A 144,179-nucleotide genomic window follows, 5' to 3' on the forward strand; every position below is an offset into this window, starting at 1 on the left:
AAGAATTTTTGGGGATACAACATATTCTTAATTGTTTTCTTAAGTTAAAAAAAATAAGCAAAAAATGGTAGTTAAGAAGACTTTTTTCTTAAGAATGTTTAGTGAATCCGGCCACAGATTCTCTCTTCTATGAAAATACTGCAGTCGAGGGGATTATTGGTCACCACAGGTTGTTCAGTGAGACCACAAGACTACATATCACGTTACGGATTTCCAGTTCTCAAGGGCAAGGTGGAGAGGAAGGGAGGGGGAATGGAGTGCCTCTTTTCCTCAAACACGCAGAGACAGTATTTCACAGCTACACGCTCCGGCTCATTATCCCTGACCCATGGTGTCAAATCATTGCTTGACGTCTGAGATTCCCAGCTCATTTGTTTTTCGAGCTGACCTGAGAAAGCCCCCACACGGAAACTGCTGAGACTGACATACGCAGATACAAAAAAAAGCCTATTTTTTTCTCCTCCCAAACAGAAAATGAGAAGCGTGGCACGTTTTCCACACCACTGCATTTTATGGGGGATGAGAATGCTTTAAAATCACCCATCCCATCACGCAAGGCCCGCTGGAGATGATTACACCTGTAGAGGAGCCGCGAAACGACTGCGGCTTGAGATCGGGAAAGAGTAATCCGAGGTGACACGCAAACATCTATTGCATTTTAGTAAATACAAACGTAAAAACAGATTCTGAAAACAATGTCACACCTGACACGCACTGGTTACTCCCTATCATAAAAGTCCTGTAAACTTTATTTAGGATTCATTTGGTTGTTAAAGGTGAAGTGTGCCATTTCTGCACTGCTAGAGGCATGAAAGGAAACTTCATTCAGTTTGAAGAGACTGGACATTGCCTTAACCACTGGCTTGGGTTTGAAGCGGGTCTAAGTAAAGGAAGACAGAAAACTTTAATACAAACCTGCTTGGTGCTGCTAATGGTGGAAGAAATTACATGTTTCACCATTAAATATTATTTGTCCCTTGGAGATGATCACTCAGCACAATGCTGGGGCATAAACCAGAGCTCACAGTAAATTACACTGGCTAGAAATTTCTTTGACATAACTAGGAACCTTAATCAGATGTTAAGGGTAAAATCAATACGTGTTGACTGCCGTTAACGAGCAGTCATTAGATTTTATGAAGAACAATTTGAGTCTCTCAGGAAACAGTTCTCACTTCACATAGAGGAAAAGTGAACAAAAGAGAGTGCACTGGTTTTTTTTGTTAAATGTGAGCCAAAATCATCACAATTAAAAGAACCAAAGACTTAAACTACTTCAGTCTTTGTGCAATGCATTTATTTAATACACAAGTTTCACAATTTGAGTTGAATAACAGAAATAAATGAACTTTTCCATGACATTCTAATTTATTGAGATGCACCTGTATTATTAAATCACACCCTATCTTGCATTTTGTGAGAGTATAGCACAACTGTCCACTGCAAAAAAATGTTTAAAAAAATAAAAAATAAAAATGCAATAAATAAGAGGTATTTGATGGATCATGTACAGAATGTTGTCATAAAATAAAATAAAAATGATAAAAAAATAATGCACAGACAAGGTTGCTCATAGAATTATAGACAAGAGATGCAACACAACCCTGAATGGTTAAAAACAGCTTTTAAAGATCTGTTCAATCTGTCAGTGAGTATCAATGCACTATACACAACCAGAACTGACTCCAGATCAGTTTTACTCATCCTGTCTTCTCCAGTTCTATAAAACTAGCACCAACTGACCTGATCTCAGATCAGAAACTCACAGTGACAGCTTTTCACTTACACACAAGAAAATATAGTAACGCTGCCCGGGGCGTCTGAGAGACAGTGATGATTATCTCAATCAAGTGCCATTCTCTTCGCAATTTATCTTTCTAACTGTCTCCATCTATCTCCGTTCACAAGGCATTTGATGCACTGCCAGGCGCTCTTTCTGTTTGCTGGTGGGTGGTTTTGTAAGCTGCCATACAACCACAGACCAAAGGGCAGAGAAAGAAAGGGGGAAAAAAGCTTCATTTTCATAGCAGGAATCAATGACTCTTCCTGAATCTTAAATTAATCTTTCAGTCCATCTTTTCTCTTCTTCAACAAGGAATACAGCATACATTGGCTAAAGAATTCCCTCTTTTTCTCATCACTTGCTCTTTCTTCTTTCACATAAATGGCATAGGATAAAAACATTGTAAAAACAAAGAAAGTCTGCAATACCTAGCGAAACTGACCCACTGATATTTTTTTTCCTCACAAAATTGCATCATATTTTGGTGCATTTTTATGTTTATTGGATATGTGCATGCATTCATTAAATTTTTTGTAGTTCCGTTAATGTATACACAACCTCTAGGAGCTGCCATATTCATGTAGTAAGCAAAACTGAAGCAAACCTGTGAAGTGGCTGAATCTTTCTCATGCATTTGGTGCACTTTATTTGCAATACAATAATGAAGTTGGCTTAAATTACTATGCATTTAATTATGATGTAAATTGAGTAATACCCAGACTTACAAACCTCTTCAAAAAATAAAAATGCTTACTATATGTTAGAATACAAACATTGCTACTAAAAGTAAACTTAGGTGTGTGTGGTTTTTACTGAAACATAAAATGTTACTTTTCTTACAATCACAATTATAGAGCTGTTTTTAATTTAATGGAGTGTAATTACACTAAATACCTAATTAGCATCTCACACGCTCTTAAGAAAGGCATTTCTAAAGCAATTAAGTAAAAGATTGTGTGGGATTTGGGGGTTTGGTGACTGTTGGTGTGCGCTGGGTAAATGAAACTCCCTTTGCATCTGTTTCCAGCCAGTAAAGATTTGTTTGGCAGCCTGTGAAGCCTGCCAAACAGTGTGATCACCTATGTATGTGCGATTGCATATTTGTATGTTGCTTTTTCTTTCTCTTCTTCTTTTTCTCCTACCAATTACATAATTTAGTTACGGATTCTAAGATGAGAGCTACTCAACATGACACCATGAGCCATCTGTAGTATACTGGAGATAAGAGCTGCAAGTTTTTTCTCAAGATTTGGCAGCCATGTAAACATCTCCAAACCCCAGGACGCCTATGCTGATTTCTGCCAATAAAGCATTCAGAGATGTTAGCTAATTACTTGCAAATTGCATCTTTCTTAATAAACGAGCAAATACACTTATGAAACAGTCTCTTTCTTCCTGGCTTATTCAGTTTCTCTCTCTCTCGTTTTCATTGCTGTGAGTGAAACTGTCCAGAAACTGAATAGAGGGTTAAACTTTGTCCTTCTGTCATCATGCTTCTCACTACGAGATATCATGCTGCTAAAAGTCCTTTCAATTTCTTAAAGAGAAAAGGAGCGAGATGGAGTGATGAGGCCGAAAAGTGCTGAGTGTGTGAAATGTGAGAAATGTGTTATCCGCTGCGCTGGTCATACAGTAACCCCAGCTCTTCGCTCTGACAGAAACACTGATGTTCTCACACCAAACCCTACCAGTCTCTGCAGAAATCTCAGCGGTGACAGAACTTGTCTGAATATCATCCACCATGGCAACTTGATGTGCCTTTGATAAAGAGATAGAGCCTCACAGCTTTTGCTGAGAAGCGAGAAAGGCTTCATGTCTGACGACATAACCCCAATTCGTGAGCTGAAAGTCTAGTGTGGAATGACCCCTTAAAAAATATTTTTGGGATATTGCATAGGAAAAAGCATCATTCCATGTGTAAAATGGAAGTTTAAAACACATTTCTGATTTAATTTTACAGCGTTCTCAGCACATACAGTCTCAGTCTTTGCACTCTTAAATAATTGTTCACTCAAAACTCCCAGTTACAAACCCATTTGCCTTTTTTTCCCTGTGGAACACAAAGCTATTGAGTTGGACTAATTTTATGATGTTGGCTTGATTTGTGCTGTTTTTTGGACTTGTGGTCTCTCTTTACAAATCCAGCATAAAAATGAAAAACGTCTGTCTCAGTTACATCAAATTACTTGTGTAACACTACAACTGTGAGCATTCGGATGATAGAAAGAGATGGAGCACAAATCTATGACAGTTATGTGCCAACTTTTTTTTTACTGGTATGACAAAAAAAGGCATATGAAATTAGACCGAATAATGCCATTTTGCCTATTTTCATGTAACAGCATTCATGCAACATCAATATTTTTAATATGACCAGTAAGTTTTTGCTTTAGTTGCTAATGTTCCTGCCAACCTTCAAACCAAACCTTCAACCTTGCCTCAAGCTGTTCATATAGATAAGCAGACAGGAAGGTTGTTTATATCTTAAAACAAATTATTTGAATGCAAATGTCAAAGCACAATTAAAAAACAAATATCAGGATGAAACGCTCTAGTGTTTAAACAAACTTTCCATTTGACGCTGATTTGCCTGAGAGCCCCAAAAGATTTACATTCAATCCAGAGACTCGAAAACTGCACCTGCTACATTCGTTATCAAGAATATCAGTTCTGCGCAGCGCTTTTAAAACGGATTAATTCATGAGTCTACACTCTCTCCGGACTCAAATCTGCTCTGCTTCCTTAGAGAAGCACAAATGAGCTCATGCTCTTGAGAAAATGCTTAATTCCTCGCAGAGGACAGAAAAAGCAACAACAACACCAACAAAAAAGTAATCATCAGAAAATCATCTAACCTACATTTTGGTATAAGGAAAAATGCAATCCGTTACCAGCGACAATGGGATATCACTAGCTATAATATGTAATGAGACAATAACTAGAAACAAGAAATAGTGTCTAAAGAATTCATTAGTGAAACTGATTTTTAAAAAAAACTATTCACTACTACTCCAGTTATAGTCAAATGAATTCGTGTATAAACGGATTGCAACAATACACATGCATAAATTCATAGTATGCTGGTATATGTTACAACAAGCAAATTGTGCAAAAATAGGACAACAAAGTAAGCCGGTCATCATCACCCCGTGATCGCGCAACATCGCGGAGCATTTAAGCTGGTGTGCCCGAATAGTTTGACAGGTCACAGGAGACAGCGGGACTTACCTTGATCAAGAAGCCGCAATGAGTGCTGGAAGGACGGGTCCAGAGAATCCTTCTCCGCCATCAGTTCTGGCAAGTACTTTTCGTTATCCATCTCTTCCAGTGAGTTTGGTTCGACAAAAAGCTTGTCAGTTAAGGTGAAATGTAAGATCCTGCTGTTTGTCCTAAAGCAACCCAGACAAGATGCGCACCAGTCGTAAGGAAAATAACCCGGTGGTTCTATCAGCGGCCGGTGAGCATCTACAAGATAAGCTGGAATTTGTTTTTTTCTTTAGGTACGGTAGTAATAACTATTGTCCATGCACTTCCCAGATGGTTCGCCTTTAACCCATCTGCAAGAAAATCGCAGATGCCTCCGTCCAGTCAGACTGCCGCTCTCGACTGTAAACAACCGCTTTGAGGCTCCCCCTGTTGTATCCACGGGCAACGACTGCAAGTCCCAGATCCTCCGTTGATTGGATGTAGCTGGTGGAAAGCCAGATGTCAATCATTCCCTGAGGGCGGGGCGGGTGTGGAATTGTCCGAGGTGCTGCAGTTTTACAGGAATGTGGTGACTGGAGTTCCAAAACAGTTCCATTAACCATTCTTTTTGAGTTCTGGAATAAATATTTGGTAAACATTTTGTTATCGCATTTATTATCCACATTGCTAATGAGATAAATTCGGACTTTCAAGGGCCATTAGAGGTGACGAAACAAAAATAATTGGTCTCAACAGTAAATTACTCAAATTAAAATGTCATTCTCTTTTATAGAAAAGCAACAAATCATTGAGTAAAATCTTTACACATGATAAATCAGTCAGTAAAAAGACAATATAAGCCTTGCTAACCTTAAGCACAACATAAGATAACAGTTCTCAGATAATTCGGAGATGGCAATGACAAAATTAAATAACCTTCAATGGTTTGGTTAGTAGCTAATCGCCACAACTGAATCATGAGTGATTTTGACTGATTAATAGGAAACGAATTTGATTCACTAATGAGACGATGTTTCACTATATGGTTTTGACTCACTAAAAGAGCCGACTCAGAGTCATTTTAGTATGCCGTTTGGAACGCATCAATGGAGGAATGAATGTTTAAGAAACTTTAATGGAATCTAAATCCAGAAACACTTTTTTTTTTTAAATGTAATCATTCTAATATTTTGGGAGGAAGCCTTACTAAAAGACCTTGGGATGATTTGGAAGACTTTACATGTTACTCTTGAGTCTCACTCACTTTCTATTAATGTGCTATACTGTTGTGAAAAGCTCTTAAATTTTGGAACAATAAAAACAGAAGTGGTCAGAGCAGTTCCAAAAAAAAGAAACTAAAATGTCAAGTGTTATTCTGGAACTATGAGTGCAAAACAGGATTTGTGTATACCTAAAGACAGAGAGAACACAATGACTCGTAAGCCAAAAGAAATAAGCCTAGGTATATGCACACCATACAAAATACACGAAATAGCCTACATACATTGAGAAAAATACATATCTATAAAACCCACATTAATGCCCAAGTAAGGTCAAAGTGGTCTCATGACTGCAGGGTTACCAACCGCACTTTTACTCTACCTCCATGTCAAAATGCCAATCAAAACTGATGTGTGCTGCCATGAGGGACATATCCTATGCATGGCAGGTAGCTGCAACAGAGACATGCCAAGATTAGGATTTTTGAAATGAACATTTGATGTGGGGGGGGTAGCTGTTTTACTGTAATGCCTGACCTCCACAGATAGCCTGGGGAGGGTTAAACTGAACTCAAGAGTGAGTCATGTATCTGTACAATAGTAGATCAAAACTTACTGATGAGGTAATGCATGGGTAATACAAAAGATTGAACACAGGAAAGAGATGCTGCCAGTATTGCACTGGGGAGCAATCGACCCACTTATTGAGTTTTGTTTGGTAGCACCATGTATGTTGTAGTTCACATTCATAGTTTGGTCCTTTCATTATTGTCTCCCAGATCTGGTTCTTGAAAAATAGATTATTTTGGCAAAAGCACTCTCAGATTACTTTCCCTGAAGAGATCCAACCCAAGGAAGAGTAAAAATCCATTCACCACTGTGCTCTTTTTCCTGTTTAGAGGGGAAGGGTGGGAGAAGAGGTTAAAGATCTCTGTAGGAGCATCACATACACAATTAATCAAAAATCTGAACAAATTTATGTTGGAGAATCTTTTTAATACCTAATAAATGCATGGTTCGGTCACTTTAGTGAATCACATCATGGGAATCTCCTTTTCCATGAGCAGAAATTTACTCAAGAACATCTGGACATTTTTTTTAAGTAATGCAGCAGAGGTATCCTGTCTTGCCTGATTATATTAGGTATAGCTACCCTAACCTAATCTGAAAAAAAATAAAATACACTTCTGGACACAAATGATTCACACATTTGGTCAAAGTCTACACCGGACCTCCTGTTCATATGGAAGTGTTTGAATAATCAGATCTTTTCTCTCCCGTTAGAGGCTCACACTCTCAGCAAGTTCTTTCACCTCACTGCTAATGTCCGAACTCAAGAAAGCCCCATGGAGAGCATTCAGGTTTTGTTCAAGACCATTTTCTGTCACCATCAGTGATTATTCATTTGTCAACAGACACCCCCCAAAAGAGAGACCGAAGAGCCAAATGAAACAATGTCGTCTAGTATCTTCGAAGTTGGCTGTCTCATTATACCAGAAGTAGTTCTCAAGTTTTCAATTGTCAGAAATGGAAAAATAAAAAGGTGGAGGCTTAGGTGGGTGTATCGGACTGTAGGCTGCGGAAACAAGTTACATAACTCAGAATGTCAGAGTTCTGATGAGCCAAGCCCACTATCTTCACCAACCCTGATCCACGGTTCTGAGACCGGAAAAAAAAGTTCTATGTATATCAGCACTTTTATGTTCATCCGCATCAAACTTTGAGGTGATGCTCTGTGTGTTTACTGTGTGGATGGGAAGCTTCAAGCAATCGATGAAATGTTTATTTATAGATACTAGTGGGCTGAGTATATGAAGAGGTTAGCTCTGGGAACAGCTAAAGTTAGAGACATGAGAAAGTCAGCCGGTACGAAATGCAAATTAAGGGATGAAAGAAGGTTAGCACTAGCACATATCCGTACCTTAAAAAACAGCCCTAAGCTGCAATCACACTAAGTTTTACAAAATTACTTCTAACCACGCACTACTACAAACCATGCAGCTTTTAAAAATTACCTCTTAAAACAGCCAGAAGGTCAACAATGTGTAATATATATCACCTACTGATTTATTGAACTGCAATAAAAAGTCTTAACTGTGTCTTGTACTGGTGTTTCCGGTCTTTAGTGATCACATGCATGAAAATATAGTTCACTGGCACCTTTAAGAAAGAAAAAAACAGGAAAGGTAAGAATTAGAAAATTGCGATCCAACATACATTATCATGGCAATTTTAAATTATGGTACCTGTTTAAACACGTCTGCCTCTGTATCTGTGGGGGGGGGGGGTGTTAGCAGGTGGGGGGTTTGGGGGGGGGGGCTTACTGCAAAGCTTAAAGGGCAATGTTTTAATTTCCATGGGGGACCATTAAAAATCAGCTCAAAAGCACTAATCTCCTTCTCTGAAACATGACTTATTTATAGATATGGTTGCCATCTGGTGCTGTTCTTCTCCAATGTTTCGGCACAAGATAAATCTGCTCCATTAATGGGCTTTTGTCTTTGCATCCTGCTCCTAATTGCAATATATCACACCATAAAATGATAAATAAACTTTGCTGAGTGGTTTTGTTGGTTATGATACGCTGGTTGTTTCACGATGCACAGCCAAACGATTGCATCCCAGTGGTCGTTACTGTGACAGAGTGGTTTTAATCATAGCTGAGGGAGGTTACCTGCTTGACAGCGCTGCCGGGAGACTCTACATTTAATATTGGTCTCATAACTTCCACGTTAATTACACAGCCAAGGGGAAATGACTGACACCTCAAGGTGCTGGGATTCTTTTTATCCTAACAAGGAGCCAAACATCTGCAGGCATGTTTTTTTTTTCCACTAGTCAAGTCAACTTTATTTTTTTTATATAGCACTTTATACAATACTGATTGTGTAAAGGTTTGTTACCAATGCAAGAGGACAATAACAGAGTAATTTTTCCAGCTAAAATCAGCTCATTGATGATTCAGTGCAATCAGTCAAATGTCCCCAACTAAGCAAGCCAAATGCATAGTGGTGAGGAATCAAACTCAACTAGTGACAGAAATGGGGGGAAAAAAACATGGGGAGAAACCAGACTCAGTCAGGGGCCAGTTGTCCTATGGCCAAAAATGCCATTAGATTGGCAAATAGGCTAACCACTCAATTTCAAACACAAATGTGTTGTCATTTTTAACTTTATCACTTTGGTTCAATTTGTAATGCTATATTTTAGTGATATTGTTAAGTTTAAAGACCTACACGCTGTTTTTAACGAGTAAAAACAGCATGTGCACGCCGTCGCGACTAATGAATTCCTCTCGACAGGAACAGAGCTCACCTCGTTAATATAGAGTGTTGACATATACTTAGCAGCTAATTTGGAAGTTTTACCACTTATGCCGGGAGCATCTTACAGCTCGCGAGACTTTCATTACTATCCCACCGCTTTCGAGAAGAAACAAAGACCGCTAAAACATAACACGCGTATATCTTCAAGAGCGCGCGAAAAGGCGCGTGTTCTGACTGAGAAGAGGAACGCGCGTTGCGCGCCTGCATTGGAAGTGGCAATACTGGCTCCGTGTGGCCATAACAGGTACTTCCGCTCATTTAAAGACGACTAGGTGAGTCAAACTCAGCCAGAGGACAGTTCAAACCTGATTGACACATTATTGGGTAACTATTTGATCTCCAATCTGCCTTCAAGACATTAATACCACAAAATTGTAGATTTTTATATGCTTGTCAGTCAAGAAGACAGAATCGAATTAGTGACGATTATGAGGTGTAATTATGAATCTTGATTGTTAACACTTGTTTGTATGCATTCTGTACTGTTGATGAAGAATAACTTGAAAGGAAATACTCAACTGACTTTGTTTGCCTTTGTCCTGGTTATCATAGTTACCAATTAATTTCTATTAGAAAAACAAGAAGATATTTAGAATAGATTTGAACATTTTCTAAAAGTGAGTAAACCCATTAGTTGGGTTTAATCAACCCATTATGTTGGGTTAAATAAACAAGCCAATTTGCTGGGTAAATTTAACCCAAGATGGGTTCTGTCCTATATGTACCCAGAACTTGGGCTTATTTATTTTGTAACTCTTTTTCTCTCTCTGTCTCTCTCTCTCTCTCTCTCTCTCTCTCTCTCTCTCATTCTCTAAAGTAAATCATAATGAGGAGCTGTCAGCTCAATCCAGGTAAACAAATCAATGGCACCTAGACTGGAAGCACTCACAAGGTCAACTGTCTCTCTCACCCTTCCTCTGTGTTTATATGATCTATCTTTCTTACACATCTACCTTTTCATGTTCCCCTTTTCATAGCCCTGCTTGAGTTCCTGGTTGCACTGGGATCTAACCTGACCTCTCTTCTACTCTGAATCTCAGACAGGAAGTCCTGTCAGCTGTCTGTTGTAGTATGTCTCCATTTTACATTCCATGTGACAATTTTCGGTTTCAAATGCACTTGGAATTATAATGTTACCTTGATGGCTGGCAATATTAATCTTGAAACATAATTTCGGATGCTCAAATGGAGCACACACAAAGTCTTCAGATGCCATGCTGGGCATCACAAGAAAATCCCATAATTCTCTGCAAAAAAAAGCTAACAGCAATGTTCATATTTTTGCAGGGTCATAAGTCATCTCATATGTATGTGTCTGGGGTTTGTTTAAGTATGTATGTATTTAGCTAGCTAACTAGCTTCTACTTCCGAATTATCCATAATATGTTTCATCATAGTAGGAAAAAAAAGTAATTTTGGATTGGAAAATGTACAAAAATGGCATTTCAGAGACAGCCCAAGTACTACAATTTTATGAAATATTACAAACCACTTAATTTGTATTTTTTTTTTTAAGTAACCAACATAAAATCATACAGATATAAATCTAGCAGTGTGCAGTAAGGAACTAAAAGCGTAAAATCATCATCCAAATGTTTTTCCCAATGCATATTTGCTTTTATGTTGAATAATTATTCATTATCAGTTTCTAATCAACATCTGGTGAATGAAAAAACAACAAAAAAAACAATGCAGGATGGCAACACGATGTGAGGGAATACGTGCACTATGAAGAAGGAGATGAAGAGTAACAGTCTTTAATAATCCACAAGGTGATAATCCAGAAACAGATGCAGAACAGGCTTTGATTCTCTCATTATAAAAATAAAATAACATGATACTTACCCATTTTGAAAAGAGGACATGACTTTTTTTTCCACTTATGCAGTATAATTAAGTATAGATAAACCCCTCTCTTTGTGGATTCATACAGGGTGGAATTCTTAATTAAATTACACAAACAGTGCTCTCCTCCTGGAGCATAAACTTCAAAATCAGTCAGCCTTACCAGAGATGACTCAAAATGCAATTAACCTATTTTTCTCATTGTAAGCATTGAATGGAGGCTAGAGGGGACACCTGCATGTCTTGGCCTGTCAGGATTGTAGCACAACAGAATGAAGTCGGTGAAATCCACACGTCCATCAAACCCTGTAAGAGGGACACTGGGTAAAGAAAGAGTGTGAGAAGAGATGAAGAATGAGAAAAAAAAAATTGCAAGGAGAGTGAGATTTCGAGAGCAAATTCTGGCTGTCAAAAATCCCTGTCAGGCAGCAGAAGTTGATATGGCTCCTTCCCATAAATTCCTGTGATTATGAAGAAAAAATTGTGAGGAACATGCAGCTAACGATGAACTGCTGTGATGGACACGTGTAAAAATGGCTCCAAGAAAGTGTTATGTCAAATCAGTGTTCTTCTGTTGTTGTTGTGAGCTTCAAGATTATTTATATGTGATGTTTTGAACATTTTTATGGCTAAAATTCATCACTAGAAAAGTTGCTTTATTTTAAAGGCCTTTCAGATGTGATTTTACGTTGTCTGCAGTGTGACAACTGGTTGAAAACTCCAGCCAAATATGACTGAACTAATATGAGTCATAACAGGCCACTTGAATGCAAATAATTATCATCTGTCTCAGCATTTTGACTTGAATCTACACTAATAGGTTGCATCAGTTTCAGCATAACAAAATAGCAGAAAATGATTGAAATAATGAAACTTCAAAGCCTTTTCGAGGGGGCGCGCAGCCATTGATTGGACCAGAGTGGTTCAAAATTGGTTTAAAACTCAGATTTTTGCAATAGCTTCAAAGTTTGAAGGAATTATAAATACTTAAACATGGTCAAAGTTGCTTTTGCTTTCAGCACAAAAGCACATTAAATTCTCCTTGTAAACCATCAGCTTAAGAAATTATCAGCTTTCAGGTAGCATTTTTCTGAACATTGTGCTTTCTCAAGCACACTGAATTACTGCATGAGGCAGGCAGGAGTGGGATGTATAAACTTAAAATAGTCGTGATGGTCTGCTTAAGAGGGCTATTAGCAGAGTTTGGAAAGAAGGAGAATTCAGGTTGGAGTGCTTCCTCCTCCAGATCTACAGGAACTGCTCACTGTGTGGGAAGCAGGTAGGTGGGAGGGCCTGCTCCTCTGCCTCAGCCTCTTCCTCTTTCTCTCTCTCGGCTTGTTCTCTCCAGGGAGTCTTCCAGCATGAGTACGGGGGTGTATTGATAGATTCTGAGAGTAAGACGAAATACTGCATTTTTATTCAGAGAGGCTTCCTAATGTAAAAAATTATTTTTGTAATTTCATTAAATAACAAGGCTGATTTAGAATGACACAAACTATGGACACAGAACACCAGTAAATCCACCAATTAAATCACCGATTGTAAATATAATTTCAAGAAAGCATTGTGTATTTTATATATTGTTATTGGGTCACCCAGAGACATGACAAAAATGAGCATCCACTCAACCCAAAATAATGTAATGATGTTTAAACTTAAAGATACAGCACTAAAAATTATTTAGTTTAAAATATATACTAGGGACATGAAATCATATTGCATAGCAGAAATTACCTGAAAACACTGACAACATTCCTTCACCACACATTATCAGGCTATTCCCACTCAGTTTGTCCTCTTTCTCTTGCTTTTCATTCAAAGCCACATCTACTTTGTCAACTTTTTTTTTTTTTTGCCATATTTATCAGTTAAAAACCTGAAACATCCTGTACGTACCTTGTCCCAGGAGGTGTCACCTGATAACGTAAATCTTGTGTTTTTCTAAAGCGTCCTATCTGTAAAGACAGCACTTCAGAAAACATAAAATTGGTTTATATTAAACTCGCATCCTGAAAGACCTGATAAACGGAACAAGCTTATCTGTATTCTGTGGAATGTTACACATTTTTCTTAATCTCTCACATTCTCTCTCTCTTTTACAGCCAAACCCCAATCTACTCTAAAAAGCAAGCGACACAACGTGACAAAACTAGACTGTTCCCATTACAATCAACAGAACTTTCTACACTGAAAGTGTGCATTGGCTTCGTTGATTATAATGGGAGCAACCTCAAAAATCGGCCACTTACCCCATTTATAATACACATTTTTTGTAGGTGTATCTGGAAGCCATGGTAGAGAATAAACAGTGCAGTCATTTAATTCCATAATGCACAGAAATATGAAGTGCACAAATAGACCAACGTCTAAAAAGAGGCTGAGATGGATAGTGCATAATTGCATAATGGTCCTAGGTCACATGCAATTTTCTAAATATTACAACGTTTTTCGAATAAGACTTTTTGCTGATGTTTTTTGCCAGCTGGACAATTGGCTGCTGTTAAACAACATTACAATCCATTGAACAATCTGCATCTCTGTGACTCACAGCCTGATATTGAAAATTACACCAAGTTATTTATTTTTTTAATTTTTTAATTTTTTTGTAATGTGGTTCCTATGGGCAAAGATGCCAAAATCTAATTCACATACTTTCTGATAGCTTTCTCCAGCTATTATATGTCACGATCGCATAAAGGACAGGAAGCAAGTTGCAAGTAAACAATCCTTTATTTGAGAAGTATGGTCAAGCTGGGTTGATGGTGGGTGACGCAGGGACCTCGATGGCAACACAGACTGGTGAAAAGGTGATTGAGTGTGCAGGTGGGTAATGATGAGGGATCCGTGAGATGAATGGTAATCCACAACGACCGAACAGGAACAGGAACAAGACACAAGGAGTAGCTGAGCGGATGGGACACAGACAAGAATCACGGAGGACCTCAAACAACGAGCTGACAAACAAGAGACGAAAGACAGGGCATTAAGTAGGCTGGTGGAATGAGTTCCAGCTGCCGCTGATCAAGATGATCAGTGGTAACACCCACATGAAACAATCAACATGACATGAAACGAGCAGGAAACAGTGCATTCATGAACTGTGACATTAGAGACTTCCTTGGAAACTGCAGCTTTCCCGCCTCTATCTTCCTGTGACTATGAACATTGTTACCCCTGCAGTTTAGCTGTGGTCAGTGTGAATGTACCTTGACACTATGTTACTCAGCAACAAATCAAGTGTAGTTCTAGTTCTGGCAGGTCACGTCAGTCTGAGCTGATCCATGTCAACCTATACACAAACCTACACTACAAAGGGAACACACAATGTGACAAAACTAGACTGTTTCCATCACAATCAACAGAACTTACATATGATGCCTATCATAGCTTCCATATATAAGGTATATCAGTATTATAAGGAGCTTTCATATTACTCAATATCTAATTACCCTCCTCCATCCCCAGCTCCTCATCTCGTCCAGGCAGGATATGGCCTTCTGATTTTCCTTTGAATCAGCATAATTACACATTTTTACATTAAATTACTGAACATTAATGATATCTGCAATACAATTATGTTGGTTCTTTTCTGTTTCTGTTATTGCTGCTCTTACTCATATCGATAACAGATAATATAAATATTTACTTTTGGAATTACTGAACTCCTATAACTCCTAATCACTCCACACTGTATATTATATATATCTAGGGCTGAATGCGCTAACCAAGCATCTAGCATAGAGATGAATGGAGATACTAATAGCTGTCTCCAGATATAGAGATGATGGATGGATGGATGGATGGATGGATGGATGGATGGATGGACGGATGGACTTTTAATTTGATGGCTGAAGTTCAGTTCAACTTCAGACACCTTTACATTTTAGGAATCCTAAGTTAGTAACAGAAAGGGAGACAGTAATATGCTGTCCATCTCACTGCACTGTGTGTGTGTGTGTGTGTGTGTGTGTGTGCGCGCGCTCTCAGCTCAGACGAATGAAACAGCCACTACAGACCAAATATATGGATCTGACCTCTGACTTTTCTTTCTGTGCTGCTGAGTGAAACTCATCAGTAATGAGAAGCTGTGATTTCAACTACTGAAAAGACCACAGAGGGTAAGACAGACAAAGAAAGAGAAAGAGAAAGGGAGGTGTAACAACACTAAAATGAAGGCTAGAACTCTACATTGGGCTCAGCATCTAATGACAAAACAATACAATGCAAATAAAGCAGTACTATGATAAACATTAACTGTAGCTAGAAAAGGAATTAAACTGCATTGGCCACAGTCCACAGGAGCTATCTATCTATCTATCTATCTATCTATCTATCTATCTATCTATCTATCTATCTATCTATCTATCTATCTATCTATCTATCTATCTATCTATCTATCTATCTGTCTGTCTGTCTGTCTGTCTGTCTGTCTGTCTGTCTGTCTGTCTGTCTGTCTGTCTGTCTCTCATTGCTATGGTTGTTCTCCGTCCATCCCTTCATCCATCCATCTATAAACATTGAACTTTTTTAAACAAACTTTGTTCAAAATTAGTTATTTTAATTTCTTAAATTTTCATTGTAGTTTCTCACATTTTGTGTGTATTCGCACCTGTCTTGTTTGATTTGATATAAACGAACTCTGGTTTGTTTCATGCTTTGGTAAAGATCTTTTTGGCAGGTGTGAATACAGCAATCGCACTCTAGTGTGCACCAAACAACCGAACCGAGACCCAGCTGAAAAAGGTGCAACTGCAGAAAGCACTGCACCTTTTGAGTTAACAGTCTGGAAAAGACACATAAAAATCACATCAATTAAAAAAAATACAAAAATTAACTGCAATTTAAAACTCTTTCATTAAATTCTGAATGGCACAAACCCAAATAGATTTACATCTATAGAAGGAACAGAAGTCCAAAATTTTATGGAAAATTCTAATCAGTTACCGTATTTTTCGGACTATAAGTCACACCTAAGTATAAGTCGCATCAGTCCAAAAATACGACATGACGAGGAAAAAAAACATATATGTCGCACTGGTCTATAAGTCGCATTTATTTAGAACCAAGAGAACTTCCCACAGGTCAGGGCAGTGCTGTGCTAACAAAAGAGAAACAGAGTTAAACGCATGATATTAATGTCAGAAACTAAAATTAGAATCACATTTATTAATCTCACTGGGTCAGTTCATAATTACACAGTGGCTGTTTGATCACAGTGGGTAATTGACAGTGTCGTAATTCTTTCTGATGTCCCTTGTTGACCTTTTCCCCAAATTCTCTCTTCTGTGTCTTGGAAAATGATATAGAACTTATTCTGCAATGTCCTTGCAGTTAACCAAGTGATGGTTCACTGCAGTTGGTCACTTCAGATGTTACTCGGGGGGTAGCTTTTATAGCTCTGTTTCCAGTTTTGTTGGTAGAATAGAAATATACAAAAGGCCATTAGCAAGAGCCAATTTCAGTTTACAGTTTTTCTCACTGTCAATAAAAAATAAAATTGTACATTAAGAAAACACATACAGCATTTACATACCAGATGTGAGCAACTCTCAACAACAGTTACTGAAACATCTCTCACAATTAATTAAAAGCAAGAGAATTTGGTCAAATTTGCATTTGATTTCAACATTCAGCCTCACCAGTGTTCTTCCTGACCTTTGACTTTTTCTGGCAGGTAGCTGGGGACTTACTGGTGCATGTCGAACGCTTAGGAGCATTAGGAGAAAAAAAAGAGGAGGAGCCATTTACAATGTGCACCTCAATTTCTTCCAGATGCATGCTGGGTAAGTGCTGGATGGCTTGGTGAATGGAAGTGTCAGGGTGGACAGTATGGTAGATGGCATGTAAATTTAAGCTGGAAAGGCAGGTGGATTTAAAAATGCACACACAATTCTGTCTCAGGTGGAGGTAACAATCGCAATTTCTCAATCATGACATAAACTACACTTTAAATGTACAATAATAATACTCCTTCAAGAAGATGTATTCAGCCATAATGAAATATTCCTGACCGAACATTTAAGAATGAATGAAGCAACTGAAAGAAGCAACAGTCCACATGCAACAAACTACATACAGCATTTGAGAATGAAGCAAAATAAAGAAATCATGAAGCTAGAGAGCTGGGAAGATGGTTAATTTCCCTACATATGTAACAGGTTTCTCAAAAATATAGATGATGTTTATCAGAAAAAAAATTAAACTTATCAAAGACAAACCAAAAAGATGGCATTAAAGGTGTCTGAACATCACTAAAATAAGATACATTTAAATGTTGAGAATATGGCTCTGTTCTAAAAACCTACTGAGCTTCCATGCTGCCTACTGTCTACAGAAGCAGCTGCTTTCTAAGTGACATGAAGTAAAATGGAGTTTGACATTAACATGTTGCTAAGCTAACAATAAGTTTGTAAAGCTCAAAGCGAGGCACCTTTCTAGAATCATCATGATGCCCTCATAGTCTTATAAATGCACAGGAATGTCAATAGTAAAATAGTTTTTTAATTACATAAACACTCCCGAAAATATGGTTTGTTAGAGGGTTTTCATAGTGATTCAATTGGGAGCCATTTAGTATAGTGTAATCTAAAGATTTTTTTTTCAGTATACAGAACATTTAGTGTGATGAGAAAGTTCCATGGACGTTGAAGTTTCTTCATGAAACCATCAATACCAATCATTTTTAAGAATTGAGATACAATGAACTAAAGGAATCAAATAAAAGGCAGTGAAATGTATGCAAAACAAAACCTTTTTATGCAAATATCCTTTGGTATTTTGTCCTTTAGCAGACAAGCCAATTAAGTTAAAGTGTTGGTAAATCAAAGAACTGGTACTATGACATTTACCGCAAAAACAATTAACCGTCTTTTAGCGTGATGTGTGATTATTTCATCAAAGTGCCGTGCTATTCCATCAAGAAAAGGTGATCACACAGTTTGGCTTCAGGCTAAAAATATCTCATTAAACCTGTGGATCTGAAATGGAATCTGTCAAATCAATGTCATGTTATGACAGCAATAGAAAAGTCATTACTGGTGATGGTCTGAGCGTGAAAAAAGAAAAAAGAAAACGTACGTTTTGACCACACACACTTCGGCTGAAAGACAAGCAAATACCGTTATTATTGGGTTGAATTTATATGTAGGTTGCATTTATCTGAGAGACATGTCTTTTTTCTTTGTACAAGAAGTTTGTGTCCCAAAAAAATGAGTAGGAGAGAATTTCACGCAGATAACAGTATCTCATTCCTGTGAATAACCAGAGGATGTGATTAAAATCCGACCGCAGGGGCTCCAACAACCTGTCCACATAAAAGGTTAAAGGGATCTCTACAACTGTTCCTGTCACGCACACACTCATTGCGAGCGCAGACGGCTGAGAAGGAGTGCAGTAGATATTGATTGGTGATATGTATCATCTCTCTGCACTCCTGCGTTTCTCCTGTTCTCTTTCTAGCACTCAAATCTATCATAACTCAGCACGTCATCATCAGAACATTACTTTCTGTCTGCCAACAGATTCATCTGGATCTGCTGAGCAGAAGACCACATTTCACTTGGGACATCCCTGAGTCTGAGCACACTGCAAAATATTTCCTAGCTTAAGCAGCACCTTAAAGGAATATTAGCATCTTAAAGGGATAGTTCACCCTAAAATTTAACTTTGCTGAAAATATATTCACCCTCAGGCCATCCAAGAAGTAGGGGAGTTTATTTATTCATCAGAACAGATTTGGAGAAATGTATCAGTACATCACTTGCTTAGTAGTTAATTAATTAAGTAATTAAGTAATCCAAACCACTCTTTTTTGATAGTTTTCAATAATAAACTTCATAAACTTTGTGTAGTTTTTCTAAGCATCTCAAATTTAACTTCATTAATACGATGATATGCAGAAAGCTTAGTTTTTAATATTATACACCAAGCTTTTCTGTAAAAAAAATAAATAAAGAATGTAAATGTAAATGTAAAGAACAATTTAGTTGTCTTCACCCAGACATAATTTTTGAATATTTCCTATATGTAAAATATTCATAAAATTCTTTCAGAAGCCCGAAGTTCATAATTGCAATGATGTGCAGCAAACTGTGTGTGTGTGTGTGTGTGTGTGTGTGTTTTCTGCATGTTGCTGCTTGAAGTTGCAGGTTATAAATGCCAAGGCTTTCCTCATTGACAGATCCCACACAATGACCTTTAGTCAGACTTACACAACAACTCAAGAGCCTGTTATCCCTCAAGTATACAAAACCAGACAGAGACGGTTTGGACGTTAGAACAGCACATCCAGTCGCTGACGACTTAACTGGACGCAAGCGTTAACTCTAATAGAGGTCTTGGCTTCACTTTGGTGCTGGCAGAAACCTGCAGACTCCATTATTACCGGTGCTTTCATTGTGGCCAGGATGTGAAATACAGAGAGTGAAAAGGCAGAGTACACTACCTGCTTTTTTGCCCTTGTCATTTTTATCCTTCTAGATCTTTCCATCTTCTTATTCCCACACCATCCACTAGAAGCATCAAGACTAACATACATACACTACTGGGAAACTGTTGATTGACATCATATTAAAAGTTATGCAATTAAAACAATGATGCAGTGATGGATAAATACACAAGTTAATTGGCTTATGATGTAGTATACCTTTGTGAACTCAGCTTTTGCTTGGTTTGCATGAACCCTTTTAGATGCAAAAAGTAGGTAACTTCACCATCTGGCTGTGTCTTTTGTTATTGACAGCCATTCAAAAATATTAATCAGTACATGATGATTAAATTCAAATCTTAGACTACTGTTAGACTACCGGTAGATTTTTTGATGGTTTTGAAAGAAGTATCTAATGTTAACTACGGCAGCATTTATTTTATCTAAAATACAGCAAAAAAAGTAATGTTATGAAATATTATTACAATTTAAAATGACTGTTTTCTTTTAGTATATATTTTAAAATCTAATTTATTGATGTGATGCAAAGCTACATTTTCAGCAGCATCCAGTCTTCAGTATCACATGATCCTTCAGAAATCATTCTAATATGCTAATTTGTGCTCAAGAATATTAGTCCTTAAAAGCATGAAACCTCAGATGGCATTCTCTCATACCACTGGCAGAACACTCATGAAAATTGCACACTTGACACTGACAGTTTTCACACAGTGCATAAAGATATTTTAATACCATTTTTATTAAGTGTTCAGTCTGCAATTGAACACTTTTGAAGAACTTGTTTGGAATGTTTGTGACTACTTTGCATCATCTATGAAATTTTTTAAATACATGCCAATTTTGTTAACATTTTTTACTCACAATTACAATTGTAAATATTTACTATATTTATTTTGTCATCTCACACATGCATCTGCATTCAAAGGCTGTTTTCTTTTTTTTACAGGACGTTTTCTACAATGTACTGTATATCTATAATAAAAATACATTATCATATGCCAAACAATATTATAATTTTTTCAGTGATTAAATATTAAAGATGAAACAAAAAGTTTGAAAAATGATTGCACAACCAATTAGGTGGCGATATGTACTGGCTATGTGAATGGCCATAGAACAAATGAAATAGAAAGAAGCAGCATGGCAAACTTTTTTGGTGACTCGTCTATTCATCGCTTTGTTGAGAATGTCTTGTGTGTTAACTGTGAACACACTCTGAGTTGACAGAACTTACTCTCGGACATGTTTTTGGAACAAGCATACCTCAAGTAAGCCAGGTTTCAGGGTTCAGGGTATATGTTATGGTAATGTAGCGCCCCCTGCTGTCCTAGATGTATCTATCCTTCGGAATGCTGGACGCTTGAACCCAGATTCGTTTATTTGCCTCTCGACGTGATATTACAATCAATCTGTGACCCTTGGTTCCACACCACCTCTTGTAAAGTGCAACTTAGATCTCTGCAAACTAATATCAATCAACCACAGTTACCTATCTACTCCATTAAAGTGACCACACTATAACTGAAATATACAATGGATTTATTTAAAAGGGAAAAATAAACAGAATTAACAAAATCAAATCAAATTAAATATGAATTCAACCAACTTCTGAATAAATTAGAATTTTCAAATGCAGTGTTTGATTTACTCTTCTATGCACAACAATAGGCACTCAAAGGGTTAATCTTTTAAACTTTCATAGAAATAAGGCTAATGATTCTCCTTTAAATTAACTCAAATTATACACAAAGTACAAATTTGTTTTCACTAAATGTAAATCAACACACCAATGTAATTCTGGTATAGCTATGTAAACTCAGTACATAAATAAAGTAAGATTATGTAAATGAACTTCAGTTTCAGTCAAGTATTTAAACTGCAACACTCGATTAATATACCCAATGAATCACAGAGTATTAAACCGTTATATCCTCCACTAATTCAAAATAAACAACTTATTGTGGGCCCACCACACACACACACCCCCCCCCCTATCTGGATTCCTCCTCAGTGGCTCCGTCACTCTCAATCGATGCACTAACAGTTCTTAGTAATCACTTAGATCACCTTTGATGCTCTCACATACACACCGATGTAAGGGATAACGTTAAACTTGAGTAAAGTTTCTCACCAGTAACATAAATAGTCCAATTTACTGCGATAGCGATCAAGCAATAAACTAACAGTTCTTCCGAATCGTCGTGTTGACTTCGTTGTGTGATCGTGTTGACTTCACAACAGAATACTATTCAGCTTAACACTTAAATAATGCAGTAAAGACTATATTTTTACTCAAATAAAACCAGCGCGCTCTGTTATCATGCCGACAACATGCTTCTTTTTTTTCTTCTTTTTTCACCTTCTCACTCACCCTAGCCCTGGCCAATCACAGCTGCCATAACTGATATGAGGCGGGATCAAGCTGTTTTTAGCCAATAACCTTAAACCAAATACAACTTACAGATATTACCATTTCTGAACAGGTACACTTTGATTTAATAATAAACTCTCATCACCAAGCAGCGCATTTCAGCATAAAATAAACAAATAAATAAAATGCAAATGATAATAAAAAATAATCATGTAGAAATTAACCCAGGGTTACATCCTCCTCCTTCTGAAATTCTCATGTCCCCATGAGTATACAGACCTTAAATATAAATAATAAGTCTATTCTCAGAGCTAGCACATATTCTAGTACTCCTGGCACATTTAGATGGGGTTTGATACTTTTTTGAAGGGCAAAGTTCAATCCTTGAGGAATCTGTCAGATGAATAACTATTCCTCTGTGCACAACGGTTACGGGTCTCTCACTAGGTTGGCCTAGTTCATCGTAGCTTAACTTAGACACAGGTTTCAGCTTCCTTTTAGGACGATGCCCCATGGGTTCGGCCCCCAAGTCTGATGCATTTTCAGAGCTATTTACTCCTTCTTCTGAAAATTCTTCCTCCACTGAGTCTACAAGCGGATGCATATTTTCTCTGGAATCCTCGTTTTCACAGGTGTCCTCCACCATTTCCTCCTCCCCAGAACATTGAGATTCACTGTCTGTGTGGGCAGTTACTTCATCCTCTTTAACTTCAAGCTTGTGCTGGAGATCAGGAATTAACCGGGTCCATTGTCTAGACCGGTCTGGAGAATAGTACCCATAGTTTTCATCTTCACTTCCTGAGGAATTATCAGTAGTTACAGAAGTTTCCAATAGCCTTTCCTCTCTCAATGTTTCTTTGTGCTCTTTTGTAGCTCTAGACCTAGTGACTGGCCTTTGAGGAACTTCTTGTCTCCTATCCGGTTTGGGCATTCTCACCGATTCTCCAATAGGTAAGAGATGATCTCTATGCATTGTCCTGACTCCTCCAGTTCCTTCCTCTGATTTGAGTTTGTATACGGGCAAATTGTCAAGCTTTTCAAGAACAATGTACGGGGCAGAATTCCACTTATCCTCCAATTTGTGCTTTCCTGTGAAACTGAGATTCCGAATAAGCACACGGTCTCCAGGCCTTATGCTTTGATATTTCACTTTTTGATCATAGAGACGTTTGTTTCTCTGATGATTCTTTAGTGCAGTTTCAGAAGCTAGTTGGTAGGCTTTCTGAAGATCTGTCTTCAGTTCTTCGACATACTTCTGATATGTCTGTCCTTCTCCTCCTTCTGAAGAAGTACCAAAGCACACATCAATTGGCAAGCGGGCTTCTCGTCCAAACAAAAGAAAGTAAGGTGAGTACCCTGTAGCATCATTTTTAGTACAATTGTATGCATGTACCAATTTGCTGATATGCTGGCTCCATTTTTGCTTTTCTGCAGCATTCAAAGTTCCCAGCATGGAGAGTAGTGTCCTATTAAATCGTTCAGGTTGTGGATCTCCCTGAGGGTGATAAGGTGTCGTCCTTGATTTCTTGATCCCCAGCATTCCCAGAAGCTCTTTAATAAGCCGACCCTCAAAGTCTCTCCCTTGATCTGAATGTATGCGGGCTGGAAGTCCGTAATACATAAAGAACTTCTCCCAGAGAATCTTTGCGACTGTCACTGCTTTCTGGTCCTTAGCTGGGTAGGCCTGGGCATAGCGTGTAAAATGGTTAGTGACGACCAGGACATTAGCAATACCTTTGGAATCCGGCTCTATTGACAGGAAATCAATACATATAAGTTCCATTGGCCCATCACTAATGATATTACTCAGAGGAGCGCGTTTCTGAGGCAATGTCTTTCTGGCTATGCATCTCCCACATGTTTTGACATACTTCTCGATTTCAGAAGTCATTTGTGGCCAGTAGAATCTGTCCTTCAGAAGCTCTGTAGTCCGCTCAATTCCCAGATGTCCTGCATCATCATGTAACGAATGCATAACTTGTTTACGGAACTGTTCAGGTAAAACAAGCTGTTTTTTCTCTTTCCCACAGGGACTGATGAACACTCTGTACAGCAGCTTATTCTGGATGACCAGCTTAGGACCTTGTCTCCGCAATAGAGTCATCTGTGGGTTAGCACTTGCACCAGTTGTAAGTACCTTTCCTTCTTCCACATCTATCTTTACTGGTCCAATGACTGGATCTTTGTCTTGAGCCAACTCAAGGTCAGCGTGTGTCAACTGTTTCAGAGTTCCCAGCTCCAGCTGTGTAAAACATGCTTAAACAGGCGGAACAATGCTTGACTCGGCTCCCAACTGATCTACCAATCTGAAGAAAGATCCCTCATCTTTGTCACTTGTCACCTTCTGACAGATCGCTTTTACTCCTGACTGGGATATTTCAGTCCAACCATCAGGTGACCCACCTTCCAAAGGATAGCGAGACAACGTATCTGCATCGATGTTATAACGTCCTGGCTTATATTGAAGGCTAAAATCGTATGTAGCCAATGCCGCTAGCCAGCGATGACCTGTGGCGTTCAATTTAGCTGTAGTCAGGACATAAGTGAGCGGATTATTGTCAGTTCTAACTACAAATTTTACCCCATAAAGGTAATCGTGAAATTTATCTACTACGGCCCACTTCAGTGCCAAGAATTCCAGTTGGTGAGTAGGATACCTTTGCTCAGTTGTACTCAGTTTCCTACTAGCGTATGCAACTGGTCTAAGTCCTTCCGGATACTCTTGGTTCAGTACTGCACCTAAGCCATTCCCACTTGCATCTACATGTAAGACATAGGTTTTGGAAGGGTCAGCGAATGCCAAGACAGGGGCATGGGTAAGACAGTGGATAATGGTTTTAAAGGCCTCAGTGCAATCTTTGCCCCACCGCTCACCAAATGGTTCTGACTCTTTGAAGTACTTTCTTTCTGTGGTGACCTTTCCACCCCCTTTGGCTGGAGGATACCCTTTGGTGAGTTCTGTCAAGGGTCGCACAATCCCAGAGTAGTTTTTAACAAACCGTCGGTAAAACCCACAAAATCCTAGGAATGACCTTAAGGTTTTTACATCTGTGGGCACCTTCCACTTTGCGACTGCTTCGATTTTCTCCGGGTCAGGAGCAACACCATCAGCAGAGACAATATGGCCCACATATTTGACCTGAGACATACAGAGCTGGCACTTATCCAGTGAGATTTTTAGACCATACTCCTCCAAACGGTCTAAGACTTTCAAAAGCCTCTGTTCGTGTTCTTCTAAAGTGGACCCAAAGACAATAATATCATCAAGGTACACTATCACTTCTAGCAGATGCATGTCCCCAACTGCACGTTCCATGAGTCTTTGGAATGTTGCAGGCGCTCCATTTACTCCTTGTGGCATCCTTTCAAACTCATAGAACCCTAAAGGACATATAAAAGCAGTCTTCTCCCTGTCCTCGTCAGCCATGGCTATTTGATAGTAGCCGCTCCTCAGGTCTAAGACTGAAAACCACTTGCTTCCTGCAAGACAGTCCAATGCATCATCTATGCGTGGGGTCGTGTACTGATCAGGAAGAGTTCTGCTATTCAAAGTCCGATAATCGATACACATGCGTATTGCTCCACTCTTTTTACGGACAATTACAATTGGGGAAGCATAAGGACTTCGGGATTCTTTGATAATCCCCGCAGCTAACAGGTCTTTTAGGTGTCGACGGACATCATCAATGTCAGCTGGAGCAATTCGCCGAGATCTCTCTCTAAATGGCCTAGTGTCACTCAGACGGATGCAATGCTTAACGTCCTTTGCCAGTCCCACATCCCATTCCTCCTGAGAAAAGACATTACCCCTCTCAGACAGTTTCTGACGAAATCGATCTTCCCACTCTTTTGGAATGGTGGACTTGGTAAAATCAAACACTTTTGGATCAATTGCCTTGGCTTTTGTCGGGGTAACTGATGCCACAGTCACTGTATCTGTAGGATACACATGCGCTAAGACCGTTCCAGATGGTATTGTTACCTCTTTGCACGTCTCGTTCTTAATCAACACTTTGAATTTGTTCTCTTCTACAGCAGAAGAAGGCAGTACAACTGGACGAATGAACAGTCCTGCAGGCAGTATATCATCTGAAGGGGTTTCTACCATAAAAATGTCCTTCTCCAGCGGTTTTTGTGATTCAACTGCACAAACAGCACACATTTCTCCTTTTGATGGTATGACGCAAGTACCTGGACCTGCCCACTTTACTTCTCCAGCAGGTATGTCAATTCTTGTAGGTGATTCTTGTTCGGAGTTGTGAAACCGAATCCTTAATGTGTGTGCCTCCTCTGTCTCATGACCAGTTGTGCCAAGTCCAATCAGACGTTGGAAAAAACTTGCATTTGTCCCAATAATCACAGGCACTTGTTTAGGCCCTTCAGGCTCTGGACAAACCAATGCAAGGATGGAAACAGTCTCTTCTACGCCCATGACAGAAGCAGGGAAAGAAACATCCACCAAGACATATCCCTTGTAGGGATAGCTAGCTGTGCTAAGGCCCCAAATAGACAAACCAGATAGAGGCTGAATGGGTACTGATGACAGGTTTTCAGAGTACCATGGCTCAAAGATGATAGTGACCTGCGATCCACTATCTAGTAAGGTTTCACAGGGCTGACCATTGATCTTCATAGTAATCGTCAGAGCTGGACCCACCAACCCTACAGGAAGACTACTTTTCTCAGCCACAACTGTCTGGCTTTTGCGGGAAAAGCTGGCTTTATCACTGGTGTGTTTACTACTACTCTGATCCGTTCTTTCGTTTCTAGCCTTCCGTAATGATCGCACAAGCTTCTGTATCACCAGACAGTAATTCTCAGGAGCTTTGCATTTCGGAGCAATGTGGCCATCTTCCCCACATTTGTAACAGAAGTAATCTTCTTTAGCCCTTTCAAATCTAGGTTTCAAAGAAGTATCAGCTTGCTCCAGTGATCGTGGATCTCTTGTCGTCTGTGGCAAATGCCTAACACTCAGTGAAGCTAACTGCTCTTCTAGTCTTTGCACCTGTTTCTTTAGTGAGTGTACTTCTGGATCCACTGATGTGTCACCTCCTCTCCTACTTGGTATGGGCTGTGACTCCAACATCGCCTCTGGCACAATTACTTTAGGAGGTCCTTCTGCCACTCTTGTCCGCAGCTCTTCAATCTCAGCTTTCAATTCTCTCACTACAGCTGAACTACTCTGTCTCTCTCGTGGCCGGGGAACTGGCTTTACAGTGAAACCCAGACTATGTCTGGCAGCTTCGCTTTCTTCAGCCTCCCTTATCTCATTCAGAAGAGTTAGAAAGGTAGGTGGCTTTTCTCGTCTCTCCCTCAACCTCAGCTGGAGCAACAACAAGTCAGATTCAACAGCTCCCCGAATTAGCTGCTCAACTCTTGTTTGGTCCAAATTCTTCCAGGGTAACCCACCTTTTTGTGCTACTTTGGTCAGGGATTTCTCTATTCTCTTCAAAAAATCAGAAAGATCTTCACCAGGATTCTGCCTCAGTAATCTGAAAGCAAAATATAAGTCTTCTCCTGATTCAGGAGTTCCAAAAGCTCCCTCCAAAGCCTCGAGATACTGAAGAGAAGTTGCATCTGGGCTTGAAAATCTGATAGCCTTCACAACATCCAGGGCTGAACCCTTCAAGCTCTCAATGATACGTCGGCGCTTCTCTTTCTCTGAACATTCACACTCCACGATCATCATTCTAGCTTGATCCATCCAACTCTCCAAGGCCTCTTCCCCTGTTGGAGTAGGAACAGTACCTGAAAAGATCCTCAAACGTCGGTATGCACCTCCATCACTGACAGGTTTTGAGGTTTTTTCGAGCAATTCACCCACTGCACGGATTATTGCTTCTGGAGAACCTGCATTAGAGCTGGGCGTCGAAAACATAGCTTGAAGATCAGTGAAAGACTTTCCTTCTTGTGTTAACAGCTTTGATAATTTCTCAGCAAACCCAGCAGGCGGGCCCTCAGCACTTTTCGCTACAATCATCTTCCAAGGTGCCCCACCCCTTTCAGTTATCACTTCTTCAGGCACGCGAGAAGGATCAACCACTTCTTTGCACTCACATAGCACAAGTAAAAACCCTGGAGTAAGCCCTTCTTTACAATCCCTAACTCTCACTCTTCCTAACGCTTTGACTGTTTGCATAGTTTCCTCAATGAGTGGCCCCTCCACATCTGCAGGCACTCCCAACAGTAGCACAGCATGTTTCTGATCAATTATTGCTTTCTGACACCAATTGTCAAGTTCAGCTTGTAAGACAGAGTAATCAACATCCATAATTGCCTGATCCACATAAACTAAACTTTTCTGCAGATAATACTCTCTTAGCACTTTACTGATTTTCAAGCAGTATACTGAACAAGGATCATCCCGGACGAGCCCCCACTTTATGTAGCGCCCTCTGCTGTCCTAGATGTATCTATCCTTCGGAATGCTGGACGCTTGAACCCAGATTCGTTTATTTGCCTCTCGACGTGATATTACAATCAATCTGTGACCCTTGGTTCCACACCACCTCTTGTAAAGTGCAACTTAGATCTCTGCAAACTAATATCAATCAACCACAGTTACCTATCTACTCCATTAAAGTGACCACACTATAACTGAAATATACAATGGATTTATTTAAAAGGGAAAAATAAACAGAATTAACAAAATCAAATCAAATTAAATATGAATTCAACCAACTTCTGAATAAATTAGAATTTTCAAATGCAGTGTTTGATTTACTCTTCTATGCACAACAATAGGCACTCAAAGGGTTAATCTTTTAAACTTTCATAGAAATAAGGCTAATGATTCTCCTTTAAATTAACTCAAATTATACACAAAGTACAAATTTGTTTTCACTAAATGTAAATCAACACACCAATGTAATTCTGGTATAGCTATGTAAACTCAGTACATAAATAAAGTAAGATTATGTAAATGAACTTCAGTTTCAGTCAAGTATTTAAACTGCAACACTCGATTAATATACCCAATGAATCACAGAGTATTAAACCGTTATATCCTCCACTAATTCAAAATAAACAACTTATTGTGGGCCCACCACACACACACACACACACACCCCCCCCCCGTTGCAGGCCTGAAACGTTGCTTGTGTGCGTTGAGGCCGAATGAAACGTAAAATGGCCGCTTCACTCAATAAGAGCACAAATAAAATAAACAAAGGGTACCTGAATGTAAATGGCAAGGGTTAACGATTCCCGTCACCCGTCAGATCGATCCACGTGAAACCCTCATCATTTAGGAAGCTCTGTGATGTTCCCGCGATGCCAGAGGAACTCCTAACCACTCGGCGATTAGGAGCGCTATCTGGATTCCTCCTCAGTGGCTCCGTCACTCTCAATCGATGCACTAACAGTTCTTAGTAATCACTTAGATCACCTTTGATGCTCTCACATACACACCGATGTAAGGGATAACGTTAAACTTGAGTAAAGTTTCTCACCAGTAACATAAATAGTCCAATTTACTGCGATAGCGATCAAGCAATAAACTAACAGTTCTTCTGAATCGTCGTGTTGACTTCGTTGTGTGATCGTGTTGACTTCACAACAGAATACTATTCAGCTTAACACTTAAATAATGCAGTAAAGACTATATTTTTACTCAAATAAAACCAGCGCGCTCTGTTATCATGCCGACAACATGCTTCTTTTTTTTCTTCTTTTTTCACCTTCTCACTCACCCTAGCCCTGGCCAATCACAGCTGCCATAACTGATATGAGGCGGGATCAAGCTGTTTTTAGCCAATAACCTTAAACCAAATACAACTTACAGATATTACCATTTCTGAACAGGTACACTTTGATTTAATAATAAACTCTCATCACCAAGCAGCGCATTTCAGCATAAAATAAACAAATAAATAAAATGCAAATGATAATAAAAAATAATCATGTAGAAATTAACCCAGGGTTACAGTAAGTTAACGCTGCTTTATGGAATACACCCCTGATGTTCATTCTTGTTAATTTTGTGCTATTTCTTGTATGAATTTGCTTCAATGCAAAGCAACTTAACATTGCATTCAAGCTTTATATATTATCAGTTCATGCAATTGAACCCATGACCATGGTGCTGCAAGAGTAGCGCTATATTCAACTGTTTGACCTACAGTAATGGCATATGAGCTGCAATGTGCGCCAGACTTCACAAAAATCTGACTATGCAAGTCTACAGAAACAAAGTCTGTGTGCCTTCATCGTCCTGTCCCTGTACCCTCCCTCTCTTCCCTCCCTCCGCTCGATAGCATTGATTACCCAGAGCCTGACGCCTGGGTCCCATCGAGGAGTAAGTGGATATAGCTCTTTACCTCCTACAAGCTTGCATGTGCCCCTGCAGGGACAGGTCGAGGTAAATGAATAGTGTTCTTGCACATAAGTAGATATCGCTAATGTGTGTGCTATTGATAGAGTGAGACAACATGAGTAGCTTCGCCTTTACTTAATACAAAACATAATTCTGGCAGGGCAGTGCCAAGGAGCTCAGTCAGAGGGTGCTAGATTGTAGCAGTTGTTTATAAAGGTTTTTGAAAAAATACTATGATATCTACGCTAGAAATGATCACTGCCTTATAGTGAGCTGAACTTTGTCGGGTTGCACACTGGTTTATAACTTATTTTCTTGACAAAAAGCTCATAAAAATTTTATGTGACAGTGAATGTTCTTGAATGACAAGAAAATATGCCAAAGAATTGATTTTGTGTTCCTGTAGCTCCACTGCTTGAGCACGGCACTCATAAAGCCAAGGTCATGCACAGGGAACACATGCTATGATCATGCTATGCTATGATCAAGTCTCTTCTGATGAAAAGCGTCCAAATGCATTGATGTAAAATGTCAGTAAATCACTAAAATCAGTTTGAGATGGAAAAGATGACACTATAAATGTTGTATTCAACAGTAAAATAAAAATCAAATATAGTTGATGAAGTAAATGGCAAATGTTAAAGAAGTCAAAATATGCAATTTACAGAGTTATTGCTGAGAAAGCAGAAAATTATAAAATCCATACCTTATAGGCCACAATATGTCACTCTGACCAAAAGTATCTGCCAAACACGTACAGTGGCATGGGAAAGTTTTCCCTCACATAATATGTGAAAATGTGAATAACGACACAATGCATCAAACTTTCTGAATTTCAAGGTAAATTGTACTTAACTTGTTTTCCAGGAAACATGCAAGTATCTATAAAGTATCTATAAAAAAAAAGAAGAAGAAGAAAAATTTTGACATCTTCATCCTGTTCAAAGGTTTTCACCCCCAGCTATTGATGCATCGTGTTTCCTTCTGGAGCATCAGTGAATGTTTGAACCTTTTTTAATAGTTGTGTTTGAGTGCCTCAATTGCCCTCAGTGTGAATGTAGACATCTTTTATGTAAAATATCTTACTCATGACAATACTAAATAAAAAAAATAACAAGCATTTTGTATGATCTCTCTTATTTTCTTAAAACTTTTCACATTTTCACAGATTCTGTAAGGGGTTCCCAAACTTTTGCATGCAACTGTAAATCTATGTATTTATTATGAATTAAATTAATTAAAAGAATTAAAAATTAAACAATTGAATTAAAAGAAAACAAACAAGAAAAAAAAGTTATTATTTTATTTCTTTGTAGAACACTTTGGTCAGCCTCAGTTGTGTTTAAATGCGCTATGAATAGACATTGTTTGATAAATGTAAATGCAACTGCAATACTCATTGTCACATCGTTCTGCTGGTTGAACATAAAAAAAGTATTTTTGTTTTATCTTCATACAATGTCAAAATAAGACAAAATAAATACATACATTAATAAATGACAAAAACAGCATACAAGTAGTCCATATATGGCTCACCCCCTACATTTCATGTGTTTCAAGAGTTTCATGTGAGAAACTAACTGAAACGATGGATGATGCCATGCTGAGATGCATCAAAAAAGCTTTAAATTTTATTTAGTTTGTTGGAAAACAGTGGTGAACAAAGTACACAAATCAAGTACTTGAGTAAAAGTACAGATACGTATAATAAAATATTACTCCAGTAAAAGTAAAAGTACTTCTTTTTCAATTTTACTCAAGTGAAAGTACAAAAGTACTCAATTTTTTATGTACTTAAGTAAAAATAATTTTTTTAATAATCCTACTGCTCAAAATACCTGGGATTTTTTCCCAAAATAACCACTATATGGAGTCAAGATATATTTTTGTTGTTGATATGGACTACGCTGACGAGAGTAATGTTCACTGTGAAGCTTACACTGTGATATACCTGAGAGAAAACAGAGACGACCACTGATTTTTACCAGTAAGAACAAAGTATTTTAAAGTTTGTTGTTTTACAGAATATCACAGTTATATATGACATGATAATAAGGCCTGAAGATTTTAAGGAAAATATAATTATATTTTCATAATGATTTTTTCCTTCTTATACCTTGTCTGTGGTGTAAAAACACCCCTGGCCAAACGGGGTGCATCTCTTCCCCTCTTTGATAATTACTGTAGTAACCATGTTCTAAACATCACATCCTTTCTTTTCTCCTCAGATGTAATTATCTATCTATCTATCTATCTATCTATCTATCTATCTATCTATCTATCTATATATATATATATATATATATATATATATAGGAGGTTGAATAAAAATATTTGGACATTATTTATAAAGAAATTACCTAAAGTTAGCACCAGCAAGCTTGTTAGCTAGACATTTAGCATCAGCTACAATTCTTAATAACAATGGATGAAAGTTTAGAGCTCTTCTGATGATTAAGTCTAGAGTGTGTCCACCTTTGTGTGTGGGCCCATGTACATGCTGAATCGAAAAAAAGCCTCAAGTCCAAATATTCATTTATCACCAATTAACTGTTTGACAAACACTTACTACTTCGATGTCCAGATGTGAATTAAAAAAAAATCTCAAACATGCTCAAATGTCCCGATCTGAATCAACCGAGTCGCGAACAGGCTCCGAAGTGCCGATCTGAATCAACCGAGTCGCGAACAGGCTCCGAAGTGCCGATCTGAATCAACCGAGTCGCGAACAGGCTCCGAAGTGCCGATCTGAATCAACCGAGTCGCGAACAGGCTCCGAAGTGCTGATCTGAATCAACCGAGTCGCGAACAGGCTCTGAAGTCCCGATCTGAATCAACCGAGTCGCGAACAGGCTCTGAAGTCCCGATCTGAATCAACCGAGTCGCGAACAGGCTCCGAAGTAAATAAATCGCTAAGACAGTGGTCTCAAACTCAATTCCTGGAGGGCCACAGCTCTGCAGAGTTTAGCTCCAACCAGCTCCAAATCACACCTGCTTGGAAGTTTCTAGTAATCCTGAAGACCTTGATTAGCTGGATCAGGTGTATCTGATTAGGGTTGGAGCAAAACTGTGCAGAGCTGTGGCCCTCCAGGAATTGAGTTTGAGACCAATGTGCTAAGAGAAATAATAAGAGGAGTGAAGTTTCCTACCTTTCTGCTGTGTTTGGTCCTCACGCGCGTCTGACGCTCCGCGGCGCGTCTCCGCCCCTCACACGCGCGTTTACAGCGCTAAATTAATCATCTTGGCTAATTATTATACATTTAACGTTACTTCATTGTCAGCTTCAGGTAGGCTACTTCATTTAATATTGTTTAATGAACTGTTTGAAACAAAAAAAGGTTGTATTTCAGTAATAATTCTAAATTATCAAAATAAAATATATAAAATAATGGTTTCTATTTTAATATCCTTTAAAATATAATCTATTTGCTGTATTTTCAGCATCATTCCTCCAGTCTTCAGTGTCACATGATCTTTAGAAATCATGAAAATATGATGATTTATTATTAGAACTATTAATAGTTGTGCTAACAAATATTATTTTGGAATCTGTGATACTTTTTTCAGGATTCAGGATAAAAAGTTAAAATTAAATAAATAAACTTGAGTAAAAGTACAGATACGTATAATAAAATATTACTCCAGTAAAAGTAAAAGTACTCCTTTTTCAATTTTACTCAAGTGAAAGTACAAAAGTACTCAATTTGTTATGTACTTAAGTAAAAAAGTACTCAAAGATAGATGTTTGCAATTTTATATAGGCTAATTTAATTTTATATTAGCACTTTTTATATATATATATATATATATATATATATATATATATATATATATAATCCTACTGCTCCAAATACCTGGAATTTTTTCCAAAATAACCACTATATGGAGTCAAGATATATTTTTGTTGCTGATATGGACTTGTGTTTTAAAGTGTTTTAAAGTTAGTGGTTTTACAGAACATCACAGTTATATATGACATGATAATAAGGGCTGAAGTTAGGAAGAACATTTTAAGGAAAATATAATTATATTTTCATGATTTTTTCCTTCTCAAACCTTGTCTGTGGTGTAAAAACACCCCTGGCCAAACGGGGTGCATCTCTTCCCCTCTTTGATAATTACTGTAGTTACCATGTTCTGAACATCACATCCTTTCTTTTGTCCCTAGATGTAATCTATATATATATATATATATATATATATATATATATATATATATATATATATATATATATATATATATATATATATATAGGTGGTTGAATACAAATATTTGGACATTATTCATAAAAATTACTTCAAGTTAGCACCAGCAAGCTTGTTAGCTAGACATTTAGCATCAGCTACAATATTTACTTATTTTCAGTACGTTTATGAATAAACATTCATGTCTGTCTAACGTTACTCGTCTAGTTAATCCAAACAAAATACATATGTATAACGTTACTGTTGATACACAATATAAAAACAGACGTCATGGTAGCATTTTAATAAAACTGTTAATATTACTGTAGCGGGGAATTTAGACATGCATGAGTTATTTTATTTAATCTTTGTTAGTTTAAGGTTATTTTATTTTTTAACCTAAAACACAGAGACGCTGATTGATCTGCATCGTTTGCACTGGAACATTTCAGTGGGCTTAAACAGATCACTCTTTACAGCGGATTTAGTTCCCAAACAACTGACAATTTTGACCTAAATATGATTTTCAGTTACAATAATCAATCCTAAATTTCGACATTAATAACTTACTTTTAGCAACATCAGACGCACGCACGCTCACAAGATCTGCCGGTTCTTACTTCTGGAGACTCGCACTAAACGGTTCATTTGAATCAGTGAGTGGTCGACTCCAGAACAGCTGCAATCGGATCATTCTAATTCGTAAACGAATCGTTTGGTGCTATTCGCGATCCGATTAAAGTTTATTTTGAAAAGACTCAGTTCGTTCATGATGAATCAGACACCGCTTCTGCGTGTTGGAGCACGTGATATATTATAGGGAGTAACGATATGTTTTAAGAAATGTAGTGAAGTTAAAAGTACGATCTTATGCTTTGGAATGTAGTGAAGTAAAAGTAAAAGTTACTCAAAATAAAACTTCTCCAGTAAAGTACAGATACTTGAAAAATATACTTAAGTACAGTAACGAAGTAAAGCTACTCTGTTACTGTCCACCACTGTTAGAAAGAGAGAGAGATGTGTGTGTGTGTGTGTGTGTGTGTGTGTGTGTGTGTATATATTAACATACCTACTTACACACATATAAACATATGTGCACACCAACACACTACATTTTTTATATATAGATCATATAGATAAATCATGCATGTGGAAAACAAATGTGTGACGGGTTTTCCCTCTTCCACAAAAGATATTAACCACAAAAGAAATAAAATAATGGCAGAATGTCTATTTATGAGTTATCTGTTCCTTTAAAATCTTTTTCATGTTATTCCATCTGAAATTTTCTCATGCGCTTGCAGTAAAGTTGTAAGATTCAAGAACTCTGAGTACAGCCTATTAACCATAAAACTCATACAAACGCCTATGAGATAATAGGCTCTTCAGTTTAGTTTAATGCATCTGTTCCAGCGTTTAGTTCAAAACATGTCAAGCATATTTGTGTGTTTGCACTGATCGTTCACTGAAGCTATGGTGATTGCCTCATAGCTCACTGACAAGACCAGCTTTACAGAGAAGCAAGGAAGCATTACACACACACACACACAAACACACATACAAAATTGTCTCACTCGATGGCCAGGAAAATACTGACCACCACAAAATGGCAATAAAATCAATCTCAAGGTTTCACTCCATTACATTTCAGATTGATCTCTTTTCAAATATTTTCTTTCTCCTCAACTTCCCTTTCCTCCTTCTCTTTCACATCTCTTGATACAGGATATATAAATGGCCTCACACAAGATAGACAAATTAGATTTAGATTAGATTTTTTTAATATATATAATTTTCACACCATTCTATTAGTCACAAACTAATTATTTTCACACTGCTATTTTTAATGCCCACTATGTTTATTAATAGAATAGAATAGAATAGAATAGAATAATACCTAAGAGAATTGTACAAAGTTGCATTAGTGATATAATAAAACTGCCTGTTCCTGGGAAAGCTGCGAGCATATGGAAGCTATTGTTATTTTAAAACCACACCCTTCAATTTAAGGATAAGAACATATAAATGGACACTGCAGAACACAGAAGCATGTGATTACTGTCAATTTATGTGGCAGTTTCAGACTTCATAAAAATGTCTATAGTGTTTTGATTGAAGAAGACTTATTCGGTTACAAATGTGGAGGCAGATGGATTGTATTGTCAGAAATTCTCAATGAGATAGAAACTCTAATCCGTCCATGCTGAATGGTTTCCTTTTCAATAATGAACAGTTTACCTCTCAGAGATGTCATCAGGTTGTGTGCTGCTGGCAGATATCAGGGTCATCTTTTTGCTGTCACTGTATTCTTCCTCCAATAGCGTCTGTCTGCAGTAATCAAAGTAGAGAAACATTATGTGAGCAGTTTTTAGGAGCGCAGGAGTCATGTCTTGTTTTGGCCTTATATTGCCTCGTACTTTTCTAAAATTAGACCATCTACTTCAATAGTTTGTTACCTTGTTTTCAGTAGATGCTCACATGTGTAACTGCATTTGTAATTTACATTTTGGGCTCAAAATACCAACTAAAGTCAAAGTTAATTCACATTTTCAGATCTACATTTGGCTACTATAGAATCATACAATTTAGAGTGTGTGCCCACTTTTTCTGTGGCCTTGGTTCCAGACGTATTTTTCTCATTAATTTTCTCTTTAGAGATTAAAAAAAAATCCTCAATAACGATGTCTAAGCCATGAAGCATCAAATCAGGTTATAACATTACAAATACTGTTTCGAAGCAAAAAAATACTGTTTTCTCTTTTAAGAGAAAATGAACTGCAATCTCATCAAGCATGTGTCACAGTGTCTGGTTCATGTATCCCTGGCTGTCCACTAGAGGGCTCCCATATCGTCACCCCACTTCAGGAACTGCATTTCCCACAAGCCTTTGTCTGGACTCATCACTGTTATTTGCACACAGCTGTTCCCACTTACATTGTTTGCACCTACATAGTTTGCACCAGCCTATTTATACCCTGAAATTTAGCATTACATCACTTTCTCAACAATAGCTCCTCTGCAGTGAATGGGTGCCGTCAGAATGATTACTTGTGGATTATTGTGATGTTTTTATCAGCTGTTTGGACTCTCATTCTTTTTTTATGGTTTATTTAGAATCAAACAGCTTTCTTTGCCTTAAGGAAAGGAAAGAAGCAATTAAAAGTCTGTTGAAAAATAATAGTGTGTAATAGTCAACATAAATGTTGTTATGACATGGTACGCTGTGAGAGCCAGTGAGAAGCATTTGAATTCTGCACAGAATTCTGTTAACAGTCCTGGCATAGAAAACCAGAAGTAGTAATGCTAACTATACTGTATAACCATGTTGTTGTTGCATTCATTTCAGGGTTTGTACAACCTTCTGAAACTTTTCAGTGACTTTCTTTTCACACAACTATTTCTAGTACTTTAAAGGTCTAAAATGTATCCAATTTGAATGTTAATTACTCCAGTCTTCAGTGTCACGATCCTTCAGAAATCATTCTATTATACTGATTTACTCTATAAAAAAAGACAATTCACATTATTATCAATGTTGAAAACAGTTTAGTTGCATAATGTTTTGTTGTATTTTCTTTGATGAATAGAATGTTAATTGACAACAAGTGCATTTATTTGAAATTTTAAGGTGTGTGTGTGTGTGTGTGTGTGTGTGTGTGTGTGTGTGTGGAGACATGGGAGATATTTCACAAAGGGAGCCAGAACCTCTCAGGTCTCAAGGGTCACTGATATTATCATGATGATTGGAATGGTTGTGTGTTCTCAGACTTTAGCACATGGTTGTGGTCCAGATAGAGTAGAAATTGTGCTCTGGTCTGAATGTTTGGAAGTCCTACTGTATGTGACACGAAACACACTGTGCTTTGGTGTTGTGCTGTTTTTACAGAGGAGAGGACAGCTGCTGCCATCTAGTGGAGTAACAATGACATGATTCTCTATTAATACTAGGATCAGAGAGATGCAGAGAAACCATTTAGAAAGAAAATAAATATATGATTAACTCATGCCCAGGGGTGCGGGAACAGCCTATTTACACTAAGTGAAAATATAACATTTTCTTAGCAATAAATGCTATTTACACTAAGCGAAAATATAACATTTTCTTAGCAATAAATGCTATTTACACTAAGTGAAAATAGCAGTATTTGTGTAGTGTATACTGTATGTGTTTGCGTCTGATATACTGCAAAAAGCTTGATTATATTTATACTATGTTAAAATAGCAGGATATTCTGCTTATTACTTATTGCAGATAAGGTTGAGTTAATGCTGGATAACTAGCATTAAAGGGGACATTACACACACAGCTTCTTCCAATGTCAGGTAAATTTTGAGAACTTATACAGGTGCTGGTCATATAATTAGAATATCATCAAAAAGTTGATTTCACTAATTCCATTCAAAAAGTGAAACTTTATAGTATATTATATTCATTCATTACACACAGACTGATATATTTCAAATGTTTATTTCTTTTAATTTTGATGTTTATAACTGACTACTAAGGAAAATCCCAAATTCAGTATCTCAGAAAATTTGAATATTGTGAATATTGAAAGGCCTTTAAATGGTCTCTCAGTTTGGTTCAGTAGGCTACACAATCATGGGGAAGATCTGACAGTTGTCCAGTAGACAATCACTGACACCCTTCACACGGAGCCACAAACATTCATTGCCAAAGAAGCTGGCTGTTCACAGAGTGCTGTATCCAAGCATGTTAACAGAAGGTTGAGTGGAAGGAAAAAGTATAGAATAAAAATATGCACAACCAACCAAGAGAACCACAGCCTTATGAGGATTGTCAAGCAAAATCGATTCAAGAATTTGAGTGAACTTCACAAGGAATGGACTGAGGCTGGAGTCAAGGCATCAAGAGCCACCACACACAGACGTGTCAAAGAATTTGCTGAACCACAGACAATATCAGAGGCATCTTACCTGGGATAAGGAGAAGAAGAACTGGACTGTTGCCCAGTGGTCCAAAGTCCTCTTTTCAGAAGAGAGAAAGGTTTGTTATTTCATTTGAAAACCAAGGTCCTAGAGCCTGGAGGAAGGATGAAGAAGCTCATAGCCCAAGTTGCTTGAAGTCCAGTGTTAAGTTTGCAAAGTCTGTAATGATTTGCGGTGCAATGTCATCTGCTGGTGTTGAACCATTGGGATTTTTGAAAACCAAAGTCACTGCACCCATTTACCAAGAAATTTTGGAGCACGTCATGCTTCAATTTCAATTAAATCAATTTGATAAACAAGTTCAAGGTCAAAAGTGATATAAAAGTCATCAAAATGTTATATTACCTAAAATCTGTAATGTGTTTGATTATGTTACTAACTTCTACTACTAACTATTACTACTTTTGTCATGTAAAATCAAATCAGTTAAAGACTACAATTTGTAAGTAATATACCCAGCTCTGCTTGCAGATCCACTTTTAACAGCAATAACTTCAAGTAATAATTTTATATAGGACTTTATCAGTCTCTCACATCATCCTGCAGGAATTCTGGCCCACTCTTCTTTACAACCTTGCTCCATTTAATTGATGTTTGTGGATAGCATTTTAGTCAGAATGATGTCTGGACTTTGACTGGGATATTGCAACACCTTGACTCTTTTCTTTTTCAGACGTTCTGTTGTAGATTTGCTTGGGATCATTGTCCTGTTAAATGACCCAATTTTGGCCCTTCACCAGCATGCTTGACTTCTGGTATGAGGAGAGTGTCCTGAAATGCTCTTTTGGCTTTCACCAAATATGGCGCTGTGTTATGGCGAAACATCTCTAATTTTGGTCTTGTCTGTTCAAAGGACATTGTTCTAGAGGTCTTATGGTTGGTTCAGATGGAACCTTGCAAACCTAAGCTATCCTGCCATGTTCTTTTTAGAGAGAAGAGGCTTTCTTCTGGCAACCCTTCCAAACATGGCATACTTGTCTGGTCTTTTTCTAATTGTACTGTCAAAAACTTTCGTTTAACATGTTAACTGAGGCCTGTAGAGTCTGAGGTGTATTTCTTAAGTGTTTTACATTCCGATGGGGTGAATTTCCTGGGAAATCCACTCCTGGGAATACTGTTGTCTTGAATGTCTTCTATTTGTGAATAATGCTTCTCACTGTGCAAAGATGGACTACAAATAGTTTGGAAATGGCTGTATTACCCTTCTCAAATGAATAGCAGCAACAATTGCTTCTCTAAAATCATTGCTGATGTCTTTCCTCTTTGGCATAGTGTTAACACACGCCTGAAGTCTCCAGAACAAGAAACTGCTTTTACAGAGCTTCTAAAAAATAAATAAATAAAGCACGTTTATTCTTACCATAATGTATTTCTGTAAATTAGATTGAGAAAGTACCAGCAATCACATACTGTTGGCCTGCTGAAGAAGTGTTGAAGTCTGGGGTGTTCCTACAACCAGTGGGTGGGACTTTGTTCCTTGACAGTAACATCACTGTTAATGTTGAGTAACTAAAGGCTGAAGTGGACATTTAGAGAGAAGAAGAGAAGAAACAAATAAAAATAAATTCAATTGTGCCTTCAGGATCATAGATACCTGCCAAATAAAGTAGAGGTAAGCATGGGGACATTGTGTAATGCAGAGGTGTAAGTTTATTATTAGATCCATTATTAAGAAAATAACAATAATCCAGTGCAGGATTTTATCTGTGCTGTAATATCTGATAATGTTTGCTGATGCATGATGGGGTTTTGTGTTGAAACATGATTATTTGTCTTATTAGTATTTCATTTACTAGTACAAATGTTTGCTAAATAAAAAAAACATAATATTCCCTTTTTTAAATTAATTATTCGCTTTTGTTCTTTGACACAGCACAGCAGATTGGGGGGTTGTGAAACAACAACAAATCTGTATTGTGGTAACTGTAACCGTAGCAACATAATTAAATGGCTTCTGTGATTACAATTGGTATTGTTCTTTGTATATATAATTATTATAATGTAATATAACTTATATAATGACTTAGTATATTCACCTTATTTTTCTACACTAAAATAAGCTATTTCTTGTGAATATGCAAAACGTCTGATAAATGCAGTAAACAGTTAAACTATTTGTTATAAGCCAATGTTTATAATTATGATAATAAATTAAAATAAGATGATAAGTTTGCAATATAAGGTAGCATAAAACACTGCTTTTGTACAAGTAAAATAACTTAAAATAACTAAATGTTATATAAGTGGTAAGTGGTATTCAGTCTGATGTTTGCTACTGGTGGTGGCATCCTCTGACTAAACACAAATCCATCTATCAATCCATCCATCCATCCGTCTGTCTGTCTGTCATATGTTTGTCAGTGAGATAAAGCAGATAAAGAAATTATATTAAATATATTTATACAGTTTATAATTACTTTCTGACTGATGTCGATGTCTGATGTAGTAAAATGTCAGACACTAGAGGGAGTTGTTTGATATTGCTTGACTAGATTTTCTACACTGTAGCTAAGATTATTAAAGATCATTTAGATTATTATATCAATCCAACCCACTCCATTGATTTTGTATTGTGGGAAGCTGCCTCCTTGTCATTTCTGACTTATATATAAAAAAAAAAAAACAGAAAAATATCTAAAAGCTGCTATGTGACAATGCATACAGTAAACAAGTTACAAAAAACAACAGAACTACTTTTTTATAAGCTGTCAAACCAACAAACACAAGCATTTAAAGGGGCATGATACCCCAAACAACTTTTTCTGACAATTTAGCAGAGGTGTTTGGGTTGCACACCATATAACATAATCTGATTATTTTAACTGCTGGAGAAAAAAGGTTAATTTTTAGATTATTTACACCATTTTCATCTTCTTAGTTTAAAATCTACATTGTGTTGACGTCACAATTTGTGACGTGGCAAATGGCTGTAAAATATCTGTAATTAATGTTCATGGATTGGAGGACAGTGTTTGTGTATGGTTTGTAATAAGAGTTGGGCACAGATGCGATTCATTCACTTAGTGAGTATTTACACGATTATAACCATTTTTTACAGCGCCATGACATGGCACGTCAAAAGGCTTATATAAATGCTGCAGAATAAGCATTAAAAGTTAAAATCTTTGACACAAAATCTATGACAAAATCTAAGACACTTTGTGCCCCCCAGGGTTTGGCCTAAATGCACTCTATGAAGCCCCTTTCACACTGCACGTCGGACCCGCAATATTTCCGGAACATTGCCGGGTCGCCTTCTGTGTGAAAGCAACCACGTCCTGGGATTGATTACCAAATTGAATCCGGGTCGGGGACCTAGTAACATTGCGGGGTTCGACCCGGGACGAGCGCTGTGTGAACAAAAGCCAGATCTAATTCCGTGTCGAAGTGATGACGCGCGTTATCGCGTGACTCTTTTACCGGCTGTTTTGAAGGAAGATCAATGTTCGTGACGAAAACATATGTGCAAACTTTAATGAAGCAGAGATCAGTTAGTTCCTCACTTTCCGCGCTGACGCAGAGATCGTTTGCTTGCTTCAGTTAAAGTATAACGTGCCAAGTGTTGTCGACTCGTACATTACACGTCACGCGCTGATGTCACGTGTCGTTACGGGATCTTCAAGGGTTGTGTGTGAAAGCATGCACATATACCGGGTCATCACTGGCAGTGTGAAAGTGCAAAATCTAGCGACCAGGGAACAATTGCAGGAACACTTTACCCCTGTATTTGCCGGAATGGCAGTGTGAAAGGGGCTCTAGAAGACCAACAAGTTCTACAGTAAAATGGAATCAGTAACAGACTACAATTTGTATCTACACAGCTCTGCTTGTAGATCCACTTTTAGCAGCAAAAACTTGAAGGAATAATTTTATATAGGACTTTATCAGTCTCTCATATCATTCTGGATGAATTCTGGCCCACTCTTCTTTACAACCTTGCTCCATTTTATTGAGGTTTGTGGACAACATTTCAGTCAAGATGAGGTCTTGACTTTGACTAAGATATTGCAACACCTTGATTCTTTTCTTTTTCAGCCGTTCTGTTGTAGATTTGCTGGTGTGTTTGGGATCAGTGTCCTGTTCCATGACCCAATCATAATAGTTTTTACAGCTCCATGACACGGCCTGTCAAAAGGCTTATGAACGGAGTAAGCAGAGTAAGCCTTAAAAGTTAAAATCTTTGACAAAAAGTCTATGACACATTGAGGTCTACCCAGTGAAATGCCTTGCGCATTCCACACAGGCTGCTAGATTCTCTTTTGCCAGAAAGTCATAAATACGTAAGGTTGAAAATAAATTATGTTTATAGAGATGCCCCTATAATTTATTCTTTTAAGTTTAGTTTTAATCCAAATGCATGTGCTAGGTGAGTGAACATCAAAGATCACACAACAGAAGGAAGTGAGCATGCTCTCTCTCTCTCTCTCTCTCATGTAAAAAATATCAAATATCAAAATCAAATCTCATGTGGTATCGGGATTGGTGCATCCCTAGTGTTTGGGTAAGCTGCAGTATCTTTGCGAGTTAATTCCAAATTTGCCCCTCAGGCAGCTACTTGACAGCGATACTGAATGGATCAAAAGCTCAAAACACTGGCAACATACACACTGACACTATAATATGATTAACCTCTAATTAAATTCAAGTTTAAATTCAATTCAAGTTTATTTGTATAGCGCTTTTTACAATACAAATCATTACAAAGCAACTTTACAGAAAATTACGTTTCTACAATATTTAGTAGTAAACTTATAAGTGGTGACTGTCAGTTTATGTGCATATGACAGGATTTTTCAGAAAAATTAATATAGGAGCTAGTCAGCCAGACGGTGAACATTATTAACAGCAGTTACTGTTGTTTTAAATAGCTGTTTTATGTTAAAATGTTTTGAATTTAAATTTTTTTTAAAATTATGATTATTGCTTGTCGCATAATCCCCAAAAGACTTGAGGCTATAAAAGTGCTTCCACTAAGCACTTAGTCAAGAGTATTAATACTTATGCAATGTACTTATTTCAGAATCTGAATGTGAACACTCGACTACCGATCGAGCAGCAAGCATGGTGATTTTTGCAATGTCTTGTCCTTGCTCTCACGGAACCGAGGTTACAACAGTAAGAGGACGTGTAGCTGGCGTGACTAGACCAATGAGCAATCTTTGCTCAGGTATACTGAATTTGCATATCTAGCCAAAATAAGTGAGCACCTGCACTGAATACAGAGCAGACACAGTGATACTATACACAGCGATATCTTATGTTGAGAGGGCATTCCTGTTCCTGGCTCGCGCAAACCACCACAATAGCGTCCACTATCCAATGAGAAAGTCAAGTCAAGTCAAGTCTGCTTTATTGTCAATTCTTCGACATGTACAGGACATACATACAGATTATTGAAAGTGCGTTACTCTCAGACCATTGTTGCATACAGATAACACTAACAGTAGAACATTAAATACATATAAAATACGAAGTACAACTATACAAATATACAAACAGGTCATGTAAAATGAAAAAGTAAAGCAGCACAAGGCACATGGGCAGATAGAGTGCAAACAAGTGAAATAAACAAACAGTGCAGATATAATTATTGTAGTGCAAAGAGCTTATTCAGTCTGTTTAAAGTGTCAAAAATCTCAGAGAGCAGTTCTTTATTTAAACTGACAGAAGAGGTAGTTGAATGAGGTCAGTTAAATGCTGAATGAGATAGTTAGCAGACCAGTGCTGCACAAAGTGCCTGGTGCAGGTCTCAGTGTGTTAGTGGGAGCCGGGGGGGTGAGAGGTTCAGAGTACAGTGGTGCATGGGGAAAAAGAGGGGAGATGGGGCAAGGTCGGGAGGGAGCTCAGCTTCCTGACAGCCTGATGAATGATTATTGTCACTGCACCACCTGGCCAGGCGGCTCACCCCGCTCCTGCAGTTTGTCTCAACTCTGTTGCCAATGAGACCCACCACAGTCATGTCATCCGCAATTAATAAAGAAGTTAGAGTTGTGTGACGGTGAGCACAAGTCCCTGCTTAGACACAGCTCATCCCCTGGCACAGCCACCGTAGCAATCAAACAACTAGTCAGACTGATGAAAGGCGGCCGAGTAGTCGATAAAGATCCTCAAGGCCCTAACTGGACAAATGACGTTCTGAGCCTCGTAAGGTCAACAGCTCAGCAGATAAAGCGATAAAGGAAATAACCTGCACCCTAAAGAGATAGAAAGAAATTTAAGCACATAGCCTGGTTTGGGCCAGAGAGTAACACTGCAGTCCCCAGGTCCAAAACGAATTAAATCCTCATCCACTAAACACATGTGCAAATCTCCTATGCGATACGGCCACCAGAGGGTACTCCTGTGGTTTTTTGTGAGCACATAGCTTATGTTGCTTGGTACCATGTGCTCTCTTCAGTCTTATTGTCTGTCCCTTCCCATCACAATGTGGGAAGATTTGCAATGCACAGCACAAATGTTCATACAAGGAAAGAATGTGTAACATTTACTCTCACTGTTGGTGCAGCCATATTGTGGAGATGCTCTGTGTTTTGTTGTGAAAGCAAAACTACTTTGTTTGACCTTCCAAAAGAGGACAACAATCAGTGGTTAAGATGTATTTACAACACTTTTACAGAACAATTCAACCCAAATATTATATATACAGAGAATGAGGAACATTTCCTCGGAGGGTAGCCTACAATATGGTGTCTGTTTCTATAAGGTGGGGCAATTCCAACTTTGCAAGGACATTCTGGTGCTTCTGACTCACAGTCTGTAAATATGTTTTCATATTTAAATAATTTTAACGCTTGGGGGATGGTCCTCTCATTAGCTCCCTCCTCCTCTTGACAGGACCCTCAGGATAAAGGCTTGGCAGCTGAAGATGGCCTGCTATAATGGCGGGGGCTCTTCCTCACTCCGTGGAGTCTTTTCCAGGATCCAGGCCACTGTTGTGGTGAACATCCGATTCCAGCGGCAGGCTGTTGAGACCCTCTTTGTGCTGAACAGGGTGTAGAAGAGGAGTGTGATCTAGGAAGCTACTGGGACTTGCACCGTGGCATCAGATGTTTCCACACGCTTTTGTGCCTCAGCAAAATGCTTGACCACAGACTACACAATATCACCAAAGAGGTTGGAAGGAGATATTGCCATGTTTAGTGATCTTAGCCCTTCAGGTCCACCAGCTTCCCAGTTCAGGTCGAGCTCCTTCACTGCCTTGGCAAGGACCCTGGTGAGTTGCCCATGGAGGTCTGCAGGGCACCTCTATGTCAGTATAATACGTCGCCACTCCATCCAGTCCTTCTAAGAGGCTGAGATGGACATGGAGTTCTCTTCCACCTGGGCCCCAAAGGAGATGAAGTCTGGAACGGCCTGAGCTGGGCAGGAGTAGTCATCCGTAAAAGAGGACCAACGAATGGGTCGATGATGGGGGAGGAGGGTCCACCACTAGTTCGTAGAATACAGACCGGCAGTTCTTTGCAGTGAGAGCATTCCAGGTCAGAGAAGGCCGCTTCAGCATGAATCCGGCCCAACGTAAAGTCACAGTTCTGATGGGTATCTGGCAGGCTTATGGGGCCTGCACAAATCCCGCAGTAAGTATTTTTCATTTCCAGTTCTTCTTTGAATAGAAATGTGAAAGTTCAGTGAAGTACATTCTGATGTAATTGCCAGTCAGTATTTGCATGCAATTTGCGTAGATGAGCGTCAATTGGCCAGATAATAAACAGGCACTATCATATAAGACTTCAGGATTTTGGAAAAGGGGAGAAGTTCCCACTGCGATTCTCGCAATGTAGAGTGAAAGCTCGACAGGGAACATTGTGTCATTGTGACTTTTTTATGGGCAGTGATTAGTTGGAGGCAAAAAGATTCCCCTGACCGCTTTACTAACACTAGCTTTAAAATTCTATTGGCTTGTTTTTTAACAATGACTGAAGAAAATTCTATTTTACCTGAATATGTAGTGTCACTCACTGTCCGGGACTGCAATTGTTATTTGAACATGTTAACTTTAACTGAAGGAACCAAACTGGCCGACTCGTACACACTTACTCAATAGATAGAAGCTGAGATGGACATGGTGTTCTCTTCCTCCTGGGTGCCAAGATACAGATAAGAGGACTTAAAGGAGACACACAAAACAAGGTGGTATGACAGAAACTCCCGCACACTACTTGAAAAGTATTCAGTTATTCTGAATTATTCACTGGAATCGATGTCAATTTTGGGGGAGGATTTACTGGGCTGAATAAACAGATTTTGAGGAAATAGCTCATCATCTGATGAATCGAAAACCTGTTTGCTAATCTTTAACCTGTTTTATACCAAACAATACCTTCACTGGAAACTAGATTTTGCCTTGATAAAAAATTATTTGTTTAAGAAAAAGCAAAGTAGGGAATGTTGCAACAAGTAGGATTAATTTACAGCATTATTAACAACAAATGTGTGTCGTATTACTAGTAAAATGTGTAAAAATACTGATTTTTTTTTTCTGGTTGGTTTTCAGGTTTTAAATGAAACTGAGTTTCAATAAATAGACTGAAATGAGACTTGTATATATATATATATATATATATACAAGTCTCATTTCAGTCTAGTTTCATTTTCATATATATATATATATATATATATATATATATATATATATATATATATATATATATATATATATATATATATATATACATATATATAATATATTAGGGCTGTTGCGATATACCGGTATTGACGATAACCGTGATATATTATTTTACTAGTCATAGACTGGGAAATATTATATAACCTATTAACAGCAGTTTTCTGTGTTCATATACTTAAGTAAAGGGTGATTATTTTAATAAGTACCGCGTTTTCTTTACTCGTCTTATTTTTGTATTTGCAATCAATACGGCCTGTGCGTAGCAACACTTCATTTCTTTCTTTGTTCAAATCTATGAAGAGTTACACGATTAAAACAGATCTTGAAAAACTGAGCGACCACATGCTACATTAAACTCTGTAAAATGTTAAGTTGGTCACAGTGCCATGCACTTAATGCCTCATCTGTGGTCATTCTTCAACAAGGTTCATTAGTTAACATTAGTTAATTACATTAGTTAACATATATAAATAACATAAATAATAATGAACAATATTTCCACAGCATTTATTAATCTTAGTTCATGTTAATTTCAGCATTTACTAATGCATTGTTAAAATCACAAGTTGTGTTTGTAAACATTAATGTACTATGAACATGAACATTGAATAACTCGATTTTTATTAACATTAACAAAGATTAATAAATTGTGTAATAAATGTATTGTTCGTTGTTCATTCATGTTCGTTAATACATTAATGTTAACAAATGGCATCTTATTGTAAAGTATTACCATTAATATTTATTCATCACACCGTTGAACTTGACAGTATTTTCTCTCTTGTTATTTCATAAGAGCTTCAAAGATGCTCGTTGTGTGAAAAAGAAAAACTCAATAACAAAGTAAAAAATTATTTGACTGATATCTTCCCCACCCCAAGGTTTCTATAGATATCACGATATATCGACATCATGAATTCTTATGGCCACAATAACCGTGATATGAAAAATCTAATATCGTGACAGCCCTAATATATATATATATATATATATATATATATATATGAATTTTGCACCCCTGATTATGCACCCCCAAGTACTGGTAGGTTTAGGGTTGGGTTCAGGGAGAGGTGTGGAATTTAGAAGTCAGGTAGCGTGTAAGGGAGACTTTGAAGGACTGTATATAAATTCAATATGTGTGTGGTAATCACTCCCGGATGTTGGTCAGGACAGAAACCACAGCATTTTGCTGAGTTGAGGGTATTTACTGAACAATTAAAGTAGGCATGGGCAAACAATTTTTCATTTGATTTGATACTTTATCAGCATGAAAGTAGTTTAAACAGTGTGCTTCTGAAATTAAACAAATAACAAATATGAATAACAGCACCATTAAATTAGTACCCATATACATTAATTTCAATAACTAAACAAAAACTAGACTAAACAATAACTGGTCTCAATGTCAAATGCAAAAATGTTAATCCATACGCATGGATTAACATTTTTGCATTTGACATTGAGAGCATAGGCCATAATTTAGGTATATTTTTGAGATGGAAAAATGCAGTTTTACAAATGCTAGAAATGTGGCTTTCTGAGGAAAGATTGATATCAAATAGCACACTTAAGTTCCTAACTGATGATGAAGAATTGACAGAGCAGCCATCAAGTCTTAGACAGCGTTCTAGGTTATTACATGCAGTTTTTATGTCCTATAATTAACACTATAATCTTTTTATGACCTCAAGATTAGATTATTATAATGCTTTATTGGGTGGTTGTGCATGCACGCTTAATAAACAAACTCCAGTAAGTCCAAAGGGCAGCAGTTATTACTAGAGCCAGGGGGTAGGACCATATTAGCCCGGTCCTGTCAACACTGCACTGGTAAACATTGTATAGATTTTAAAATCTCGCTTATTACTTATAAAGCCCTGAATGGTTGGCACCTCAGTATTTGAATGAGCTCCTGTTTCATTATAATCCTCCACATCTGCTGCATTCACAAAACTAGAATGTCAAAATCAATTGCAGGCAGCAGATACTTTTCCTATTTAGCGCCTAAACTCTGGAATAATCTACCTAACATTGTTGGAGAGGCAGCCAACTCTTGCAGCTTAAATCTAGATTAAAGATAACCCGATGTACTTGCTAAATTGTTAGAAAAATGCCATCTACACTAAAATTAGTCTTTTTCTCTCTTATTCCAAGGTCACTGTAGCCACCAGACCCAGTATGTATTCAGACCAGATGGTGGATCAGTACCTAGAAAGGACCTCTACAGTACATCACTGAAAGACAGCGGAGACCAGGACAACTAGATGAGCCCCAGATACAGATCCCTGTAAAGACCTTGTCTCACACGACCACCGGGAAAAGACCACAGGAAACAGATGACTATTCTGCACAATCTGACTTTGCTGTACCCTGGAATTGAACTGCTGGTTTCGTCTGATCAAAGGAGAAATAGTCCCCCAACTGAGCCTGGCTTCTCCCTAGATTTTTTTCACCATTCTGTCACCGATGGAGATTTGGTTCCTTGCCACTGTCGCCTCTGGTTTGCTTAGTTGGGGACACTTCATTTACAGTGACATTGTTGACTTGATTGTAAATGATTGCACAGACACTATTTAAACTGAACAGAGATGATGATATCACTGAATTCAATGAAAAACTGCCTTTAACTGTTTTCCAGATTAATGTTTTTCAGTTGCTTTGACACAATTTTTTTTGTTTAAAGCACTATATAAATAAAGCTGACTTGACTTGACTTGATTTGACTTAACAAACTCGTCAGTCTTGGTCATTGAACAGAGATAAATTACTTATATTCTGGATGGCTTGTGCAATACTTAGCTCATTCTATAATACTTTTATTATTCCCTAAAGATCTGTAAACACATAATTAAGGTAAGATATAACAAAAGGTCATAACCATTTCTATAGAACCAAGCTGGCCAACTTAAATTCTCCTAAGTAACATTATATAATCATGCCGTGATTTCAACCTGGATTTAGGTTGGTCAACAACACGCTGTTGTTCTAACAAAAAAAAACAAAAAACAATAACCTCTACAGTCTAAATATACATTACTAGTGCTAATGTTTTAGCCACAGCGATAAAACATTTTAGTCAGTTACTAACCTGACTTGACATAATTAATTAGATTCAATAATCTCAGAGTAAGCCAGAATTAGTTCAAATGTAACAATTTATTATCAGTCAGGTAAATATGAAGAGTTCAGATGCAAAAGCCTCTAAATGCCATCTGAAATTTGCATCTTAAATTAGGATTTTTATCAAGCTCCTATGCTTAGGTTGAGTCATTTTACTTTTAATGGCAATGTGCAGGTCCTTTTCCAGGCTATTAAAGTGAAATAACTGAACATAAATATAGCAGCCTGATAAAAATCCTAATTTCAGATGAAAATTTCAGATGGCATTTAGAGGCTTTTGCATCTGAACTCTTCATATGTATTATGCCAATTACATAGTCAACTCAGAATATCAAATCAATCAAACATCAAATTCTCAAAGATGCATCTAAGAGTAAGAAATGCATACCTGACTTTAAAATGATACATAGTGTGGAGTTTAGAGACACACACCACACTACTGGATTCTGGCTACATAATCGCCTTGAACCCCTTTCCATCTTTCCTTAAGTGCCCAGATAATTCAATGGGCTTACTAAATGGTGCACTGTAAAAAATTAATCATGGGTCTTGTAATTTTCATAAAAAAATTAAGTTGATAATTAAAAATAATGTGTGGATTTCATTAAAGAAATTGTGATTCAGTGTTGTATAGAAAATAATGAGGACTTTTTACTAATAAAACCAAGAGATGCGTTTTCCTCATTTTGTTTTAGGAGACTTAAGCAGTTTTGGTGCTTGAATTGGGGAACTGATTAAACTAAAATAATTAAGGAAAGAAGGCTGCCTATTTAATTTGAGTGAATTAGCTCAATTTTGCAGTTTTATTTTAGAGGTGATTGTTAGTTCCCAGCATGCTTTGCATATGGCTGGATATGGAGAGTAAATTTTGAAATGAAATGCTACTTTATGTTTTTGAGTGAAGGGAGGCATCTATTAATGTTTAATATTCAGTTACATTTGACATTTGTTAGAGTTTCTGTAACATCGAAGTTTCCATTGCACAGTGCAATCATTACCACTGTGCAGAAGAGTAGAGCTTGTAGTACTGTGGATACTACTCTTGTAGTACTACTCAAGGTACTCTAACCTTGTTTAATGAGCAGTAGCCTTGCTAGTGCTAGTGCAGTACTCTCCAGTATTTTTCAAGTATTTTCCTATTTTGAGCTGATTGGCTGTATACAGTCTTGTAAATATATAAAATAACAAAATACAAACAGATCTCATTTAAAATCAGACTTTTGAGAATAAACTTAAAATAAATGAGCACATTTCCCTAATTATATTAAATTTATTGTGCCATAGACTAAATAATTTAGGAATTTTTACTTAATTTATTTGGGTAAATTTCACAAAAAAACAACAACCTTAAAATCTACTCAAAATATACTACGTGTAATATTGTTACCATAATATTTTTTTAAGCAGATAGCATGTAATATTTTTTACAGTGGTGTCTGTGATTATAATTAGGTTTAGGTCCCCTATCCATGAATCACAAATGGACGTTTGAAAAGCCAGAAGTAAACGTCAGTTCTGTATAGGTTTACTTTTATTTTACCTCAAAAATACATCGACTTAATTTGATTTAAAAATCACCTGCTGTAGCGCACTGAAAAAAAGGGTTTCATTCATCCAATTAAACATTTTTGTACCATCTGTGTTTGTAGTGAATGTAGGCTACTTACTGTGCAGTTACTGCCTTTAACTTCAGATGGTTAAGGTGGTAGCAATTTATGTTACAGTCCTGTTCCTCATGTACATACTATGTACTTATTATAGTTATTACAATAACTATGTAATAACAAGGTACTTACCCTGAACCTATCCCTAAACCTAACCCTACCCCATGTAGTTACCTTGTGTTACCAGAACTTTCTTAGATAAATACACTGTAAGTACACTATAGGTACATGTAAAAAATAAAGTACACTGTAAAATAAAGTGCAACCGTTATGGTTATTGTTTTCAATAGCCAAAAAATTGGTATCGGAATCGGCCATGAAAAATCATAATCGTGCATCCCTATATGTTTCTGCTTATTTTTGTAAGCTATACAAACAATAGGCTTATATTAACGCCCAGTATCACAGACAAGGTTTAAGCCTAGTCCTAGACTAAAATACATGTTCAAGCTCTCTTAACTGAACCCAACTTTCAACTCGCATCTTAATAATAAATAAATAATGAGATCAATCATCACTGAAAGGCCGGTGTTTTGTTCACTGCACATGCTCTCTGACAAATTTTCTCATCAAAAACAACAAAGTGCGAATTAATGTAAGTAAGATATTAATTGCGCATTGCAAAACAGTTTCAGGAGAATGGAGATATTTCATTATTTAACACGTTTGGGAATAATTTGAATAAAAAAGGGAAAAAAATGAAACATAAGCCTATATCAGTTATACAGTGCTATTGTGTCTGTTGTGTGTCATCCCTCCGTCCCCCCATTACGCCCCAGCAGATAAACATGCAGTGTTACTCAATATTGAAAATCTTCTGCAGCGATCAACATTACTGTATACTAACCTGATAACCATTTTCTCAGATAATATTTCAGCAATCATGTTTTGTATGTTTTTCCATCACCTGTTTTGAATAAAAACTAGTAATGTCACTTACGCAAACGAGTCATCCAGGGACAAACCTATGTGCCCTTGCCTTGGTTCTCTTTTTTGACTGTATTTTTTAAATGTGTTTCTCCACCCTTTCTGTGTTCTCTTCCTGTGATCTGTGTCCCTGTTTGCTTACCTGCTACTATTTACAAGTTACCATAGCAATTCACTAGCTCCTCCCCCTGTACCCTGTTTTTGCCTTTGATCTTTCTCTTATCTCTTTACTGGCTGTTACACATTTGGTTACTCCTTTTTCTTTTTGTCTGGTTCCTTTTTATTACTTCTGCATTTGTAAAATCTGCATTTGGTTCCTCTCGCCTTTGTCCTTGAATCGCCAAGCATAACATACATGATCAGTGTATGAAACGTAATATTTTTGTGGAAACTATGATACTTTTCATGATTTTTTGACAGAAAGAGAACAGAATTAACAACTGTATTTTTTATTTTTTGTAAAGAGCATTTATTTGAAATAGAATTTGTTTTGTTTAGACTTTACTGCCATTTTTGATCAATATAGAGAGTCAATGCTGACTGAACATTCATTTATAAAAAAAAAAAAAAGCTAAAACCGTACAGAGACAAACCGTTTGACCAAAGTGTGAATCATTATATTTATCATAAATAAAAGTAAATATCAATAAATAAACACGCTACTCAATGTCATTATCTTTTTCACCACCCTGTGTATAGGTCAATCAGCTTCCTCTCCTGAAGTTCTAAGATGGTCTCGTGCTCAATCCCTCCACTGTGTTTACCAGTGCGTTTGAAAGACTTGGGTGTTTTTTCGAAATAGTGGTGCCAGGTGCCTTTACTGTTCGAGCCAAAGCCAAACACACTGACCTAAGCAAAGGAAAAAAAAACAGCAGCAAATGTACCTGACATTAGTGCACAGCACACAAACTACCGGAAGTGACTGCTAAAAGCTTTACCTCATCACAAATGTGCAGAGCGAATATTAGCACAAGGAAACCAGTAGATGGATAAGATCTTCGAGACTTAATGTGCAGCCACGTGTTGTGCACATAATGCATGAAAGCAGGGTGCATAACCATCACCTGAAAGAATGAGAAGACAATTATAAGTCATTTCAGAATCTACAATGGGGTCTTAAAGAGTCTGAGAAAATCTGGGACTCAGAATCTGATAAATGAAAGTGAAAAAAAGTGACGTGACATTCAGCCAAGTATGGTGACCCATACTCAGAATTTGTGCTCTGCATTTAACCCATCCGAAATGCACACACACAGAGCAGTGAACACACACACACACAGCACTGAACACACACCCGGAGCAGTGGGCAGCCATTTTTGCTGCAGCGCCCAGGGAGCAGTTGGGGGTTCGATGCCTTGCTCAAGGGCACCTAAGTCGTGGTATTGAAGGTGGAGAGAGAACTGTACATGCACTACCGCCACCCACAATTCCGTCCGGCCCGAGACTAGAACCTACAACCCTTCGATTGGGAGTCCAACCCTCTAACCATTAGGCCACAACTTCCCCATAATAAAACATATGTTAGGATCTAGCATGTGTTTGCAGTATCAAGTTCTGTGATGATGCTAAAAGGTTCCTATGGCATGTATTGTACACAATACATGTCATATGAACACTGTATACAGTACAATTATCTCAAGCCTTGTTTGTGTATGGTAACATTAGTCTCCTGAGCTGTTAGGTGTCCTTGGTGATGTTTGCTGAGACAAAGTGCACTTAGCACGCCCAATTATGTCAATTAAAAGGTCTTTAAGTGAAACTTGTTTTTTATTGAAAGGTTTACTGATGAAAAACAAACTCAAGAAACTGATCTTACTTTGTCCTTGTTGGCTTGTAGCTTGTCTATAACCTTAAACCGTGTTCTGTTGAGTAATACAAGAAGAGAAACAAGGGTCAGAACAATTGAACACAATATATGTTCATATATTATTCAAAACATGAAGTCACGAATCCAATGTCCCAATCAAATTACCCCTCAAAATCAAAATATATTTTAAGACAATAATTATTCGATGTATGTATATATATATATATATATACACACACACACACACTGAACATACTGTGTTCCAAATTGATATGTTACTGACATAACTAGGATTTCAGAATTTTTTTTCAATTCTGATTTAAATTTTCCAAAGAAAAAATTGTTTGTTTGTTTTATTTCTCATATCTTTTTAGATAACATCAAACTCAGACAACCTTGTTACATAGTTTGCCAGGTCTTTCTTAGGTAAATGGAAAGGTTGTTCTGCATTATTAAACAAGTCACATTTCACATGAAATATTTCTGAAGACTGAAAGCATGAAAACAAATAATATTTAGTGATAAATGAATAGAGACTATCGAACTGTCAAAAGATCTGAATGAATAAGAACACAAAATCAGTCGATCAGATAAAGGCTTATTAACAAAAGTTTCTGTTCAACCAATGAATGTATTCTTTTATTAAAAGGGACGCTATAAAAAGGTCACTGTTGTGCAGCAAACCCATATTTGAAGCTGCAGGTGTCTGTGGAGTCATAAAGCTGCATTTCAGCCAGCCCTAACTAAACCTTTACAGTGGGTGTAGAAGAACATTTGCAAACTGTTTTAATGCTGTACTGTTTTTGGTTGGTTGTTTTGTGCTGAAAATAGTTGTAAAAATAGGTTTCATTTTCTTTATGCAAAATAACATGACCATTTGTTTTTCACTTTGTGGTAAACTGTGACCTTGTTTCCATGATATTCTCTCACCGTTTGATAGATCCATCAGTTAGAGCACTGGTGACCCACTGGATATCCAGTGTTTTGAAGGGCAACAGCACCAGGTGTGTGTTGTTGTCCAGGTGGGTGGCACTTTCTGGGTACATGATGCGATGGGTCGTCCTGGATCCCACATCTTTCTCATAGCCTTCAACTGGTGCCTTATTCATCCTGTGGAAAGCAGGCTTGTAAAATTGCAATCTCTATCATAATTAGCTTCTTGATTATTTTAAGTCATGAAATTAAAATAAAAAAAGTTTACCTGAATACAAAATCATGGTTGTCTATAATAGGACCATAGTATGATCCTAAAAGGTTCCCAGAGTTCCCCACCACAGCACATGTTCGGCAGCGGGATGGGCCATCATCTCTGTACCATTCCTCTCCAGGAATGACAGAAAACAGCTCTGTAATCACTTGGGAGTAATTAGCTTTGCTCCTTGATTGGAGAGACTGTGGATGGATTAAAAACGAACAGTGATGCAGGAAAGTACAGCTCTTATTCCATCAACATGACATCACAATCAAATAAAAATCAACATACAGAAGACTAGATTTTAAAATCACCATTAACATTTTATATAAACTCAAACTAAACTCAAACTGCTTTTTAGTTAAAAGATGTACTATCATTCAGAAGTTTGGGGTCAGACGTTTTTGTTTTGTTTTTTGTTGAAAGAAATCAACTTTAATTTAGCAAGGAGGGATTAAATTGGCCAAAAGTGGCAGTAAAGGCATTTATAATGTTAGAAAACACTGCTATTTTTAAAATAAAGGTTGTTCTTTTGAACTTCTATTTATCAAATCCTGAAAAAAAGTAGCATTATGGTTTTCACAAAACATTAAGCAGCCCAACTGTTTTCCACACTGATAAGAAATGTTTTTTAACATCAAATCAGCATTTTTTAATTATTTCCGAAGGATTATGTGACACTGAAGACTGGAGTAATGATGCTGAAAATTCAGCCTTGCCTCACAAGAATAAATTCATGTTAAATATTTTTTATCAAATCAATTAAACTTTTGAATGGCACACAGTCCAGCTTATTGTACATTTTAACTGGAAGAATGAAGTGAGCTGAAGTACTAAATAACACACACACACACACACACATACACACACACTAAGACACTACCTGCCACCATTTAAAGATGTGGTCAGGGAAGGCGCTGTTATTGAGAGAAAGCACTGGTGGGACATCTTTTTTGAAATGTTCAGCAAACCACATGTCGTCACTCGCAGCCAAACAGCGCTCCATACAGGCACAGGGTTCACCATGAAGGAAACGTTCCACCATGCTATTGTTCACCAAATCTTTAAAATGTCCATAAGGAACTTTATGTATGGTCACAGTAAAGATGGCAGTGCTAAACAGAACCACGAAGATGACCTTTGTGCTTTTACACCATCGCATTTTGATTGATTATGGATCTTGAATCTCTGATGTTGGGCTGGTTGAGGTCGAGAAGATTCCTCTAGCACCTTATCAGGAGATAACCTGAGCAATAAATGACAGTGAAGCACAATAATTAATGAATGGAACAATTCCAATATGGTCCTCGCACTGCAGTGCTCGGGTCCTAATTAAATGCTTTTAGTTATAAGAATAAAGGTTGAGAGAGAGAGGTAACTGTGAGCATATAAGTGTATGGAAATAACTGTTCCTACCTGCTGATCACACAGGACACAAAAGTAATGATCTTTCCTCTGTATTTTTTTCTTGTTTTGCAATGCAAGTGTCTGAAGACTCTTAAATAAAGATAAATTTACTAGACACAAAATGACAGACATCTTGATCAAAATGAAGCAGGTTTATGATTAAAACAAAAAAAATATCTGCCCATGGAGTCAAAAAAATAAAAAAATAATACAAAATCTTAATTTCGACTGACCAACCAACTCGTTTTAAGCATAAACTCATTTAATTGTGTCCAGTTTCTCAGAAAACAAGAACACACATCTTCAATTTCCTTCACATGCAAATGTATCTTGATTTAAGAATGTTTAAATATTTTAATTGGAAAATGAACAAAAATACTGAGGAAGATAATTAAAGCAACAATTAAAGCTAAATAAACAATTCAAGCTAATCTAGGAATGTTAATTTCTGTTATTTTTCCTAACTGGCGCTCATAAACTGATTATTAAGCAACACGCTAATCCATTAAGACAGGTTACCAGTTTTCTTTATGTTTTTATACAGGGGAGAAAACATTTGAAACTTTTGCAAGTTCTATTAATATTCTGGGCTCATCTATGTGTAATATATTTTTTTTTAAATAAACTGTTTAAACAGATTTGGTCTTTTTATATCATGGTCTTCCTCTATTAGCCTACATTAAGCATTTACTCTAACGATTTTCTATGGAGGAGAAAAAGTTTACACGTTGAGTTCATATTCTGGGATATTCTGCTTTATTAATAGTAATATTATTAATAAGGTTATTAATATAAAAAGTGTTATTAGTATTAATAGTGATTATTAATAAACAATGGCACTGTTTTAGTACATGAAGCATTTTAGAAGCATTTATGTCCCAAAAGCGTGCAGCACTGACTGTATTTTTTATACTCGAGTCCAAGTTCAAAATAAAACTATGAACCACTTCCATTGTGAACGGTCCAAGCTCTATGAAGCACTGCAGGCTAAACTAAGTGTTTGTTCAAACTCAAATAGTTTTAAAGAACGCAAATATCTTTATGTAATTCAATACACGTTCTCTTTCTGCAATAACTGCATCAACAATGGCTCAAGACTTTGTTACTAGCTTTAAAATAAAGTTTTTTTAATTGAATTTTTACCAGGTTAAATATTGATTATTCGTAACTTGAACTGTTTATCTAAACCTTATAACATATCACGGACATCCACCATGTTTTTAGTTTTTTAACACTTTTTATTCTTGTTTCTAGTTCTGAACTGAATCCTTCGTCAACGCGAAATGGATTGTGGCCAATATTACCATTAGAGTGTACAATGATCCACACTTCAAAAATCTACCTGAAAAATACCATCCTGGGACTTTTGGCATACTCTTTTCAACATATGGTTTTAATGCAAGCAGAAAGCTCTTATGAAATTAGTTCACTTAAGGACTTATTTTGTAAGATTTTGTTTCATTAAATAAAATTATACTACTACTATGCTTTGGGACACTCTTATTCTAATCTCACATACTATTTAGGATGGATATGAACATGGCGCAGGGAGGCAGGGATGGCGACATGGCGTGTGATACAGACGAAAGCGATGGAAGATACACAGTTCAGGGTTGGGAGTCTCACCTAGGCTATTTATTTTGCACAAATGTGAAGTCAGGTTGCAGTTTGACTATAGCACTGTATAGTTTTAGCTCATAAATCCTGACATTTGGCTTGACTTCATATGCGATTTAGGCTAGTTAAGAGATTTGCCCTGCTTTTCATTCGGAAGGGCATATCACAATGCCCTAATTACATCAAAGGGTTAAACTCTAGAGTGAGAGCGTCGAAGGGCTTAAGGGTGTAGGGGACCAAACAATTATTTCTTGAAGTTTCTTTTCACTCATGAGTGCCCTTCATAGGATGATATGTCCCGTTTGGAACGCATCCTTAGAATTGAGAAAAACATCTCGGTTACGTATGTAACCATGGTTCCCTGAATAGGGAACGAAATCCTGCTGTGACGTCACCGGCTATGGGAACACCCCTCAGTGTGACGAATGTCTGAAGCTCTATACCATCTCGCCAATCCTATTGGCCAAATAGCGCTTGGCACCACCCTTACGCATGCGCACGCATCATATACCTGGGTGCCACGCGCTATTTCGCTCAGATTTCATGAACTGAAGAAGAAGAATGCTATCAAGGTATGGCACGGCCAGGACCGCAGCATCTTGTTCCCTATTCAGGGAACCATGGTTACATACGTAACCGAGATGTTCCCTTTCATAGGTCACTTCGATGCTGCGGTGACGTCACCGGCTATGGGAACGCTATACCATAACGCCTGACGTACCTGATAGCTGGGATCCAAGGAAGCATCTGCTCAAGCGGAGAGAACCCGGGAGCCAGGGGCCATCCTCACATCCACACTGTAAGACTTGATAAAAGTGCTCGGTGAGGACCAACCTGCCGCAGCACAGATATCATCCATAGAAGATCCACTGAGAAAAGCTCGAGAAGAAGCCACTGCTTTCGTGGAATGAGCTTTAACTCCTAAGGGCGAAGCGAGTCCGCGCGCCTCATAGGCTTAAGATATTGCTTCCACCAGCCAATGGGACATGCGCTGTTTTGTAACAGCATGGCCTTTACTCTTATGTCCAAAACAGACAAACAGCTGGTCAGACTCACGCCATGGGGCTGTACGATTTACATAAGCCTTTAAAGCTCTCACAGGGCAAAGACTTAGATCTCCTGACCCCGCCTCAGCAAGGGGTAAAGCCTCCAGGACCACTTGCTGAAAGCGAAAGGGATTATTATATATCACCTTAAGGACATAATTAGGCCTTGGTCGCAACAACACCTTCACAAAGCCCGGTGCAAATTCCATGCACGAGGGTGAAATAGAGAGAGCCTGTAACAATTTCCAAGGGCTCAAACGGATGCCCTGATAAAACTTGCAACACAATGGATAAATCCCATGAAGAAACTCGCACTGGGGTGGAAAGGCCTCAGCCGTCGCGCACCCTGTATGAAACAAGAAACCAGTGGATGACGGCCCACTGAGGCACCGTCTATAAATTCGTGGTAAGCTGAAATGGCTGCCACGTAAACCTTTAGAGTGGCTGAAGCCACTGGGCAGTAAACTGGATCCATATTACGAATTTCACACCAGGTCGTAAACAGTCTCCACTTGAAAGCATATAAGCGTCTCCTAGAAGCTGCTCTAGATTTCAGTATAGTCTCGGTAGTTTCAACAGAAATACCGGGACATACTAACTCACTCCGCTCAGAGGCCACGCCCACAGTTTCCATAGATCTGGCCTCGGGTGCCAAATCATTCCCTGTGCTTGTGATAATAAATCCTGTCTGAGGGGAATCTCCCATGGAGAGCCCGCTAACAGACTGATCAGGTCCGCGAACCACAGCTGTGTGTGCCACCACGGAGCCACCAGCAGCAGCTGTTCCACTCTGTCCAGTCGTATTCTGGATAATACCACTGGGATCAAACGAATCGGGGGAAAAGCGTACAAACTGGTCCTAGGCCAGCTGTGAGCTAACGCATCCAAGGGGCAATGGAGGGCATAGGGAGAACCATAGTAGGCAATGCGTAGTCATGTTCGACGCAAATAAATCCACTCTCGCTTCTCCGAAAATCTGCCATAAGAGGTTTACCATTTGGGGGTGTAATCTCCATTCTCCTTGCTCCAGAGTCTGCCTGGAAAAGAAATCCGCTCCGAAGTTCAAACGTCCGGGGACATGAACAGCTCGGATCGACAGAAATTTGTTCTGAGACCAAAGAAGAACCAGCCTGCACAGGGGGCGAGAGCGTAATCCTCCCTGATGATTCAGATAAAACACAAGCGCTGTGTTGTCTGATCTGAGCAGCACATGACGGTGGATCAGCTGATTTGAGAAATACTGGAGAGCCAGAAAAACCGCCAGTAATTCCAACCTGTTTATGTGCCAACTGCACTGTGCTGCTGTCCACACTCAGTGGGCTGGGCGCACTTGACAAACAGCTCCCCAACCGGTCAAGACGCATCCATCGTGACAGTCTCTCGGAAAGCACAAATCCCCAGCTGAACCCCGGCTAGAAGAAATTCAGTTGACATCAATAGTTTTAACGACATCACACACCTCCGTGTCACCGAAATCGTCCGATGCGGAAGACAACAGAGTGAAATATTTAGTCTTTTCGTCCACCGCTGAAAAGGGCGCATGTGAAGTAATTACGGGGAATGCCGCTGCCATCAGACCTAGAAGTCTGAGGCACAATCTCACTGTCACTGTGCGACCCGCTTTGAAGCGCCACACGCATGACGCAATCGACTGAGCTCGCGGGAGAGAAAGCTTTGCTGTCATCGCGCGAGAGTCCAAGTCTATTCCCAGAAAGGTTATCCATTGAGAGGGAATTAAAACACTTTTCTGGAAATTTGTGCATAAGCCCAGGCTGTTTAAATGATTTAGCACAAGAGTGTGCTAGAGTCTGTGAATGCGCTAACACCAGCAAATCGTCTAAGTAGTTCAAAACGCGAACGCCCTGGAGCCGCAATGGGGCCAGAGCTGCGTCCATGCATTTTGAAAAAGTATGGGGAGCCAGAGCTAAGCCAAAGGGAAGAACGTCTCGTTGTGTATAATCCTGAAACGTGTCCACGGCAGGTTGAACATCGGGCTCTGCCACTAGCGAAAAAGCGGCGGCTGTGTGAGCCGTCATAAATGGGTCTTTTATGTCGTGCATAAATGCGGCGAGACAGTCAGTGTTTGAGCATGGGGACTGCAGTGAGAGTGTTGGATGCGCAAAAGCGGTCCAACAGCGCACTCTAGTGGAGGGCACAGTCCCTGGCAAGCAGCGAGAACATCAGAAGCTGCTATTTGGGGCCCGAGAACGAGAGGCGAAAATGGTGGCGAAATCCGCAGCCGCAGCGTTAGTAATCCACACGGAGAACGGCTGTTTCCAGGACCTCGAAACCTCTTTGTGGAGGTCTGGGAAAAAAGGTAAAGGCCTTCGGGGCTGTGCAGGTGTCCGACTAGATAGAAAACGGTCGTCCAGCTTAGATGAAGGTTGGGCCTCTGCCTTCTCAACCTCCCAATCCATTCCCAATTTACCCACCGCACGAGAAACCACATCCAACAGCTCGCTGTAGGAGGGAGAAACACGCCTCTCCTGTACGTTAGGAGGGAGAGGGCTAGTGTTGGCCACGAAGTCCTCAGACCCCAAGGCTGCGGTGGATAAAACGTCGTCATCATAGCGTCCAAAACCGAAGGAGATGGCACTACATGCCTCCAGTGTGGGCTGAAAATCCTCATTAGAGAAGACGACAGGCTCAATAAATCTTTTATTCTGAACCAAGGTAGGAGAGAGCGAGCCATGTGGAGAATATTCCAGCGCTGCGCTGTCCTCGAAATCCATGTCGCACGTGTCACCCTAACCTATCGCCTCGTGCGGTGCCTCGGCAGTCGCAGAAGTGACATGGCGGGGGTTAGACATGGGGGCGACATCAGAAAATACTTCCACCCTTGAGCGCAGTACTCTGAGCCGCAGGCCATCACAATGGGGAGATGAAGAAAGGCCGCTAAGCGCCGCCTGTGTGTGATGTAAACCCAGACATACTACGCACCTGTCATGAGAGTCTCCCTTCATGATGTACCTGGTACACGGCTCCTTACACTTTTGAAAACTCATCGCGTCCGCGAAGAGGAGTTAACACTGCTCGTAGAAAACTGCTGGAGAACGCAAGATGATTCCTAGGGCACAGATGATTTGCTTCCCTGAAGGAATGAAATCTGAGCGAAATAGCCCGCGGCACCCAGGTATATGATGCGTGCGAATGGGTAAGGGTGGTGCTAACTGCTATTTGGCCAATAGGATTGGCGAGATGGTATAGGGATTCAGACATTCGTCACACCGAGGGGTGTTCCCATAGCCGGTAACATCACCGCAGCATCGAAGTGACCTATGAAAGGGAACGTAACTGAACAGTGTAGGCTACTTCCAGGCTAACAAATTCAAGCAAGTTAAAATTTCTTTATTTGAGATAAATTCCGGGGGGTGGGGGGTGTTCGGGAGGGGGGAGAGGGGAGGGGTGTGACCGCACCAGCTTAAGCCCCCTAAGGACGGCCCTGTGCACTACTAAAATAAATCATATAAAAATAAAAAAATAAAAACATTATGTAATGGATGTGTTTTCGATGTGTTCAAATTTGTTTAAATTAAATTCCAATTCACAACTGTTATATACGATTTACAAATGTTACAAGAGAAAATGAGAAAGAACACAAAAAAGACGACAGTTGAACAAATGCATTTGCACTGATATCATTATGAAGTGACACCATTAGCGAGATTCTTTATGAAGAAGAACAGGTTTTGTTTTTTGATATCCAGAAAAACATGCTGCTTAATCACAAAATGCTTCTTCTAACATGCGCCTAATGTCCTGCAGTTCTTCTAGCACAGAGTCTATGCTTTATTCCACATTTATAAGTCGCTTTGGATATACAATCATCGGCAAAATGATCGGTGTAATCTTCTTATACGGAACAGTACTTGGATGTTAACTTTGTTATTGGACGTTTAAACATTATATTATTAATATGATACTTGTAAAGAAACAAAAAGGTAAAAACAAAAGATAAACTCTTATGTTCTAGGCTGAGTTTAGTTTTTAGTTTTTTATCTGGGGTAGGCTATCAGATTATTTATCTAATTACAACTCCGAACATCGTAAGCAACAGACATAAAAAATTAAATAAATAAAAAAAACACGTTTACTCACATTTACTGTTCAGCTTAAATCCAGCGATCTGTGGACCTTGCTCGTCACTGTCAGGACTGTGTAGGAGGGTGAAGCCTACAACTGATTAGAGCAGATTAAACTTTCTTTCTAGTAAAACAAACAAACAAAAAAAACTCCTTATTAGAACTGTTGACATTTGAGATGTGGACAAACTATTTTGATTATTACTATCTTTGTTATTTTTAAATAATTCACAATCGCAAGACATTAGGCTCAAAGACCGCAATTCAGTTTGTTTAAAGCGATTAAACTTTCACGGTCCTAGTTTTCCTTTTGTCATACAAGAACTTGTCGGTTTCTCCAAAAAATTCTGGGTTATTCAGAAAACCACTGGAGCTTTAAACGACTTAGTCAATATTCTTGTATAAAGAATCGAATATATATATAACGAGCACAAGGATAGGCATTTAGAATGTATTATATATATATAATACATTCTAAATGCCTATCCTTGTGCTCGTTGTCACGTGAGCTATATCACCCCAACCACCTGTTGTGTGACGCTGTATACCCTACATTACAAACTCCCAAACAAAGCCAACTTGTGAACATTTTATAAAAGAAATGAAACTATATGTTATCACTTTGCACAATTTTAGAAACAAAAAAGCTAAAGACTTATGAAGACTTATGACTTGTTAAAAAAATTTGTATAATTAAATATTGAAAATGTTTACCCTACAGGCTATATATATATATATATATATATATATATATATATATATATATATATATATATATATAATATATATATATATATATATATATATATATATATATAATTATTATTATTATCATTTATTTACTTACATGTATATGCAATTTTTCTTTTTTTCATATGCCTATTTGTTGTGTGATTGTATACGTTTATGCAAGTTTTATACATATAGTTTAGTTGCTTGACTGACAAAAATAAGAAGGAACAATAATTCTTGTCGGTACATTTTCTGTAACATCTCTTTGGGTTAAATTTTTTAAATGCTTTGGCCTATACTAAAAACCAGCATAACTGGTCGGGTTTATAGCCTATAAGAGACGATTTATTTATTATAATTTTTATATTTTCATTGCTATTGGCATTTTGGCATCACCGACATGTACGAACAGGTAAAACCGGTGTCACTAGTTTAGAGGCGAACCTGGAATCGATGTTTCTATTAATGAAGGTAAAACCGGTGTCACTAGTTTAGAGGCGAACCTGGAATCGATGTTTCTATTAATGAAGAGGCAGAAGCTTTTGGAACTCAGATGCTGTGTTGATTCTAGCGGCAAGAAATAAAGTCTTGTACAAATAGTTACATAATTGTCATGATTTATAGACCTCAATAAAAACTTGCTTAAGATACGAGGACACTATCACCCTGACGCTTTCATTTGGGTAAGTTCGTCCTTTATACTGCGATAATTGTTAAATTGATTATTGTAACTAAATTCGTTCAGTAATCAATGTATTTGCCTCTAAAATCTAATATTTATAATATAATGTCATGTGATAATTAAGACAGAATTTAAGAAGCGTTTTGTGTCAACCCGTATCGAATTGAACACTTCTATTGGTAAAACAGATTTAAATCTCCGTTTTATTTCAGTATTTTTTTTTTCAATATGTAACCGAATTGAAACGAGCGATAAATCTGAACCCGTTTAATTATTGAACTTTCTGATGCATTAATTAATTCATGACGTTAAATAAATAAAAAATAATAGGCTACTTTACTTAGTTCAATCACAGTGACACGTAATTTGAACGTTTAAGTACTACAACTAAAATCAAAGCAATATTTAAAAAAAAAATTATATTAGAACTTTGAATTGAATGATCTAAAATCGAGTTTAAAGTCTGAGAACGGATTCAATCGAGCAGAACTGACAGAATTACCGTGCCATGTCATAACCTACATGACTTTGAAATTGCGCTAGCGGTGAATTCAGAACACAGAAACTCGCCTTCGTAAGATAAAAATACCTGAATAAACAAATACCTATATTGTTAACCACAATGACGCGTCTGTCTTTTTAATGAAATTTTATTTATCCAGCAGGAACAGTACGCACGCAAAAGATGATCTTCAGGAGACTGACGCCTCGGAACATCACCCTCCTGCTGAGCTTCACGACCATCTTTCTTTTGTACACCCCAAACCCGATCAATATTACCACAGACTCCTTTGATGATTCGATCTTGGAAGCTTCATGCTCCTGTAAAACGTGCGTCATGGGCTTTTTGGACGACGACTGGTTCGTTTATCGATACGACCCCACCATTCCAGCTCTGCTCAACAGAAAAAACAGTGTGTTACGCCAAGACACCTACAAATGGTGGAGGGTAAGGTTTTAAATATTGAATGCTAAACAAATACGGTGTTTAAGTGGCAATCAAATACTTCAGTCGCGAGTAAACTACAGTTGATGTGTGTATGTGTCTGTTTTTTTATGTATGTAGCGATGTATATATAAATATATATATAGAGAGAGAGAGAGAGAGAGAGAGAGAGAGAATAATGCTTTATCTTGCTGAAAACTACAGGAATTGGGTAAATCATGGGGGCCCGCCCATAAACGATGACGACACGTGTTTGTATCGTGGTACAACTATCAATACTGAAAGAAAAAAAACATTGGCCACATTTAATTAGTGTGATTTTAATTTTATACATTTAATTACACCATTTGATAAACTTAGATGTCCAAACACCAGAAATGTTTGAGTTGGAGAGGTTTTTATTTTTTTTCAGTGTAAAAGAAAACAAAAGTGTTTAATATAATTTTTTCCCTTGTGAATTTTTTTTTTTTTTTTTTTACAATGGCAGTTTTCAGCTTACGAGCAAAATCAAGTATTTTAACATGAATTGAAGAGACTTTCACATTCTGTTCTACAACCAAAGCATACCTCAAAAGTACCTCTTTTTCATTTTATTTTACTTGTTTTGTGCCGAAATAAAACAACTTCGTTTCTACATTTCCGCACATACATCTTGATAACAGCATAACATCCTGCAGTAGCTTACTAAAACTAGTCATGCGGTCAGGTGAGGAACACCCTAGAATCATGTTTAAATTCTCAATGTGAATATGAAACTATAAAACAACAGACTTATCTTGATGTGCTTTGCATAAAGTCACTAAGTAAACAAGTTTGATGCTTATCTTGATCTTTCAAATATTTGTACAGGGTCTACAGCCATCCAAGTTCCGAGTTAACTACACAGAGGTGGTGGATCAGATGTTTTCCCTATTTCCTGATGAAGATCACTACTCAGACGCCGGTCCAGACCGCTGCAGAACCTGTGCTGTGGTGGGAAACTCGGCAAACCTTCTGGGATCCCATTATGGGTCTCTCATAGATTTCCATGATGTCGTCATTAGGTACTAGAAGAACAGATTATTACACAGAATAATCTGATTAATGTTCTCTACAACACTTGTTCTTCTTTAGAAATAATTGTTTAGATAGCCATTACCTGTGTTGTTCTCTCAGGATAAATAAAGGCCCGACCAAAGGTTATGAGAAGGATGTGGGGTCTAAGACGACTCACCGGATTCTGTATCCCGAGAGCGCCATGGACTTGGACAACTCCACCCATCTTGTCCTTTTTCCCTTTAAGATTCGTGACATGCAGTGGCTCATAAGTACCTTTACCACTAGACATATCACACAGTGAGCACTATATATATATATATATAAAAATAAATAACTTTAATAAATATGAAATGATGAATATTTGCATAATTTCTTTTTGTTCCTCAGCACATACACACGAGTCAAATCTTCAATCAACGCAGACGAGAACAAGGTGAGTATCCATGTCACAATGAAATTTCTGAGCAAGAGACTGATTATTAGCCCCTTAAAATAAGCAGAGATGTCTGTCTCAAATATCTTTGTTCAGGTGATGATCCTCCACCCAGCTTTCATTAAATATGTCTATGAGAAATGGCTCCTGAAACATGGCAGATACCCATCGACTGGCTTCATTACAATATTATTTGCCTTGCATATCTGTGATCAGGTAAACTCTTTGCATTTCTTTTCAGTTTAGACTTCTTATATAAACAGAGTTTCCATTTGTGAAAGACACATAATCTATTAGAAACACTAGTATTTGCCTTGCTCATCTGTGATCAGGTAAAACTGTTTGCATTTTTTAGTTTAGACTTCTTATATAAACAGAGGTTCAGTGAAGCATGATCTATTAGAAAACAAAACAAACACATGAACTATTTGCCTGTTTAATTCCCTTGAACTTCCCTCAACTCCGTGACTGTCCCAAAAACAAGGGATGAGACTACAGCTTCTCTATTAACTCACACCAATGTACAGAAAAAAGAAAACGCAAGAACAGGGTCAGGTATTAGCTCCAGACACAGTTCACCACAGAAAAACTATTAGCTACTTGCTAATACACAAATCAAAATCTGAGGGTGAGAAACAACAATCCACAGAAGAGTTCAGTCTGGAACAGGGGAAAAGTGTGTCTCTCTGCAGCAAACACTGGACTGACTCCATATTTCACTCTCATGCCTTGTCCAAAAAAAACAAAAAAAAGTAAACCCACACTTGTGGTCTTGGTCACTTGAGAACATGTGTGCGTGACAGGAAGTAAGTGTGTTAGACTTTAGTCCACATCTTAAAAATGCCAAAGCGCAGTGCCCTTAGCATACACTAACTCGATTACCTCTCCGTATTCAAGGCATAGTGTATCCCATCATGCATCATGTTCTGGACATAAATCATGAGACTTTTTGCCAAGATCACGCAAGAGGTCACATAAACCTTTTCAATATAAGTTAAATATTAATAAAAAAGATGTGACATATAATTTGGTAGTAAAACATAGTGCTATAAGTTTTATTGCAGCAGTAGTGTTTATTTTGTAAAACATTTGGAAATGCTTTTTATCACTTAGTTAGAAGCACCAGAAATGTAAAACTCTGTAAACACTTGCATTTTTATAGCACTATAACTGTGTACCATCAGGTGATAAAAAGATCTACACACAGTTGTGGTCTTCATGCACACTTACAAATACAGACATACATCATAGAAGTAGTCAAGTGCAAAGATCACAAGTGTGGGTATTTGGACAAGGTATCAGTCTCAGGCACGCTCTCATAGCAAGGTACAGGAGGAGGTGATTTAGCCTGAGGCAGTAAGTGTGGGAAGGTGACACATACCAAGCATAGCTAGGGCACACAATCACACCCATACATTGGTAAACCTAGATAAGAATACATAATAAAATATGTCCGGGGTGTAAAAGTGGCCCTAAAATAATTTGCATGTGCAAACAAACTTTGTTCTTAATGATATCTTCTTCTTAAATAGCATCAGTTTTATTTTAATTTTGTTTATGTGTGCTATTCATCCCATATGACTTCAGATTCCATGTTCTATTATTAATGGGTTAGAACTGCTGCATATTACCAGATAGATTATCGCATCAAAATAGATTTGTTGCATATTTTCCAGATAGCTCCAGAATAGATTTTGTGCCTCAAATAAACGTGAAGAGATTCACAAACATTAAAGAACAACACAAATAAATAGAATTAAATCTACAAATATATACATTTCATTCACAAATAAACAGTGAGATTTAAAGAGGATCCACAAATATATTTTTATGTCACAAATACAACTTTGCGGCATTCATTTGTGGGTTGTTTCCAGTACGTTAAGGATAGCTGTCTTCGCATTCATGCACTGCTGCATGCATTTGTGTATTTCTTACTTTGCATTTGTGTATTTTAAAGCATTTCTAGAATTAACATGTACACAAATCCACAAATAGGTAGACTCCAACCTTTAGCCAGTCAGATAACAGCCATATATCACTGACCGATTGTAGCACGCTCTCACTCCAAACAATCATACTTTGCATTACAGTTAGGGTGGAAGCAGAGTCAGTAACCAACTGTGACCAGGAAGAGGCATGTTCAGTTTGCCAGAACAAATTTTATAATATGTTGTGGGCAGCCACAAGATCATTTTGTAAAGGTAACAACATCCTTATGCTGTGACCACATGAACCTGCATGCTTAGGGAACATCAATTTTCTCATGGCCAAGATTTTAATGAATAAGCAAACTTTACGATATGATCCCAGGTTGCTATGGTTATGCATTATTAAACCCGTGGCCATGAGATAAGAATGTCATCAAAATGATTTCGGTTCGCCAAGGACAAATTATCTAGTTTCCATGAGTCAATTTTTATGGCCACAAAAAATCTAACTGAACTGAACAGGTCAATAAAATACGCATGCAACATATCTTAACTCCATTTTATAGTTAGTGTTTCTCAATGGGGGCCTTCAGAGACCATTGTGGGGCACTAGAAGCTTTTTTTAAATCTGGAATTTACCCACCAAAATTACCAATAATGGAAATATTTTTTTATTAATTTAATGGATCCTTGAATTAAAGAAACGATTTCTTGAAAATCGTAATGGTATTGTACATATAAAAGTCCTCATCATAAACACAAAATAATAATCAAGACAATTTGACTTCATTTTATTTGATGGAGGCCAAAAAAGTTGAGAACCACTGCCATAGGGATAAAACATTTTTTAATTAGAAAAATGACTGAATGCACCTTTAGGAGAAGTACAATTTGATTTGAACACTTGGGAAAATGACAAAACTGCTCTGTCTCTTACACAGGTGAATGTCTTTGGATTTGGGGCTTCAAGTAATGGAACCTGGCATCATTACTTTGACAAAAGTCGCACTCACTATAAAGGCGGCCCTCATGGTGGAGACTTTGAAAACAAAACAATGCATCAGCTTCAGCAGAGAAACAAGATTTCCATATATAAAGGGTATAGATAAAAAAAAAAACTAGGAAAATACTTAGTCTGTTTATATTTATAATTTTTTTTTAAACATATTAACTTGTGGAAAGAGATATGTTGTGGCCATGTGATCCTACAGTATGTTGAGTGATGTCCATCCTATGTTGCCCAAGAGTTTAATGCATTAACAAACCTTATGATTACCCCAGTTTTAATATGTTCATGCAGGTTTGTTTACACATTAAACAGAGAAACAAGATTTCAAATGTATAAACGGATAAAAATAAAAGGCATTTCTTCAATCGAATGAAATTAAAAGCAGTAAAGTTAGCCATTACGCTTTTTGCCTAATTGGATGTGAAGTCTTACATCACGTGTCACAGCTTCCTGGTCCAAGCGCTCTATCAGATGCCACGAGGAAAACAACAAACACTGCTAATATACACTCACGATGTGACATAATAACTCCATACCGAAATCCCAGATAGCCAGACAATAAAAATATAAATATACATATTATTTGTGTTTGGGACGCTGATAGCACACCAAAAATTTTATCCAACTTTTAGCTTAAATGTTTAATATGAATGAACGGTGCTCATAAACGGCTGCTGAGATAGTATTCTCGAGTGAAATGAGTTAAGGCTTGGACCCGGAAACAGATGTTGCAGGCTTGCCTTTTAGTGGCTTTGAGCCTAAGCCTTGACGTCATCAGAGAAGGTTCATCTTTTCAGGGAGGAGGTGCATTTTCAGATTTGGATTAAAGATTACGAAGGCAAAATTTTTTTATTTTTATTGTTTTCATTTTTGTTAGATTGATGGATGAATTGGTCACCACAAAAAAAAAATGTAACATGACGTCACACAACTTCCATTCTGTCTCGAAGCAGTGACCATTGCAAGATGGCGGATGGTTTTTTAATGTCATACACCCATCGTTCTGCGTATCACCGACGCATCTCGAGCGAGCTTGTATTGGTAGATGCCTCATTCGACAGCTCCAAGCACTTATGCATCCGCCATCTGGCAAAGGTCAACTTGACGTCATTCACCATAATAATCAATGTGGCATCTTTGAATATTCATTGATTGTTATGGTGAATGACGTCAAGTTTAGCCTTCCAATATGACGGACGGCTTTTATAGCTGCCCATAGAAACAGTCACTAATGAGGCATTTCATTTCCATATCTATGAGCGCTATCGCTACCAATAGTTCACCCAGACAATTATAGATCTAATCGTATTTGTGATACGATTAGAGAATTATTGCAGCTGTCTACTCTCATCCTCATTTAAGGAGAGGCGTCTGGCATCTCAAAAGAACTTGATTTGCTGCTTGAATTCAAGGGAAGAATTGAAAACTGAGCATTTGTACTTTAGGATTCACGTGACTTCCACGTAGTCTTTGCTGTATATATTTAAATTAGGTGAAGTTGGTTAGATATGTGTGTCATAACAAATGTTCTATATATTTATATGTGGTAACAAAACTTTTTCATTAAATAATTTATGTATTGCTTCATACAACGCCTGTATGTATAATAAAGTTCACAGGGAATAAAGTTGTCCATATGGATTTCAGTTAATTGCAGAGTGTCTATGGCGGATTTCATCATTTAATTTTGTTCATATTTCTGAATTAAAAATGTTGTCTAAAACAATCTTATTTCATTATAAATTTGTAATTGCTATTTAAATATATGTAGCCTACAGCCGACTGGTTGGCATTAAACTGTAAATACATCTAAAAGCATCATCAAGATTACATACGAAAGGTAAAAAGGTAAAACAAGCACAACAACCAAGTCAAGTAGTTAATTTCTGACACTAGTCATCTCTGGTTTATTGTTTGAAGTGTTTATTTCAGGGTTTGAATAAGTCCCCAACGATATTCAAACAAGTTCACCTTGAAATCATGACGTTAAATTCACATTTTATTTAAGTCAATCACTAAAACATAGAAGCGAAGGATTATTATTATTATTATTAAGTACTATTATTAATTTGTAATGTTTGGTTGACCAATCAGTGGACAGGGGAATTCACTCCTGCCCACATGCAGAGATCAAATATTAAAGTTGTTTATTAATTTCCTGTTCCTGAACATAAAAACGAATAATTAAGCCGAATTCTTGATTTTTCCGTTTTGTTTGAAGTGATTATGTTTTTTTGTTTTTTTTATAGCCTATTCAATTGAAAAACAAATTATACGAAGGTCCACAGACCATTAAGGGAGTTTGCAAATGTGATATTGATTTAATACAACAGTTCAAAAGACAAGTACTGCATGATTTTGCTGTATTTCTTCAAGAAAAATAGTTCTAAATATATTAACTGCTCAGCCGCTTTGCATCTCTACAAGCAAATACAGACGATTTTCATTAATTCAATGAAAGTGAGTTTTTGAACAAATTATTCATAAAGAAAGCCACTCACTTCATTCCTAATGAATCAGCCATTTGAATGAATCAATTGAATGAATGATTTAATGATAAAATCAGTGATTAGACACCAAATGCTGGTGGATTTAGTCATTTTTAGCATATAACTTAAATTATTTAAATTAAAATTAAATTAAATTTATGCATTTAGCAGACGCTTTTATCCAAAGCGACTTACAGTGCATTCAAGCTATCAATTTTTACATATCATGTGTTCCCGGGGAATCGAACCCCCAACCTTGCGCTTGCTTGCTTGCTAAGGCAGTGCTCTACCAGTTGAGTTACAGGAACACTATAATTAAATTATTTAAATCATTTAATATTTCTCTATTCAAAATGTATATTTAAAACATGAATCTCCTCATGAATGTATGAATTTAATTGCAATCATGCCACCTCTGAACCTCATTGTCCCGCTACAGTCACAAAAAGTATTTATTTTGTTCCAGTGCAAGCTATATTGTGAATTTCTGTGTCTTGCATCATTTCTTACAAATGTTTATGTCATATTATACCAAAAGAATATGTCTTAGTGAGGGTCAGAAAGACAGACAGAGGTCTGGTTTTATCCAGATGTTTTTGAGAGGGTGTTTCTGGACATAGAGGAACATCTCTCTCTGGGCAGCTGCTACGTCACATTTATATTTAGGTTGTAGCCATATCTTAGCCTTTACACCTGCATAAAAACAACTGGATGGAAACATAAATAGGCCTACTGTTACATTATGTTTAGAGTTTTTTATTATTATGCTAATGTGATTACATTTTTATATTGTGCATTCTGTAGAATTTTTATTATTATATAAAATACATTGAAATTTACAATAAAAAAATACAGTCAGGTTTTAAGACATCTGATGAAACTTAAACTTAAATTTAAAATGAAAATATGAAAATGTAATTTAATCATTTCTTTGCAAAGATAAAAGGATAAAATATGTTTGCAGTTACTTATTAACAAGGTCACAATCAGGTATACTTAAAAAAATAAGACTAACAGAAAAAAATCTAGCTAAAATTGTTGTGTTACTTTTGACCCACCTGTGTGTTATTTTCGTCCCAACCGATGGGGTCGAAAGTAACAATGTTCAACTTATGTTCAAAGTGAAATTATACTGAAGTCTTTCTACATTTCTTCAAAATACCACCTGGTATTGTTAGACCACACTTCTGAGTTACTGACCACAGCAGAAATATATCTCTGTCTACAACATTATCTTTTAAAATGAAGTTTTTCTGAAAAATGGTACTTTCGCCCCTGCTCTCCCCTACTCACTATTACAATCATCACAGCAACAACTGAAATAAATCAAATAAATTGTTCAGGGAATGACATACACCGGAATAACAAGTACAACAGTTTTGCTGTCAAACGATTAATTGAGATTAATCCGAAATAAAAAATTTGTTTACATAATAGGCTATACACAGTATACATAGCCTATTTATTATGTAAATGCACACAAATGAATGTATATTTAAGAAAAATTTGGCGCAGTCTTTAGTTTCCTCGTTATTGCAACCACCCCCCATAACGAATCTGCTGATGTAATTACAACCGCTAAGTGATAGAGAAGGGGAGGGGGAGACCATGGGAGAGTTGAGCTCTCTTTATCCGTTGTAATAACCGTTGGTTATTTAAAAAAAAATGTTTTTATATATTTTTCCACTTTCAGCACTGGGGAGTGTTGAGAAAAGAAACTTTGCAAGAGAGGCTAGACTTCCTTCTGGTATATCAAACAATCATCATAGAGGCATCTGTTACATGATATTAGTTTGAAAAAAAACACCACCAGACACACACAAACACACACACCACACAATACCAGTAACATATACAAAATTATTAAATAAGAGGTAAAGAAGGGAGGTTGCCAGCCAGAGACTATCAAATTTCTACCCCACATTCAATACCTATGACACGCATGAAAACAAGGCAAAATATTGAGCACAGCACACCATTACAGGGTAACCCCTCCCACTTCAGAGACACACAGAACAACAACCCTGTCCCAGTGATTCTAACACAGATAAAACACACCAAAGTTACAAAATTGACCAAGCAGAGTACCAGACAAAACAATATACACACATATATATATACACACACACACATACATATATATATATATATATATATATATATATATATATATCACGTTGCTTGATGTCTGTTAGGCTTCAATTAAAACCAATGAAAACCCCTGGTCATGCAATCAAGTCTGCCAGACATCAAACAGAAATGGTTACTCAAAAACATGAAAAACCAAGCAATAATTTATCATTAATACCAAGAGAACTGCATAATGCTGCATACACATGGTTGCTCACCACATAGGATTACAGCCACTTGCATGCCCATGACTAAAAGCAAAGGTAATAAGCCTCCTCATTTAAGGATTTTTTTTTTATTTTATTTTTTTTATATAAACGTGGACTAACCTGAAAACTGACCAACAGCCAGTGAACTACTTAGGATAAGTACTGTTAAACATCATTCAAACTATCACATGTCACAAAAGGGCAGTACCAAGGGCATCCCAAACAACCAACCACTTCCCTCTTTTATATTCACAACATGGGCACCAATAGGCTCAAGAACTGTTCACAACTGACCAATCATAATGAAGGACAAACACTGATAGTTTCACCTGTTTGGGTAAGGCCAGCCAATCATCTCACTCTACTACAGGGTTTCTCAAATCTTCGCCTGGAAGGCCAATGCGCTGCAGAGTTTAGCTCCAACCTGATCAAACTCCCCTGCCTGTGGTTTTCTTATGAACCTGAAGACATCATTAGCATGGACAGTGTGTTTGATTAGAGTTAGAGCTAAACTCAGCAGGAAAGTGGATCTCATGGGCCAGATTTGAGGATCCCTACTCTACTACATAAGTTTCAAAAGCTAAGGAAATATGCTTTATTTCAGTGGTTCTCAAACCTGTCCTTGAATACCCTCTGCCCTGCACATTTGGTATGTTACAACTCAGCAGCTCATTAGTGGAGACTGCAAGACCTGAAGTGGGTGTGTCAGATATAGGAAGACATACAAAACGTGCAGTGCTGGGTGTTCTTCATGGAGAGGTTTTAGAACCCTGCTTTTTTTATTCTAATGTAATTGTTATTAAAATATCATGGGAGTTTTATGCTGTTGCAGCAGTTAGTGATCCAGCCGCGTTGGACATGTAGGCTAAACAAAAAACAAGTAGGTCTAAAATATAAAAAAAATTATTCTGCAAATTTTTGCAAACATTTTTTTAAGAAAAATTTAAGTGTGCAATTAAGTAAAATCTACTTAAGTACATAAAATAAGCAAAAGGAACAAGTGAGTTTAACGTGGCTATTTAAAGTTGAAATATTTCAAGTTTATTCTGTAATACTTTTTGATGATGATATCATATTCTTATACTCAAACAATGTAGCACTGATAAAAAATAAAACGTGCTACTAAAACCTGTGGTTATCTTACAAACATGAAAGTAAGAAGACAACTTATCCTTTGTTAATTAATATAATAATTGACTGTCATCAATTATTGCTGTCATCAAGAATTCCTGTTCTGACAAGAAATGTGAACTCAAGAAAATCTTATTTTTCATATTATTAAACAGAGTATTCACATAAACCAACAGCTCTAAGATCAGTAACCCTTACATATTTCTCAAACATTCATTTATAAATTGCAATGTAACGTTACACAACCACGGTTTCCTGTAATAAAACACTAAGATTTTATCTAGTAGGAACATATTTACACAGGCATAATAAAACGAGTAAAGATAACCGTTTTCCTATTAAACAGAGAAGCAAGTAAAAATGACTCAGGAGCAAAGGTCAGACGTAGGTTACTTACGCAGGTCGGGATTTCTCCAGCTATCCGGGGCTTGGAAACAGATGCGACCTTTCAACAGGTGTGTCCGCAGGTAGGCCTATGTTTGAATCAGTTTGTGTTTCTTTTAAACAACACAAAGCCAAGCGAACCGTTTGGTCTACCGTTAATTTAACAATACATTTTCCATCATTACTGGGATGAAAATAGATGGATGAGATGAAGTGTAATCTGGCTCCGCTCGACTTTGATTCGTATACTGATCCGAATTACATAAACAGTTGCAGTACGATGAGAGGCAAACTCAATAGCGGAGCCCAGAGTGCACTTGTTTTTAGAAAACGGTAACAATTCATAACAAATATTAATATGTGTTTATTTTATTATATTGTCATTAAACATTTTATTAATCAAATTATCTCTGATTCATCCTTCCGCTGTTCAATATAGTCCCTTTAGCGTGCGGTCTGATTCTGATTGATTAATGGCGGCATACCACGGTCAAATATTTCTGAATAATGTTGCCACTGAAAACACTGTAAAACTGACCATCCACTGTGTTCTTTATTTAATTTAAATTGACGTAAGATTTGACTCCTGGTGCTGAGGAACGAAAAAGATGGCTTACATTTGCAAATATCTAGCCTATAAACATGAATATGGTTTTACTTTGTGACAGCTTATTTTTTGTTGTTGTTTTGTTTTGTTTTTTGTGGGAAAAGTGTCCCAGTTTTCCTCCAGCTCCACTATTTACTATTTGACTATATATATATATATATATATATATATATATATATATATATATATATATATATATATATATATATATATATATGTGTGTGTGTGAGTATATATATACATGTATATGTGTGTGTGTATATATATATATATATATATATATATATATATGTGTGTGTGTGTGTGTGTGTATATACATGTATATGTGTGTATGTATATATATATATATATATATATATATATATATATATATATATATATATATATACACACATATATGTATATTTGTGTGTGTGTGTGTACTTGTTTTTCTATTCTGGTGGGGACTTAAACCTGAATACACACAGACTCATGGGGACTCGTGTCATGGTGGGGACCTAAATTGAGGTCCCCACGGGTAAACAAGCTAATAAATTACACAGAATGAAGTTTCTTGAAAATCTAAAAATGCACAAAGTTTCCTGTGAGGGTTAGGTTTAGGGGTAGGGTTGGTGTAGGGCGATAGAAAATATGGTCTGTACAGTATAAAAACCATTACACCTATGGAGAGTCCCCACAAGGATATGTATGTGTGTATATGAAATCACAATTATAACAATAAAAATTACTTTTTGTCAAAGTTGAGCTTTTTTGTACTTTTTTTTAGTCTTTAAGTCTTTAGAGTTTATAATTTATTTCAATTATCTGATTTTCATATAATTCTACAAACATTAATAAACATTACATTTGTTACAAAATTACCTTTTGTTGACTTTTGTTGAAAGACCGTGAGTGTATACCCCAAAAGAAGACAAAAATGCAAAAATATTTATTTAAGGGTTCAGCTAGCATAGGGGAACACTGATGATTGCTGCTGATTTTTTGGCTTGTTTGTCTCACACTTTACCAGCCTAGAACTTAATATCTATTATTCTGCAGGAGCGTAAGGGAGATGCAGGTGTTAATGCATTATAGGGGTTCCTATTTGACAGCTGTCATTTGTGTGATCCTATTCTGCATGCTCCTGGTGTTCCAAACACCTGTGGATGAGGTCTCAGAAGGCATGTGTGCATGTAAAGACTGTGTCAGACAGCAGACCCACAGTGTTTGGTTCAATGAGCTCTATGACCTCTCTGTTCAACCACTGCTCACCCAGAAAAATTATGTCCTCAGTGAAGATATCTTCAAGTTTTGGAAGGTACTGATCCTGAAAACAACATTGATTCTTTTCCAAAAACTAGTAAGATGCTATGTAGGCAGCATTTTAAGACATCACAGGTGTGCTCCTGATACCATTTTTTGCTCGCATTCTCACATTAGATATGTTCTTCGTGGAGAAGGCAATTGTGACTGGCATTATGATGAGCTCAGTGAAAGAAATCCATCCAAGATGGTGGACTAAACTGTATCAATAACTGATAAATTGATCTTTTAATGATAAATGTTTTACCTGATAAATGTTACATGTGTGCTATGTATTTAAAGTTTGAGAATTGTGTCATCAGCTTGCCGACTTGTTTACAGATGATTTTACTGAAATCCAATTTCTAAGTTGCGTTTCTCTGCTGTACAGGTCACTGGATTTTGGAACAGAATTCAATGCAAGAATTCAATTTGTTTTCTATGAATTAAAAAAAGACCAAAACCTCTTCAATGGAGTCTCTTTTTACATGACGTTCCAGGGTCTTCAGAAAAATAAGAGAGAAGGCAACTACACTGCAGTGGTGGAGAAGTTGTTTTCTCTATTTCCAGATAAAACCCAATACTCAGATGCTAGTCCAAAGCGCTGCAGGACCTGTGCTGTGATCGGAAACTCAGGAAACCTTAAAGGATCCCATTATGGACATCTCATAGATCTTCACGACTTTGTCATTAGGTAAAGAATGAGATATTACACAACTTGGCTGACTTGTTAGAATTCTCACCTCTTGATTTCCAAGACATGACAGTACTTGAGCAAGTGTCACTTAGAAGACTTGTTTAGTCAGTGACTTACAAATATTGTCAACCTTGCAGTATGCAATCATTCTTTCTTATGCTAAAAAAAAAGAGCAGCATTTAACATTTGGTTAAAAATATAGTAATTTTATGTTCTGCATATACGTATATTCTGGGGCCCATTCTTTTTTAGGTTGCTAACTCGTTAGCTGGATTTGATTGTTGACGATTTGGCATGATCTTGGATTATTTGGTTCTTTTGAAGCTCATCCTGGACTTGCTGACATAGCATCAGGTCTGTAAGCTTAAACCTGCTCGGGAGGATTGGAGGATATCAGGATTAGATTGCATCTTTTTAAATCAAAGTGGTATTTAAAATCTTTCCCAGGCACTGGTACTCTTATTATAAGAGTAACCTACTAATCCGTGAACAATCATTTAAAATAATAATAATAATAAAAAATATTTGAAAAATATAATGTTGTGTAATCATAATACAATATACACCACCAGTTTTACTCATTGAAAGATTTATTTATGATTAAAATAATAGCTTTATAATTGTTCTAGAGTACTTGAGTACTGACAACTATGGAGTGGCTTGATAACTTGATCTTGACCCTTAAGAAACTCTAATTAATGCTGTCACATACTAGTTACAAATACTAGTAATTGTGAATTTAAATAATTGGGAATCATGTAAAAAAAAAAAAAGTTAATTATTTCCTTATAAAGGTCCAAAAATTGTCAAGTTTTTCGTGATATCTTTTAAAAAAATATATGATGTCATAACGTTGCTGTCTTGCCCCCAATCCAATCACTGCATTGCTGATTGTGGTTTGGAGTATTGATACATCTGCCCTTTATGGGGAACACGACAATGTGCAGTAAACTTAGACAAATAAATCTAGATATTTTAATCAAATCCACAAATTCGTTTGAAGAACCAAATTTGCCAGAGATCAGTTATCATGGTTAGAAGATCTGGTATCTTTCTATGATCTGAAAAGTATCAAGCGAGGTACCAAGAATGGGCCCCTGATCTTTCACATGTTTCTTGACCGAGTCATGCTTTGTTAAGCTAGGATAAATATGGGCCCTACAAAAGGTTATGAGAATGATGTGGGTTCTAAGACCACTCACCGGCTTCTATATCCTGAGAGCGCTATGGATGTGGACAACTCCACCTACCTGGTGCTTTCCCCATTCAAGATTCTGGATATGGAGTGGCTCATCAGTGCCTTTACCACTAAGAACATCACACGGTGAGAATGGATGATTGAGCAAGGTTTCTCAAGTGGCTGATCTACACTCTTAAAAAATAAAGGCTCTTTATGGTATTGATGATTCCATTATCAAACTTTACATGGAGCTGTGTTGTTGATTTACTTGTTGTTGGGGATCCCAAAACCCCCCTTTTTAAACCTTTATTTTTACAGGGGATATCGGATGAAATTTTCACCTGTTTAGCTTTTTTTTTTTGCATTTATTTAGGTTTCTTGTGTGTCTGCCAGCATAGAAAAACTGCGAAGGAAACATGCAGCCAGTTTGTAATATGCTGTCTCAGTTTGAAATGGAGGCATCCAGCAAACGGTTTCAAATTACAGCCAGTTTTTAGATAACTAGCTATTTGAATAAGAAAACACCTCCAAGGAATATACAGAGTCCAGGGCAGCAATTTACATGTCTTGTCGACACGCCCCACTGTCAAGTTGATGCAGTCTTCGCAGGAGATCTGTCTCTTAGTCTCTCATCTAGTTGACATGGTCTCAACTAAATAGGAAAAGGATCTGCTCACTGCAGTTGATTTTTATATTATAAGTAATATAAGTATTTTCAAATAATGTGAGTTTTTAGATCGCAGCGAACGTGAAGGAGTACAATGCTATATGAGCTTGCTCAAGTACTGAGGAGCTAAACCATTTAGTAAATACATTTTAAAGTAAATAATTGTATACAATGTTGAATAGGGAGCCAGAGCAGAGTTGACGAACTCTAGCTGCTACATTTTGGACTAGCTGAAGTTTGTTTATTAAGGATGCAGAACAACCACCCAGTAAAGCATTTCAATAATCTAACCTTGAGGTCATGAATGCATAAATTAACATTTCTGTATTTGACATTGGATGTAACTTGAAAAATGCAGTTTTACAAATGCTAGAAACATGTTTTTCAAAGGAAAGATTGCTATCAAATAGCACACTTAGGTTCATAACTTATGATGAAGAATTGATAGAGCAGCCAGTTAGACAGTGCTTTAGGTTACTACAAGTTGAGGTTTTTGGTCCAATAATTATAACCTCATTTTATTTTATTTTTTCTGAATTAAGCAATAGGAAATTAATAGTCATCCAGCTTTGAGAATGAGCAGAAATGTTCCTTAGGGGATCTATAGTGGACTATCTGATGCAATACTGTACCTAATTGCTGCATGGTCAGAATTTGTTCTAACAGTATCCATCTTGGAAGTAAAGAAGTTAGTTTAATTACTGCTGTTTGGAAATGTCTGTAAAGAAAAGTCTTTATTTTTCATAAATTTAGCCACTGTATTGAATAAATGCTTGGGGTTGTGTTTGTTTTCTACGGAGCCCTGCACACGACATGCATGAAAAAATATTAGACTTAATCGTGTGCATGATTTACTTATTTGCTCCCTCAGTGTACTATAACGTGCACACGATTACCATTGCGTTCCCTCAATTTACTATTTTGTTAACTCGATTTATAAATTGTGTGACCAATTTACTAATTTGTTCCCTCAATTTGCTAAATTGTGTGCACGATTTAGCAAATCAAGGGAGCACAATAGTAATCTTGTGCACGTTTTAGTACATTGAGGGAATGCATTAGTAAGTTGTGTGCACAATTTATTTTATTGCATGTCATGTGCGGGGCTCTGTAGTTTTCTTCTAAGACAAAAAAAAAAAAGCAGATCTAGCAGTTTTTAGATTAGATTGGATTAGATTCTACTTTTATTGTCAATATGCAGAGTAAAAGTACAGAGCTAATGAAATGCAGTTAGGATCTAACCAAAAGTGCACAAAATGTAAATGTATGTTCAGAATATAAATAGCAATGCAATGTAGGATTATATGTACATTGTGAACAGCAGCAACGTAAGAACGGTGGTAATAAATAGAGTAAGTTCAGTGTACAGTGGTATTGTTAATATATTCTATGCACAATATCAGTAGTGCAATAATATTTTCATATAAAGTTTACTGTGCTTTAGATGGGGGGGGGGGGGTGCAAAACTTCTAGTTCGCCTGAAATCCACAATGATCTTCTTAGTCTACTGTTTCAGACCTACCACTGTGGTCTTATCTGCGAATTTGATTATGGCGTTGGAGCCATAAACAGGAAACACAGTCATGGTTGAATAAGGAGTACAGAAGAGGGCTCAGTACACAGCCCTGTGGAACAGGGTGATGATGGAGGAGGAGGAGAAGTTATTTAACTTAACAGACTGAGGTCTGTTCGTCAGAAAATCTAGAATCCAGTGGCAGAGAGATTTGCTTATTCCAGGCTGACAGAGCTTGGAGATCATCTTGGAGGGGATTACATAGTTAAATGCAGAACTGTAATCAATGAACCGCATTCTCACGTGTGTATTTTACTGTCCAGGTGGGTGAGGGTAGAGTGAAGTGTCGTAGAGATGGCGTCCTCTGTTGACCTATTGTGGCGATAGGCAAATTGGAATAGGTCTAGTGTAGCAGGGAGACAGGATTTCAAATGGGGTACAACCAGCCTCTGAAAAGCACTTGGCTATGATGGGAGTGAGTGCGACAGGACGAACGTCATTAAGGGCCAAGGTATTGGAGTGCTTTGGTAATGGCACGATGGTGGAGGGTTTGAAATTAGTGGGGACCAGGGACAGATTAAAAATGTCTGTGAAGACCTCAGCCAGCTGCTCCACACAGGCTTTAAGCACACAACCAGGTATTCGGTCAGGGACAGCTGCCTTCCATGCATTCACCTTACACCGAGTGGAGTAAACATCTGAGGTGAGAGGCAGTACATTGGGTGGAAGCTCAGCTTTGAGGGAGACCTCCTTATTATTTTGGTCAAAACGAGCAATAAAGTGATGGAGCTCGTCAGTGAGGGAGGCAGAGCTGAGGGGAGACATGGTGCTGGGTGGTTTGTAGTCTGTGATAGTTTGTATGCCTTGCCACATACGCCAGGGATCCTCTGTTTATGTGTGAGTTTGGCCTGGCAGATACCCTTCCTCAGGTTGGCTCTGGATGAGCTGTTAGCCTCCCGGTCTCATACACGATACGCGATACTAGATAATGATATTGGATCATTCTGCATCACTCTGCTGCAGAATTTCAATGCCATTAACATCAATTCCATGTAACCGTATTGTCTGAAGTATGACACTGAGTAAGGTCCTGACACATTTTGTCTGACCCTTAGAGAGTGCAAAATGTATATAACACTAATCCCAATGCCTAATATTCATTAAGTCAAGATTAATCAGATGTTTATCTGAATTATATAAGTTTTTTTTATTTGTTAAACAATTCAGTTGTTACCCTTAAATTGTTTTTGATTTTTTTTTTTTTGCTAGTTTGGGGAAAACACACAGTCTCTATATTATGATATGTATGTGAAAGAGTACATGTGCTGAGAAATACCTGACTTCTGTGACTTGAGGCGGATAGCCGACAGTTGGTTTAGCCAGTTTGTCTGCCTCCTGACGTGAGCCCCAATTAGTCAAATACAAACGAGAAGACTATGTGCCGTAAGTGTTGTAGAAAACAAGTCGTTATTTTTGCTATTGTTATGCTGCTATTAAATTTAACATTTGGGTTGGTGATAAGGTTAAAATTGTTGTTCCAGGACATCAAAAGATGACCAAAAAATTCATCCTCTTGTGGAGATCATATCTTAATTGGGTGGTGGCTTATTATTCATGTATCTCTTAATTTTGCTCTTTTCTTGTCTTTTATAGCACTTACAAAAGAGTAAGGACAAGCATAAAAGCCAACACACATAAGGTAAGTGAGAATTTAACATTTTTAGCATGTGTACATGAAGGCCTTGGATTACCAGTGTCATTCATGCAACACATAACTTACATGCAAAATCCTGCCAAATGCCCTTGTTAAAAAAAATCCCTAATCAGCACTGTCATCTTGCACAACATACACCTGGAGCTTGTTAAAGATGGGTGTTTTTGGAATCTGTGGGAGTGTTATTGAACTATTTCACATTTTTGCAAAACATTCTTTTAGACAGAACCAATTTTGTGCTTTATGAGAACTGTTGATTTTCAGGGCATTTCACAAGTGCCAGTATCCTATAAACTCTACTGTACATGTTTAGAGTTTTTACATTATAAAAAGAAAAAAAGAAAAAAAAACTACTTTAATGAATAGATAATTAAAATGCATTTAAGAAAAAAACTTTAGTAGTAGTTTTATTACTTTGAGCACAAGGATTGTAAAGTCAACTTATTTACACATCATAAAAATAATTGGTTATGGTTGATTCATAGAAACAAATTATCATTCAGTGATATAAAAACACGCTCTGGTCTTTTTAAGAAATGGAGCATACAAATTTACATTGACCTTACAAAAAGGTGAAAGATTTTGCATAATAAAAAAACTTATTGAATTAAAATTTTATGGGTTATGCAAAATGGCAATGTATTTCTGTATATAAATGTACATTCTCCCATACATATGCAACGTTTAGTGCAAAATGAAAATTCCATTATATAATTTACATTTGCCATTTCCTGCACTAGTTGCAAAATTACAATTCAAACTTTGCCCGAATTCATTTAATATTTTTAACATGTCCAAGTAAAAACTGTTGCACATGTAGTTTAAGTCGATGTGGATTTGAAAATGCATTCCAAGCCGTCAACTTGTCAATCATTATATAAAGACAGGGCTCAACAAAAACATTCAACATTCACCAATCCTGGTTTTTAAGTACCATGAAAGTGGCTTGTGTTTTAGTGGAGTACATTGCCATAGTAAATTACACTGCACAGCAGGTGCTCCAGGGCAGGTTATGATCTTGGGTGGAAGATCTGATCAGGTGTGAGCAAAGTGACACATGTTTGACACACAAAAATGTCACTCCCCCAGTTTCTCTTCACCTAAATTCAAGGTCACGATATAAAAATGAACAAGAAAATTGTTTGGCTTTAATAATAATGACTTAGAATGATTATATATGATATCTATAATTATTTTGATTTATATTAATCCATAACTCACAAGCAATTATAGTTTAACAATTATTATAAAGGTTATTTACAGGTCATATGTAATTATAAATAAGCTGTAGAATCAAGAGACTTTATGACTTTAAAGACTTTAAAAATACTACGTGTGATTTTAAATATTCAAGTCTCTATTGCTATTATCAACTATTTAAACTAACTTCACAAGTCTCACTTGCATTGACAGCAACATAATTCATTTTATTTGACCTCTTTCATGGACAAGTACATTCTTGTGTTTAAATTCCTCATTCTTCAATCTCTTAGCCTTTAGCGAAAGAGTTTTGAATCTCGCTGGGTCTCTCGCAAAAAGTAAATCACATCTGTTTTGCAAGACGTGTGTTTGGTTGTTCACCACTGATGTCACAGATTCATATGCAAGCACCCCACAAACTCGGGATCAAATCCAGAGTTGACAAAGAAGGCTGATGTTCAGCATCATGGTACAAACAAAGTCGGATTGGAGTGGTTTGGTTTTGTCATCTCAAAACTATTACTGTAACTCTGAATTTGTTCAACTACCATAATGTTACAGGCTCCAGACCTTTAAACCTGGTAACAAATGTGCTCCAAACAATACAATAACACCCCATGGAGAGCCTATTATAGTGTAACCTCATGATGACCTGATAGGACATCTCCCATGGAAAGCCAATGATACATTGACCTGATGCTGACAAACAGAAAGTGAAAATGTCGCAATCGTGTTGTTTTCTTCATGTTTTATCAGTAAAATGGTTTCTTTTTATTCAGCTCAGCTTATAGCTGGATGATTTTGTCCATATAAGGGATTTCCAGAATATCATAATTATTACTTCTGGTCCATTTTGAGCTTTCTGTGCGAGAGAGAAATAATAATAAACAAAAACTATATTAATAATGCAGTACTGACTGACATATAATTTAGTATAGAAACTATAAAATATATTTCCTGCCTTATTTTGTGATAAAGTTGGGAAAAAGGTGTTCGTAGTAGCCTTTAAAAAACAATCATAAAAAATAATGTTACTTCCACAGGTTACACACAGCAATATAAACAACAGCTGTGCAAGCTCTCTTCACGTTGTTCTAAAGTAATACTAATAATAATAACTGTAATTAATAATAATAATAATAATAATAAAAATAATAATAATTAATCATATGAGCATGTAAGCACACCACTCCGCTGAGAACTGTACCCGCTGTCGTTATTATCTGGTAGTGCGGTAAATTACTAAAGATGTCTTAAGTAATTTAGGCTAAATTATTATTCATTACGGTTACTAATATTTAGATAGGGTAGGAAGTGTCTTGCTTCAGAAACCTCCTTTAGTCATTGTACATAATGGTGATTATTAATGTGTGTTGTTATCATAGGTGATGATTCTACATCCAGCTTTCATCAAGTATGTCCATGAGACTTGGTTGCTGAAACGTGCCAAATATCCATCCACTGGCTTCCTCGCTATTATATTTGCCCTGCACGTCTGTGATCAGGTAAATCCCGCTCCCCTCCATTCTCGTTTGTATTTCCATATTATTGTATAGAAATGTTTCCTTCTTTTTTTGTCCAGGTTTCCACGTTTGGGTTTGGTGCAGACCAATATGGAAATTGGTACCACTACTTTGAGAAAACCTCACATAAAATTCGTACTGGTGCTCATAGTGGCAGCTTTGAATTCGACACCATGATGCAACTGTACTTGGAAAACAAAATTCAGGTGTACAGAGGGAGATAACTAACGGTATTGACATTAGTCAGGCAAGGCTTTAGTTCATTTAAAAAAAAAAAAAAAAAAAAACTTGTTCCATCATCTTAATCAAACAATGCATTTCCTCCATTTTTTTTTTACTGTCTATGAAACTTTTAAAGAAATTGTTTACCAAAGCATGAAAATCTTTCATGATTTACTCATCCTCATCTTGTTTTAAACATGTAAGAATTTCTCTTTTCTGTTTAAAAAAAAAAATTGTGTTATATTTAAAATAAAAGATTCTGTGAAAAAACAGTCTCTAAAGTCTGATGTGTAGGTGAAGAAGTCTCTGTGCTGAGAAATACCTGACTTCTGTGACTTGAGGCGGATAGCAGACGGTCGGTTTAGCCAGTTTGTCTGCGTCCTGACGTGGGCCCCAGTTAGTCAAGTACAAACTAGAAGACTATGAGCTGTACGTATTATCAGTGGTGGACAGTAACGGAGTAGCTTTACTTCGTTACTGTACTTAAGTACATTTTTCAAGTATCTGTACTTTACTGGAGAAGTTTTATTTTGAGTAACTTTTACTTCACTACATTCCAAAGCATAAGATCGTACTTTTAACTTCACTACATTTCATAAAACATATCGATACTCCCTATAACATATCACGTGCTCCAACACGCAGAAGCGGTGTCTGATTCATCATGACTTTCAGTCTTTTCAAAATAAACTTTAATCGGATCGCGAATAGCACCAAACGATTCGTTTACGAATTAGAATGATCCGATTGCAGCTGTTCTGGAGTCGACCACTCACTGATTCAAATGAATCGTTTAGTGCGAGTCTCCAGAAGTAAGAACCGGCAGATCTTGTAAGCGTGCGTGCGTCTGATGTTGCTAAAATTAAGTTATTAATGTCGAAATTTAGGATTGATTATTGTAACTGAAAATCATATTTAGGTCAAAATTGTCAGTTGTTTGGGAACTAAATCCGCTGTAAAGAGTGATCTGTTTAAGCCCACTGAAATGCTCCAGTGCAAACGATGCAGACACATCAATCAGCATCTCTGTGTTTTAGGTTAAAAAATAAAATAACCTTAAACTAACAAAGATTAAATAAAATAACTCATGCATGTCCAAATTCCCCGCTACTGTAATATTAACAGTTTTATTAAAATGCTACCATGACGTCTGTTTTTATATTGTGTATCAACAGTAACGTTATACGTATATTGTTTGGATTAACTAGACGAGTAACGTTAGACAGACATGAATGTTTATTCATAAACGTACTGAAAATAAGTAAATATTGTAGCTGATGCTAAATGTCTAGCTAACAAGCTTGCTGGTGCTAACTTGAGGTAATTTTTATGAATAATGTCCAAATATTTTTATTCAACCACCTATATATATGTATATAGATTACATCTAGGGACAAAAGAAAGGATGTGATGTTCAGAACATGGTAACTACAGTAATCATCAAAGAGGGGAAGAGATGCACCCCGTTTGGCCAGGGGTGTTTTTACACCACAGACAAGGTTTGAGAAGGAAAAAATCATGAAAATATAATTATATTTTCCTTAAAATGTTCTTCCTAACTTCAGGCCTTATTATCATGTCATATATAACTGTGATGTTCTGTAAAACCACAAACTTTAAAACACTTTAAAACACAAGTCCATATCAGCAACAAAAATATATCTTATATATATATATATATATAAAAGTGCTAATATAAAATTAAATTAGCCTATATAAAATTGCAGACATCTATCATTCAGTACTTTTTTACTTAAGCACATAAAAAATTGAGTACTTTTGTTCTTTTACTTGAGTAAAATTGAAAAAGGAGTACTTTTACTTTTACTGGAGTAATATTTTATTATACGTATCTGTACTTTTACTCAAGTTTATTTATTTAATTTTAACTTTTTATCCTGAATCCTGAAAAAAGTATCACAGATTCCAAAATAATATTTGGTAGCACAACTATTAATAGTTCTAATAATAAATCATCATATTTTCATGATTTCTAAAGATCATGTGACACTGATGACTGGAGGAATGATGCTGAAAATACAGCAAATAGATTATATTTTAAAGGATATTAAAATAGAAACCATTATTTTATATATTTTATTTTGATAATTTAGAATTATTACTGAAATACAACCTTTTTTTGTTTCAAACAGTTAATTGAACAATAATAAATGAAGTACCTGAAGCTGATAATGAAGTAAATGTATAATAATTAGCAAAGATGATTAATTTAGCGCTGTAAATGCGCGTGTGAGGGGCGAAGACGCGCCGCGGAGCGTCAGACGCGCGTGAGGACCAAACACAGCAGAGAGGTAGGAAACTTCACTCCTCTTATTATTTCTCTTAGCGATTTATTTACTTCGGAGCCTGTTCGCGACTCAGTTGATTCAGATCGGCATTTCGGAGCCTGTTCGCGACTTGGTTGATTCAGATCGGCACTTCGGAGCCTGTTCGCGACTCGGTTGATACAGATCGGGACTTCGGAGCCTGTTCGCGACTCGGTTGATTCAGATCGGCACTTCGGAGCCTGTTCGCGACTCGGTTGATACAGATCGGGACTTCGGAGCCTGTTCGCGACTCGGTTGATTCAGATCGGCACTTCGGAGCCTGTTCGCGACTCGGTTGATTCAGATCGGGACTTCGGAGCCTGTTCGGGACTCGGTTGATTCAGATCGCCACTTCGGAGCCTGTTCGCGACTCGGTTGATTCAGATCGGGACTTCGGAGCCTGTTCGCAACTCGGTTGATTCAGATCGGCACTTCGGAGCCTGTTCAGATCGCCACTGCGGAGCATGTTCGCGACTCGGTTGATTCAGATCGGGACTTCGGAGCCTGTTCGCGACTCGGTTGATTCAGATCGGCACTTCGGAGCCTGTTAGCGACTCGGTTGATTCAGATCGGCACTTCGGAGCCTGTTCGCGACTCGGTTGATTCAGATCTGGATTTCGGAGCCTGTTCGCGACTCGGTTGATTCAGATCGGCACCTCGGAGCCTGTTCGCGACTCGGTTGATTCAGATCGGCACCTCGGAGCCTGTTCGCGACTCGGTTGATTCAGATCGGCACTTCGGAGCCTGTTCGCGACTCGGTTGATTCAGATCGGCACTTCGGAGCCTGTTCGCGACTCGGTTGATTCAGATCGGGACTTCGGAGCCTTTTCGCAACTCGGTTGATTCAGATCAGCACTTCGGAGCCTGTTCAGATCGCCACTTCGGAGCATGTTCGCAACTCGGTTGATTCAGATTGGGACATCGGAGCATGTTTGAGATTTTTTTTAAATTCACATCTGGACATTGAAGTAGTAAGTGTTTGTCAAACAGTTAATTGGTGATAAATGAATATTTGGACTTGAGGCTTTTTTTAACCTGTCGATTCAGCATGTACATGGGCCCACACACAAAGGTGGACACACTCTAGACTTAATCATCAGAAGAGCTCTAAACTTTTCATCCATTTGTTATTAAGGACGTTATTCATAACTGTACTGAAAATAAGCAAATATTGTAGCTGATGCTAAATGTCTACCTCCTATATATCATATATATATAGAGAGAGATAGATAGATAGATAGATAGATAGATAGATAGATAGATAGATAGATAGATAGATAGATAGATTACATCCGAGGAGAAAAGAAAGGATGTGATGTTCAGAACATGGTTACTACAGTAATTATCAAAGAGGGGAAGAGATGCACCCCGTTTGGCCAGGGGTGTTTTTACACCCCAGACAAGGTATAAGAAGGAAAAAATCATTATGAAAATATAATTATATTTTCCTTAAAATCTTCATATATAACTGTGATATTCTGTAAAACAACAAACTTTAAAATACTTTGTTCTTACTGGTGAAAATCAGATGGTCATCATCTCTGTTTTCTCTCAGGTATATCACAGTGTAAGCTTCACAGTGAACATTACTCTCGTCAGTGTAGTCCATATCAACAAAAAAAATACATCTTGACTCCATATAGTGGTTATTTTGGGAAAAAAATCCCAGGTATTTTGAGCAGTAGGATTATTAAAAAAATAATTTTTACTTAAGTACATAAAAAATTGAGTACTTTTGTACTGTCACTTGAGTAAAATTGAAAAAGGAGTACTTTTACTTTTACTGGAGTTATATTTTATTATACGTATCTGTACTTTTACTCAAGTACTTGATTTGTGTACTTCGTCCACCACTGCATATTATAGAATTCCTTGCCAATTTATGTTTTGAAAACATAGTCATTATTTTTGCTATTGTTATGCTGCTATTGGTGTAGAAATTCTAAATTTAGGGTTTGGGTTGGTGATAAGGTTAACATTATTTGTTTTGATATGTTTTTTTCAGGACAGCAAAAGATGACCAACAAATTCTTCCCTTTGTAGAACCTCAGTGAACAGACACACAAATAAACTACACAATCTGAACACCATTAATGATTAGCTAAAGGGGAACAATGTTCAGATTGTGTGGACCCGATCTTTGCAAGACTGTGAAATGAATGAAAAGATAGTATTTTGAATGGTGTGTGTTGTATGACATGTTATAAGAGTTATTAAACAAAAGCCTCCAAATATATTTCCCCATGTGATAAGTTGGAGCATCATGTTGGAATGCATGCTCCATCTTGCAACAAGACGATTGGAAGATCGTGTCGTGGGATGGACCAAATCCACTTGGATAAAACCCCAATGCCGGAACTATTAAGTTCATGGTTTGAAATACCTATTTTAACACGCTGCCAGCGTTCTTGTCATCCAGAACTCAAAACACTCAGAATCTTCAAAGTCTTGCAAACAGCGAAACCAGGCAACCAACCAATAACCAGGAGGGTTTTCTCAAAAGACGTCATCCAAACGGCAGATCTGCAACCAATCCAAGGCACGGGGATTCTCTTAGACGAGGATTTTCAGTAAGTTATTCATTTATTGAGTAGCTCAATAAATTCTTGTTTCATTTATAAAGAAGTATTGTCTTGTGTGGTGGATTAAACTTTGCCCAGATCCTGTGCTACCTAGCTTTCACCAGAGTGCACTCCACCCCTGAATCTTGGCACTACACCCACCACTCTTGGCACACTCTTACAGACTACATTTCCCATAATCCTTTGCCGGACTCATAATTACTGATTGCCTTCACCTGTCACGCCCTCATCCACACACACCACTGGCTATTGTTTGCTTGTAGCATTTTTGAGTTCCTATGTTCTTTTTGTTTGTTTTTTTCAATGTGGTTCCTTGTCTTGTCTTTTGTGTTTGTTTTTTTTTTTTATCTCTGGACTGTTTACTTGTTTTTCTGATTGTTTGATGCCTGCCTTGACCTTTGCCTGTTTATTGGATAAATCTTTTTGTCACATTCTGGATTGTACGCCCGCATTTGTATCCAACTCTGTGGTCATGCCTCCCAGCATTCCAAAAGGGATCTAATGTTCACTAAGCCAAGCTTTATCATTATGTTTTTTTATTTGTTGAACATCAATTAAATTTTTATCCTTAAATAGTTTAGGACTCAGACACCACTATGTCACGTAACAGCAACAAAGACTGAACGATTGTCTTTCTATTAACTTAAATTACCATTGATTAATAAATGTATTGTTCCATGTTCTTATGTATACTACATACAAGGTTTACACGCATAGTCAAAGTCTTCTCTATTTTAGTGTATCACAGCAGCATGAAGGCAGCCACAATTTGAACACAACTTCAAATGCACCCTCTGTTTTTTCTGCAAATTAAGGATACATCCGATAGATCCCTCGCAGTCTATCCTATGCCAGAATTCATAGCACACCAGTGGTGACGGGACTTTTATTCAAACAAATTAGTGGGTGATGGTTCTGTGGAGGCCAATGGATACACTTAGAAATGTAAGTTCAATTCAATTCAAGTTCATTTGTATAGTGCTTTTTACAATATAAATCGTTACAAAGCAACTTTACAGAAAATTGTTTCTAAAATATTTAATAGTACAGGATTTTTAGAAAAAAATGATATAAGACGTAGTCAGCCAGACGATGAACATTATTAATATTATTAATAATTATTATATGATGCAGTCACACTTGTAGCAATATTTGTTAGTTTTGTTTGTTGATTCAGGGTTCGCATCATCTGGGTTCCTCTGAGGGTCAGCATCATCTCTTCTCAGATGTTCTGGATCCAGACTGGAGCTTGTGTAAATCCTTGTTACCACGAGATGTAAATCCCGTGGCAAAACATAGAAACAAATAGAGACATCATTAGCATACTCGCGACTCGGTTGATTCAGATCTGGACTTCGGAGCCTGTTCGCGACTCGGTTGATTCAGATCGGCACCTCGGAGCCTGTTCGCGACTCGGTTGATTCAGATCGGCACCTCGGAGCCTGTTCGCGACTCGGTTGATTCAGATCGGCACTTCGGAGCCTGTTCGCGACTCGGTTGATTCAGATCGGCACTTCGGAGCCTGTTCGCGACTCGGTTGATTCAGATCGGGACTTCGGAGCCTTTTCGCAACTCGGTTGATTCAGATCGGCACTTCGGAGCCTGTTCAGATCGCCACTTCGGAGCATGTTCGCAACTCGGTTGATTCAGATTGGGACATCGGAGCATGTTTGAGATTTTTTTTAAATTCACATCTGGACATTGAAGTAGTAAGTGTTTGTCAAACAGTTAATTGGTGATAAATGAATATTTGGACTTGAGGCTTTTTTTAACCTGTCGATTCAGCATGTACATGGGCCCACACACAAAGGTGGACACACTCTAGACTTAATCATCAGAAGAGCTCTAAACTTTTCATCCATTTGTTATTAAGGACGTTATTCATAACTGTACTGAAAATAAGCAAATATTGTAGCTGATGCTAAATGTCTACCTCCTATATATCATATATATATATATATAGAGATAGATAGATAGATAGATAGATTACATCTGAGGAGAAAAGAAAGGATGTGATGTTCAGAACATGGTTACTACAGTAATTATCAAAGAGGGGAAGAGATGCACCCCGTTTGGCCAGGGGTGTTTTTACACCCCAGACAAGGTATAAGAAGGAAAAATCATTATGAAAATATAATTATATTTTCCTTAAAATCTTCATATATAACTGTGATATTCTGTAAAACAACAAACTTTAAAATACTTTGTTCTTACTGGTGAAAATCAGATGGTCATCATCTCTGTTTTCTCTCAGGTATATCAAAGTGTAAGCTTCACAGTGAACATTACTCTCGTCAGTGTAGTCCACATCAACAAAAAAAATACATCTTGACTCCATATAGTGGTTATTTTGGGAAAAAATCCCAGGTATTTTGAGCAGTAGGATTATTAAAAAAATAATTTTTACTTAAGTACATAAAAAATTGAGTACTTTTGTACTGTCACTTGAGTAAAATTGAAAAAGGAGTACTTTTACTTTTACTGGAGTTATATTTTATTATACGTATCTGTACTTTTACTCAAGTACTTGATTTGTGTACTTCGTCCACCACTGCATATTATAGAATTCCTTGCCAATTTATGTTTTGAAAACATAGTCATTATTTTTGCTATTGTTATGCTGCTATTGGTGTAGAAATTCTAAATTTAGGGTTTGGGTTGGTGATAAGGTTAACATTATTAGTTTTGATATGTTTTTTTCAGGACAGCAAAAGATGACCAACAAATTCTTCCCTTTGTAGAACCTCAGTGAACAGACACACAAATAAACTACACAATCTGAACACCATTAATGATTAGCTAAAGGGGAACAATGTTCAGATTGTGTGGACCCGATCTTTGCAAGACTGTGAAATGAATGAAAAGATAGTATTTTGAATGGTGTGTGTTGTATGACATGTTATAAGAGTTATTAAACAAAAGCCTCCAAATATATTTCCCCATGTGATAAGTTGGAGCATCATGTTGGAATGCATGCTCCATCTTGCAACAAGACGATTGGAAGATCGTGTCGTGGGATGGACCAAATCCACTTGGATAAAACCCCAATGCCGGAACTATTAAGTTCATGGTTTGAAATACCTATTTTAACACGCTGCCAGCGTTCTTGTCATCCAGAACTCAAAACACTCAGAATCTTCAAAGTCTTGCAAACAGCGAAACCAGGCAACCAACCAATAACCAGGAGGGTTTTCTCAAAAGACGTCATCCAAACGGCAGATCTGCAACCAATCCAAGGCACGGGGATTCTCTTAGACGAGGATTTTCAGTAAGTTATTCATTTATTGAGTAGCTCAATAAATTCTTGTTTCATTTATAAAGAAGTATTGTCTTGTGTGGTGGATTAAACTTTGCCCAGATCCTGTGCTACCTAGCTTTCACCAGAGTGCACTCCACCCCTGAATCTTGGCACTACACCCACCACTCTTGGCACACTCTTACAGACTACATTTCCCATAATCCTTTGCCGGACTCATAATTACTGATTGCCTTCACCTGTCACGCCCTCATCCACACACACCACTGGCTATTGTTTGCTTGTAGCATTTTTGAGTTCCTATGTTCTTTTTGTTTGTTTTTTTCAATGTGGTTCCTTGTCTTGTCTTTTGTGTTTGTTTGTTTTTTTTTTTTATCTCTGGACTGTTTACTTGTTTTTCTGATTGTTTGATGCCTGCCTTGACCTTTGCCTGTTTATTGGATAAATCTTTTGTCACATTCTGGATTGTACGCCCGCATTTGTATCCAACTCTGTGGTCATGCCTCCCAGCATTCCAAAAGGGATCTAATGTTCACTAAGCCAAGCTTTATCATTATGTTTTTTTATTTGTTGAACATCAATTAAATTTTTATCCTTAAATAGTTTAGGACTCAGACACCACTATGTCACGTAACAGCAACAAAGACTGAACGATTGTCTTTTTATTAACTTAAATTACCATTGATTAATAAATGTAGTGTTCCATGTTCTTATGTATACTACATACAAGGTTTACACGCATAGTCAAAGTCTTCTCTATTTTAGTGTATCACCGCAGCATGAAGGCAGCCACAATTTGAACACAACTTCAAATGCACCCTCTGTTTTTTCTGCAAATTAAGGATACATCCGATAGATCCCTCGCAGTCTATCCTATGCCAGAATTCATAGCACACCAGTGGTGACGGGACTTTTATTCAAACAAATTAGTGGGTGATGGTTCTGTGGAGGCCAATGGATACACTTAGAAATGTAAGTTCAATTCAATTCAAGTTCATTTGTATAGTGCTTTTTACAATATAAATCGTTACAAAGCAACTTTACAGAAAATTGTTTCTAAAATATTTAATAGTACAGGATTTTTAGAAAAAAATGATATAAGACGTAGTCAGCCAGACGATGAACATTATTAATATTATTAATAATTATTATATGATGCAGTCACACTTGTAGCAATATTTGTTAGTTTTGTTTGTTGATTCAGGGTTCGCATCATCTGGGTTCCTCTGAGGGTCAGCATCATCTCTTCTCAGGTGTTCTGGATCCAGACTGGAGCTTGTGTAAATCCTTGTTACCACGAGATGTAAATCCCGTGGCAAAACATAGAAACAAATAGAGACATCATTAGCATAGCTGCTGATCCAACAAAGTAGAATTAATTAGTTTAACCCAAGGTAAAGAATAAGAATGTGCATTTGATCAGATGCAACTACACTCACAATTTAAGAGATACATTATTCGATTGTTGGGCGAAAGAGATGCGTTTTTAATCTAGATTTAGACAGAGAGAGTGTGTCTGAACCCCGAACATTATCAGGAAGGCTATTCCAGAGATTGGGAGCCAAATGTGTAAAGCTCTACTCTAAGTATTGTGTTTTAATTTACTCATATAGCTAGCGAAACAAATGTTAAGAGTCAGGGGTCTTAAAAAATGTGAATAGATTCATTTATTAGCTGGTCGGAGTCAAAAGTTATTGTATTTATTAAATTGAGAGCAGAATTTGATGATTCCTGTTCTTGAGACAAAAACTCAGCAATTGTGCATTGGAGGAAAGGCATTACCTATCTGTAATATATCCACTAGGACCTCTTGGGTTAACAACAATTAACCCTCACCCATATATAATGCCCACAACAATAAGATGAGTACTGTAGGCTACTTAATAAACAGACTAGTCTTTCAGTCATTTTCATTTTATTTGTAACTTTTATTTTATTATTTATTTATTTTGTAACAAAATATTTCCACAAAGGTCAAATTTGATGATCCAGGAATATGATTTCTGAAGTATTTTGTTTGTAGGTTAAACGGCTGTTATATTTTCTAGCCTTAAGATTGCAGCCCTATTAAGGAAAACTGACCATTAGAGCTCTTTTGCCTCAAGAATGGTGTATGCTAACTCCCACTGGGAGCCTTTCATACTCCCATCGAGGCACCAGACATGAAGGCTCCACAGCTCTGGGTGAGGGTGCCAAATCATGCCTTTCACTTGTGAAAAAAGTTCCTTCCTAAACGGGATGGGCCACGGGGCCATCATCATGAGCTGGATCAGCTCTGGAAGCCAAGCCTGGTTCCTCCAGAGCAGAGCTACTAGGAGGAGGGAGCATTTGGTTTCCCTGACTCACCTGATGATCTGGGCAATCAAGGTGATAGTAGAAAATGCATACTGGCCCAGAGCATCTCTCTGTATAGAGAAAAATGTTGGGCAATGAGAGTTGTCTTCCGAGGCGAAGAGGTCAACCTCTGCCTTCCCAAAGACCGCCCAAATTCGCTGTACCGTCTGAGGATGTAGCTTCCAATAGCCCGGGGCTACTTTGCCTCTGGACAGCATGTCCACTCCCAGGTTCATCTTGCCTTACATATGAACTGCCCTTAGCGAGAGGAGTTCCTTCTGGGTCCGGAGAAGGAGGTGACCAACCAATCTGTATAAGGCTTGAGACCTGAGACCTCCTTGGTGATTGATATAATAACTGTCATGTTGTCCAAATGGACCACGACGTGGTGGCATTTGTTAGCTGGAAGGAAGGAATTCAAGAAGACCACCAACATTTCCAAGGCAATTGATATGTAGGCATCGCTGCTGATCTGTCTAGGAGCTGAATGCCGTATTGCCCTCTAACAGCGTGCCCCACCTGGAGCTGGAGGCATCTGTTGTGATCACTTTCCTTCTGGGGGCCACACCCATCCCCACACCTGTCTGAAACAGGTGGATGATCCTCCAGGGGGCAACAGCTTCGATACAGCAGTGATCAACCGCCAAGCATGGGTGGGGACTCTGGCTTTTAGCCAAAATTGGAGGGGTTGCATTTGGAGCAGACCCAGTGTAGTTACAGAGGCGGCCAAGCAGTCTCTAAAAAACCTTCAGGGGGTGTGTCGTCCCCGGTTTGAGGGAAGCCATCAATCACTGTAATGTCAGGGATCAATCCGGTAAGATCTATGCCCATATAAGGTTGGAGTCTAGAACCGTTCCCAGAAAGACATCATGTTCATCATCTGGGCAACAACTGGCACTTGCACGGGTTGAGGACCAACCCTAGGCACTCTAAGTGACTGAGCAGCAGCTCTTTGTGAACGTGCAGTTTTCTTCCTGATCTGGCTAGAACAAGCCAATCGTCAAGGTAGTTCAATACACAGATTCCCATCTGCCTGAGAGTGGACACTGAAAATGAAACTCCATATCTCAGAGGTGTTTGAAGAGGTGAGGAATGAAGGCGAGCTGGAAAAGATCTGCTGCCCAGCTGTTTTTTCCTTTTAGCCTTTTTTTCTCTTGATGAAACAAAGCTACCCTACATCGCCGCCTCAGCTTCATCCTTGGTGGTGAGTAGAGCTAGTTTTGCATCCACTGCTTCTTTTTGCAGAAGAGTCAGCGAAGAGATGATCCTTGTGGCTGAAGGAGAATAATCTGATGAATGGCACTACAAGCCGGTTTATATAGCGGTCGATCACACTGTCAATTCGCAATCGCCTTAGAAGTAGCCGATCCATAAGTGATAGCATTCCAATTCCCTTACACTCCTTGAGTTCTCTCCATTGCTGAAAAGCTGCTCCAGTATTTACACAGTCTTGCCTTATAGTAACCTTTCATTTTAATGTTTTAATGTTTCATTTTAAAAACTTTTCCTCTTTTTATTCATTTTTTTTTTCTGCCATCCCATCAAAACCATAAAAAATCTATTTGAAATGGTAGACCATCCGGGGACTTCTGGCATACTCTTTTCAACATACTAAGCTTTGAGAAATACTTATTTTAATCTCACATACTATTTAGGATGGATAGTATGAACATTGGGATACAGGGACTGTTTATGTTGTTGTTTTATTATGTTTCATCCGTGAAGGACTGTTGCTTTTACTTTCATTTTCTGTTTATTTGATTATTAGTTTGGTTTAAATGTTCGCCCGTTCCGACCTCCTGAGTTACTGACACCATTTCTGAGTAGCTGTCCCTATGGTTTGAATTCGTCATTCAGACAACAGCACAGGCTTATTGGCCTTTTCATTCTAACAAACATTGTTTTTTGAAGCTCTTCATTTAGCTCAATAATGCTTTTGTTTATGAGTTTCACAAGCTTTAAAGTCAGTGGAAAAACTCCCTCGAACATATCATGCATTATGTATGGGGTCACCATCAAATTAACAGACTGTCAGCAGAAAACGTTGTTAAAGCAGAATAAACTTTGTGTTCTGTTCCAGACACTTAGAGTAAATCTTTGAGTTGAAAGTTGTTTGAGATCATCTATCAATGTTTTTAATATGTCGTCCATACCAAACTGTTTCAAATGTGAATGACGAACCAGCAGAGCTAACTGAATGTGCTTAAGATGAGATCAGTATTTTCCACCTGAAAAACAAAGCATCTGTGCTTCCTGTACACCTTTTCTAAAAGAATGGAATCGCTAAAAGGTTGACTTGAACTCTTCTCTACCACAGGTGATACAAAAATTTGGGTCATGTGCATATACAACTTAAAATGCTTCAGAAGTAGGCTATAAGATCGTTAACTTTATAATCGAGAAAGATTTTTGGTATTGATATGCAAAAATTGACTTTGGCATACATATGATACGCATGTGTTGGACGTGCATATAATACACAATTTTCGAGTGCATATAATACAAAATTTGTTGCCGTGCATATGATACGCAGTTTTCGCTTCCTTTCAAGTTACAAGTGGATGCCAGTGCCTTTGGAGCTGGAGCTGTATTGCTGCAGGATGATGACTCTGATGTTGAACACCCTGTAGCTTACTTCTCTAAAAAGTTTATTAAGAGTCAAAGAAATTAAAGAACTATCGAGAAAGAAGCACTATCTCTGTTGCTGCCACTTCAGCATTTTGAAGTATATGTTGGTGGATCTGTAATCCCATTAGGGTGTATACGGACCACAATCCCTTGGTTTTTTTGTCACGGATGTCCAACTCAAACCAGTGCTTGATGAGGTAGTAGCTCATTGTACAGGAGTTCAATCTAGACATTTATTATAAAAAGGAGTTGAAAATGTTGTTGCTGATGCTCTGTCTCGTGTTTATGATGGTGAAATGTAAGGGAATACTGTCTTGTATTATATTCAAACTACTGGTTTGTAATTTGAGGGTGGGGGTGTTATGTTCTACAGAGTAATTTTATTCTGTATACATATTTTGTATGTCTTCCCAACCACTAGTCAGGTTGTCCACCCCTCTTTCTGTATTTATTTTGATACCAATTGTGGAAACATATTCTCTGTTTTCAATATATATATTATAACATACCAAAACAGGAAGTTCTAGGGAGTGGGTGCCCTCTTTTTTATTTTTATATTGTAGCTAGAAGGGATACAGCTACAGGATACCAACAATAAATAATTTTTTCTACATATTAGATTGTGTTTTATTATAGCCTAAACCTACCCCAGCCCTAAACTTACACTTACAGTAATGCAGATACATTCAATATTGTTGTTCAGCATGAGAAAAGGGACGCAATATTGATGTGCACATGTGCAGTAAACTCTGGTATGTAGGATAAAATGACAATGTTTCTTGTGCGTTCAGCAACCTTGTTTCACTTCGAGAGATTTTAGCCTCACCCTGTATAAGCTCATTCATTGTCTTATTTTCAATGTCTCCACCTTGACTGCCTCAAAGCCTCTCTCAAACGGCTGGCTATGTTTACAAATCCAACACTTGTCAAAGAAAATGATTAATTGTCAGTTTAGAGTTTGTTATCCGCATGGTCTAGCATTAAATTCAGGACAAACTGCATTCCATATAGCTTTAATAAAGAACGCTTCTTTGATGCCTAAAATACAGGACGATTCCATATTAAAGTGAGTCAAGCCTTTGTACTGTAATGTTTGTAATGACAAACTTAAAAACATAGAAAGTGTTCCATTATTTACATCTGTGGATATCAGATTTCCTGTCTCTAAATGGCATCTAAAACCAAAAATTACTGTGGTTGGTCCTATCAGACGGATTTAATGTCAATAGTAAAATGTGTGTCTTTGTGAGACAAAGGTTGGAGGAATTGAAATAAGAGACACGGAACGTTTAAATGATCATAGATAAATGTTCAGGGTAAATAACAATGTAATGGATCCGTTTGATGGATATTTGCCATGTTTCTGCAGCCAGCTCTCATTAGATGTATTTTATGAATTCAGGATGGATGACCATCACTTCAAAGAACAATCAAAACAATATATAATTCACCTCAGAAGATTCTGACATAATCATGCATATTTGTTCAGGAAAAACTGTACAGAACAGTATCCGAAAGCCGAAAGTTATAAACTGATTGATAGATATGATTTTCACCTATAGTCTCTGTCAGTGTTTACTGTAGGTCTCATCTAATGTAAGTGCTGAAGTACACACAGTTCTAAAATATAGATGGCAAACTTAGTTTGTCTAGTACTCCACAAAAGATCTGACGATTAGATAATAATTATATAGAAATACAATATTCCTGGCCAAGATGAACTTAATCCCTTTCAATTCTAGAATTCAACATATTATTGAAACATATTTTATAAAGAAGCAGAAATGCGCATAATAATAATAAGCATTTTAAAATGAATGTAATTTTTAAATTTTTTAATATCTAAGAGAATTTCATGAGTATCTTTTTTTTTTTTTTTTTTTTTTTTTTTAAAGAACACGTTTAAAAATAAATGTTGGTGTGTGCTGCCACCAGGTGTTCAACAATCACAACTTCATGAGAGAGAGAGAGAGAGAGAGAGAGAGAGAGAGAGAGAGTCATGAAATCATGGAGTTTTGATATATTTCATTACGATATTTGATAAACAAGTTCTCTTAAAGTGGTTTAAAGTTATAAATTAGACTTCTTAATCTAGAGATATTAAAAGGAGTGGCCACTTACAATTTGTAAATTGGGGTAGTTGGGGTACGAGTGGTTATGAAAGAATCAATGAAACGCATTTGTCTGTTTCACTACGTGTCGAATCGCGCTCGCGGAAAGCGCTTGAGAAACTCTCTTCCGCCGCTGGGTATATGCTTTCAATTCGTTTTTTTTTTTTTTTTTTTTTTTTTTTTTTTTTATTTCGAGCAAGACTGTAACTACGACATTCACAGTACATGACAGCGCACCGCATTAAAAAATATATATAATTATTTTTTATAAATTCAAAAACGAAAGTAAAATTAAATCTTTGAGATCAAGGGGGCCCCTGGTGTTGCGTTTTTTGCTTATAGGCAGGATATCGGCTCTACGGAACAAAATGTGGGATGATTCTGCCGTCTCACGCGTTTAGCTATCCGCTATTTTTGACCAAAGTCAGGTTACTGATGTGCATATAAACGGGGAAAACTGATTATAATAAGCTGATATTTGTGAGTTATTAATAAAATCTTAAAGTCATGGACATTTCTATAGTGAATAAATTTTTTCTAAGCTCAGCTGTAAAATATAAATTTGTGTTGTTCTTTGTAAGAGCAATCTCCATTAAAAAAAAAAGTAATTAACAACAACAACAAAAAACTAGAATGGCTAGCTGGTAAAGTAATCGTAATTATTATTCGTAAATTGTTATTATTGTTATTATTATTATTATCAATTGTAGATATTATTGCGCAGTTATATTTCTAAACATGATTAGTTGGGATACCGTGTCACCAGTGATTCTGTTTATCATTGCAACAACAAACAATTGACAAAAGAATAGAAGAAAAGTCTGCAGAAACTGAATCATGTCAAGTGGATCATGTTTATTTAAGGAAGTATTAGAACACAGTTTCTTTAAACATGAAAATACGGAAAAACAACTGAAGCAACTTTTTCATTTTTAAGATTAAGATCTCTAAAGAGTTAGCTATTTATTTCTGCTTAGGTCCTCGGCCCTTCTGCATTCATTTAGCTACGGGGTACAATAAAGCAAGGCTTTATTTTTTTTACCTTCAAATATCAGTTTCACAGTGACTTCTAATAAGCTGAATGCTGGTTTTTGTCCCCTTCAAATGACTGTTCTATTGAACAACAGCAAATGCACCTGCAGCCAATTTATAGGGAGGTTTCACTACGCTGAATAAACGGCTTTTGTTGGAAAACAGCTTATTTAATAAATCGACAATAATCTACAACATGTTTGCCATTAAACATTCAGGTTAGATCGATCTATTTTTAGCGTAGCCTATGCACCGAAAATGGCTGAAGAGTCACGGGTTGCAACGAGAATATCCAGGGCACACACGATCCAATGGTAAATTTGGAATTTGTGATCTCCCACTCACAATATCTTTGGTACAGCTAGCCACTGAAATTAGTTCCATTCACTTAACTCCAGAGGTCTCCAAAAACGCAAAAAAAAACTAAACAAGAACGCCGTTCAGCATAAAGAGATGAGTGCTTGCAGTACTTTAGAGGGGGAAAAAATCTCTTTGCAAATTATGCAATGTTGGAGAAGTGTGAAAAAAACTCACTGGATGCACTCCTTTTTCGTTTTAATGTTTAATCCCATAATTGTCAATAAACAATGTCCCTGTATGTTTCACGTTAGCTACTGAAGAGTAAAAAAAAATGCTATTTGAACATTAAAGAGCCAGTAAGATGAAAATTCTAAGCTTCTTATCACTGTTTATAGGTCCTGTACAATAGGTTTAAATCCATCCAAGGTTAAAAAACATTGTCATTTTGTCAAAATATTATTTAAAAATTACCTCAATTCTCAGAGATCCCCAAACGGTTCGTGCGAAGCTGTTCAAAAGATTCAGTTTCCTTAAACCCCACTTTTCGGTAGCATACTGTGTTCTGATTGGTCAACTGACATAGTCAGGTTTGATTGGTTGTTCCGCATAGTGATGGGAAGTTCGATTCTTTTCCGCGAACCGGTTCTTTCGGACGGTTCGATTCAATAAACCGGTTGAAAAAACCGGTTCATCGGTTCTTTCACGCTCGACGTAATGACGTCATTGGCGATGACGTAATGGCGTCACATCTATCAAACATTCAAATATATAAAGTCAGTAATCATAACTTTAGTCAGTTAAAACCTCATAATCATGAAAAGTTTACATTTGAGTTTTGCAACAACACCTAAATACAGTAACAGCAATAATGTGCATATGAGGATTTAAGTCTTCAAGATATAAAGTAAATAAATTAGGTGTCATCAGCGCAGAAACCATGATCCACTTACTAAACATAATCCATTGCGATGTATTTGTTATTAAATGAACTTACGTTTCGCCAGATTGCCCTTCATAAGCCCTCGAAATACCCGCGCTCATAATATTACTAGTACAGAATCAGAATCAATCACCAAAAGAATCCCTTCGGTTCAGACATGCTGTGAGTCAGTTGGCTTCACGCTGAATCGCGCATGCGCAGTATCATCAGTTCATCGGTTCTCAATTCGGACGCGTCCGACAGAAACGATTCTCGGTTGAGTGTACTGATGATCCGAAAACCGATGCAACCGGTTCTTGACTCGAGAACGAGAATCGCTCTAACCGGCACGTGCTGCAGTTCAGTGTCATCAGCTGCTCTACTCGTGTTCATGTTCTGTTTACTACAAACTCAATTTGTGAATGTCATCATTAACTATAAATACAGTACAGATATCTCATAAATCATCCCTTATTCCTATTAAACATAAGAGTCTTTAGAGTCTTAATTATTGTCCAACTTCCCTGAAAACCAATTTGGCCTATACATTATATACAATATACAGATTGGAAACATTAATCTAAAAAAAATAATAATAAAAAAAATCAAAATAAAATCTAGTTATTTTATCACACTTTCCGATGTTTAACAAAATACTTACAAAATTACACGCATGCGCAATATCATCAGTTCATCGATTCTCAATTCGGACGCGTCCGACAGAAACGATTCTCGGTTGAGTGTACTGGTGATCCGAAAAACCGAAGCAACCGGTTCTTGACTCGAGAACGAGAATCAGCTCATCGGTTCTCAAATCGGACGCGTCCGACAGAAACGATTCTCGGTTGATTGTACTGGTGATCCGAACACCGAAGCAACCGGTTCTTGACTCGAGAACGAGAACTGCTCCAGCAGTGGGCGTGTTCGTTCATTATCTGGCTCGGCTCGGTGTTCATCTTCAGTTCGGTCTTCACAGCATTTCATTCAGTGTACTGTTTGAGTAAATGGATTACCCCGGGATATTGGTTTATTCTGACTCAGAGGGAGTGTCAGTCATGTTAAAAAAGTTAACAGCTTAAGTAATTTGTGGATTTATGCTTATTGGAGACGTGAACCGTTTCAAACGATTCAGTTCGATTTGGTGAACTGGTTCAACCGGTTCACTAAGAAGAACCGGTTAAATTGAACGATTCGTTCACGAATCGGCCATCACTAGTTCCGCACACAACTTCATGGTAAACTATGCTTTAGCATCTTTTTGGGGTGAATTATGTCTCATTCCTCTCATCGCGAAGCAAACAGTAAAATAAAAAACTTGAACAGCCTCGCTGCTTTTTCTTCAGTGTGGGTGTATTCAAGCCTCGCGCTTCAGTTTGAATCTGAATAGCGCGGGGGGCGTGGTCACATTAGATATAATAAAGGGAGACATGAAAAACTGACATTGTGTTGTTTTCATATGGATTACTTTATCACAGAATATATGTTAGCAGCACTTATTTAGGTTTAAAGAAGACATGTCAAGCTTTCTATATATATATCTCTCATGTATCTTATACATCATATACCGACATGTGTACCTGTCCTTTTGTTCATGAATGAGAGCTCTAGATCTCGTTCAGACTCAAATGAAACTCGCTCAGTGTGGATGACAACTCTGGAAAACTCTTCATTAATGAGAGTAAACCGAGAATGATTTGTTCGCCTGAAAGATTCGTTCAAAAAAAAAAAAACGATTCTTTCACGAACGACACATTACTACAACGCACGGTCTTCGCCGCTAGTGGAGGCAGCATCGAACTGCGCCACGGCCGGAGAAGCGAGAGAGGCTTGCTGCGGTGAGACGGGCTGGTTGAATGCCTGCTGCTGGTGCGATCCAGCATTATAAGAGAGCCCGGTCTTGGCGCGACAATTGTGTTGTCTAGTGAGGAGAGCTCGGGGATTTCTTTTGGCAACAATATGTGGCTTGGCAAGAAGAGCAGCTGACGCGATGAAGCTTTTTGGTGTTCAGCGGCCGTGTTTGGCAGGGTAGGAGTGATCATGGGTCCAGCAAAAAAGTGGCAGATCTGAAAAATCCCCGGTTTAGATATCTTAGTCGAAAGGAAAATTGAGCCTGTGATAAGATGACAGACAGAGCGAACAGAATGCTGACAAACCGTCCATGCCGAAAAACTGACCTTGGACCGCAGAAAACACAGTTGACCAACACAAGCAGATGACATGGCACCGCAAACCATCACTGACTGTGGAAACTTTACACCTCAGGCAACATGGATTGTGTGCCTCTACTTCATAATTTACTTTCATCAGAGAACATAACTTTGGACCACTCAGCAGCAGTCCAGTCCTTTTTGAAGCGAGATGCTTCTGACACTGTCTTTTGTTCAAGAGTGGCTTGACACAAGGAATGCAACAGCTGAAACCCATGTCTTGCATACATCTGTGCGTAGTGATTCTTAAAGCCCTCCTTTTGCAAGGTGTCAATGGTCGTCTTTTGGACAACTGTCAAGTCAGCATTTTTCCCCATGATTGTGTAGCCTACAGGACTAGAATGAGACAGATTAAAGGCCTTTTGAGTAAATTAGCTGGTTAGAGTGGGGCACCAGGTGTTTTTAATATTGAACCTTTTCACAATATTCTAATTTTCTGAGATACTGAATTTGGGATTTTCCTTAGTTATCAGTTACAATCATCAAAATTAAAAGAAATAAACATTTGAAATAAATCAGTCTGTGTGTAATGAATGAATATAATATACAAGTTTTTGAATGGAATTAGTTAAATAAATGGACTTTTTGATTATATTCAAATTATATGCCCAGCACCTGTAGTTACACAATTTATGTCAAGTGTGTATTTTTGTTATTTTTAACAGACCTTATATGCAGTAAAAACACTGCAAACTCACAAGTAGGTTGTACAGAATTTATTAACTTGCAAAAAAAAAAAAAAAGTAAACAATCAAATTAACAATGTTTATTGAATGAAAAAATGCCTTGAATTAATGGATAATCAAGTTTTTACTTTGCATTTTTTTTAAAGGTTGCAGGTTTGTGTCTTAATTCCTGCAGGGATTGTCAGTGGGGGGATTGGAAAAACCAATGCCTTCTTCTATGCCCTATGCTCTTTTACGAGCACAAATTATGGAGTATGGGTCATCACACATCACTCCACTTTACTTCTCTGTCAAGTAAATAACTCTATATAAGTATTTCAGTGGATATTCCTTTAAGGGGAACCATAACAAGTAGCAAGCTAATGTTGGTATGATTATCATTTTCACTGCCGAGTAAAATACACTGTGAAGGTCCACAAAAGTATGAAAGAGGTTATCAGAATAGTCCATCATCAGTGGTTCATCCGCAATGTTATGAAGCGACAAGAATACTTTTTGTACATAAAGAAAACATTAATAAAGAATTTATTCAACAATTTATCTCCTCTGTGTCTATCCATATCAGTGTAAATAAATAAATTCACAAGAGCAAGTATATTGTTTGCACATGTTTATTTACATTTAAAGGCAAAATAACAAAAATAATAAGAACACAATTATAGATCTGGAACTTCTTCAAGTGTGTCTACATATCATTTATTAATTGCAATGTCTTCTGGTCCATCCTTTCCTTAGGAAGGTGTGCTAAATACTGATTAATGTAACATAAAAATACTATATTAATATATTTTGCTATTGTATTGTGGAGTGACACTTTCATTAACTTTTCTATACTCCTCAGATTATATAATGGTAAATATTACATCATAGCACAACAACAGTGATCAGCAACTATGTTTAGCCTACTTACAATAGAAATAATAAGCACATAGTTCATATCACAGTTTTGGAGGTAATAATTGGATTATCCTTCATCTGAAATGTGTGTCTTTTCAATATGAAATGCGAGGCAAATGTTGGATCGTAGTAATTAGGAACCACAGTTTCCACAAATGCCTTCACTTGATTGTGATGTTCTCTTTTATTCTGGACGGAAAGGGCAGGGAGTGTACATCGAGCGTATTTTGCATTATTAAACACCTATTTATACCGATTTGTTCAGGGCAGGCTTCGAAAATTCTTCAAAAAGAACACAAAGAATGACCTTCTAGCAGGCTGCCATAATTCAATATGGTCTTTAACGCACCATCGTTTCCGTTTAAAACCGTGTTCAGCAGTTATGTGTTGAACGTAACATATAGCGAATAGAACATTCTTTTCTTGTGTGAATGGCCTGTTATTATTGTTGCACTGATGGTCATTCAGACCTGTGTGTGTGAATCTGTCCATCTCTCCACAAAAAAGTTGTGAGTTACTTAAGTTGTGAGATTTTAACCCCTCATTACTGTATAGTTTATTAATAAAATAAATTATGTACAAAGCAGATATAACAAAATATGAACGCGCAAGTTTGAATGTGAACAGAACGCGCAAGTTTGATGTGTTTTCTTTCCTGTAAAAAGAAAAAAAAATTATATATACAATATATATATATACAAGATATATATACAAACAAGAGGAAACGTATCTCAAAACCCGTTGCACGCCGTTTTCAGGAAACATTTAGGCTAGTTCAACCGGAAAACTAACAAAACCGTACGCACCGGTTTGAGCTTGAACGGCCCCTGGTTCAAACGAAGCGAATCTCAGTCCAGTTTCCTTTACATTATCTTACATTTCAATGTGTATGTGTTGTATATACTTGGCCAAATTATGTTTCGATTAAAAAAATATATAATTATTATAAGCTTTTTTTTTTTAATCGAAACATAATTTGGCCAAGTGGCAGAGTTCAAATAAACAGATGATAGATTTGATTTATGAATTTGTTTTATTTATTTTATAGCCAGTACACCGACACAAATGACTGACTTTGACAATAAACATTATTTATATAAAATGTAATAAAACAAAGATCAGTTGTAGAACCAGATGTGAGACCAGCGGCTGTAATTTTTATGACCACTGTATGGCCGCAGAGTAAACTGTTTTGAGAAGCTTCGGGTAATAAACCTTTTTGCGATGCAATTGTGCTGAAAGGCTCTAATTCGTGTTGAAATAGAGACATGTTTTTTTTTTTTTTTAGCTATTTACATTAAAATAAAATACAAATGTTTCTGTGCGACCCGGTGTTCTCAAACCTCTCCGTTAGTACCCCCAGCACTGCACATTTTGTATGTCTCCACCAATGAGCTGAGCTGAATCAGGTGTATTAGATGCGGGAGACATACAAAATGCTCAGGACTGGGGGTACTCCAGGACAGGTTTAAGAACCACTGTGCTAACCTTTCAGATTTTGCTTCCTCCCATTAAAACAGTAGGTAGTAAAAAACAAACATTGATGTGTCCATGCGCAGTAAACCCTGGTCGGACAATTACGGGTATAATAAAATGTCAGGACACCCCTAATTCAGTTACATAACTGTTGATAATCCCCATAGAAATGCATATTTTAATTAAACCCCATGAGACAGGCAGCAGGTGAATAAACTGACGTTAGAAGGAGGGAGTCACATATAAACTCCTCCTCACTGTTAAACTGCGGATAAATTACAGGCTAAATTACTCCAGATCTAATAAACCAAACTTTCACCTTCAAGGATCCTTCCATAGCAGGTAAGTCAATTTCTAAAGATGCTGAGTTTTTTTTTCCCATAAAAATCTGTATTATTAATCAGTTTTTTTTAAATGACACATTCATATTATTGTTTATTTATTTATTTACATTTTATTCCGTTTACATGGATGCACTATCCCTTCAAGCAATGAGATGCTCTATTGTGAATATTCACAAAATGTTAATAGGCTATAGGACCTTTTACCATATCATGTCTCTTCAGCATCTCAACCACTCTCTTTCCCTCTATAGGTATTGTTGAAGTGAAAAACCCTTAAACTTTATTGATTTAAAGATGGTGGTTTTACTACTGAAACGTCACCGCTACTTGACCACACTCGTGAGCTCCATCATCTTGTTACTTCTGTACTTTCAAAACTCTTTGTTGATTTTATCTGAGAGATCTCCTTGTGCTTGCCACATCTGCGTTTCGGACAGAAAAAAAAGTGACTGGTTTAGAGAGCGATACAACCCCAACGTACCACTTCTGCTTAACAGCACCAACAGTGTATTGCATGCAGACGTCTCCAGGTGGTGGAAGGTAAGAGAGACTGCTGAAAAATAAATATACAGCATTTACTGACTTTACTTGGTTTTGTGGCTTTGAGGTTGGTAAGATTTGTTTTTGAAAAAAAGTCTGTTTTGCTGACCAAGGCTACACTGGTCCAAAATACAGTAAAAATGATACCATTGTGGAATATCATTACAATGTTTTCTGTTGTAATATATTTAAAAAAATGTATTCCTGTCATGCTAAGCTGAATTTTCAGCATCATTACTCTAGTGTTAAGTGTTAGCCTACATGACAAGATCCTTCAGGAGCGCAACTGCCATAGAAATGAAATTATCCATATAAATGATCTTAATTTTAAAGCAGAGGTTTAACACTGCTAGAGAAAACAAGCATGTTAAATTTGACTTTTCACTTAAATCCTCATCGTTTTGGAGATAAAGACCTTGTAATATCTATTCCTGCTCTATAATTCAGTCAAAATAAACATATCACTGTAAACCTCTTGAAATAGTAAACTACCATAAAAAATGTTTACACGAGTGGATGCCTATTTTTGATGCTAACTTATTTAATAATATCATACAGGGTCTACAAACCGTACCAAATACCAGCAGTTACACAAAGGTGGTGGATCAGCTGTTTTCCCTCTTCCCCGACAAACATCACTACTCAGACGCCGGTCCAGACCGCTGCAGGACCTGTGCTGTGGTGGGAAACTCAGGGAACCTTCTGGGATCCAATTATGGGCCCCGCATAGATTTCCATGACTTTGTCATAAGGTAAAAAAAATTATAATATTACTGATTTGGCTTTTAAGGTTGTCTTTCATGTTTCAATTTAATGAGAGTTTAGAGATTAATGAAGCATCGGTATCGATGGAATGGCTATGTTGTGCATTTATCGACTGAGGCATTAATAATGCCTTGAGTCATGAGATCACATTAGACCAGGTGATTTCAGATGTGTTGAAATATGATGTACACATAAAAATAAATAAAAAATCATCAGAAAATCGTGCACATATCAATCACCTTTGTGTATTTCTCTCAGGATAAATAAAGGCCCGACAAAAGGTTATGAGAAGGATGTGGGATTAAAGACGACTCACCGAATTATGTATCCTGAAAGCGCTGTGGACTTGGACAACTCCACCCATCTGGTGCTTTTTCCTTTTAAGATTCTGGACATTGAGTGGCTCATTAGTGCCTTCTCCAGTAAAACCATCATTCAGTAAGAATTAAACAGACATTTTCATCTTGCCTCTGTATAATGCATAGTGAAGTAGTGTTTATAAGCGCAGTGCTGCATTGTTTACAATGGTAACCAAGGAAACGCTATATATTTAATTTGGGATTTGTTTGACAATTTCAATTTAACTTGTGTTGTTTGACATAAGACATTTCAATTTCTGCTCCTCTCAGTTAAAGGGTTAGTTCGACCAAAAATGAAAATTATGTCATTAATAACTCACTCTTATGCTGTTCCAAACATGTAAGGCCTCCTTTTATCTTTGCAACACAGTTTAAGATATTTTAGATTTAGGCCGAGAGCTCTCAGTCCCTCCATTAAAGCTGTATGTACGGTATACTGTCCATGTCCAGAAAGGTAAGAAAAACATCATCAAAGTAGTCCATGTGACATCAGAGGGTCCGTTGGAATTTTTTGAAGCATCGAAAATACATTTTGGTCCAAAAATAGCAAAAACGACGACTTTATTCAGCATTGTCTTCTCTTCCGTGTCTGTGTGAGAGAGAGTTCAAATCAAAGCAGCTGGATTTCCGGTTCGCGAACGAATCATTCAGTTCACCAAATCGAGCTGAATCGTTTTAAACGGTTCGCATCTCTAATACGCATTAATCCACAAATGACTTAAGCTGTTCACTTTTTTAATGTGGCTGACACTTCCTCTGAGTTCAAACAAACCAATATCCCGGAGTAATTCATGTACTCAAACAGTACACTGACTGAACTGCTGTGATCAACACCGAGCCGAGCCAGATAACGACCAATAGACTGACTCGTTTTTCTCACATTAAAAAAGTGAACAGCTTAAGTCATTTGTGGATTAATGCATATTAGAGATGCGAACCGTTTAAAACGGTTCAGCTCGATTTGGTGAACTGAATGATTCGTTCGCGAACCGGAAATCCAGCTGCTTTGATTTGAACTCTCTCTCACACAGACATGGAAGAGAAGACAATGCTGAATAAAGTCGTCGTTTTTGCTATTTAGGACCAAAATGTATTTTCGATGCTTCAAAAAATTCCAACGGACCCTCTGATGTCACATGGACTACTTTGATGATGTTTTTCTTACCTTTCTGGACATGGACAGTATACCGTACACACAGCTTTAATGGAGGGACTGAGACTGGGACTAAATCTAAAATATCTTAAACTGTGTTCAGAAGATAAAAGGAGGCCTTACATGTTTTGAACAGCATAAGGGTGAGTTATTAATGACATAATTTTCATTTTTGGGCAAACTAACCCTTTAAATAGAGAGTGCTGCTGTTTAATCAACTCAAGTCACCTTTATTTGTAGAGCGCTTTATAAAATACTGGGTGTGTCAAAGCAACTTTACAGTGTTAAACAGGAAAATAGATTGTCAATAATGCAAGAAGACAATAACAGTCATTTTTCAGCTCAAGTCAGTTAATTGATGATTCAGTGATGATTAATCATCCAGGTTAAATAATGAAAAAATAAAATATGCACCTTTATGCACCACAGTAAAAACCTTTTTGACTTCTGAAATGTTTATGAAACATTCCACGTTTATACAGCTTGACATCTTACATATTCTGTTACAGAACATATTCCAAAGTCCCATCTACAATCAAAGCAAACAAGGACAAGGTGAACAACACAGGCTTTCTCATGAAATCAACCAGTCAACCAAATGACAAATGTTGATTTGTATGGTTTACTGATATGACCTGATTGAAATATTGCTATTGCAGACTCAAAAAATGATATTATATGACATTATAAGTGCATGTTTCATAAATGTCCTGTTTTATTTCTTGTTTTTAGGTGATGGTTCTTCACCCAGCATTCATAAGATATGTCTTTGATAACTGGGCAGAAGGCCATGGCAGATATCCATCCACTGGTTTCTTAACTCTGATATTCGCTCTTCACATCTGTGATGAGGTAAAACTCACATTCTGTGTCTCAAACTGTGTGTGGCATGGCATTGCCATTATTCAGGGAGTGTTAGTTGTTTTTTTTATTTTTTATGCATCACAATAGAGTTTATAATATCATATATAATAACTGTAAATCAGGTACATTTCTTGTGTAAATATTATTTATCTCGATTACTGTCATTTTAGAATTATCTTCAGAATCACTGCACTTTTACAAATCAATCAATCAATCAAGAGATTATTTTAATATCCAGTTCATATTTTTTTGAATGAACTGGAAGTGAGGGGGACAGAAATATCAAATGTTATACCAGTTGTTGTTTTTTTCTGATTTTTGTCTAATTGACCGGTCTTATTATTGTCTTATCTGTTACTTTTAATTAGCTAAGATTAAAATAGTTTAACAGTTAAAACGTTTCTGCTTTTCATTCAACTTAGCTTCAGTGATAGCTTGATGTCTTTGTCTATGTTAGGGATTTCCTGGCACAAGTTATTACGTCTATGAGTCTGTTTTGAATTTTCTGTGCTAGAGCGTCCTCCGGCTTTAAGTATTAATGAAACATATACTGCATGAGAGTGCTGTCAAATGAAAATAAAGCGTTTTCAGGATAAATATCGAGCAGGCAAATATCGTAGACGATCATGCTTTATACATAGAGAGAAGCAGACATCTTGATCATGATTAAAGTTTGATTTGTTGTTTAGCCCTAGTGATAACAAATAACTGTGGGAATTAAAGTTGTGATATGTAATTAAAGGTATTAAAGGTATAAAATAAAACAAAATTAATTATTCTACTCGGATGTTGAAATGGGCTTGCATATTACTGTTCATTTCAAATACAAAAAATAAATAAACTAAATGAAATATCACTGGTGGGACAAACATTTTCTCAGATTTCTTTTTTCTTTCTTGAACAATATTTTTTGTTGTTGTTGTTACCAAAAAAAAAGTATTAATCCATGGATAACTTTCTCTTCCAGGTGAATGTATTTGGGTTTGGAGCTACCAGTGGTGGAATCTGGCATCATTATTTTGAAAAAACATTGACTTCCTATCAAGGTGTTCACGCTGGAAAATTTGAAAATGAAATAATCAGTCAGCTCCAAAAGATAAACAAGATTCTGGTTCACATGGGTCGGACATGAAGCAGAAACAATAATACTGCACAATATTACACTGGAATTTTGAATACTGCATTTCGTAAATTCCTGCAGCAAAGATTTTCCTTTCAAGAGATCAACTCTTCTATGTTTAATTTGAGCTCCTCTAGTGGCACTAAATGAAACTATGGTATAGGCCTATACCTGTTTTTTTGTTAAACCTGTCAGGATGTTCAAAGGTCTGTGTAATGATTTTAATCAAAATTAAATGTCACATATTTTACAACTTTCTGGAGTTTTATTTTAGGTTTTGATGTACTTAAGAATATATATTTGGAGTATTAGTACCAAAAACCATCTCAATATATTTTTACAGCTCCTTTCTAAGGCGCTCTGCTGAGAATAGGTAGATTTCGGCTTGTCTAATTAATATTCATGAGTCTCTCTTTTAACTGGCCTGTTGTTTTCTGAGTGACACACGGCCAGGGCAACCACAGGTAACCACATGCGATATGGGCAGATTACCGGTTTCAACATATTTGAAAATGTCATGGTTTCAAAGCCATTAATATTTTCCATTATACACCATTCTTTCAGTATGCGCCTGCCCTCTTAATGACGAAAATAATGTAATGCCGACAGTGCGCGGATGGCCAAAAAATACTTTGGCCTTTACACGATCGGCAAGTTGCCGGTTTTTTTTTTTTTTGCCCTATTGCAACTCTCTGTTCTGGACTTGAACAATGTCATTTATGTGATAATATGAAGTCTATCAACACCCGTTAACACAGGCCAGAGATGCTGAAGACGGATGCACAGAGAATAATTCTGTAGCAGGCAGATCACTTACTGTTCATGATGCACAAACTGATTTGGGGGGTTTATATGAATGATTTTCTGAGGGAAGCTGACTGTCTTCTTAAAAGTTTGCGTGGTATAATTTCATGAAGCTTGTCAGAAGCTTGTGTCCAGCAGGATTTGTTTTTTTTTTTCACCTAGTTTTTTTAAAATAACATTTCAGAGCTGTAACTACTATACAGTGAAACAGTGATATTTTTGCTTAAGTTTATCATATCATCAAAATCTCATACCGGTCCATGCCTGTTTGTAACTGTACATTGTTATGATTAATTGTGGCTCAAGAACAATAATGTAGCTGTAAAAATACTTGCCTGCTAAAATTGATATGTATATAGCCTACATCGTCATCATGACTACATAGACACGTAAGTTTGTCTTTACTATGCACGTTAGATGTGATCTGCCTCATAGTAACAATCCTGTCAGATCATCCATCCTTTGAGTGAGAGTGTAACTTTGAGGTTGGCCGATCTGGTTTTTTGGTTAAAGTTAACTTTTTCAACATGTTTTCATGTTGTTGTTGCTTAGCAATGTTATGGACCAGATGTTGTCTGGGGTTTGGAAAAAGGAGAATGGGACGGTGGGCGGTGCTCGAGGTGGTCATGACTGAAGGCTGTGACTGTGTAGTTCTGACGTCAACTCTTTATGGAAGTCACAATGGTTCATGAAATATCACAGCTAGCCTACGTCATGCAAGTTGTTTGCATCTTACTGTGGACTGATTGTTTTGAAACTTATATGGTAGTTAAATAGCCCCCAGATCTCAGTTATCGTGAAAAAAGGCAGGAAATTTCAGTTTATACAATAGGCCTATGGGACCTTTAAGGTGAGACACTGCAGGCAAAAACACAGTTTTTTCAAGCACCTGTCAATTTTTAGATTTTGGGCTCTTGGGTTTTTCATAAAGTGCTTTTTCAAACTAAAACATGGAAAGAAACATTGGAAAACATCCAAAAGACACTGTTAAGTGTTTCTTTTAAAGCACTTTATCCGTTTGTGTCAATAGATTTAAATTACAATACTTATTTTTCCGTTTTCTCAAAATGAGTTTTTTCTTCAACACAAAATCATAAATCTCCACTTCAGTAGCAATTACACACACCAAACTTGACATTTTTATTCCTGTCTATATTCTGAAGGTTTTTACAGAGGGATGTGTTCATATATATTTTCCTTGATTATATACAACATTTTATTCCCCCCAAAATTGTGAAAATATATTGTTTTCTGGCTGTTCAAAGTATTTTCTGAATTATGGAGTGACAAAAAAAGATAAACAGAATTCCCTCTGTAAAAAAACATTTGACTCTAATATGTCAAAAAAATTTAACAGAAAATGTGAAACTGACTTCATCTAGTGTTCAGATTTTTGTACTAGACATTTATGCAAATTAGCACATATTTCATTAAATAATGTCTCATTTGCATATTTAAACATAACATTTTTGAAAACTTGTAATACAAAAAATGTTTGCAATAATCAATGTAATCAATCAACTGGGTAAGGTGATAATATTAGTTGTTGTTGTTTTGCCCTATTCACCTGCAGTGTCTCGCCTTAAGCAGATCAAATTGGCTTCAAACTTTCATTTTCCCTTATTAATATTATTATTTTTTTATTATTATTTTGTACTTTTTGAAAATGAGAACAAGTAACAAAAGGTCATCATGGGTATTAAAGCACAAAGTCAAGACAACACAATTTGCATACATTAGTACTACACTTATCCTCAATGGAGGATCAACTTATCCACAATCCATTTATCCCAGTACTTAACAACACATTTTTCCGATTCAAGTCTTACAGTAAATGTAAGTCTCTCCATACAGTATATTTTGTTTACAATTCCCTACCACTGGTCTCTTGTTGGAGGATCTACCTAAAACCATTTACATGTTATGGCTTTCCGACTGCTTGCTAAAAGTATTTTTATTAATTTTTGTCACTGTCTAGAATTTTTTCCTAGGTACACCATAATGAATCCAATTCCACCCCTAATAATTTCCCAATTTCAGCTTCCACTTCATGCCAGTAAGGCTGTATTTTTGAACACCCCCAGAAAATCTGAAAATGATTCTCCATTGAGGTTCCACATTGCCTCCAACGACTCTGTTCATCTGTATTGCTGTTAATTTGAGATGTATAAAGAATCGTATTAAACCTTAAAACAAACATAAATTATGACTCATTCTGATTTCCATTTTTTGTGTGTGTTTTGCGTTTGTGGTTGCTGCTGATAAACGTGATATCATTTCAGGTCTGTTTCTTTTATATAAATATAAATATGGTAAACAAGACTTTCAAAGTGCCTGAAAGACGATCATGACAGTTGACAGGCCACTGGTGCGTGTCATGAAAGCTTATTATTTTCACGTGTTTTTAAGCCTTGCCACGTGCCAGTATAAACATTTGAAAGAGTTTTAAGCATTCAAAAACAAGACCCGGAAAAGCTGAACTGAAAAACTGGTTACTCGCACGCTGTGTTCGGTGGGCATGCAGCTTCAAGAATTAAGAATTAATACACAGTCAAACCAACAACTATTCAAAGACCGGATATATTTTTTTATATTATTTTTTACTAGTAGGTGCAGTACACTATAATATATTTATTTAAGTGAGTATATCAAAATAAACGAACGCTGACATATTATACCCCAAAAACTATTCATACAGTGGACTACTACTGCAGTGAGCGCAGAGATGGCGGCTGATATTGTAGCAGAAATGTAGATTTAGCGACATCCCGCCTCTTTTGAGACTTTTTTTTCAAAAATTTAAGGACGAAAATATCCTCTTCTTGGACAAAACTTTTCTAAATTATCATCTTGCCAACTGAATTTGCCATTATGATTTCTTCTATAGTGACATTTAGCTACCAGTTTTAGCTACTTTCAAATGAAAGCAGTTGGCAACAGACGAGATGTTGCTACCCTGTCAAATTTTGATTCCAGCATGATATTAATAAGGTGTGAGGTTTTATTAATATGTACACCTACCCCAACCCAAAACCTAGCCTAACAGTAGGATAAATACAGTGTTGGTAGCAAAATCTGATACAGGTCTGAACATAGGTGTTGTACTGAAATCCGACCCCCGGTGAAAATCTTACCCCCGCATGGATGCACAGATTAATATGCACCGCAGCGACTTTAAATGCATTTCGCCCCGCTTTTTTTCTCTTTTTACTTAATATTTTTTATGTTCCACTTAGCATACACCAATGAGCCTACATGGAAGCAGACTAGTAATAAGCAGACATTTCATTTGTCTATAAACTGTCGATGTAAACCAGACCTGTTGAGATATATGATGTAACGTGTGAAGACATTGCGCAGCTCAAATCCGTGAATGAATGTTCTGAAGTGAACTAAACTTCAACAGATTTCCCCTGCTCAAGGAGTCGGGAACAATGAACACTTTGTAGAGACCATGTCAATGGGAACAGTTCATGCAGGAGTGCAAAAATGGAAAAATATCCAGGAAATTGTCTTGGAACATTTACATGAATAAAAGAGAAATAAAAACGGCGTTGCACATAGGCCTCTACTGACATGTAACTTGTGTGTAAAAAGACAAATTGCTGTTGGCAAAATGTCTCAGTCTCACCATGTCTCTGTTACCGTCATCAAACAAGATGTTTACTCTAATGCTCGTAAATGTGCTGATAACATTTGTACATTTCCTTCAAAGTTCACCAAAGCGTAAAGATTCTGTGATTAATCGTCTTTACGTTTATCACAACACGAGCTGTTTCGACACACTTCGAATCCCAGCATGTGCTCCTTTCCAACGTTTTCTCTCCCACTTCATTTCCTTCTATAAAAATATTCAGTAGAGGCAAAATACGTCAAAAAATAAATATAAAAAGAAGGGGCAGTTTCTAGCCATTCATCAGTACTAAGGCACAAATGTACGCTGACAAATAATAGACACTGCAGGTTGTTTCCTAAAATGGTTTGCACGTAGGCTATATATCTATCATATTATTGCTCTATTTGTCTTCTGTCTTATAAAATAGTCTGTTAATATTTTGGCAAACTATATGAATCACGAACGTGACTTAATGAGGCAAATGTTAAATGTCAGCAACAGTTCATTTCTAGCCTCAAGCACAGCTATAGGCGTCTATAACATGTTAAATAATTTTTTCTTTAATGCTTTAAACCATTTTACAAAGGATCAGGCCAGACAATATCATGTCTTCACAAAAAAAAAAAAAAATTATGAATGAACATTAATTTATGGAATTTATGTATTTAGTACACGTACATCACATTTATTTGACGTCTTAATTTACATCTGCAAGATGTACTTTTTGAGTTTTTGCTCATCTGCAATATGGCCCCATCAGCTGTCAAATAGACGGTTAGAAAATATCTTTAAGATGTCTTATCAGATGTTTGTAATCTACACAGTAGATGCTTTCCAGATTAAGCGATATTTAACAGAAAACTTGCAAACGTACATGCGCTACCTGGGGTATGTATTTCCTTCTTTTAAAGGCATAGAACTGCTCTTTTTGCCTGCTTGTCTCTTGCAGAATCAGATGTACAGCACATACTGTACATACAGAGAATTGTTAGAGCGTTACTCTCAGACCCAGGGTGCATACAGAAAACACTAACAGTAGAGTATTAAAATACAGATAGATACAGGTTAAATTTAAAATTCAACTAAGGGCATGTAAAATTGCAGGCACCATACCACACAGTGATGCAGCTGATCAGGATCCTCTCGATGGTGCCTCTGTAGAAGGTGCATATGATGGGGGGTAGGGCTCTGGCTCTCCTCAGTTTGCGGAGGAAGTAGAGACACTTCTGTGATTTCTTGGCCAGTGCTGCAGTGTTGTCAGTCCAGAAGTGGTCCTCTGTGATGTGCACACCCGGGAACTTGGTGCTGCTCACACTCTCCACAGTCACACCGTTGATGGTCAGAGGAACATGTTGAGTGTGCACTCTCCTGAATTCAAAAACAATCTCTTTCATCTTCTCCACATGCAGAGAGAGATTGTTCTCACTGCTCCACCCGGCCAGGCGGCTCATCTCACTCCTGTAATTTGTCTCATATCTATTGCTAATGAGACCCACTACAGCTGTGTCATCTCCAAACTTAATGAAGAGGTTGGAGCTGTGTGACGGTGTGCAGTTGTGTGACAGCAGACTGAAGAGGAGGGCTCAGGACACATCCTTGGGGGTCTCAGTGTTCAGTGTGATGGTGCTGGATGTTTTACTGTCGACCCGTACTTCCTTAGGTCTTACAGTCAGAAACTTCAAAAGCCAGTTGCACAGTTGAGCCCAACCGGGACCAGTTTGTGTATGAGCTGTTGAGGGATGATTGTAATCTGGTCTCGTTGAGATATGTAGCTGAGTATCATCAGCATAACAGTGGAAACTAATCCCGTATTTTCTAATAATATTACCAAGGGGCAACATGTTTATTGAAAATATACTCCCCTGATAACTCAAATAAATTAAAGTTTAAATAGATGGAAGTCTCTCCCTCTTAGTACTATTGGAAAGGTGAACAACATTAAAATGAATATACTTATATTTGTTTCTGTCAATCCCCCTAACTCCTCCTCCTTCCCTTTTTTCAAAGATGAAGAAGGTATGCGTACATTTATCTGGAATAGACGGTTTCATCGGGCGCACGCGCCTGGACCTAAGTTAACTTCCGGTCTGTGTTATATCGGTCTGGCTGCAGTGCCTTCTACAAATGCAGTTAAAGCCAAGGTGATGAGTAAACTGAAGTTGGGCTCAGGTGGTTGTGCTGCGGGATGTGTTTCCCATACATTTATTTATTTTTGGAGACTCGCCACAATTTTAAAACTTATCGATTTTCAAAAAGGCTTCGTTAAATAAACACGAGTAACGTAACATTACGTAACGTACTGCACGTTTAATAATAATAATAATTTCTTACATTTATGTTTAAATATCAAAACGAGGCACAGTTGTTTTTATATCGCTGTATTTCTGAAGGAGGGCTTGCATGTTATATGCCTGATAAAGCAGCGTGTGAGCGTACCAGCTCTGCTTCGTTTACAGCTGTTACTGGGGAAACCTCTATTTCTCGCGCTTTATGTCTATGCTTTAAAACATCTCCTGCTGGCAAAGAATGAATTTGCATTTTCATTAAGTCCGCCTGATCCACGCAGCAAACATATTTTGTTTGTTATCAAAAAATATCTACTCTAGAGGGACTTGACTGTTGTTATTGATTCTATTTGGAGTCTACCGGAAGTTAAGTTAGGTCCACAAAAGCGCTCACGCGCATTAACGTTTGTTTATGTTGATGCCGTTGAAACCGTCTATAAGAGACTCTCCAGGCTTCACTTATGTATCTTCTGTATGAATGAGAATCTTTTTTTGGTATTTTAAGGCAGCCCAACTGAGAAGGCCATGTTTCTGGTTTGCTGGCTCATGTTACATTCCATTTGTACAGATTGAAAGGAAAGGTACAGACACATATTTCTAGTCTGAATTTAAAAATTTGATTTAAAAAGTTATACGATCTAAGACCCATTCATATCATTGTCCTAGTCTTAGAAGAAATAGTAAAGATCCCAGTGCTAAATACAAAATTTCTACTCTGCATAGCTAATTTTTTAATGCTTCCAAAGAACATACAAATCATAAAAGATTGGCTTGGATTGATGATCTTCAGATGGATGTTACAGAAAAAGATTGTGTAGAAAGTTGTGTTCAAGTGCAGCCATTATCGATCAACGCCAGTTTTAAGCCAATATAATTGGTTGATGAAAGTTTGTAAAACTGTGTTTAGATGTAAAATGCCTGATTGCCATTCACGGAAAAAGTGGTCATGGTCCATCTCTGTCCCTCTGGATTAAAGAATCATCTTCTTCAATAGCAATGGAAAGACTAACAGATTAACGGGTGTTCTTTGGTTGGAGTTTGGTTACAATTACAATATATATGTAATTCCTTTTCTTAATATTTGGAAACAATAAAAAGTATCTAAACAATAATCTAGAAATTATGTGAATGAACAACAATTTAAGGAGCAAACTTGGCAAAACACTAAATTCATGTCACCACCAAAAACCTTTGGCCATGACTGTACACTCTGATCAGATCCAGGTCAAACTACTTTATCGCTTGTGTCACATAAGCTCCCATGGTGTTGGGACACTGCTACGGATCAGCAAATCTAGGATTTGGGATTGACTTCCAAATATTTCTTTCAGTTTTTGCAGTTTCATTTATTAACGCTGAAGATCAATTCAAAAAAACATTTTATTGTCTCCGAACCTCCACGTCAGCCCTGCTGAAAAGGGACAAACATCTGTCCAAACAATAACAGAAAAGTTCACACATCTCTTAATAATATATAGTTATATATTTATTCATACCGCCATATCCATTTATACTGGTTAACTGTAAAAATAATTAAAAAAAATAAAACAAGTCTTCAAAGTGAATGTTTCAATCCCCAAGGACCAAAATTCATCAGAGTTCATGTCCACGTCACCCTGATCACGCATTTTACGGTCTCAAACTGTGAACCCAATAATTATGAATGTCTCTGTGTGTCTCAAAATCAGATTCCACAACTTATACACACTCACTGATAACAATCTGCTGAAAGAGAGGGTGCCTTCAAAGTATGTGTTAATGTGTGTATATGTATCAGAAATTACAGAGAGATAGAAAGAGAAGCAGACAGAGCTTATTAGGTATCAGCGAAAGGTAAGTAGCAGCCAAAAAAACAGGAACATTTTTAACATAACATGCGCAAACTGCATTTATGATTACCATTTAGGGTATTGTTGACTATAAAGAAATGACATCAATGTTCCGAAGCCTTTCCAGTAAAGTGAACTAGTTTCTATTAAGTAAATTATAGATCCCTGTGATACTACTATTTAAAAAATGACAATACTTGTATTATGGAGTCAGATACAAGCACATGAGTTAAATGTGTTGTAGTGAACTGTTTGTTTGGGAGTCTTTCTCAATTAAGTGCAATATTACTAAAAGGACAAATGTATGAAAAGGACACTGACACTAAACAAAGACAGAATATTCTCACTGGAGCAACTAAAAACTGGTGTTTCACTAGCATTACAGGGAAATGTTTCAGGGAAAAACATCTTGGCCCCATCATTGACTCAGATCTGATAAGATTATCTTTTGACTATCAAACAGAACTATTACATTAGTTCACAAGCTTCCCTAAGTGGCATTCCACAAAGCAAAACGTGTCAACACTAGTCATGCGTAAATGGCACGTACAAGATGTCACGTAAAAGATATACTGTAACAAATAAATAATGACAGATGGGTGAGAGTCCACCTAAAATGAATTTACTCACCCTCAAGTTGTTCCAACTTTTCTTCTGTTGAGCTCAAAAGAAGATACTTTGAACAATATTGGTAACCAAACAGTTGATGTTAGCCACTCCACTGACTTACATCTTTTTTTTTTTCCCTGTTAAGGAAGTCAATGGCTACCAGATACTGTTAGGTTACCGGCATTCGAATTCAGGTTTGAAACAACATGAGGGTAATTAAAAACAATCACTTTGCATATAATGAAACCTTAAAGGAACATGTAAGACATGAGACTTCAAAGTCACATTTTACCCTAAACTGAAAAGGGGGAAAAACATTTTGTATTGCGACATTTTCATAAATATAACTAATTAATAAAAAATGTTGTTTGTAAAGACTGAAGTTGTAAAGACCGTTTCATTTATCAATAACATCCACATATGGTGAGATATATATATATATATATATATATATATATATATATATATATATATATATATATATATATATATATATATATATATATATATACACACACACACACACACACACAGTTTCCTTAATTGTATAGAAAACAATGTCACAATGCAAAAATCTAAGACCGATGGAAAATGAAAAGTTGTGATTTTCTTGGCCGATATGGCTAGGAACTATACTCTCATTCCGGCGTAGTAATAAAGGTACTCTGCAGCCTGAAAATAGTCCCCAGCAACTCTGCAACTACACAAACTAGCTGGGGACTATTTTCGGTTGCTGCATAATATCCCAGTGCCTGATGCACCCATGATAGAGCAGCAAAGTTCCTTGATTATTACGCCAGAATGAGAGTATAGTTGCTAGCCATTTTGGCCTAGAAAATCAAAACTTTTTGGTTTCCATCGGTCTTAGTACACAATGTAACTACAGAAGAGTCAAGTTTTAAATAGGAAAAATATAGAAACTCTTTGGTCAATTTTGAGTGAGATGCTAACGGTCTAATCAGATTCAAAGACCTACGCTAAGCTAAGCTAAGCTAAAAGTGCTAACGCCAGACCCAGAGATCAGCTGAATGGATTCGAAATCAGTAAAACTCAACTTTAACTCCAGGGGAGTTGGAAAATGAGCCTATTTTCAAAAAAAGTGGAGTGTTCCTTTAATGCTTTCACCCAGAGTAGCTGAACTTATCCAGGATGACTCAGGTGTTGATTAATGCAAATGCTTCCCAACCTGAATGAATGAAAGTTCTAGCGTTCCTGAAGAAAGCATAGAGAATCTGTTCAATAGCAGTATGTAACAGCATTTTCGTAGTTGTGCTGCAGTCAATTAGTATTTGTCTCTATAAAGATTGTTGTTGTATGTGAATCAGATTTCACCTTTGTTTTGCTCTAAGAGTGTACTGATGATCAACGAATGTCTTACAACTGTTGAAAGACGCATGTAAAAATGTAAATATGCATATAATGTGAAAAATCTCAGGTGCTACAAAATGATTAAAGGGATATTTCACCCAAAAATGAACTCACCCTCAAGTTGTACCAAACCTGTATGAGTTTCTTTCTTCTCTGGAGCACAAATGAAGGTAATGTTGGTAACCAGTTGACGGTAGCCATTGACACTATAGTATGGAAAAATATACTATGGAAGTCAATGGCTAGCATCAACTTAAGGGTGAATAAATTATGACAGAATTTTCATTTTGGGTGAACTATCTCTTTAACTGGCAGTGAAGTGCAGAATGGGGTCACAAAACACACAGCTGAAAATGATTGCGTCAAGGTCAAAGAACACTGGACTGGACGAACATATCTCTGATTGCAAACGAGGATGCGTTTTATGTGCTGCAGAAAAAGTGGAAAGCAAAACCGAAGAAATAAACGAAGAAGAAGAAAAGGTGTAGAAAAAACCTGAAAGAACATAACCGAAAAATACAAAGCACCTGGTGTCATCGCAAAGTCTGCTACTATTACAACATACAGAAAACCTATTTCAAAATACAGCTTTTTATTGTATACATGACTCCGATCTGCAGGAATACTTTCCTCTAAAGTGTGACAGAAAGAAAATGTGTTAAACTACAGCTAGTACGGTCATCCCAGCCACTGTCCTCTCTGTCTAAAGTGTATGAGTCTGAGTACTTTTCGGAGAAACTGAATATAAATAAATGTAAAAGTGGCTTAACGGAACTGCAATTTTCAATAAGGATATTATCTAATGCTTTCCAACAGAAATCTGGTTCTGGTTCTCAAGTGGCTTCACAGGGACACAGACTCAAAACAGTGACTAAACTGAAAAGACCACAGTCATGATGAAAACAAGTACAAACAAAACATTTGATAAAGAAACGCTTTTGATTGTTTTCATAATCGGAGGACATCTGTGCACAGATCAGTATGTTTGTGTACTTCACAAGCCAGTGGATGATTCACGAGCGCATTGATTATAAAGTACATGCTTACGGTTGATTTCTTATTTGCTCGCTTTGTTTTTATGGATGAAGAACAATCAGTGTAGATGTGAAAAACACATCAGGCCTCATTCATGAAACACAAGAACAGATTCATTTCGGTGTTTAACCTTTCCTTCAAACATTTTAATTGACTTAAAAACTGCTTCTCCAACTATGATGACTTTATACCTCAGTGGGAAGTTTAAAGCTCTCTTTAAAAATTTACTATCCTGCCTTCAACACTTATATTGCTTTTCAAATGTTTATATACATATTGAACCAGACCCAGACTTTTGATCTAAAACTAGAAAAAACCATCATAGAAATAATATTTTTAGTTTTAACTACATTTTTTATTAATTTTAGCAATGTGATATAAACAATTTATTTCATAATAAACAAACTACTTTAATATTTGTCATGCATCGGAGTTGTTCATTGATTGTCCGAGATGACATATGAGATGAGAACAAATAAAAAGGCAGTTGAATATTAAGCTAAATGTGACATTTATCATGAGTTTATGTCCAAATTACGTTCATTTAAATTAAAAATGTATATAATTAAAGGTAAAAAATTATTTTATTCTCAGAAATTGGGGGGGGGGGGGATTATTTCACACTGGTATGGCTAATACTGTTCTTCATTAAGAGTAAAAAGATGCCATTAAACAAATATTTAAAAGTATACAATCTTTAAGTTATATTCATTTGGAGATTCGATGTGAAAATATGCATTACAATATAAAAATCTGAAATGATTATAGTTATTTTATTGAAATGTTCATTTCTAATGTGTGATTAACCACACACACACACTTAATGAAAATGTGAAGAAAGAGTGTTTTAAAGGTGTTTATTTTCTTAAACCACAGGTTAAATGTGCCCATAGGAAACTAATGGATTTAAAGAGAGAAATTAAAGCTGCAGTAGGTAACTTTTGATGCTCTAGCGGTTAATAAACAGAACTGCTTCCGTCTTGCGGAAGAACATTGTAGCCGGAACTACTTCTCTCTGTTTATGTCTATGAAGAATCACAAACGTTACTGGGTTACTCCGCCGCGGTACCCCCGAAGCAATCTAAAATAGTCAGAATATAAACACTTATTATAGGTGTACCCTAGTGATTCAGGACAAGCCAAAAACACGGTTTGGAAAATGGATTCATGGTGTACTCGCTTATTATATACATTTTTCTACATTTTGAACACAAACAAAGTTACGGACCGCAGCTCTGATTGGTTATTTCTTAACGGGAGCGATGGAGTTTCTGCAAATGGCAATAGGACCACTGGGAGGAGCCAGAGGAGCTTGATTTTTTCACAGATTATCTGTCTCGTATTCTACTGTCAGGACATAATGACAGGTTTAACAAATATGTAAAAAATATATTTTTACAAAAGTTACCTACTGCAGCTTTAATTCTGCTCGTTTCATGAATGAAGCCCACTGCCGTTCTCTCCGTCGTCACGAATGACAGATTTTCTCAAACACACACACACACACTTCAAATACTCTGCTTGGTGATGCTGTAATATAATGCATGACGCTCATTCATCAATCAGCTCAATACAATTCCCGTTTTCCCTCTCGCCTTATTTACTTCCAGCCTAAATCATTACCCTCACATCTGCCCCTGCATCTCCACCGCCAGCTGAAGCTCTGACCCCTTCTGAAGAGATTTTCAGGTAAAGCCCCCAAAAAAGCAATACTTAGAAGACAACCATGCTTCGAAAAAACATTCAGTCTCTGCTCCAAGTTTAAAAAAAGCCACCGAGCAGCACAGACAGAGAGAAAGACAGAATGTGTGTGTATCGTGAGAGATGTGTTTGAGTGTGTGTTCCTCAGGGGCTCACAGGTTAAAGACCACCGTTACCGTGTGTTATAGATGAGGCATGAATCCATGAGCTGGTTACCGGATGAACATCTCCTGTTTACCATGATCTCCAATCAAATTGAGGTGGTCCATTTGAGTAGTGGCCTTCTATTTTTCAAAAAAGCCCCATAGTTCTCTTCTCCAAATAGTTTTTGATGAACCAAGTAGCACATTCCCCAAGTCCTCCACTTTAATTACCATAAAAGTCTAGTATAGAGTCATTGAATGGACTGTAGTGTTGATTAAAGCTCATGACTGGGTGTCGGGTTTGTCTCTCCGTCACTCCCATCCGATCTGACCCAGGGACACACCAGCATGTGCTCCAGGTAGATCAGGGGGTGAGAGGTCAAGACGCACAGTCCATTTAACATCATAGAAGGATACAGCAGCGACAGAATCTCTGGCGGCTCCCGCCCACCGATGGAGGCGGAGTCACGGGTGCAAAGTAGGCGTGAACTTTAATGTTGGGCAAGTGAGTCTACAGAGGATGAAAGAAAACAGGAAAATGATTAAAAAATTGTGTTCAATTAAAAAAAAGAAAGAAAAAAGAACACGAGACCGGAAGCTCATTAGCATATGATAAACTTTCCACCCTAAAAGTAATAAATAATGCATGCTAAATTGTTCAAACTAAATGTTTCCATGAATAAACATGTAAATATGATAGAAAAAACAGCAATTCTGCATGGTGGTGAAAACAACTGAAGTCTAAACCGATACATGATAGACAATATCCAGGGCCACTGCTGGCCAAATGGGTGCTCTAAGCAGGGTTGTATTGTTGTGCCCCCCTTCCTTAAATATGATGACGGAAAAAACACCTACTATAGGAGTGAAAATAGAACTTTAATAAAATAAAAAAGTAAATGAATAAATTGTATTATTTACAAATCACAATTGTAGCTCTCGACATTTACCTGTGGCTATAACTTTATTATGACTCTAATTTATTTTATAGTCTCAAGCATTTAGAAATCATGCAAAAGGAAATTAAGCAGTTTTACTATGATAAAACCATAGTTTACTTTTGTAAGGTTTGGGATGTGCATGTTTTTTGTTGAAGAAATTATGTCATCTATAGAAAAAAGGTGGCCAAAAATGAAAGATTTAGTGAATATTTAAATTAAATGTTTGGTCAGTAGCCTAAAAAAGGATTTGATCGTCCTGTAAGTGTAACAGCAGCAATCACATGGCATTTGTAATAACATGTACATAAATTGTTTATTTTGTATTTACCTACATTATGTATTTTAACAATGTTATTATTAACCAATCATTATTGCCTCATTGTTTTTTTATATAATGCATTTTAAGTCATTTTAGGCTATTGATGGCCTATGTCGGTTTTTATAGCAACAACAAAAAATATTACAGTATATTAATACTTCTTTATAAATTATTATTTGAAGTAACCATGGTTAATTTGCAGTTACCATGGCTACAAGAACGATGATTTGTGGTGTTATTGTTAAAACTATGGGTAATTTTGTAAGGGAACCTTAAAAAAATAAAAAAATAAAAATAAAACACTTTCACAGGAATGTGCCTGAAAGTGATAAACGGGCCTCGTTTTTACCTAAATGATTTATAATTTATTTTAATATATATTAAAAATGTATAAGGTGTGCCTGGTAGCTGGTTTGTTTTATCACTGCAAGTCTTTCTCCTCAAATGCCATTGATCTTTAAATTTGCGTTTGAGCCCATGTGAAAAGTAGCATAATTTACATATGATTTACAGATAATTTTAATAAATATCAAACATTCAATTTAATTGTGCATTATAGCTGACACCTACATGAACAATTACAGTTGTTTTTATGACACGGAGCCATTTTCTTCAAATGCTACTGACGTTAGAAAAGTGTAAACCAATATCGCATGTAACTTTAGAGACGGTCCCTAAATTTGAGACTCTCGAACATCCAACATAAAGCCAATTTAATGCCTGTGTTTTATTATTATTATTATTATTATTATTATTATTATTATTTTACTTTCTTTAGTTTTCTTTTCTCTGCACCGGATTGCTGATGTCCTTTACCCAAGCATAGATCTCCATCCATCAGTTATGAACATTCATTCATTTATTTTATAAAATGCTAAAAATGTAAGTGTACAAAATGTATGGTCATTTGCTTAGAAAAATATGTGCAATGGTTTAAATAATTAAAATAAAAAACATTTTCCTTGTTTTAAAAAAAGTAAATACAAAAAACTCTAGGGTTACTCAGATTTCAATATTTAATGAGTTATTTAAACAAACCAATCATAATATTCAGGTGCATATTTAATTGTAATTGTTTCTCCAGTTACATTTATATTTGCACCACTTTTTTAATAAATTTTATAATAAATTATGAACTGAAACAAAATCACAGTGAATGGATCCAAATTAGTGTGATGCATCATCTAATTTAGTGAAATGTTTATACTTGTGATATTTTCTTTACCCATTTAAACGCATTTCTCACTGCAAATCAATCCTAATTCTGTATCCTAAACGGTTTTATTTTTAGTAACATCCACAAGATTAGAAACGATTATACACTGTGGAAACGGGGCTTACCCTCAAGCGTTTGATGCCGGCGCGGGTGATCTGCTGACAGTCGTACAGCTCGATGCGGTCCAGCCTGTGGCAGATCTTCAGATGTTCTAATGACGCGTCTGTGATGAGCGGGCAGTTGTCGAGCTCGATCACCTCCAGACGGTCGTGAGCGCAGGGTCCGCTGCCCAGCTGCCTGATGCCATCATCAGTGAGGAGCTCGCAGTGAGACAAACTCTAAACCACGCCAGAGAACCATAACACTCAAGAAACGTCACATAAATTACTGTTGAGTTGACAACTTGAAAATGTTACAATTAGGCATGCCAATCAGTTACAAATTTAAAATGAGCTCTGTCATATTCCAATGAATCAAATTATTTTGCAACAAAACCTTGCAGACAGAAGAGTGGGCTATATCATGATGATAATATGTTAATTTTATATTGTTTTATAAAATAATTGATCACACTAAAGCATTAAATTGACAGCACTAATCAAAGCTGTGATGAAACAGAAGCAGTGACAGGCTTTTCCTCTGTATTGTGATAATATAAAATGGCATAAAACCACACATACAAAGGAATTGTTATAATTAAGATCTTTAACATTCATTTAAAAAATAGAATTTATGTCATGCTGATTTTAAAATTTTGTTTCATCCTTTTATTTTTTTTAACCTTACCAGAACCTGGAGTCGAGGGCAGTGTATAGATAGCTGGATGAGCGTCCCATCTGTAATCTATAGAGGAAGATGTAAAATTGTATTAATAGGAGAGAGAAAATAAAGTCATGTAGCAGGGGAGTAGAGTTTGTTTTCAATGTGATAATTACGTTGTAGTATATCGATGTCAATTTCTGTCCAAAATAAATATCTACAATGAAAACATTTGATCTAGGGGGTCTTCTAGTTATAAAAGCCTCTTCTCGGCTAAGAAATAAAAATGGTAATTGTGACTTTTAATCTCACAATTCGGACTTTTTCCTTGCAATATTGTGAATTGTGAGAGGTACACTCAAAATTGCGAAGAGAAAAAAAGAAAAGTCAGAATTTGATCAATTTCATTTTTAGACTTTTTTTCTCAGAATTGGCCAGAGAACTTGCATTTCTTTGTCATGTCTCAATGCTGATCACCCAGGTTCCCTCAATCTAGCAGTACTAAACACCCAAAAAACACAAACAATAAAAAAAACCTAACATTTGTAAATACAGGATACAATCAGGCTAACAATTTAGAAGCTTTTCTGATTAGGAAAATATTTCTCAAAAGAGAAATAGCTGTTTGTATGACTTCGATTCAGAATGAATAAACAAGTATTTATTATAAAATATCCAATTTCTTCATTTTTTATAAAAAAAATAATCTGTACTTTTCACATTGCTTCTCTTAAAAGTCCCAATTACAATTTCACCCATATTAAAATTCCACTGGATTTATCATTATGATCAGGCAGAATCTACTGAACACTTCAATGGACAACAACAACAACAAACTCAAAATGTATAACATATAACATTTAAATACTGTAACAACATTTTAACTTTTTTTTTTTTTTATGCGACACTCTCTGAAGAGCAACCTATTTGCACTCACCTGTACACACTCTTCTAAATCCATCTTTTCTAATTCATGGCAATTCTGGAAAACATGAAGGGAAATGATAGGTCTGCTTTGTGTTGTTAAAAGCTCTGGAGGATCAGCACAGAGGGAGGTTTGAGCTGTGCAGTGTGTTTGTGGGGTTGTTTACTCACCCGTGCAAGTGAGGTGAAGCCTACATCTGTAAGCTGAGAGCAGCGAGCCACCTCTAATATTCTACACAGACATGGAGATCAATGATGCATTGTTTAAAAGAGGAGAAAAAAACTGGGTTATGGGGGAATGCATGCAAATTTATCAGCTGATATGTGGGTTACACACCTGAGGCGAGGGCAGTTTTGGCCCAAGGCATTGAGAATCACGTCTGTGATGTTTGCACATCCCGACACGCATAAAGACTGCAGCCGATGGCACCCGCGACAGATGGTTATGAGACCTTCATCTGTGATCTGCTGCTCGATTCACACACAGAGACAGACCTGCATGAGGAACCCATCTTCTGGACATCCCATGTACGAGTGAATTTTGTTAAGTTTCAGTCACAGTTATACATTCTGATCTTTGTATACATGTAGTAAGTTTGCATATATTACACAAAGGAAGTAAGTAGGGCTGTGCAAAAAATCGAATGCGATTTTCATGCACATCTCATCAGTAGAGACGCTCCTGTAATTAGAAGTATATCCCCAGCACGTGCGTTCAGATCAGGGTTGCCAGGTTTACACAACAAATCCTGCCCAGTTGCTTCTTAAAACTGGTCCAAATTAGCCAAATCGTGTTTCCGGGAGGTTCCCTGATAAAAATTGCTTCCCGGGGTTAAAATATACATTTTTAGCAGGGTTACCTTGGTAAAATTCGCATTTTAGGGGCTTAATAATCACGTTGTTGGTATTGGGGTTGCTTCAAACCGCGGACACTAAAAACAATCGCAGACCTGGCAACACTGGTTCAGGTGGAGCGGCAGTTACTACATAGAGCCGTAGTCTACCGACAACTAACACAAAATCGTTTTCAAAATCGACAAAGAATCGCCTGCGATTTTAACATCGATTTTGTGTAGATTGTCAGTGAATTACGGCTTGGTGTAGTAAATGCCAACCGGTGTTGCCAAGTCTGTGGTTGTTTTTCATGTCCGCAGATCAAAGCGACCCCAATACAAATAACGTGATATTTAGCCCCTAAAATGTTAATTTTATCAAGGCTACCATGCTAAAAAAAAATAAAAGTATATTTTAACCCCGGGAAGCAATTTTTTAATCGGGGAACCTTCTGGAAGCGCGATTGGGCTAGTTTTTGACTAGTTTTGAGAAGCAACTGGGCAGGAATTGTTGTGAAAACCTGGCAACCCCGATCCGAACGCACGTGCTGGGGATATACTTCTAATTACAGGAGCGTCTTTCCCGAAGAGATGTGCACGAAAATCGCATTCGATTTTTTGCACAGCCCTAGAAGTAAGGATTTTAATGTGAGAGAAATTGCTGTTTCCAGTACCGTTATGTTTTTGTAAATGGCTATGGTTGCAGTCGAATAAAGGAAGTTTTCTATAAAGTTTAAAACAGGTGTGTTTTGATGAATAACATTGGTAACAGAGGATGGCTAGCAATTACAGACTCCCACCAACATTTGACGAGGGAAGCCATACGGAAGTTGGAACAATGAAGTCGGAATTTGGACTAGAGTTACGGAAAGTAAACAAGCGCTCGCTGTTGCTTTAGCACTGTCAGGAAGAGCGAGAGAAACGGCGATGGAAATACCGGCAGACGATTTGAACGCAGACACTGGCATGACAACTTCACTAGCGAAACATGATTTGTTCCTCAAGGAAGAAAAGGACTGTACATATGAAGCTTATATGAGCTTTGATCATATAGTGAGAGACAGTAAAGTTTCCATGACAGACTATATAATCGATTTTGAACAAAGCTACTCTCGGATGCGCAAGTATAAAATGGAAATTCCTGATGCAGTATTAGCTTTTAAAGCTGCTGGACACTGCATGCTGGGATTGACAGTTAGCTTTAACAGCATGTGCAGATCTGACTTTTGCATCAATGAAGTTGGCACTAAAGAGAATTGGACCCTGTGGAGAGACATGGCCGCCAATCAAAATGTGCCGTGTGTAAAAGTACATTCCACTGCCCACACAAAGGTGAGCAAATCAAATTGACTGAAGACAGTAAAGAGACTTAACGTAGAGGAGTGCAACATTACTCTGTTTCCAGAAGAATTACACTCTGAAGCAGAAATCCTTATGACTTAATGTTTTGGATCTGCAATAACAGACACTGCATGCACTCGAACTGTGTGTGGACAAGAGTGGTTTACTCACTACATCACTGAGCCGAGTCAAGAGGAGACAACAGATTTGAGGAAGACAGAAACACAAAGCCATAGACCATTTAGGTTTGGAGATGGTAAAGTGGTCCATTCCAACAGAAAGTTGAAAAATTCTGCAAAGATTTGACAGATCAAGTGCAAAATTGAGACTGAAGTTGATCCAGATAACATTCCATTACTCTTAAGCAAAGTCTCCTTGAAAAGAGCAGGAACAGTATTAGAAATCAAAAAATGTTTAATCAACCTGTAGAACTTGAGTTTGCAAGCTCTGGTCATTACGTTGTAAACATAATTGACAACAAAAGTAGCCCTAAAGACATGCAATGTAGTGAGCATATCTTGGCAACTGCTGAAGAGGAAAGGAATGAGAATGAGAATGAAATCCTAATAATGTCGGATAAAATGAGCACATCCTGATGAAGCTTCAGAAACAATTTGGACATGCTTCTGACGATAAATTGCAGCAACTTCTACACATCTCCAAAAATAAAGATAAAGAATGCAGCATCATCTGTAGATTTGCATGAATTTGAGCCAGGTGTGTGGTATCTCCATATCATTGATCGGTTTACTCGCTTTAGTGCAGACAGCATTCTGGCCACAAAGCGATCTTCTGAAATAGTGAAACATTTCCTCCATGACTGGATAAGCATACATGGGCCACCCAAGAAACTGTTTAGCAACAATGGGGGAGAATTTAATAATGACGAGGTGAAATATATGGCGGAAAACTTCAGCACAGAAGTGAAAACAACAGCTGCACATAATCCGAGGAGCAATTGACTTCTGGAGCGACACGATCAAACACTCACTGAAATCATAATGAAAGTGAAAACTAGTAATGGTTGTGATTGGCATACTCCAATGGACTGGGCTCTTATGGCAACATGGTTACAGTCCTCATCAGCTAGTGTTTGGCCAGAATCCCAAATTACCCTCTGTGTTGACTGATAAACCTCCAGCTCTAGAGGGTACCACAAAGAGTCATCAAGAAAGGCTTCTACGGAAGCAGAACGCTCAGAGAGAATTGGCAGAGCGTTACGGAAGCAACTACGTCACACCAATGAGAAATATGAAATGGGTAATAAAGTGTACTACAAGAAAGTGGAAAGGACCAGGAACGGTCATCGGTCAGGATGGAGCTGTGGTATTTGTGAGACATGGAGAGACTTGCATTAGGGTACATCATCTCAGACTGAGTAAATTTAATACAGAAAGCGAGGATCAACATGCCACACAGACTGACCTAGAAAATCACACAGGCAATGAACAAAAACAGGAGCTTGCTGAAAGTAACAGAAAGCTGACAGAATAAACAGAGACTCAGATGCAACAAGAGGTGAGGCAAATGGAGGACACAATGGGGCAGAATGAAGCAGAACAGCACATAAGTGACAGTGCAGAGACACCTAGTGGTACTAACCTGGAAACTGTTGTCAGCTTACAAAAACGACGAATTGTAAAATACAGAGATAAAGAAAAAGGTGTTTTGTGCACAGTTAAATCTTAGGGCATGCAGGTAAAGCTACTGGTATAACCGGTTGCTCATTGAGCCCACTAATGTAGCAGGCAGTACAGAGTCTGCTGACATGTTGAATGTTGAGAAAATCTTCTAATTGAATCCACTGCTACTAATACTGACTCCATTGATCTTCTGAGGATGTGTATGTAACAAAATATTGTAACATATGACTTGGCAAAACAAGAAGAGATTAAAGCTGCAAGCAGCGATGAACGGGCCCTCGCACCCGGGCTCACCGACAGCGAGTGGCTTTAGTTAATAGGTGAACGGTGAGAAATATGCGTTTAAACTCATAAATATAAGTAGAATATATCAATGTTTATTCCATATATGTGCCAATCTTCCTGTTGCCAGCAGGTGGCGCTATCATTATAATGGAATATTGGCCTTCAGATGTGTTCAGGGCAGGACTTTTATCGAATATGTGAGGTTTGGGGAGGATTGGACATTTTATGCCTGAGTTACAACAACATCCTACTTCATGGCGAAACATCGAAATTTGTCAGGCCGCCATGGACACGCCCTTTAACGAAACCTCAAGATCTTCGCAATTTAAGATCGCAGAAGGCTTTAGATTACACTGACCAAGTTTGGTGTTGATCAGAATAAATATCTAGGAGGAGTTCGTTAAAGTACAACCCCTGAAAATGGCCAAAACAACACTAATTTTGCAGAGAAAATTCGAAATAACTGACTTCCTGTTGGGATTCGGATTTCGTACCAAGAGACTTTTTCGTAGATATTGGTGTGTTACATGTGTGTACCGATTTTTGTACATGTACGTGAAACATAGCTTGAGGCGTACTCCGTTTAAAGTGTATACGCACTCCGTTGAAAGTGTATAGGTGGCGCTATCGAGCCATTTTGCCACACTCGATGGAATATTGGCCTTCAGATCTGTTCAGGCCAGGACCCTTATCACACAAGTGAAGTTTGGGCAAGATCGGACATTTTATGCCTGAGTTATAACATCTTTTATTCCCATGGCGAGACATCGAACTTCATCACGGCGCCATGAACACACCTTTTAACAAAAACTCAAGATCTTCACAACTAAACATCACACAGGTATTTAAATTAGACTGACCACAAAAAAGACATTGATGTCATAAAATTTCTAGGAGTAGTTTGTCGCAGTGTAAAATATGTAACTTCCTGTTGCCAATAGGTGGCGCTATGACTATAACTGAATATTGGCATGTAGATCTGTTCAGGTCAAGAGTCTTATCCAACATGTGAAGTTTGGGGCAGATTGGACATTGTATGTCTGAGTTACAGCAACTTCCTTTTTCATGGCGAAACATCGAAATTTGTCAGGCCGCCATGGACCCGCCCTTTAACGAAACCTCAAGTCCTTCGCAATTTATTATCGCAAAGGGCTTTAGATTACACTGACCAAGTTTGGTGTTGATCTGAATAAATCTCTAGGAGGAGTTCGTTAAAGTACAACCCCTGAAAATGGCAAAAACAACACCAATTTTGAAGGGAAAATTCAAAATAACCGACTTCCTGTTGGGATCCGGATTTCGTACCAAGAGACTTTTTTGTAGGTATTGGAGTGTTACATGTGTATACCAATTTTTGTACATGTACGTGAAACATAGCTCGAGGCGCACTCTGTTGAAAGTGTACAGGTGGCGCTATAGAGCTGTTCTGCCACACCCGGTGGAATATTGGCCTGCAGATCTGTTCAGGCCAGGACTCTTATCACACATGTGAAGTTTGGGGAAGATCGGACATTTTATATCTGAGTTATAACATCTTTTATTCCCATGGCGAGACATCGAACTTCGTCGCGGCGCCATGAACAAGCCTTTTAACGAAAACTCAAGATCTTCACAACTGAACATCGTACAGGCCTTTAGATTAGACTGACCACAAAAAAGACATTGATGTCATAAAATTTCTAGGAGTAGTTCGTCGCAGCGTAAAATATGTCACTTCCTGTTGCCAATAGGTGGCGCTATGACTATAACTGAATATGGGCATGTCAATCTGTTCAGGTTCGGAGTCTCATCAAACATGTGAAGTTTGGGGCAGATTGGTCATTGTATGTGTGAGTTATAGGAACTTCATTTTTCATGGCGAATCATTGAAATTCGCCAGGCCGCCACGGACACGCCCTTCAACGAAAAGTCAGGATCTTCGCAATTTAACATCGCAAAGGCCTTTAGATTAGGCATACCAAATTTGGTGTTGATTTGAAGAACTCTCTAGGAGGAGTTCGTTAAAATACAACACATGGAAATGACAAAAATTACACAAAATATGCTCATAATATTAAAAATAACCGACTTCCTGTTGGGTTTAGAATTTCGCTCCAAGAGTCTTTTTTGTAGGTATTGGTGTGTTACATATGTGTGCCAATTTTCGTGCATGTACGTGAAACATAGCTGGAAGGCTGTTGATTTTCTTGGTATAGGTGGCGCTGTCGAGCCATTTTGCCACACCCTCTTCTGAATCCTATATCAGACGAAAATTTTCACCAGGTTTGACGCGTGTGCAAAGTTTCATGACTTTTTGAGCATGTTAAAGCCCTCAAAAATGCGATTCATTCGGGAGAAGAAGAAGAAGAATAATAATAATTAAAGCTGCAAGCAGCGATGAACGGGCCCTCGCACCCGGGCTCACCGCCATCGTGTTGCTTTAGTAAAAAGGTGAACGTTGAGAAATATGCATTTAATGTCCTAAATATAAGTGGAATATATCAAAGTATATCCCATATATGTGCCAATCTTACCGTTGCCAGCAGGTGGCGCTATCATTATAATGGAATATTGGCCTTCAGATGTGTTCAGGCCAGGACTCTTATCGAACATGTGAAGTTTGGGGAAGATTGAACATTTTATGCTTGAGTTACAACAACTTCTCTTGCTGTGGCAAGACATCAAATTTTGTCATGGCGCCATGGAAACGCCCTTTAACAAAAACTCAAGATCTCCAAAAGTTAACATTGCACAGGCCTTTAGATTAGACTGACCACAAAATATATGTTAATCTCAAAAAAATTATAGGAGTAGTTTGTCGCAGCGTAAAACATGTCACTTCCTGTTGCCAATAGGTGGCGCTATGACTATAACTGAATGTGGGCATGTAGATCTGTTAAGGGCAGAAGTTTTATCTAACATGTGAAGTTTGGGGCAGATTGGACATTGTATGTCTGAGTTACAGCAACTTCCTTTTTCATGGCGAAACATCGAAATTTGTCAGGCCACCATGGACACGCCCTTTAACGAAATCTAAAGATCTTCGCAATTTAACATCGCAAAGGGCTTAAGATTACACTGACCAGGTTTGGTGTTGATCTGAATAAATCTCTAGGAGGAGTTCGTTAAAGTACAACCCCTGAAAATGGCAAAAACAACGCCAATATTGCAGAGAAAATTCTAAATAACCGACTTCCTGTTGGGATTCGGATTTCGTACCAAGAGACTTTTTTGTAGTTATTGGTGTGTTACATGTGTATACCGATTTTTGTACATGTACGTGAAACATAGCTCGAGGCACACTCTGTTGAAAGTGTATAGGTGGCGCTATCGAGCCATTTTGCCACACCTGATGGAATTTTGGCCTTCAGATGTGTTCAGGCCAGGACTCTTATCACACATGTGAAGTTTGGGGAAGATCGGACATTTTATGCCTGAGTTATAACATCTTTTATTCCCATGGCGAGACATCGAACTTCGTGACGGCGCCATGGACACGCCTTTTAACGAAAACTCAAGATCTTCACAACTTAACATCGCACAGGGCTTTAGATTAGACTGACCACAAAAAATACATTGATGTCATAAAATTTCTAGGAGTAGTTCTTCGCAGTGTAAAATATGTCACTTCCTGTTGCCAATAGGTGGCGCTATGACTATAACTGAATATGGGCATGTCAATCTGTTCAGGTCAGGAGTCTCATCAAACATGTGAAGTTTGGGGCAGATTGGTCATTGTATGTCTGAGTTATAGCAACTTCCTGTTTCATGGCGAATCATCGAAATTCGCCAGGCCACCATGGACACGCCCATTAACGAAAACTCAAAAGCTTCGCAATTTAACATCGCAAAGGCCTTCAGATTAGGCATACCAAATTTGGTGTTGATCTGAATGAATCTCTAGGAGGAGTTCGTTAAAATACAACGCATGGAAATGACAAAAATGACACAAAATTTGCTCATAATATTAGTAATAACCGACTTCCTGTTGGGTTTCGGATTTTGCTCCAAGAGACTTTTTTGTAGGTATTGGAGAGTTACATGTGTATACCGATTTTCATACATGTACATGAAACGTAGCTCGAGGCGCACACCGTTGAACGTGTATAGGTGGCGCTGTTGAGCCATTTTGCCACACCCACTTCTGAAACCCATATCAGACGTAAATTTTCGCCAGTTCTGAGGTGTGTGCAAAGTTTCATGACTTTTCGAGCATGTTTAGGCCCTCAAAAATGCGATTCATTTTGGAGAAGAAGAATAATAATAATAATTAAAGCTGCAAGCGGCGATGAACGGGCCCTCGCACCCGGGCTCACCGCCATCGTGTGGCTTTAGTAAAAAGGTGAACGTTGAGGAATATGCATTTAATGTCCTAAATATAAGTGGAATATATCAAAGTATATCCCATATATGTGCCAATCTTACTGTTGCCAGCAGGTGGCGCTATCATTATAATGGAATTTTGGCCTTCAGATGTGTTCAGGCCAGGACTCTTATCAAACATGTGAAGTTTGGGGAAGATTGAACATTTTATGCCTGAGTTACAACAACTCTTGCTGTGGCAAGACATCAAATTTTGTTATGGTGCCATGGAAACGCCCTTTAACAAAAACTCAAGATCTCCAAAAGTTAACATTGCACAGGACTTTAGATTAGACTGACCACAAAATATATGTTAATCCCAAAAAAATTATAGGAGTAGTTTGTCGCAGCGTAAAACATGTCACTTCCTGTTGCCAATAGGTGGCGCTATGACTATAACTGAATGCGGGCATGTAGATCTGTTAAGGGCAGAAGTTTTATCTAACATGTGAAGTTTGGGGCAGATTGGACATTGTATGTCTGAGTTACAGCAACTTCCTTTTTACATGGCGAAACATCGAAATTTGTCAGGCCGCCATGGACACGCCCTTTAACGAAATTTAAAGATCTTCGCAATTTAACATCGCAAAGGGCTTAAGATTACACTGACCAGGTTTGGTGTTGATCTGAATAAATCTCTAGGAGGAGTTCGTTAAAGTACAACCCCTGAAAATGGCAAAAATAACGCCAATATTGCAGAGAAAATTCTAAATAACCGACTTCCTGTTGGGATTCGGATTTCGTACCAAGAGACTTTTTTGTAGGTATTGGTGTGTTACATGTGTATACCGATTTTTGTACATGTACGTGAAACATAGCTCGAGGCGCACTCTGTTGAAAGTGTATAGGTGGCGCTATCGAGCCATTTTGCCACACCTGATGGAATTTTGGCCTTCAGATGTGTTCAGGCCAGGACTCTTATCACACATGTGAAGTTTGGGGAAGATCGGACATTTTATGCCTGAGTTATAACATCTTTTATTCCCATGGCGAGACATCGAACTTCGTGACGGCGCCATGGACACGCCTTTTAACGAAAACTCAAGATCTTCACAACTTAACATCGCACAGGCCTTTAGATTAGACTGACCACAAAAAAGACATTGATGTCATAAAATTTCTAGGAGTAGTTCATCGCAGTGTAAAATATGTCACTTCCTGTTGCCAATAGGTGGCGCTATGACTATAACTGAATATGGGCATGTCAATCTGTTCAGGCCAGGAGTCTCATCAAACATGTGAAGTTTGGGGCAGATTGGTCATTGTATGTCTGAGTTATAGCAACTTCCTGTTTCATGGCGAATCATCGAAATTCGCCAGGCCGCCAAGGACACGCCCATTAACGAAAACTCAAAAGCTTCGCAATTTAACATCGCAAAGGCCTTCAGATTAGGCATACCAAATTTGGTGTTGATCTGAATGAATCTCTAGGAGGAGTTCGTTAAAATACAACGCATG

General features: G+C 37.3%; 5 protein-coding genes and 1 long non-coding RNA gene across 9 annotated transcripts; 4 read left to right on the plus strand and 2 right to left on the minus strand.

The window, feature by feature from the left end:
* Window positions 1-41,113: 41,113 nt before the first annotated feature.
* On the plus strand, window positions 41,114-48,056 carry LOC113061998 (uncharacterized). The gene is made up of 3 exons (XR_003278484.1): window positions 41,114-41,238; window positions 46,461-47,200; window positions 47,630-48,056. It is a non-coding gene; the product is annotated as an uncharacterized LOC113061998 (long non-coding RNA).
* A 5,391-nt stretch (window positions 48,057-53,447) lies between these two features.
* Window positions 53,448-65,317, minus strand: LOC113062437 (CMP-N-acetylneuraminate-beta-galactosamide-alpha-2,3-sialyltransferase 2-like). 2 transcript variants are annotated; one of them, XM_026232282.1, is made up of 8 exons: window positions 65,128-65,316; window positions 58,376-58,456; window positions 57,843-58,205; window positions 56,969-57,159; window positions 56,698-56,877; window positions 55,777-55,822; window positions 54,899-55,024; window positions 53,448-54,809 (listed from the first exon to the last, which is right to left on the minus strand). In XM_026232282.1, exons 3-8 carry the CDS (start codon window positions 58,119-58,121, stop codon window positions 54,642-54,644), a joined length of 990 nt encoding a protein of 329 aa, XP_026088067.1. In that variant the 5' UTR covers window positions 58,122-58,205; window positions 58,376-58,456; window positions 65,128-65,316; the 3' UTR covers window positions 53,448-54,641. The 2 variants fall into 2 exon arrangements, with proteins under 2 accessions (XP_026088067.1, XP_026088068.1); XM_026232283.1 differs by lacking the exon at window positions 58,376-58,456 and having other exon boundaries at window positions 65,128-65,317.
* An 815-nt stretch (window positions 65,318-66,132) lies between these two features.
* LOC113062438 (CMP-N-acetylneuraminate-beta-galactosamide-alpha-2,3-sialyltransferase 1-like) lies at window positions 66,133-73,533 on the plus strand. The gene is made up of 7 exons (XM_026232284.1): window positions 66,133-66,526; window positions 67,188-67,474; window positions 68,321-68,514; window positions 68,627-68,806; window positions 68,897-68,942; window positions 69,039-69,158; window positions 71,815-73,533. Exons 2-7 carry the CDS (start codon window positions 67,211-67,213, stop codon window positions 71,980-71,982), a joined length of 972 nt encoding a protein of 323 aa, XP_026088069.1. The 5' UTR covers window positions 66,133-66,526; window positions 67,188-67,210; the 3' UTR covers window positions 71,983-73,533.
* Window positions 73,534-78,139: 4,606 nt separating this feature from the next.
* LOC113061999 (CMP-N-acetylneuraminate-beta-galactosamide-alpha-2,3-sialyltransferase 1-like) lies at window positions 78,140-89,043 on the plus strand. Of its 2 annotated transcripts, XM_026231497.1 has the most exons (7): window positions 78,147-78,308; window positions 79,871-80,129; window positions 80,614-80,807; window positions 81,955-82,134; window positions 85,824-85,869; window positions 88,470-88,589; window positions 88,667-89,043. In XM_026231497.1, the coding sequence occupies exons 1-7, from the start codon at window positions 78,202-78,204 to the stop codon at window positions 88,829-88,831; spliced, it is 1,071 nt and encodes a 356-aa protein (XP_026087282.1). In that variant the 5' UTR covers window positions 78,147-78,201; the 3' UTR covers window positions 88,832-89,043. The 2 variants fall into 2 exon arrangements, with proteins under 2 accessions (XP_026087283.1, XP_026087282.1); XM_026231498.1 differs by lacking the exon at window positions 81,955-82,134 and having other exon boundaries at window positions 78,140-78,308.
* A 22,427-nt stretch (window positions 89,044-111,470) lies between these two features.
* Window positions 111,471-117,275, plus strand: LOC113062000 (CMP-N-acetylneuraminate-beta-galactosamide-alpha-2,3-sialyltransferase 1-like). The gene is made up of 7 exons (XM_026231499.1): window positions 111,471-111,926; window positions 112,180-112,468; window positions 113,027-113,220; window positions 113,492-113,671; window positions 115,255-115,300; window positions 115,478-115,597; window positions 116,577-117,275. The coding sequence occupies exons 2-7, from the start codon at window positions 112,223-112,225 to the stop codon at window positions 116,739-116,741; spliced, it is 951 nt and encodes a 316-aa protein (XP_026087284.1). The 5' UTR covers window positions 111,471-111,926; window positions 112,180-112,222; the 3' UTR covers window positions 116,742-117,275.
* A 7,097-nt stretch (window positions 117,276-124,372) lies between these two features.
* LOC113062440 (F-box/LRR-repeat protein 20-like) lies at window positions 124,373-134,919 on the minus strand. Of its 2 annotated transcripts, none has more exons than XM_026232286.1 (7): window positions 134,616-134,915; window positions 134,450-134,510; window positions 134,292-134,336; window positions 133,382-133,438; window positions 132,721-132,933; window positions 130,537-130,630; window positions 124,373-124,391 (listed from the first exon to the last, which is right to left on the minus strand). In XM_026232286.1, coding segments are annotated over exons 3-7 (390 nt in total). In that variant the 5' UTR covers window positions 134,316-134,336; window positions 134,450-134,510; window positions 134,616-134,915; the 3' UTR covers window positions 124,373-124,389. The 2 variants fall into 2 exon arrangements, with proteins under 2 accessions (XP_026088071.1, XP_026088070.1); XM_026232285.1 differs by lacking the exon at window positions 124,373-124,391 and adding an exon at window positions 126,414-127,587 and having other exon boundaries at window positions 134,616-134,919.
* Window positions 134,920-144,179: the final 9,260 nt, after the last annotated feature.

The sequence above is a fragment of the Carassius auratus genome, chromosome 44 (genome assembly GCF_003368295.1).
Source record: "Carassius auratus strain Wakin chromosome 44, ASM336829v1, whole genome shotgun sequence".
Classification (NCBI taxonomy): domain Eukaryota; kingdom Metazoa; phylum Chordata; class Actinopteri; order Cypriniformes; family Cyprinidae; genus Carassius; species Carassius auratus.

Bases quoted from the DNA above. Each gene is read 5' to 3' on its own strand.
- LOC113062437 (XM_026232283.1), bottom strand. From the start codon at position 58,121: ATGCGATGGTGTAAAAGCACAAAGGTCATCTTCGTGGTTCTGTTTAGC. The intron at 57,160-57,842 runs GTAGTGTCTTAG...ATCCATCCACAG, and splicing joins ACATCTTTAAATGGTGGCAG to TCTCTCCAATCAAGGAGCAA. The intron at 55,823-56,697 runs GTGAGAGAATAT...ATTACTCAACAG, and splicing joins ACTGATGGATCTATCAAACG to AACACGGTTTAAGGTTATAG.
- LOC113062440 (XM_026232285.1), bottom strand. From the start codon at position 134,315: ATGGATTTAGAAGAGTGTGTACAG. The intron at 133,439-134,291 runs GTGAGTGCAAAT...CTTCCTCTATAG, and splicing joins ATTTAGAAGAGTGTGTACAG to ATTACAGATGGGACGCTCAT. The intron at 132,934-133,381 runs GTAAGGTTAAAA...GGCGTGGTTTAG, and splicing joins GCCCTCGACTCCAGGTTCTG to AGTTTGTCTCACTGCGAGCT.
- LOC113061999 (XM_026231497.1), top strand. From the start codon at position 78,202: ATGACTCAGGAGCAAAGGTCAGACGTAGGTTACTTACGCAGGTCGGGA. The intron at 80,130-80,613 runs GTACTGATCCTG...ATGACGTTCCAG, and splicing joins ATATCTTCAAGTTTTGGAAG to GGTCTTCAGAAAAATAAGAG. The intron at 88,590-88,666 runs GTAAATCCCGCT...TTTTTTGTCCAG, and splicing joins CCCTGCACGTCTGTGATCAG to GTTTCCACGTTTGGGTTTGG.
- LOC113062000 (XM_026231499.1), top strand. From the start codon at position 112,223: ATGGTGGTTTTACTACTGAAACGTCACCGCTACTTGACCACACTCGTG. The intron at 113,672-115,254 runs GTAAGAATTAAA...ATTCTGTTACAG, and splicing joins TCCAGTAAAACCATCATTCA to AACATATTCCAAAGTCCCAT. The intron at 115,598-116,576 runs GTAAAACTCACA...TTTCTCTTCCAG, and splicing joins CTCTTCACATCTGTGATGAG to GTGAATGTATTTGGGTTTGG.
- LOC113062438 (XM_026232284.1), top strand. From the start codon at position 67,211: ATGATCTTCAGGAGACTGACGCCTCGGAACATCACCCTCCTGCTGAGC. The intron at 67,475-68,320 runs GTAAGGTTTTAA...ATATTTGTACAG, and splicing joins ACACCTACAAATGGTGGAGG to GGTCTACAGCCATCCAAGTT. The intron at 68,807-68,896 runs GTGAGCACTATA...TTTGTTCCTCAG, and splicing joins ACCACTAGACATATCACACA to CACATACACACGAGTCAAAT.